Source organism: Hippopotamus amphibius, chromosome 4, assembly GCF_030028045.1.
Source record: "Hippopotamus amphibius kiboko isolate mHipAmp2 chromosome 4, mHipAmp2.hap2, whole genome shotgun sequence".
Classification (NCBI taxonomy): domain Eukaryota; kingdom Metazoa; phylum Chordata; class Mammalia; order Artiodactyla; family Hippopotamidae; genus Hippopotamus; species Hippopotamus amphibius.
The window spans coordinates 123,564,710-123,708,888 of record NC_080189.1 but is presented as its reverse complement, the minus strand read 5'-3'; the positions used below and the strand labels follow the sequence as shown (position 1 = coordinate 123,708,888).

Genomic DNA, 144,179 nt, shown 5'->3' with positions numbered 1-144,179 from the left:
TCTCTGTTTCTGCCTTGCAAACTGGTTGATTTGTACCATTTTTTTACATTCTGCATATATGTGTTAATATATGATACTCTGAACATTTTATTTAAAGTATCCATTTTATGCATATCTTCACAGCTGAATAAGCAGGCCATTGCAGGCTATTTTCACTACATTTTACCTTGCGTCTCCCTAGTTACTTAGATTTGTCTGGGCTTTTGGATGACTGAATTGCAAACTAAAAAGTGGAACATCCCACACCATTTCTCTGAAAGCCAAGTTCACGCAGATCTCGTAATTATCCACACGGGGTGTCATCTGTTTTTACGCCTTTGTAAATAAATAATCTTCACTTGAATAAAAATCATTTGCTTCTTGATTCCTTAGTATTTATAATTTTCCAGAACTTCATATTTTCACATTATGATTTAAGAGGCATCATCTGTAGATATTCAATACTATAACTGCTACCTCGTTTAAGGACTTAAGTCAACAGGTCTTCAGTAAGTGTTTCTGAAAAGTCATAAAGTAAAGGACGTGATAGTATTTTTGTCTTCGTGATGCCTCTAACCAAACTGATGTACACCCACGTGAATGGAAACATCCTTGTGGAGAAGCCAGGAAAGTCAGGGATAGTTTTATAGCAGTGAGACTGAAATAGGTATGGAGAGAGAATTTGGAAGCTGGAAGGAAAGCATTCAAGGCAAGAGTATCACAGCAAACAGACCCAGAGACAAGAAGAGGCAGGCTCTCTGTGGGAACTACATTTGTTGAGAAGGTAAATAAGAACTAATACTGTCTAGCCTTCCTCGAAATCCAAGCACTCTACCCATCCCTGTACATACTCATCTTGTTTAACTTCCCCAATGATGAGGCATTAGTCGTTAACTGATTTCTGTAGGAGATAGATATTATCCCTGCCCCTCTTCATAGATGAAGAAATTGAAGTTCACAGATGAAAGTGATGTGCTGCAGGCTTCACAGCCAGTGGTGGTGGGGAAGGGCTGTGGGGATTTGATGGTCCAAATGCCTGGCTCTACTTCCTGTGCTTTTAACTATTGTGTTCTCATACTGCTTCCGCAAAGGGGATCGGATATATTAGATGTCAAATATCTATTCTTATTAATTGTGTGAAACTATGGGACTGATTCTGACCTAGGATTTTGCCAATAGCACTAACTCTGTATACTTTCACCAGGCTTGTGAACCAAAAGGCTGTGAAGATTTATACCGATTTAATGTTACATTTCAGTTTCCGCTCGACGGGAAGTGTCTTAAGTTCAGCCTCATTCCAGTTTCCAGCCTCAGGTCTGCCCTCTGCCCTACATTACTGTAAGATTACTATTTAGTTGCGGATAAAGTTTTATAGTAACTGTAATTATTATCACTTCCAATTTTGAATTTCTAATTTCTATTTCATAGAAGAGGTGAGACTTGAAACAGGTCTTGAAGAAGTCAAGCTGAAGGAGTGATAAGCATCGCAGGCAGGCAGGAAAACCCTCATCAAACCCCACTGGTTGTAAAAATATTGAATTACTATGTTGTACACCTGAAACTAATATTGTAAATCAACTATACTTCAGGAAAAATGAAAAACCATTGGTCGGACCCGCTGCACAAAAAATCCTTTTGCTGGCATTAAATTTCTAGTTTATTGTACAAATTCACATTGAGGTTAATAGGTGCTGGAAATCGTTTCTTCTGGTTAGGTGGTCAGAACTCCTTGCAGCCAAAGTTTGGCTTCGGCAGAATTCTACTGATTTACTCTGTGGAAAGGAAGAACAAAACCTGAGATGTGATCACATCTGAATTTCTACCTTTATTTTGCAGTTGGGTCACATTATATATAAACGAAGAACATCAAATTTCCAGACGGGATATCTGAGGATAATGCGATTGCCAGCAAATAATATCAACGTACTAACCAGTATTTCATGAATCTCCAAAAGGCAATACGTTGGTTAATACTTTAATCCACCAAAATTGTGGATATTTACTCATGGAAGTAAAATTTTCCTAGTACTTACATATAAGAGTAAGAAGCCTTTTCCTCTAGGAAAGTATAAGATAAGTGTATCCATGTGGACTAACGTCAGCAACTTTTTTGGGGGTGCCGTACTATGCTTAGAGAGGTATGTATATTTAGCATATATACTAAATAGTTGATATAAAATGCTTGCATTAACTCTGGTTTGTTAAGCCATCTCTTCAATAGAAAGTTCTGTTATTTAGTTTTCTAACTAGACTTGAGTCATTGACCAAACTGTATAAGTCAAAGTTTTTAACCACTCCCCCCCACCCACACACACAGACCACTAATGGAAAGCTTCAGTTATGTATGCATATTCATTAATTTCCCCCTGAGGAATACTCCATCAATCCTGACACAGTAAGCCTGACAAGTCAAGGCAGTTGAAGTTTCTCTTTGCGCCATGAGGCAGTATTTTCCTATGTCATATGACATGATGCATAAAGCACTTTCTTCTCTAGGGCTAAGAAACAACAAAAGAGAAAACCACAGCACGTACCTCGTGATAAATAGTGAAAATCTGAAGATCACATGTGTCTCTTTTTCTTTTGCATAGTGAATATTTTTAGGAGTAACTCTCTCTAAGAGAAGTGAAACAACATTCTAGTTTTTTCCCTGAGGACTTTGATTCTATTCCACTTTTTTTTTTCCTTTTTTGATCATGTGGCATGCCAGGATCTGAGTTCCCTGACCAGGAATTGAAACTGTGCCGCCTGCAGTGGAAGCGCAGAGTCTTAACCACTGGACCACCAGGGAAGTTCCTCTGTTCCACTTCTTGATCAGTTCACATGTATTCCAGAATAAGACTTAAGCAAACTCTGCCTTCTTTATCTTTTCTTTAACTTAATTCTCTCCTTTTCCCCAAGATAATTATTTATAGAAATTGATGTGCTTGTAAGAGACTTGCTTCTGATCCCCTGGCTGGAGGCTTAACAAGTTAGAGCAAAGGGTGGTGAGCGAATTCTTAAGAATACTTGATGTGAATTCTCCAGAGTTTGGGGCATGGAAGCACAAGGGGGCTGTTGTCAGTTGTTGGTCATGAGTGTCCAGTGGAGTACTGTACTCTGTACCAGCGAGTCTTGAACCGTGGTAGTGTCCTGGAAGAAGCAGGGTACAGTCCCACCCCAACCAACTTCCTCGCGCTCCCTGAGAGAAGGGAAAAGTATCCTAGTCATTCCTGTGGCTCCACATGAAGGAGGATGGAACCCAGAGAAAGTGTAAGAGGTGTGGGGCTTCCCAGGAGGCCCTCAAAACAAATGATGGGGTGGTGAGCACAGTGCTTCAATGGTACTTCCCTTATCTTTCCTCTGCCTCCCCACCGGAGAGCAGCTGGACCCAGGAGTGCGGCCAGCATCCCATCCCCCTCCACCCTCTACCACATCAACGTGCTAGGGTGGAAGAAAGAATGAATACGCGAACCACGGCCCAGACCCCACTCCTAGCTCTTGGCCCCCAGACCTAGCCTGTGTCAGGTACAGAGGGAGCTTTGAATTTAGCTATGCACTAATACCTGAAAGTAACCAGAAATTATAGATTCTGCCTAAGACATCATTAGGAGAAGGGAAAAAGTGATTTGACATAGCACCACTGAACGTTGTGATTGAGGGGAAAAGACTATCTTTACACTCTAAAAGAACTGAAATTCCTTGGTAAATCATTTACATATGTAATTCATGTTAGAAAGACTGCCATCCAAGGTGGCAGATTTTCTTCTAAGTTTGGGATTTTAAAGAAGCAAGGTTACCCTATCTGAAAAATTAATTTATGAGTTACCAAATTTTTTTCAGATAAAGTATTAATATACCTCTTATTTCATCCTTTGTCTTAAAAAATAAAATACAGGGCAATTACTGGACTCTGGGATGGATATTGTTATAAATGAAATAAATTCCTGAAATAGAAGACATCTTATCTCTTTAAGTATGAAGAAAGTACCACTTATATTCATTCACCTATGGTTAGTGCCTTGAAACAGCAGTTTTCCACATGGTGACATCGTAGAAAAAATGCACTCATGTATCTTACAGACTTGAGCCACTGAGTCCTTCTCACCCGGAGGACCTGTCCCCATGTGACATGAGAAGAGGAAGCAGAGCTGATGAAAAATTACATAACAAGAAATGGATAACCCATTCTCCTTTTGTTTTGTATGACTCCCTTTGCTTTGAGTAAAGAGATTTTATCATCTTAAGTGGTCCAGTCACCACTACTAATATCAAAGTAAAAATAGACAAATTCCCATAATGTTAGCATATTAGTTACAAGTCTGAGCCTCTGTTTTTGATGGTCATTTGGTAAAATTTTCACTTTGGCTTTGTATCATTTTTTCCATAGTTCATATTTTATCTTTGGTATTTGAGAATTTGGGATTAAAAACAATCTTTCATTATATTGAACCTTTCATATTAAGCAATTGATGTCATCTCTGTGTGGCTTCAGGAATAAAAGGTAATGAGTTTTAAAGAAATGAATGTGCAAAATAAAATTGTATTCATTGCCCGTGTTCTGCCTTAGATTATGTATATGCATAGAGGCTTCCTGAGATGTGTGTTAGTTCTCCACTGTGAAGAAAGGATGGTGAGAAAGGACGATGGAGTGAGCTGGGCAAAAAGTAGAAATTGTGACAAATGAACACAGAACAGTTTTCTCAGATTAATCTCTGACTTGCTGGTCAAGAGATTGAACTTGAGAAGAGCTGTAATAAATCAGGGACTGTTCACAGTTACTGATTACCCAGAGCAAGCTCCCAAAGTAAGTCAGCTTTCCAGGATATAGGCTGGTTTTGAATCCAGAAATTCACCTGTGGACCTCGGAGACCCAGGAGGATGTGGGAGCAGGGGGTGGGGTGGGGGGATGCTTGACCTTATGGCAAGGAAAGCTAAAAGAGTAATAAAGAAAACATGGGGATATGTGTATAAATACAGCTGATTGACATTGGTGTACCTCAGAAACTGGTACAAGAGTGTAAAGAAATTATATTCCAATGAAAAAGAAAAGAAAAAAGAAAACTTGATTTTAAAATGCTTTCCCCTTGAATAGCACTTTGTGATTTTCATTTATCTCATCTTAATTCTCATGCCAGCTGTGGAGTATGTTTTGCTGCTTTATAAGAGGCAAGTAACTAACCCAAGATCAACTGGAACCACCGCTCAGGCGCAGGTCTTCTGACATCAGTTCCAGTGTCCTTTCTCTAATGGGCTTGACTGGAAGGGTGAGGTTAACACACCATGGCCAGGCCATCTCCCATAGGAATGTACTTTCAACCAAAGAATTGGGAGAAAGCCTTTCTTCTGGTGAATTGGTGTATTTTCTTTTGATAGACAATGTGAATTTTGCATTTCTATTAGTTGTTATTATTATTTTGGCTTCTGAAAAGCTCGGGGCCCAATTTATGGCCTAGTATCCAATTTTGGAAATTGCGTGAGGCCTTCTGATCATGTCTTTCCATTCTATCCATATTATTCCTCACTCTTTTTATTCACATTTTCTCATTTTAAGGTGGCATGTGTATTATACGCCTCTTCAAATTATTTGCAGAACAAGGTAGGATATAAATATATCAACAACAACAAAAAAAGCGAATGTGTGGCATTTGACTGCTTTAGGTTTCTGGAGGCAGAACCACCATTCCGGGTCCTAGAAAACATCTACCCCATCTATCGTTCTACCTGCACTTGGGTGAATATCCAGCTGTATTTAGAGATGTTGCAAAGCATTGGAGCGTCAGTGCCTGGCACATGTTTCATTATAACAACTGCTTTTTATTGAGTGCAGTGAGCACAGTGCTGCTGGAGGTGCTGAGAGATGGGTTCATGTTCTTTGGGTTCAGATGGGAAGCATTGTTTTCTTCAATACTGAGGAAATTCCTGCTGGGAAGAGGTGTAAGTCTGGACTTTCCAAATAACCACCTTATGTGGGGGAGGAACACCCAGAGTTGTTTCATCTGTGGATTTCCACTCCCTTCCATCTTCTGCTCCCAACTCCTGTCCAGTCTGCACCTGTGAAAATGCCCAGCTTGGAGCTCCATGCTCTTCCTGGAATCCATAGATTTCTTCTTTCCTCTTCCTCCTCTCAATTCTGAAGAGCAGGACCCGGGACTTGATAATCTCACTAGACCATGACATACACAGTCTTGAAACTCAAGAAAAACATAGCCGTTCCTCCCTAAAAGCCCAGTCTCACCATATGAATATAGTGACAATGTAATTAAATATGTGGAACAATATAATGTTTCACTGTGAAATACTCAATAGTTTGACAGAACTTTTAACAGACACTGAAACTTGGGCGCCCAGCTAAATTTGTATGTGTTCATTCTGTCATTTTTTAAAAAACAATTCAATCACTGAGTCCCATGAAGGCAGTTATAGAAGTGGTCTTTAGTATATTGTCACCATCATTAACTGAGACAACGGAAACTATAAATGAATGAACACGGATTGGGGCTAAGCTCTTTGCTGAGGTTGTCAAACCTTCAGAACCCTGACTGCAGAGTTCATGGTTGAGGGCATCTTCCTGACATAAAGGACTAGGCCAAAGCTGCACCCTGAGCATATAGATACTCATTAATTATGTATATAATTAAACAATAGCGCATTTGTATCATCAATCTACAGATCTGCAGGGCTGAGGGCCAGGGAGTGAATGGGGAGTTCTTGTGATGCAGTTATAGGTAGAATTTGCTATCTTACAATTTAAAAATCCTGTACTAAAATGGGCAATTTAGAATAATAAAGCTATGGGTGCTTCTGAACCTCTCCTTGCTTTGAATTGTTGCATTTAGATCTTACCTCTTTACTTTTCATTCTTAGTCCTAGAGCTCAGAGATTCTGCTGACCTTGAATATATTCGGTGTAGAGAATAGGGGAAAAAATAGTTGAGTGTACATTTATTTGGCTCAGATGCCCTCAGTGTGGTGGCAGCTGTGACCCATTTCTGAATGTAGTGTTTTCCTTGTTTCTAGTGACAATCTTTCCAGGGCATGAAGAAGACTAAAATGGAAATCCCCATGGGTTATTAATGAAGAGACTTTAGGAATTCTCAAAACTGCCTATATCCTTCAATTATAAGTCATAAATGGAAGTTTTTTTTTCCTGTTTTGCTATATACATTCATTTGTTTTATTTTTGAGATTCCACATATAAGTGATATCATACAGTATTTGGCTTTCTCTGTTTGACTTACTTCACTAAGCATAATATTCTCTAGGTGCATCCATGTTGCTGCAAATGGCAGAATTTCATTCTTTTTTTTTTCTGGCTGAATAATATCCCATTGTAGTATATATTGATACATGCCCAATTGTCTGCTGATGGATGCTTGGGTTGGCTATTGCTGTGAACGTTAGGGTGCATGTATCTTTTCCAATTAGTGTTTTTGTTTTTTTCCAGACAAGTCATAATGGAAGTTAACTTTTCAGAAGTGAGTGGTACCTGCTGTGTTTCCATATATCGGGAAAGAAAGAGTCAGCCTAGCCTAAATGGAAGATTTCTTCTGGTTCTAGTTCAGTGGTTTCCAACGGGTGGCCCCAGACCAGCAGAATCAGTACAACTTGGAGCTTGTTGCAAATGCAGGTGCTCAGGTTTTACCCAAAAACTACTGAATGAGGAACTTTGAGAGTGAGGCCCAGTCATCACCGGAACATAGGTGATTTCGATGCTGCTGAAGTTTGAGACTATTACTCTGAGTCTAGAGTGAGAACAAGCGCTTGTAATCGAATTCTGCTATGAGAGCAGTGAACTCACTTTCCCTCTTTTTACTGGAGTATGTCCAGGTTTGGCCAATGCAAAGTAATAGTTAATGAACAGAACATAAAGGATTACTTTTCTTTTAAAGTGGCTTGTGGTTTGGGGGGCACAACTCCTCGGCCTAAGTTAATGGTATCAGTAATTATTTAACTGTTTACAGTTAGACAAGGATGTCAACAAACTGACAGGTTAATAGCCAGTATTCTGGAGAGATGCTTGAATGTGGACACATGCCACAGCTGCTGATTCCCCAGCCATGACCAAGGGCACATTGGAGACAAACAACCAAATCTTTTTTTTTTTTAATTGAAGTATAGTTGCTGTACAATATTTTATAAGGTACAGGTGTGCTATATAGTGATTCGCAACTTTTAAAGGTTATACTCCATTTATAGTTATTATAAAATATTGGCTATATTCCCCATGTCGTACAATATATACTTGTGGCTCATTTTATACATAATAGCTTGTACCTCCTAATCCCCTACCCCTATATTGCCCTTCCCACTCCCTTTCCTCACTGGTAACTGCTAGTTTGTCCTCTATATCTGTGAGTCTGCTTCTTTTTTGTTTTATTCACTGGTTTGTTGTGTTTTTTAGATTCCACATATAAATGATATCATACAGTATTTGTCTTTCTCTGTCTGACTTAGTTCATTTAACATAATGTCCTTCAAGTCCATCCATGTTGCTGCAAATGGCAACATTTCATTCTTTTTTATGGCTGAGTAGTATTCCTCTGTGTGTGTGTGTGTGTGTGTGTGTGTGTGTGTGTGTGTGTGTATACCACATCTTTGTCCATTCATCTGTTGAGGGACACTTAGGTTGCTTCTCTACCTTGGCTATTGTAAATAATGCTGCTACAAACACTGGGGTGCCTGTATTTTTTTGAAATAGTGTTTTTGTTTTTTGCAGCTATATACCCAGGAGTGAAATTGTTGAGTCTTACAGTAGTTCTAGTTTTAGTTTTTTGAGAAAACTTCATACTGTTTTCCCCAGTAGTTGTACCAATTTACATTCCCACTGACAGTGTATGAGGGTTCCTTTTCCCCCCACATCCTTGCCAGCATTTGTTATTTCTGTTCCTTTTGATGATAGCCATTCTGGCAGGTGACATACAACCAGATCTTGTAGGGCAAATTATTTCTTTTTTTTTAAGTTTAAGAATATTTTTTTTCTTGCAAATTATTTATTGAACTGCAGTAAACTCGATACTGCAGACAAAAGTAGTTTAGCACTTGAATTACCCAATCTCTCTTTCCTCTCTGTTTTTCCAACACAGCCTCCCTGGCCCTCCTTTTAAATGTGTGTCCATGCGTGCATTTTACAGTGGTTTCTATAACATTGTGACAAGAACTTTACATCAAATGTGCAATTAAAAGATAAGTGCTGGCGTCAACATACTTAGCAGATCTTCCTGGGCCTTGACCTTTAGGAACAGTCAGAAGAGTGTATATACCCAGCCTGACCAGGAAAGAGTCTTTCCCCCTCTGTGAGCTTTCTTCTATTAGTGAGACAGGCAATTGCCAAGGGAAAGGTTGGTGCCAGGATATTCCAGCCCCTGCCCACCTGCCCTCGGTTTCTCCCGGTGTGTGGAGAAGAGCCTCCACCACCCAGCCCCGATGGCAGCCTCCTCATGTGGCAATTGTTGTTCTTTCTCAGGAAATGTTACCTTTCCTCTTAATTTCCCTGTTGTCACTAAGAGACCAGGGACCTCAAATCAAATCAGTTTGAAAAAGGTAGGAATTAACATGCATCAAATAAGACCAAGGAGTAATTACTGTCTGCATGAATGGGTTAAAAAACAGTCACACTGGTCACATATTTATGTCCTGCCGTTTGTCAGAAACTTTCAAGCCTCTACTAATGTTACTTTTAAAATGTCTAAATGGAAGTACTATTCCCAGCTTACCCCCAACTTGAGCCTGTAGGGGAGACGAGGTCTCCCCAAGTCTCCCAGAACAAGCAGACAGTTATTAATGGAGATGCGCTCTCAACTCATGTACATACTAACATCTGTTAAAATTGCATTTGTACGGGGTTGCACGAATGATTGATACAAGAACATACCACTTTGGCTAAACACAAGCTCTTATGATTTCATGACGATGCTTCCCAGAGTTCTAGGTTATAACGACCTGACTTTGAAAGTTACTAGCGAAAGCAATCCACTTTCATCCTGAGCTGAATGTACAGAAGAGGTTTTTCCATTGGAATAATCTGCCACTTAAAGAGGGTGGGGTCTCCGGCATTGGAGGGGGCCACACTCTGTGGCTGGGGCTCCTTCGGGGCCTCCTGAGGCAGTTGTAGCCTGGAAAAAAGTGACTCTTCAGAGGCAGGGTGTTATATTCAGAGACATTTTTATTCTGAGTCTGGGATTGGTAGATTTACTGTCTGGGGAGGCCAACTGCAAAAAAACAGGGTACAGAGCAGACACTGACTGTCCTACTTGTGCATCTCCCTAAAGGGCATTCTTTTTTTTTTTTTAAGCTCTTTATTGGAATATAATTGCTTTACACTCTTGTACCAGCTTTTGAGGTACACCAAAGTGAATCAGCTGTATTTATACATATATCCCCATATCCCCTCCTTCCTGCGACTCCCTCCCACCCTCCCTGTCCTGGCCCTCTAAGGCATCAACCATCATCGAGTTAATCTCCCTTTGTTATACAGCAACTTCCGACTAGCTATCTATTTTACAGTTGGTAGTGTATATATGTCTATGCTACTCTCTCACTTCGTCCCAGCTTCCCCTTCGCCACCCGCACCGCAACCCTGTGTCCTCAGGCCCAGTCTCTGCATCTGCATCCTTATAGTTGTAAAGGGCATTCTTAATGCTCTTGAACTTTCATTCACTGATCTTGAGCTTACATGTACTTGAACTTACGTTCAAATACAAACCAGCAGCTCAAAGTGCCAGAGCTGGGTCAAGCCTCAGCTATTGCTGAATCCACATCTCTCCTGCCTTTGTTTTTTTTGGTCCCATCTCTGCATCCCTGTTTACTCCATAGTCTGTTTCACTCTGTTTTTGTGTTAGGGAATCTTACTAGGAACTCTGGACAAATTGAACATTGTTGTAGAATGAGGTGGCTCTTTGCTTAACTACTTTCTTTCTACCTTAGAAAAATATTTTGGAGAGTGAGGGAACAGAGAAGGTTTCTAGGGTTTTGTTGTATTATTAGAATAGAATCGTTATTTTGTAACCCTCTTGCTCCTAATGAGAGGCATCTTTCCCTGTGGATAAAGAGGTTAGTGTCTGTGGGATTTGATATAAGGAAGGACCCACTAGGGGGCGCTGAGAGCCTCAGAATAGTTCATGTCTGTGCAAAGAGAAGGTGGGCTGCCAGCCCTGGTGCTGGCAGGCCTCTCATTCCAGAGGCTCTGGAACTGTTCCTGGAAGGCCTTCATCTGTCTGTTAATGGGTTTGACAGAGAAGAGCGCTGCCAGCCCCCAGATGGGAGGGTGAGGAGGGAGATCAGGGTGAAGGGAAGGGAGGCGGGGCAGGAAGGATGCTTTTTGAAGGACTGGGGAGCTCCAGAGATGTTGGGATATGGCGTTTTTGTGGACCATATGGTGTGGCAGGGGGACAGGGAAAGAGCCAGGTTTGGGCTGAATTAGGGGACTGGAATGTCTCCCAGGTGCAGGAAGTCTCAGGCATCCTGTGGGCCTGGCTGTCTGGGTCTCCCCAGGGTCCTTCCCGGCCCCTGTGTCAACCTGTAACCTCCATCATTTTTCTGTTGCTTTAGAGTCACACCTTGCCTTGCTCACCTCCCCCTTCTGGAAAATAACAAGGACCCATTTTGATTTCCGTACCTGCTGACAGAAGCAGGAGGTGAAGATGGAGAAGCTCATTCTTCTTATAGCTTCCAGCCCTTGAGAATCAAACGTAGTCATGATGGGCAATTTTGAGCCACAAGATGAAGAAAAAAGAAGGCGCTTTTCCCTATTTTTAAATGTTTGAGACTCATAATATTTGCTCTTACTCTGCTGTAAGAACAGTAGTTAGCATTTAAGAAGGATAATGCCATTTAATCCTCGCAGCAACCAGATGGAGTATTATAGTCCTTCCTGTTTGCAAAGGTAAAGTGACTCACCCAGAGTCACACTACCAGCATGCAGTGAAGCCAAAATTACGATCCCAGACAGTCTGACTTCCAAGCCTGACCTTAAGTAATTTACCGAAAATTGAAGTCAGTTCAGTGATGGAATTTGAATTTAGAACCTCCATCTTCAAAATCCTGTTGTTTCCTGTCTGTCACTGTTCCTCAAATGTTTTGGCCTCAGAACCCCTTTACACTCTAACTACTGAAGATTTTAAAGAGTAACAGTTTCTGTAGGTTGTATTAATCACCATATACCGTACTAGAAATTACAACTGAGAAATTCAGTTATTTATTGGTTCATTAAAAAATAACAATAATAGGGACTTCCCTGGTCATGCAGTGGTTAAGAATCTGCCTGCCAATGCAGGGGATACGGGTTCGATCCCTGGGCCGGGAAGAAGCCACATGCCACAGAGCAACTAAGCCCGTGTGCCACAACTACTGTGACTACTGAAGCCTGTGCATCTAGACCCCGTGCTGTGCAACAACAGAGGCTGCTGCACTGAGAAACCCCTGAGCACCGCAACGAAGGGTAGCCCCCACTCGCCACAACTAGAGAAAGCCCAGGAGCAGCAATGAGGACCCAATGCAACCAAAAAATTAATAACAGTGCTAAACCCATTCGTGTGTATAAATAACACATTTTTACCAAAAATAACTAGTTTTCAAAGTAATTTAAAAATTAGAAATAATTTTAAATAACAATAAAAAATTTGTTACTATGTGAGGTGATGGATGTTAACTAAACTTATTGTGGTGAACATTTATATATATATATATATTTCAAGTCATTATGTTGTACACCTAAAACTAATATAAAGTTCCATGCCAGTTATATTTATATTAAAAAATTAGTGAGAATAAAATTTCAATTTTGAACTCAATGTAAATGTAATATTATTTGGTACAGAAAACTTAATATACAAAAGTACAAAGAAAGGAAAAAAACCAAAAATCCCTTGAAATCCCACCACCTAAAAGAGAACCACTGTGAATATTTTTCATATATTGTTCTAGCCTCCTGGAAAGAATATGAATTCCAGACATTGTGTCTTCCAGACATTAGAAACAGTAAACTTTAACTGCAACAATTAAAAATTTCATACAAAATCAGAATAGGGTATCTCAAGGCTGAGCTGAGACCTAAAGGGGAAAGTGAGTGACTTTTGACCACATATTTCTACATATACAGGTTGGAATCACAGCCCCACTGTTGACTATCCAAGTGACCTTGGGATTGGGCAGGTTACCTAGATTTCCAGCCTCAGGTTCCTTTCTACAGGGGAGATAATAATAGTACCTTCAAAGAATTACAGCAGTAATTAAATGAGGAATGTATACAAATGCCTAGAATAGTATCTGGAATGTGAGTATTCAAAATGTTAGTATTATCACCATGTTAAATGATACCTGGCTCCCTATATATTCCCTATTAAATCATATGCTCCCTTTGGCTTTAATATTTGTTGTATGTTGCTATTTTTAATCTTAAATAATGAGGCAATTCTGGAAACAGCATTAACACCAATCCTGGTATAATATGTAATTCCCAAAGATCATGATGTCTATTCTAAGTATTATCATTTGCAGTTTTCTTCTCATACCAGAGTCTCTGATAAAGACATAGGTGTTATGGATCCTCAGGCTGGGCAGAAAAAGATCTGTATTCCTTCTGTTAGTAATATGTTTTATGGAGGTGAGGATAGAATACGTGATCTCTGTGTGAGGAAGGGGTTGGCACTTGTTACTACTGCATGTCTGTTAAATGGACAAGTTAATGGAGCACAGTCCAGCTTTACAAGCAGCCTCCTTCACAGTCTGGAGACTGGAAATCCTCTAAGGGTGGGCAACAAGAGGCAGAGGCCAGGAGGACACCACTGTAGAGAAGCGGTCTTCTCTTTGTAATGGACAATGCTGGGGGAGTGGACCACTTTTCATAAACAATTGTACACCTTGGCAGGCTGGTGAAGATTCCCGCTTGTAACTTGCCAGCAAGATGAGGAAAAAGCAAAAATGTTTCCTAAGGATCAATTAATCTACCTAGTAGGTCAAGTAACCATGTATTTTTGGCATCAGGGTACAGATGAATATAATGGATCTAATATTTTTGAAAGAATTCCCAAATTATATTCCATTGTTAGCCAGCCAGTTTCTCCCCCTTACTGCACCATGGTAGAGTCTATCATTGCCCCCAGATCGTTCCCCCTCTCTCTATTCACACCTTTTGCCCTGTGACTTTCTCCTATCAAAGGGGCAGAGTGTGTTTCCCAAACCTATGACCTTGTTTAGCCACATGACTTGCCTTGGCCAAAACAATAAGGTGCAAGTAAGAGGGTGCAAGTTCTATACCTAGGTCTTAAGAAGGCTTGTGTGCTTTCACTTGCTGTCTTGTGATTTGACCATTTCCATAAAAACATGGCTCAGGCAGGCCCTCTGGTCTGAGAAGGAGAGTGAGAAACACGTAGATCAGCCAACATCCAACACACCCACAATCATGTGCCCACAGAAATAAATGCTAACAGTTGTTTGTTACACAGCAATAGCTAACTAATACATTGACCCATCATGAGGCAGGTATGACAGTAAGGAAGCAGGAGGGTATGACAGTAAAAGGAAAGCCTGTTCCCTCCATTGGTTGAATGTGGGGAGTCAAAGAAGGAAGTTGGGGTGGTCAATGCCAAGCTTCTTATTTTCAACTTGTTCTTGAGTATGAGGGTTTGGAAGGGCAAGGAACATCCTGATGATTTTGGAAAACCTGAGAACATCAGGACCCAGTGGCCCATTTTCCTGGGTATAGCATGGTGGAATCTGTCATACAGGACATCAGGGAGCTGTCATCCAGCTTTGCCAGAGGGAGGTGTCTGGGCCAGTGGCCATGGCATGTGGTACACCTGTCTCTCCCAGTCTTCGTAAGTGTTTGATGGGGATCTAGAACTTACTGCACACCCCAGCAAGGGGCTGAAGAGGTCAGGGGGCTTATGGAAGATGCGTTAGAACAGAGAAACCAGAAAACATGTGGAATTTTTGACCAGAGCAAATAGTTGGGAACGTGGTGCCTCCATAATATTCCCTCCCTCCTTAAAATAAAGCCAGATGCTAGCAGCTCCCCAACAGTGGTCTCCTTAGACGGCCCAGTGGCTCTGCAGACCTGTGACCACCCAGGTGCCATCTTGGGGAGAAATGGGGTGGGAGGCAGTGCAGGAGAGGAATTTGCTACCTTGATGCTGAAGGATGATCCTAAAGACGCTGGATCATCCTAAAAAAAATATCACACCACAAGTGGCAGATCTTAAGTTTTCTCCTTGCTACTCTGAGTGGGTATTGTGGGGAGTGCTCTTAAGAAGTTTAAGCTAGGGAATTCTCTGGCAGTCCAGTGGTTGAGGCTCCATGCTTTCACTGCTGAGGGCCCAGGTTCATTCCCTGGTTGGGGAACTAAGATCCCACAAGCCACATGGCCAAACAAACAAACAAGCAAAAAAAAACCCAGTTTAAGCCATACATCTACTATATTTCAATTAAAAAACCAAAAACCAAAAAAAAAAAAAAAAGTTTAAACCAATTCTTGAGCATAGTTTATTCTTCCTTAGAACTCCCTTCTTTATAATACGGTTTTCTCTGTTTTCTCCAAATGGTAACACATGGAGGGTTTTAGTTTGCAAAGCAAGCCTAAAATGCCATAACCCATCCAAGACTTCAGCATACAAACATTTGCTCACCGCTACCAGTTAAAACGTCTTCCTTCAGCTGTTGGCTGTCAGCAACTCTTTGCAGGCTGGTTTAAGTTGGACAGGACTGATTGTAAGGGAGGGCCGTGTGGTATTACCCATATGCTGTGTAACCAGAATTGCATTTTCACGGCCGAGGGAACAGGAGCGGGATTCCAAGTGGATTTCAGATCAGTTCCTGATTCTCAGGCCAATGTCCTATATCCAGTTTCCTCTTCCTCGTTTTACATTTCAACAAAAGGCAACAGCGCCTTACCATCCCAGAGTTTATTTGGCCAGTGTCATCTGAGAATGCGACCGGGTGATTTGTGGTGGGAGAGATGTGTTAACTGGGCCCAAACTGCTATCCAATACCCCAGACGTAAACTGCGTCCTGCAGGACTGAAAAAGGGGCTGAGGCTTTTGGAAAGTTTACCTTTCATTTTCTGAGGCCTTCTGATTTCTTGGTTGCAGCTGGACGTGCTCTCAGGGCAGAGGAGATACCCTGGGAAAGAAAAGGGGTGGCCAGTCCAGCTGGGGGCAGTGGGAGTGGGAGCCTTCCTGGAACAGTGTGCTCCTGCCTGGCTCCCAGCTCTGGGGCAGCTCACGGGTCTCAGGGGCTCAGCTGAAGATGGAGGAGAAATCCCTGGGCTGATTGAATTCTCCAGGAGGAGCCTTGCACAGTAAAAGGACCTTTCAGCTCCTATGTATTTTATCTCTCCAGCCAAGCATCCTTTCACAAGTATTTATTAAGGGCCCCCCATGTGGCAGACACCAAGTCACATAAGACACTCAGGAGCTATTTGCATTATTTCCTTGGAATTCATTTTCCAGGCAAAACCAGACGTTGGAGCCGAGCAGAGATCCCTACTTCCTTCCCCAGTGCTTCTTGACTCACGATCAGCTCTTGTTCAAATATGCTTAGTTTTGAGACTTTCAAGCCAATGCCCGGGGTTTACAGGTTTATGTGTGATGGATAGAGTTCTTGTGACTTGTTCCAAATCAAGTTGAGAGTGGAAGGGATTTGTGAGAAATGCAGCTTCTGCTTTGGAGGCTTCCCCTTGGCAGTTGGGAAGGCACTCCCATTGGCAAGCAGGAATGTCGGGAACTGGGAGAGAGATGCTGGAGGTGGGGGTGCAGGGGATTTGCACAGGGAAGCATTTGGGTGACTTGTAGGGAGGAGACCCTGCACAGCCACTGCACGCCTGCAAATTTATCTCCCTGAACTACGGCCTCCCCATCTGTTCTAGCCTCTAATTACAAATGCAAGAAATAGCTAATTTGCAATGGCATCATAAAATGGGGAAATATAAGTGATTTAAGAGCTGCTCTATGCTATGTTGTTCATGTTTTACACACTGCAGGCAGAGAGAAATTGCTTTCTCCCTATGTTAAGAGAGTTCCCTCACACCAGCCAGTTTCTGAGTTGGCTGGACTGTGGGAGAATTTCTATGAAGGTACCAAGGAAGAGGACCTGGGCCCCAAGACACGCCCCATGTGATTCTGCCCAGGAGAGGAGGCCGGCCACTCTGGTTACTGCTCAAGGCCAGTTGTCTGCCATGATTTCTGGATTATTTGAACTCCTTGGGGAAATATACAATGTAAATATACTTATGTGAACCTAACTAGGATCACTATAAATTATTTTCTTTTTAACTGTGCCAGTGATGAGATAAGGAGGGTTTCTCATGAATCATCTTAGTAAGGGGATGTAGAAAGGTATGTGTGCACACAAAGCTGTAGATTCAGTTCCCTTTTCTTTCCTCCTCCCTCCCCTGTCTTCTGTCTCTAACACTAGAAGACCTTGGAAATCACCTGGAGTGGCATCCACATGGCAGAGAGGAAAGAGCAAACAGTTTAGAGTCAAGGGCTGTTGTGCTCCTGGCACCCAGTGGTTATGGAAAAACAGGGCAGGTGACAAGCTTGCTGAGCCTCACCTTCTCTTAGGTGTGGGTGGGGATAAGCCGCATCTGCTCTGCCTCCCAGGTCTCTGTAACTATCATGTGAATCCCAAGGTGACAGAGCTCAGTAAACCAGAAAGCATCTGCAGGGGTGTGTGTGCCTTCTGAACCAGCCCTTTTACTGCGCAAGTGAGGCAGTCAGTCCCCCGCAGTGCTCAGATGGGAGCCTCTCTCTTGCCCTGGGTCTCAGTACTCACTTCCTCATCCAGGACATAGCAGACACCCTCACAGTTCCCAGAATGCTGCTGACTCCTGGGCGAGGGGGCTGGGTGTGTGGGGGAACAGGCTCTGGTAGAGGCCACCGAAAGAAGACACCGTTTCTAAATACAGTGCTACTGAGACCTGTGTTCAGAATCAGCATTGCCAGGAACTTATTGAAAACGTTGGGCAAATCACTTTGCTTCTCTGGTCCTCAGTTTTTCTCTGCTGTCAAGTGAGACGTTTGAACAAGGTGGTCTCTAGGAATTCTTCAAGCTTTAAAACTTTATCATTATAATCTTATTGAGCTTAATTGGGACAATAGTCTTTGATTTATTAACTGTAGATCTGAAACACATTTGCTCTGGGATCCTTTGATTGCTCTAAGCATATTATGAATGTTTCCCATCTTTAATGGTTGTATATGTGCAGTGAGGAAGATACTACATCAAAGTTCTTTCTGAAAAAGTAAAAAAAATATTAATGGATAATTCATAAGAGCGTGCTCTAACTAAGAGTATTTGGGAGGTGCTAGGAAAAAATTATTTTGACATTTGTTAAAGGGGTAAGGAAGACTTTATTCAGGACTATGGCAATAGAGGAGAAAGACTGGGCCTAACTCCAAATACAGCAAATGCTGCTGGGGAGTTATAGTTAAGTAGCAGAGTGATTGGGTCAATGGATGGAAAATCACTTAACAGGAGATAAGTCAGGGGTAGGGGGATTCTTGCTAAACTTACTTAGTAGGATTTTTGCTGCAACTAGACTAGACTCAAGTTTGGTCAAGGAAAGAATCTTTGTCAGTGGAAAGAAATAATCTAATTTCTAGGACAGCACAATCTCTTTTTAGGTGAATTTCTCATAAAATTATCCAATAATAAGTTCTCCATAGTTGTTTTGCAAATAAATTAAATGATGGAGGAGGGGGATGAGGTTTAGTGGAAGGATAAGTTCCTCTTTGGTTAATGAGACACCGTCCTCGGATCACCAGTTTGATGAGCACTCGTATGTGCAGGCGGCTTGGAAGCTTGGGTTACATGACGTGGGGTGAGACTCCATCTGAATCAGCCCACAGACTAGGCTAAACCCTACTCTTCTATGAAAAATAGCTGCCATTATATAATGTCTACTATGTAAAGACAACTGCCTGCATGTTTATTGCCTTGCTTACGGTTCCATCATCTTGTAGAGGAAAAAAGTTTGAATAACCGTATGTACTACTGACTGGTGTTCAGAAAATGCTAGGTGAATATCACAGTATAGACACATATCATACTGTCTACACTGCATGCTTCTGTACCCTGCCCTCTTCGTTACTGCTCCATCCCCATGCACACTTAAGATCCTTGGTTCTGGGAGTTCAGTGATACTATGAAACAGTTCAAAACAGAGAATATATTTTCTTGGACATTAACCCACTATTTTAATTCAAGATTTGAAAATGCAGACAATTTTGAGAGAGAGAGATTTTGAACTGAGGGGTCAGTAAAGTGGGTATCTGTTATTTCCTGTGCCCTCCATCCAGGCCTCTGGTCCCAGAGGCTTGGGTCAGGATGGTTTTGGATTCAATAAGGATGAGAAGGCAGGCACACTGCCTCTGCCTTCCAGGAATTTCTGGTTAACATGGGAATGTTGCTCTGAGAGGCACTGAATCATGGGGCTCACAAGTGTGTGAAAGAACATTCAGAACGGAAGAAAGGTTGGCACAAATGGAAAGAAGTCAGAGCATAAATCACCAGTGGTCAATGTCTACAAAAAATATCCGCGTCCCTTTGGCATTCTCAGGGTTGCAAAACCTTCCAGAAACAAAACAGGAAAAAAATGGCAGAACAAAAGAAACAGTATCTTCCTGAAAAGGAAAAAAAGGAAAATATGTTGCCTGTCACCTGCAAATACAGAGGATGAAGAAAAGAAAACCAAAGAGCCCTTTACCTCTCATTTATATGCGTGAGTGAAAGAAGGTCCCCCATCTTTCCCTTGTTTTCCTCGAAAGAAAGCAGTTTTCAACTTGTATTCACAGATTGACTTTGCTGCAGAGATGCAGCTTCATTTCATTCCATGGAGAAATAATTCTTTTCTATTATAATCCTACTTGAAAACAATGTATTTTTCAGCCATTGAACAGAGCGTTTGGAGCTGTGATCAAGCGGTTCTGTGGAGCAGTCTGCCAGATTTGATGTTTGTATTTTCTTACATCCGGGCTCAGAGTGAACGGGCCTCCTTAAGCTATAAATGATGGGAAAAAAATAAGCTGTTTGCTCTGATCCACAATCAGAATAACTCCAAGAGAGTGTTCTCTACTTAATCCAGACATGATTAATTCAGCTAATGTGGATTTTTTAAATGACTAAAAATAAATTATATCCCAATTGCTTCCACCTAAACCATCCTCAGTTCCTGTTCCTCTCTGAGGACCTGGATGGCAAAGTGTAGGACTTCTAGAATTCTGACCTAGCATTTCCATAACACCTCAGTGAATTGGAGGAGCTTTCTGGGTAATTAGCATGCAAATGTGCATTTCCATGCAGAATCGGAGACAAGCTCTCACTTTCCTGCTGAGGGATTAATTTTGTTAGAGGGCCTGAGAAGGTGTGTTTTTCATTAAGACATGCTTGCGTGACTATGAACACAAGGGGTGAATTCCATCTCGGCTGTAATTGGGAAGGAACCTTATGAGAAATGAGCTCTAGCCCCACAGCAAGTCAAATATCTGTGATCTGTATTGGTCTAACATAGACTGGCTGAAATATGCGGGCTTCTTAGGAATGTTCATCTGGGGCGATTCCTGCTTTTTATGTATTTAAAATGTTGTCGTAAAGGAATATAAAACAAAGCCTCAGTGATTATCTGCAAAATAACTGTACTAGGGGAGTTTATTAAATCATACAATCTCACTTCATTTATTATTTCTAAATATGCTCCCGTGGGAGCAAGGGAATAGGGCCTTTGTTCTGTCTTCTTTTTGTCCCAGGAAGGAGGTTCACTGAGGACAGGTCTGTCCAGGTTTTCTCTGGCAACATTCTCTTCTGTAAACAATTCTGCTTGGAGCTTCTAAAATGTGTATCTTTAAGACCAGATTTCCAAGCTTTTTGGTTTTTGTTTGTGGGAAGATATTTTTCCTGCTTGGGGGGATGTTCAGTGGGTGGGGTGACACCTACCTGAATAAGACTGAGTAGGGAGGATCTAGCCTTTCAGGCATCAGGGCAGCTAGAAGCTTTTGGCAAGAAAGTGGCTGCCTGAAATTGAGCTCCCTGCCTTTTGAGCAAGGGAATGCTGCCTTGGCTCCAGGTGGAGCAGGGAGCAGCTTTGTCCTTGAGTGGGTGTCCTTGGGGGGCAGAGGATGAAAATGTACCACTTCTTAGCATCCAGGATGATGGGTACATAATTTTTTTTAAAGCCTATAAGGGGACAACATGCTAATAGTGATTATTTACCTCCGGTCATGGGACTGTGGGTGACAGTTGCTTCTTTATATATGTGTCTACATTTTAAAACCTCTCTACAACGAGAATGTCGTACTCTCAGAATCCTAAAACACTATTTTTTAAGCTCCCCATCCTGGAGGAGGTCAGGAGGTATAATGGAGCTGGCAGTTGGAGAAAGGCACCGAGGCAGGAGTGCAGCCCTGTTTGGGCTGGGACCCGGCCCATGACTCCCCACACCCTGGCACTGCAGCATCCAGGGGTGGGGCTGTCTGCTCCCCACGAAGCAGATCTCCCATCCTCTGCAAGGTGCTCAGGAGGCCGCCTCTACCTCCCAGTCTCACCTCGCAGGGCCGCGGAGCTGCCTTCGCTGAGAGCTGCCCTTGACTGTGGTACCAGCTTCTAGCACATTGATTTATGGAGCTATTTGGTGTCAGGTAATTGCCCATCAATATCCTATTTATCACCCAGCTTGTCACGGGTTGTGGCTGCTATTCCATAAAGCCAAGGCCTTTGAGAAAGGGCCAGGGACTCAAAGCACAGGAAGAGGACGTAGGAAATGCAACACTTTCATATTCTTTTCTCCCCACTTTGCTTCTTCCTGCTTAGCCCTCCCTTGAACAGCGGGAGGGACAGTGGCTGCATCCGGGGCAGGGAACTGCGGGTCTGGGTCCGTAGTGGGACTTCAGGATGCCACGCTGCCTGCTGCTGGGAGGATCTCTCTTGTCCCTGACCTGCTCCCCAGTAACCTTCCTAAATAAGCGTGTTCTGTGTTGGGGGGAGGGTAGGAACAAAATCTGTATATTCAGTAGGTCATTACATTGTAAAAAGTCCAGATTAATAGACTGGAAAGAAATATATCAAAACACAAATAGTGGTTGACAGAAAAATGCTTTTCTTCTTTGCAGTAGTTTCCATGCTGTCTAGAATGAGCACATATCTCTTAAAAACAAAATGATACATTTTGTATGTATTCACGGATACTTGAAATTCCACAATTAAAGAGTCATTCATTCAGCTTCAAGTTTTTTATGCTTTAAAAATGCAGATTCTCTTAGAAGGCATCTTTTACAGCCTGGCTGAGGAGTTCATTCTTCTAGAAAGAAGGCTTTGGAATGGATGGGACCAGGAGAGCAGGCTCTGATGAGGGGTGAGGGATAGAGGGCTGGGAGAAAAGAGTGGAAGGAAACCAGCTTTGCCCACCACAGAGTTTGCCAGAGGTGCACCTGGGAATCTTAAGTACAAATGTGAGGACGCTCCCCTTTTGCAGGGCTGAATTCCTGAAAAGCCCGCTGTTGTCTGGAGCCCCAGAGATCAGGAAACACTGGACTTTCTGGGCCCCTCCTTGCCCTGAGTTTCAAGGGTTCTGTCGAGGTTCTCGCCCATTCCCGTTCTTACTCTGCAGGGAGGGAGCAAAGGGAGCCAGTCTCCAGGTATTTGACAACAGAGAGTCCCAGCTCCTGACACTGAGTGATTAAAAGTGATTTTTCTTTTAAGAAAAAAGAAACCTTTTATCATACTCCTGGGGCTGTCAGAAATCATTTGAGCACATTTTGCTAGTCTTGTTTTTAGATGCATAAGCGAGAGGGCATACCTGTCCTCACCCCATCTCACCCTACAAACCTCCACGAGGAGAGGAAGGAGGAGTTCTGGTTGGTCAGGGAGGTGGTTTGATGGACTGTTCCTGTTATATCCAGGGCAGCCCTCACTGAATGAAAGGAGGCTGTGAATTGTTTCTACCTGCAGATTCCCCTTTATGTTGATTATGTCTGAAAATCTGGGTCCCAGACACGGCATGACGAGCTGAGGAGGGCGAACGTTCATCAGGTGTTTCCTCTGTGCCAGGCACTGTTTTAACTGTTTTACGTTTATTCATCCATTTAATTCTCTCTGCAACCCAATGAGAAGGGAGCCATTGTCATTGCCGTTTTCCAGGCAAAGAAACTGGGGGGGCCAGGGAGTTGCTTGCTTGAGACCACTCAGTCAGTGGGTAGCAGGGCCAGGCTACAAACCCAGGTGTTCCATGACGGCCTTCGGTTATGACCACGACACACACTGTCTCCCACTGTGGTGTCTGCAGATGGTCATTTCAAATTTTGCTTACATCTGTGTGCAGAAGTCTTAAAAAAAATTATTATAATGGAATATCTTTCCAGGCATTATGCTAATTATAATGTGCTAACAATTTACATCCGTAATTAGGAGACTGGGGAGTGAGGGCTTCTGCTGCTTGAGAAGGAAGGGTACAAATATGACTCCCTGTGGAAACCATATTCCCAAATCCCAAGAATAAAAATAGCATACCAACGAACACTGGTGCCCAGTGGAAGCCCGTCATCTAAATATTTTCAAGGTCCAAGGATTTCAGTGATTAAATATCCTAATGGCATGGATCTATAAAGACAAGAAGGTAGGCAGACCCACTCAAGTCAGCCTGCTTCAGTGCAGGGGGGGGGAAGTCTTTTTACATTATCTTCCTAGGTTCTCTGGCTGGGACCCTGTGAAATGGACTGACAAAATTCAGATTAACAAAGGAAAGACATACACAGTTATTTATTTTATATTTTATTTTGTGTGTGTGTTTCTTGGACTACTTTATTCTGACAGCTCCAGTTACTGTGACAACTATGTAAATCTTAATTGATAATTAAATTAAAATACTTGCTAATATTTTAATTATAATACAATGAAATTATTTCTTAGTATAAAAATAAGTATGGACAAATTTTTAAAATTTAAAACAAAAGCAGACTACTGTTGCAGAATTGAGTAGAGATGGCAAAACTAATACTATGATCAGAATACAAAAGAAAAGAGACGAACATTAGACATTTATAGAAAACATGATGAATTTGATAAGAATTTCCTTCTCAACAGTCAAAAGATAATTGACTAAATTAGTCACTTGATATCAGAATGAAACATCAATCAATAAAAATTTTTAAGATTTTTAACAGAATCTGAGCGTGTGATTTTGGACAGCTATGAAATGACTTAGATTCTTACACACACATACACAGAACCATTTTTTGATAGATAATAAAATGAATTATTGCTTCACTTACAAAAATTTTTAAGAAACTTATGAGGAAACTACTAAAAGTGATATTTTACAAAAAGTGAGAGATTTTCAATTAAGCCAGCAAACCATTGCCCGTAGACTATAACACCTTTGTAAGAATATCAAAGATCAGTTAATATAAAATTGAAAAATGGCAACAATTTTTTTTTTCAGCTTTTAATGAGTTGGGAAATCTAAGGGATACTCCCTAGTGCATGTCTGGGTACATGTCTCAAATTGGCGATAAATGTTGTCAACCCCTGGCCTAACGTATGGAACTTGTGGCATAGTTTTTAATCTTTCATACACGTTTATTGAATATAAGCTTTACATGACACAGGAACCTTCATAAGGAAATGAAGACCCTAAGCAGGGGAAATCTGAAGATTTTTATACAAAGTGTGATGAAGGGTGGAAAGTTGTGGAAAAAACGTGATGGGACAAAAGGATATGAGCTAATTGTGGGAAACTGAGGGCAAGTTAGCAAGGCCTGTTTGTTCAGATTCTCCTTAGAGTCACTGTCTTGGGAGATAAGGACGCTCGCTCCTTTCCTCTTGGTGTAAGGAGGTCGCCTTTCACGTTGGGGTCTCAGCCTCCGCTTCAGGGAGATGCAGGAGGTCAGGAAGACCCGCCCTCACCTGCTGTTTCTCAGATTCCGTCCGCTAAAAATATTCAGTTTGCCAAGTTACATTTTGGAGTAGTGTGTTCTCAGCCCTGCCATCAGCAAGCAACAAAGGTGAAATAATAAAACCTTAAAGCTGAAGGTATTTGCAACCAAGACATCAATACAACATGGGTCTCAAATTTCCTAGACAATTTATTTCAAGTATTTTTATTTTAAAAAACATTTATTTATTTACTTATTTATGGCTATGTTGGGTCTTTGTTGCTACATGTGGGCTTTCTCTAGTGTTGGCAAGCAGGGGCTACTCTTCATTATGGTGTGCAGGCTTCTCAGTGCGGTGGCTTCTTTTGTTGGGGAGCATGGGCTCTAGGCGTGTGGGCTTCAGTAGTTGTGGCGCACGGGCTTAGTTGCTCCGAGGTATGTGGGATCTTCCTGGACCAGGACTCGAACCCATGTCCCCTGCATTGGCAGGCGGATTCTTAACCACTGCGCCACCAGGGGAGACCTCATGAATTTTTGAGTTGTCTTTTTATAGACAACAACACACATTAAAACAAAAGTTGGTTCCACTTTTTTTTTTTTAATTTGGAAGAACAGTTATTTGCAAATCTCTGCTTGGATTAAGATCTTAATATCCACCCTGAACCTTGGATGTGAATATGTAAGCTGAAGGAACACTCTGGAGTGTTCACCAAAGGTTGACTCTGACCTTCTCTATGGAAGTTTCTGGTTCATAGCTGAACCTTGTGTGCTTTTGCATCCTTCCTACATGGTGTCTTTGACAGTGATGCCAACTGTACATGAAAAATGATAACAGGACATGTCCTTGGAGGAGCCATTTTCCAAGACCTCTGACTCCGAGGGCTCCAAAGTTGGCCACTGAAGGCTGAAGTGAGATTTGGCTTCTCTCCTGGAGTGATTTACGTTGAGGCTCTGGACGAGGTTCCCAGCCAGACACCATCCCCCTGCCCAGTCCAGGCCTTCGGGACTGTGCCAATAACTCAACGGTGAACCTGAAACTCAGCCTAAAAGGAAGCAGATGGTCTGCATTAAGAGATTTTCCATGACCTTCCTCATTTCTTCATTTCCTTTCTGTGGGATTTCACGTTCGTGAGCATATCCTCTGAACGTGATGGTGTAGCAGTGTCAGACTTGGTGATCCTGAGTCTCGGGGTGCTCTTTTCACAAAGAGCCTGCATCAGGAGGGAGCATTTGAGTTATCCTCTTAACTCACCAATAATGTTTATGCAGCATTCGTGGACCCTGGGCATGGAGAGGGCCTTCCTGTTGCTAAATCTGGTGCCACTCTAGGATGGGTTCCATGTTATTACTTCTGAGTGGGGGACTAAAGTCCATTTCTAGCAATTCTTAGCTGCCTTTTTATTTACCTTTTATTCTCCTATTAGCTAGGGAAAATAAAAACTGCACAAGGAAGGTCTCCCCATCTCATTCAGCAGTTCATTTTTCCCCTTTCATCCTGATTCTCAAAGAAGTAAATAACTGCATACCAAGGATACAAGCCAAGCTTTCTCCTCTGTAAGAGTTTAAGGAACCAGTATGTTTATCTTTCTCTCTGTCTGTCTCTCTTTTATTTGTATTAATAAAAAGATATTAAATTTTTTTCTAGAAAGCCAAATTAATGAAATCACACAGCTAGACAATTCTGTATGCAGGGTAGTGACTATCAATGATTTAGCAGATAAATGACTTGATAACGTAGATACAAATGCATTCATCTGGGTTTCTCAAAGTTTTTCTAAAAGTAGAGACTATGGAATGACAAGAAAAGATAGTCAAAGAAAGGAACCTATAAATAAGCTAATTGGGCTATCACTCGATTTGTATGTCAGATATGTAAGTACTTAGAGAACACTGTTTGTTTCAGCTGTTCTCATCAGTATGATTAATGACTACTTAAAAGTGCCTGATTCCATTTGTATGCCAGCTGTTCTTGTGTAAAACAAACTGGGACTTTCTCAAGATAATCAGAGTTGGACTGTCTGCTGGGTTTGGGAGCAGATACCTATGAGTTAGAAAAGGAAATGGATGGCTCTCAGCTCATCCTGATGAGATCATACCCAGACGCTTGTGACTAAAATATATTCCTAAAGCAGATACTTGTTACTGGGGACTTGTAAAATCAAGGGCCTGCCCCGTGTGTAGGTTCTGCTTGGTGGAAAGTTCTGAGCCAATTGGGAGCCTTATGCATGGTTAGCAAGTTAAAAAGAACCTAAGTCATATTAACCATACAAACTGATAGTACCTTCAAAGGTAAATATGCAAGACGAGCCTTTCAAAGTCACAGACAAGTTGGACCAAGCAGCAGTAAGCAATCATCAAACCATGGAAGTAATGCTATGTCTTTTCCTAATGAAGCGGCCACACCTGGGTCGCCCCCTGGGGGCAGGCAAGGTACTGGTGATGGGGGCATGATTTCACAATTAGGATCGTGACCATCAGTGATTTAGCAGGTAAATGACTTGATAGTATAGGTATAAATGGATTCATCTGGGTCTCCCAAAGTTCTCAAAGTAAAGACTATAGAATCAAAAGAAAAGAGAGGCAAAATGGGGAATGATTTCAACCATGAGCTTTAAAGACAGTGAGCATTTCTGCGTTTTCACTACCTAAGTTCAAAAGTAGCTGTGTGATTGTTGTACCCTCTGCACTGAAAGGCAAAAGGAAGTCAGAGATGGGAGTGATTTTCTTCACCACGCAACTACTTTCAAAAGGATCCACATGAAAAATGAAAATCCCACTGTAGTCTTTAAGGTCAGTTCATTTAAGGTGCAAAGACAGTCAACAAATATTGTTCCAACTGTCGCTGTGCTGGTCACTCTGGCCGCAAGGTGGATGCCAGACCTGAAATAGCGTTTCATCTCATTGGGAGAGATCAAAGCATAATAGCTCACAGTTGTCAGATACTTACTATGTTTAGTGCTGTACTGAGCATGTACATCCACTATCTTATTTATTCCTCAGAGCAACCTTATGAGGTCATTATTATAGCTATGTCCCCATTTTAGAGACAAGGGCACCAAGATATCTGCTCAACATCTCACTGTTAAGTATAGCAGAAGCAGGATTCTCACACCCAAGTCTTTCTGACTCCAAGGACCGTGCGTGGTCTGAGCTACTACGTGGTATCCATGCACATGAGGAAAGCGGGCCGTTCCAGTCAGTAAGCATATGGGAAAATGTTGAGATGAGTGCCAAAGGCAGTGTCATGGAAGGTCATCAGAAGAACAAAAAGTGTCTTGAGGAAGCTCAGGGAAGAAGGTGAGGCTTCATCTGAATTTGTATTTGAACTTGTAGACCAAAGATTAGTAGGATGATATTGAGGATGACTACCATTCTTTCTCACTAATGCTCCTTCGATGCCGCCAGAGGAAGAAAATTAGCCTCACGAGTCACTGAGTTGATCCACTGTCACCTTTCTTATATAATTATAAATATAATTAATTATATGTATTTAAACATTTAATAAATTTTTATCAAAATGTGTCAATCATCTCATTTTTATTTTTAAAATTTGTTTATTTGTTGGCTGTGTTGGGTGTTTGTTGCTGTGAGCGGGCTTTCTCTAGTTGTGGAGAGCTGGGGCTACTCTTTGTTGCGGTGCACAGGCTTCTCATTGCAGTAGCTTCTCTTGTTGCAGAGCACAGGCTCTAGGTGTGCGCAGGCTTCCGTAGTGTGGCACATGGGCTCAGTAATTTTGGCTCATGGGCTTAGTTGCTCCGAGGCATGTGGGATCTTCCTGGACCAGGGATCAAACCCGTGTCCTCTGCATTGGCAGGTGGATTCTTAACCACTGCACCACCAGGGAAGTCCCCATCATCTCTATTTTATAGATGAGAAATTCTATAAAGCTTCACATACTATAAGAATTGCTGAAGCTACTGGGAGATAATTGTCCATGAATCTCCCTCTTTTCTGCATGTCTTATAAACAGAGGCTTCATGACTGCCCTTTGCTCTAGACTCTCTCCTCAAGGATGTTAGTGAACATCTTGGGAAGATGTAGTGAAAAGGGCAGATGCTTCCTGCCTGTGTATTGTAAAAGCTAGGTTCTCTGAGCTCAGGGTTCCTCTCCTGGAGCACAACCCGCCGGGCTTGCTGGCATCCATCTGGGTCTGTCCACGTTGTCCCGTGAGACTTGGGATCCAGGGGACCTGACACAATATGCTGTCTCATGCTGCTTGCTGTGCAGTGAGGAACAGAGTCCTTTGCCTCTGACCCAGGTATCTTGTGTCTTTTGCCAGCAACCATGAAACAGTGGCAGTTAGCTTACAACTAGGGTGACATCTCAGACCCTTCACACTTCAGAAGATAGGAAAATTTTCTTTTTTTTTAGAGAGGTCAAATTTGTCCTCATCCTTATTGAAAAATAAGGCATCTGCTTTGGCATCCATTGAATTAATACCAAGTAGATCGATCTTAGAACCCAGAGAAGCCAAGGAAGACAAAATGCCAGTATGAGAGTCTCCCTCCAGTGCTTAGGCAGGGTACCCAGGGACTAGGTTAGCACAGCCCTCTCCATGTCCATACCCTCAAAGTACTCATCATCTAAACTCAGGGTTAGCCAAATTTGGCCCACATCTATTTTATTAAAGTTTATTGTCTAGGTATGACCTATGGCTGCTTCTGTGCCACAGTAGCGGAGTTGAGTGGTTGCAGTAGAGACTGTATGGCTTGCAAAGCCTAAAATACTTACTATCTGACTCTTTTTTAAAGAGTATTTAAATATATATATAATATATATTTATTTGGCTGTGCCGTCTTAGGTGTGGCATGTGGGATCTAGTTCCCTGATCAGGGATCAAACCCAGTCCCACTGCATCGGGAGTTTGGAGTCTGGACCACCAGGGAAGTCCCTACTATCTGAAGGAAAATATTTGCTAACCTCTAATCTAAAAAAAGAGAAAGATGCATGAAGAATAAAGAATTCCCACAAAACATGCCAAAGGCAAAGGTATGAACAGAACATTACATGAGAATAGAAAAGAAGGCTATAAACACACACATATAGGCACATACCTCCCCACCCCTCCGTGTACACACACACCTGTCATTTACATGCATGGTCTCACTTCATCTTTGCAGCAACTTTATTAGGCAGATAGATTGCGAACATCACCTCTGCGGACAAACTAGGTTTAAATTTAAAGCTTTGACAATTACTAGCTGAGTGACTTTGGGGTAAGTTACTTAACTTCTCTATGCCTCACTTGCTAAACATGGGTAATGTCACCTATACACCAAACATGGGTTACTGGAAGGATTAAATGAAGGTGTATAACAGCCTCTTTGTTATCATTCATCTCCATTTTCCAGGTGAGTAAATTGAGGGACAGAGGGGTTGAGTAATTTTCTCAAAATCACATGAGTAGAAAAGAGATTCAGAACTTAATCTCAGCTCTGACTCACAAACCTGGGCTTTTTGCCACTTTTATTATATTGCTTCTCAATAATAAAGGCTTATTAAATTTATAAGTAAAATCACCACAATAAAATTTCTTTACCTTTTCCAACAACGCTATTTTTCAAATTGTGATTTGTGGCATTTTGGCGTATCCTACAGGTCTTTTGTACTGTGTGGGTTCCACAAGGGTCTTATTTGAATTCACTACATTAATATATTCATGCCTGACACTTCGATGGCTGTCCTTTGAAGTCAAGTCTACTTTTATTATTATTTTTTTTTTGAATTTTTTTTTCAGATTATTATTATTATTATTATTATTTTTTTTGGGGGGGTACACCAGGTTCAATCATCTGTTTTTATACACATATCCCCGTATTCCCTCCCTTCCTTGTACTTTTATTATTAAAATAATGATGTTTCTGGGCTTTAAAAGCATAAACCTAAGCAAAGATTTTGCTGGTAGTCTGTGTAATAAAAATCAGGTAATTTTAATTAAGAATACTATGTTTTTATAATTTTATTTTTATTTATTCATTTATCAGCTGCATTGGGTCTTCGTTGCTGCGCGGGCTTTCTCTAGTTGCGTCAGGTGGGGGCTACTCTTTGTTGTGGTGCGCAGGCTTCTCTGTGCGGTGGCTTTTCTTGTTGTGGAGCACCGCCTCTAGGCTTGCAAGCTTCAGTAGTTGCAGCAGGCGGACTTAGTAGTTGTGGCTTACAAGCTCTAGAGCTCAGGCTCAGTAGTTGTGGCGCACAAGCTTAGTTGCTCCACGGCATGTGGGATTTTCCCGGACCAGGGAGCAAACCCGTATCCCCTGCATTGGCAGGTGCATTCTTAAGCAATGCGCCACCAGGGAAGTCCAAGAATACTACTTTTAAGTACTAAACTCTAGATAAGTGATTTGATATGATTGTATAGCTCTAAAAATACGCCCAAACTGGTGATATTTTCCATATAACTTTCATATTGTCAGTTTACCTTACCCTTATTATTCAACTGAATTAAAAAAACAAACAAACACCACCTGTAAGTGGTTTATAGTCTTTCTGGGAATGCTTCTAAGGGAAAAAGTACTGTCTCCTGAAATCCCCTAACTCTTATCTCCAGATTACTGCCTTTGGCAGAGGAATAGTATGGGGAAATCTTGCTGAGAAGCATGTTACTATTTAAAGAATTTCATGTCAATAAAAAGCAAAACTCAATATCCATTTGACTTGACATATTATTTTGAGCTTCTAGAAAATATTTTCCATGATTGACAATGCTGCTTCCTTGACAAGGAAATAATACATTTGAAATCTGATGTGTACTTCCTAAAAAGTGGAGGGCAATTATTACCTAGAACCTAAATAAGAGAGACAGTATACAAAAATCATCTCTAAGATGAAAAAAAAGAATGTTATCTTTAGTCTGGTCTGCACCAGACTAAAAAATGTGGTGTCTACCTAAACAACATCATAGTGGGTCTGCATGGAAACTTTCTCTCATTCCATTTTGATGTTCAGCCATTGGCCTATGAACTCTTTCCAGAACTTGCCAGGAGGTTCTTTTTAAAAAATATTAGTTTCTATATTACATTTGTCATCTGTATGAAGCTCCCAAAGAAAAATTCCCCTGGTCTTTGTTCCTCTTGAGAAGCTGCTTTGTGCTTTTACCTAGAGGACCCTGTTGTCTGTCATGTAACTGATAGTATTCCCCTCTGCACCGGCCACTAGAGAGCTTAGAGTCAAATTTTCACTTACCTCTAACAAATACACAGAATTTTCGCGGGCCACGTTTTGAATTCTAAGCTTATTCCTGGCCTTGTTGAACTTTCTTTCCTACACTTATGCTGTTTTTCATTTGTTTTTATCTTGTTGCATCTTATATATCTTTGTAACCCCACTCCCAATGCTTTCTGGATCAAGGGAGACTTGGAAGTGCTTAGACAGATATGTATCCTATAATCTATTCTCTGCTTCATGAATTGGGTGATAAATATAGTTACCACACCATTTGGTGTAAGGAACTCTGTTTTGAAATAAAGAATTACACACTCTTTTAAATTACACATCGGTTCATACAGGATAATCTTTGCCTTAATTTCTAAAATCAAAGTCACTCTTAAAAACCTTCTAGTAAAATGATTAGACGGGTAAACTTTAGACTTGAAGCCTGACTAGGAAAATGCATACTTCGTGAGGTTCATATTTTCTTGCTCCCCATTTTGTGCTTAGTACTGAAAACATAGTTCCTCGGCAAAAATTTACTCTACTTCAAAATTTTCCAGAAAGGAAGAATTTTTAAGCCCCGTAAATTTGAAATTATATTTTTGTGACCTGACATTAAAATGTGCAAAAAAAAAAAGCAAATCAGGATTTTTAATTTGTTTATTTATTTATTTTTGGCTGCGTTGAACCTTCATTGCTGCGTGCAGCCTTTCTTTAGTTGTGGCGAGCGAGGACTACTCTTCTTTGTGGTGTGAGGGCTTCTCGTGGTGGCTTCACTTGTTGCGGAGCACGGGCTCTAGGCATGTGGGCTTCAGTAGTTGTGGCACGTGGGCTCAACGGTTGTGGCTCGTGGGCTGTAGAGCACAGGCTCAGTAGTTGGGGCACACGGGTTGCTCCGCTCCATGTGGGATCCTCCCGGACCAGGGATTGTACCCATGTCCCCTGCATTGGCAGGTGGATTCTTAACCACTGTGCCACCAGGGAAGTCCCAGGATTGGTTTTTAACTGGAGGTATACTTCCAAGTCAACATTGACGAGTACAGTGTATGGAAATAGTTTTTAGAAATATTTTTAGTTCAGTGACGTTTACTCAGCAGTGTTCTTAATGATAATTTTGGGAAATTATGAACAAAAAATTTTAGAAAGGAATTTGTGATACTAAAATAGGTCTACAAATATTCAAAATATCAATAATCTTACTTTTTGGGAGTGAGGCGAGGAGAATGAAGACACGAAAAACCACTGACTTTATTTAACCAAGTCTTCCGGGAGCACCCCAAACGTGAAGAATGACAGTCACAGGGCACTTTCCTAGGAACAGTAGCTGGGTGCTTTTTTTTTTTTTTTTTTAATTTTTTAATTTTTTATTTTTTTGGGGGTACACCAGGTTCAATCATCTGTTTTTATATACACATATACCCGTGGGTGCTTTTACACATGATTCCCAAAGGGCAGAGATGCTCCTTAGGAAACAGCAGGGTGGATTAATTTCGAGAATAAGATTTACATGAGCATAATCTGATCTCATCAGACTGAACGCTTGCCAAAAACCTGAAATCAGAAGCACAACCAAGTCCAATCCGAGTGACCTCATTTCTACACAGGGAGAGCATTCTAATTCTTTTATTTAAAGAAATATTGATAAAATCTACTGGTGAACTTCATAGAAAGGTATATAATGAATTTCTTGTTTGAACCCCTTTTGTGTTCATTTGGAAGTTTAGAGAAATCTGTAAAGATCTGCCTCTCCACTTCTTAACTTTATCAGTGCCCCTGGATGGAACATGAGGTCAACTATGTAAGTTTCCGGGGGAGGGAGAGCCCCAATCACTCCCTTCCGGGATTCATTCATCAGCTTGACTTCATTCCAGGCTCTGCCGTACTCCCCACGAACCAGAGAGCAGCCGATGCCAATTTTATCAGCCAGAGCCTGTGGGAGAAAACACAGATCAACCAAGCGTGGGGGCGGGGGGGGGGGGGGGCGGAGAAAAAGCCTGGGTCCAAAGATCCACCTTGGCTGAAGGTGAAATATACACTCTTGCAAAAGAAAAAGCAAAAAGTGCTTAGAAAGGAGGCTGGAAAAAATGTGGAGTGTTGTGATAGGAGTCGTAAAATGTGATAAGTTCCCTTGTTCCTCAAGTCTGTGGACTCAAAATCTCTGTGTAGGTCCTGCTGGGAAGGGACATTTTTCAGGCAGTTATGCTGCATTGTATCAGCACAAGATTGATCATGTAATTGGCGAAAAGCTGTTCCAGGGGTTTTCAGCTCTAGTGCGTCTATCAATCTTTCCATGCTCCTGGGCTGCTCCTTGGGTGTGATGTGCAGTGGGATTGAATGGCAGGATCAGACTGGTGGGGACCTGTTTCTATCCCATTTGTTCCGTGTGGTGTATTCAGGTGTCGTAGAGCCGGAGGGGCAGAGTTGAGGACAGCTGGTCTTTCTTGGGCTGCCTGCTGCCCTGTTCTCAGGGGTTGCTTATGTCCCTCGGAAGTTGTCTCTTCAGTTCGTCCTGATTTTAAAAGCACTTTGTAAATAATCTGGAAACTTCCTAGCCAAGTGATGGTAGATAAGAGAGCTGGCTGGGTTTGAATTTCGATTCAGCCACTGACTAGCTGTCACCTCAAGCAAATGACTCAGCCTCTTTGTGCTTCTGTGTCTTTGTCTGTGGGGTGAGGATAACAATGGTATAACCACCTTCTTCGTCGGGTGGTAGTAAAGATGAACTGAATTTGTGCTGTGAAGGCTGGCACAGAGTAAGTGCTTGATGAACGTTCCTAGCACTAAAAGGCAACACCTGTGTTGATGGATGTAATCAATCATCTCCACGTATTCATGTCATGGTTGATAGCTTACCATGTAATGACTGCTACCAGGTAGTCTTGGGTGGACCAAGATGTGGCATGGTTGTCACTTTTAGGGCCTTGCATTCTATCTAGTCTGATCTACAGTCAACTGTAACATGACAGTATCTGGATGTTTGGCACTCTGTGATGCGTAATAAGAAATACATATTTGGTCTTCGTCCAGTTCCTGGCACAGAGCTCCTAAACCCCTTGAATTTCCTAAGTGATGAGCCCCGTAAAGGTGTCTTTCGTTATGTGAATGAGGTGACTTTTGGACCCTACCTAAGGGTGGGAGCTGGTTGCCAGGAGACTCAACAATGTGATTGGAGGGTTGGAACTTTCACTCCCCCCCTCCCCACCCCACCTCCTGATCTCTGGGGAGGGGAGAAGGGCTGGAAGTTGAATCAGTAGCCAACGGCCAATGATTTAATTAATCATGCTTATGCAATGAAGTGTCCATAAAAGCCACAAAGGACAGGAGTTGGAGAGATTCTGGGTGAACGAACAGGTGGACTTTTGGGAAGGGTGGTGTCCTTGGAGAGCATGGAAGCTCCGTGCCCTTTCCCTACACCTTGCCCTATGCTATTCCTAAGTTATACTCTTTCATAATAAACCACTGATCTGTAAAGAACATATTTCTCTGGGTTCTGTGAGCTGCTCTAGCAAATTATTTGAACCCAAGGAGGAGATCGTTGGAACCTCCAATCTATAGCCTGGTCAGTTAGATGCATAGGTGACAACTTGGGCTTGCGACTGGTGTCTGAAGTGGGTGGGGGAATGGGGGAGCAGTCTTTTAGGACTGAGCCCTTAACCTGTGGAGTCTGACACTATCTCCAGGTAGATAGTGTCAGAACTGAGTTGAATTATGCGACACCCAGCTGGCGTCAAAGAATTGCTTGGATGTGTGGAACAAGCCCCCTGACCCCCTGAAATTGGTCCTGGAATCATTTTACACTCAGAGTAGGGTAGAGACACACAAAAAACATATGATTATTTTTTCCAAAATAATATTTACTGATCTCTTACTCCATGTCAAGGCACTTTAAATCATCAAAACACCCCTGTGAAATAGATGCTATTGCATTCCTCATTTTTTAGAGAATAAAACTGAGGTCAGATAATTTTCCCAAGGTCACACTAAGTGGTGACCTAACATGAAAGCCAGGGAATTTGTCTTCAGAACCGAGTTCTTAACCTTAGCTGAGTTGAATCTGGAACTTTCTATTTTCTTTGTGAAGTGAGAAACAAGGTCGTCTGCATATAGAAAGAGGTGACGATGAAAAGGCTTATTAGGAAGGAGGGCAGATGTGGGGCACAGTTGCTGAGGAAAATAGGAAAAGCCTGTGGCCAGGAGTGGGAAAAGATGGCCAGGCAGCACGCACGTCCACTGCCTCGGACCCTGAATTGGCTGTGGCACGTCCCACTGTCACGTTCTGCAGCCCAAGTGTCACTGTAGGAAAGGCAGGCAGTCGGATTGGTCCAGGGTGGGCAGGCAAGGTGGACGGGCGGAAGGATGGGGGCACGAAGATGAGGGAAATCGGTGAGCAGGGTTACAAAGTCTGTGGACCATTTATCTAGGCTGCCATGGAGGAAAGGAGCTGGCAGAAAATGGAGAGATGAGGAGTATGTGTAGTGGGGAGTGAATGATTTAGGAGGAATGGAAGGATAAGACGTTTTACCAGTGAGTGGTAGTGTTCAGGATTCAGTGGTGCACAAGGCCTGGGTGCTTAACTGCATGACTCAGGTGAGGTGTGAGGGTAATGAACTCAGTTTGCCATAACGTTATGAACCAAATGTGTCCCCCTGAAATTCATGTTTGCTTTTTGAAGGTGGTCCTTTAGGAAACAATTAGGTTTAGATGAGGTCATGAGGGTGGTGCCCCCACGATGGGAACTGTGCCCTTACAAGAGGAGGAAGAGACCAGAGCCCCCCTCTCTCTCTGAAATAATAAGGATACGGTAAGAAAGCTGCCACTGCTGACCAAAAGTGGGCCCTCACCAGACACTGAATCTCCTGGCACCTTGATCTTGGACTTCTCAGCCTCCAGAACTGTGAGAAATAACTGTTTATTGTCGAAGCCACCCCATCTGCGGTACTTGGTTATAGAGGCCTGAGAAGACAAATGCAGTGTCTACAAGGCACACAAGGGTGGCCAGCTACAGGGTAAATAGACAGATTGACCTGGAATCAGGAGAGGCTTGTGGGACAGAGGAAAGGATCTGGAAGCCTGAGGCGTGTAGGTCATATTTAAGGTGATGTGGGAGGATGACCTTACCAAATGAAGTACATAAAGGGAGAAAAGGGAAGAGCCTGGGACAGAACCCTCAAGTTATGGGTCAGGACACCAACATTTAAGACAAGGGTGGAGGAAAAGAGGTCTCCAAAGGAGATGAAATGGCAAGAGAGGACAAAAGTCACTAAAGAGGGGACTTCCATGGTGGCGCAGTGGTTAAGAATCCGCCTGCCAATACAGGGGACACGGGTTTAATCCCTGGGCCGGGAAGATCCCACATGCCACTAAGCCCGTGTGCCACAACTACTGAGCCCATGTGCTACAACCATTGAAGCCCACGTGCCTAGAAGCCATGCTTCACAACAAGAGAAGGCACTGCAATGAGGAGCCCGCACACCGCAATGAAGAGTAGCCCCCACTTGCCACAACTAGAGAAAGCCCTGTGCGCAGCAATGAAGACTCAACACAGCCAATAAAAAAATAAAACAAAAAGTCACTAAAGAAAGTGGTGTTAAAGAAAGAGGAGGATCAATGACAAATTCTTTGACATATCAAGGAAGACACAATAGATCACTTGTTGGGAGGAAGCAAGGGCCAGACTGCAGGGAGTTGAGGATGAAAGTGAGGCCAAGGAGTGATTAGGAGTTGAGATGACTCAGAATTTTGACTGGAAATGAGAATTATCTTCAGATAGAAGCAGTATGGTAGGTTTTGGCTCAGATAGGCATGGGTTCAAATTCCAGTTATATCTCTGGTTGTCCTTGGGTAAATTCCTTCTCTAAGTACCAATCTTCTTATCTTTAAAACAAAGGTAGCAATTTCAACCTTTGGCATATTTGAGATTCTTCACAATTATATTAAGTGCCTGGCACATAAGCTCAGAGTGATGGTGGGCATGGTGATAGGAGCTATAGGAGCAGCTGTAGATATAACGAGAAAAGATTTACATTTTCTCTTTAAATATTATGGACTTAAGTATAGATTTTAAAGGCAAGACAGCTAGCAGAGAGTAAGAGATTTAAGACAAGAGAGAAGAATTGATAGAGCAAGAAATCCAAGGAAATAGGAAAGATTGGCATTTGGATTATAAATAGAATTGGCTTGGAACTGGAGGTAAGATGCAATGAGGTTTATAGGTATTCAGGAGAGGGTAGGAATTTTATACATTTAAGTCTATGGCTCTGAAACCATTTTCTCAGCTCCTGTCATATTCCAGATACTGGATAAAGTGGAGGAAAAAAACAAAGATCACCCCCTCCCTTAAACCTGCTCCTGCTCCAGTGTCCCCATCTCTGTGAATGATGCCATCATTTCCAGTTGCCGTGCCCAGAGCCTGGAAATCATTTTCTTCTCACACAGTCTCTCACACCACTGCTAAGCAGTCACCAACGCCTTTCAGTTTTATCTCCTAAATCTCCTTCTAAACCTACCCCTCCTTCACAGCCTCCACCATGGGTTTAGTATCAGTTGCCTGTACTTCTTGCTCCAGTGACCTTCCAGTTGGTCTTCTTGTCTCCAGTCTTACCCCCACTTTAATTCATTCCCCATTCTGTTGCCTGAGTGATCTTTCAAAATCATGTTACTGCGTTCTCCTTAACTTTCAGTGGCTACTCACAGATTTTAGGATCAAGTGCGAACTCACATGGTGCTTTATCATCTTGTCCTTTAGCCTCAACCAGCCCTTCCCCAGACCAACTACTCTACATCCCTCAAATGGACCACTGACTCTCATACCCGTTATTTTGAATAAAATGTCTGCATTGTTAACTACAATGAAGTATTGCCTCACGCTGGTCAGAATGGTGATCATCAAAAAATCTACAAACAAACCTGGAGAGGGTGTGGAGAAAAGGGGACCCTCTAACACTGTTGGTGGGAATGTAAATTGATACAGCCACTATGGAGAACAGTATGAAGGTTCCTTAAAAAACTAAAAATAGAATTACCATATGACCCAGCAATCCCACTACTGGGTGTATACCCAGAGAAAACCATAATTCAAAAAGACACATGTACCCCAATGTTCATTGTAGCACTGTCTACAATAGCCAGGTCATGGAAGCAACCTAAATGTCCACCAACAGATGAAAGGATAAAGAAGAGGTGGTGTGTGTGTATATGTACACACACACACACACACACTCAATGGAATATTACTCCACAAAAAGGAACGAAATTGGGTCATTTGTAGAGATGTGGATGGACCTAGAGACTGTCACACAGAGTGAAGTAACTCAGAAAGAGAAAAACAAATTTTGTATATTAACATATATATGTAGAATCTAGAGAAATGGTACAGATGAACCTGTTTGCAAGGCAGAAACAGAGACACAGATGTAGAGAACAAACAAACGTATGGACACCAAGTGGGGAAAGAGGGGGTGGGATGAATTGGGAGGTTGGGATTGACATACGCTAGTATATATAAAATAGATAACTAATGAGAACCTGCTGTATAGTACAGGGAACTCCACTTCGCTGTACAGTAGAAACTAACACAACATTGTAAAACAACAACCCCAATTAAAAAAAATTTTTTTTTGCACTGTTTAGAACACCCCTGTCTTCCTTCTTTACCTGCTGAAATCCTATGTGGCCTCTAATGCTGAGGCCACATATCACTTCCTCCTTTGAAACTTTCCCTGATGTCACCTGAGAACCCACAAGTCTGGCTTAGGTCCCCCTTGAATGCAGGGACTGTCACTTTAGTATCCCTATATTCCCAGACCCTGGAAGAGGCCCTGGCCTAGAGTAGGTGTGTGGTACGTGTTGAATGAATATGCTTCCAATAGTCTGATGAATATACGTGTGTGTATGTATATACACATACATATACATGCCACAGATAGATACATCTAAATGATAGGATTAATATCATCCACTTAATTGTTAGCAGCTGGCTCCCTCCACAATGATAAAGACAAGACATTTTTACCTAGTGGGAAATGAGGCAAAACATCTTACATACCTTGAAGAGCAAAGCTCGATGGTAGAAGATTCCTTTTTTGATTAGTCCGATTGGTACAACGTTGGATTTAAGCTGAAATTTTAGTTCACTTATGTGAAGTTCCCAGCTGAAATCGTGCAGTTTTTCTTTTGGAATTTTACCGCCCATTTTTTCTGCCACGTACCTGTGTCAGTTACAGTGAGATTGAATCAATCAAGGTTAATATCTCACTTTGGATGCTTTGAGTATAACTATCTGTGTAATTATACTTGCAAAAAATATTTTCCCTCTGGTTTTTGTTTGCTTTACTTTTAAAAATGTGTTTACTGTAAGTTAACATTATGCTTATTCTATTCAAACTATCATATATAAGCTGAAATTCTAACAATTTCGTTCAGCAGAAAGAAAGAAATGCATGCTAATTTCCCCAATATTTATAGCAAATATAAATCAATATCACACTACATTTGCCTCAATGCAGTTTTTAAATGTTTTCTTACTCTTGGAAAGTATTTTCAAATATTTGAATCTGAAATCCAAGGTATTGTCCTGACATGTGGTCCTTCTTTTAAGGAATTTAAACTCAGAGACAAAGACAAAACACATAGGATCATTGTGAACCATTAGGTTCACAAATATTTTCAAGTTTAATCATCTTTTTCTTTTAAATTTTATCTTTTTTTTTAAATTTAGGGAAAGACATGGCATTTACATAACACTGAAGTTAGAGGAGAGAGGCAGAGGCAAAAAGGGAAAAATAAGTAACTGTTCGGTGAGGAGGTGAGGTGGGGGGTGTAGTTTGCCTGGGAGTTTCTCCTAAAATTAGGCTGTCACTGAAGATGTTGGTAAGCACACCTGCAAACATCCTCTGTCAACTGAGGCTGCTACACCATGGGGTAAAGGCAGAATTGCATATTGCAAAGAAAGAATTTCCTTCTGCTGAATGTGAAACCAAGTGAAGAACAGTGATGAAAACCAAGAGAAAGGGTTGGGCAGAAAACTGACACTTGTTGCCAGCCAGCCAGGTGTCCTGTAACGGCCGTTAGGAGCCAAAGGCACGGGGATCATCTCTATATCTCTCTCTTGGTGTGGGCTCAGGTTAAAAAGAAAACAATTATTTGGGAATGATGAAAACTATTTCTGATAGGAGCAAAGCATGAGGAAATTTGACAAATGTTGAAAGGCGCTAAGTCAGAATTCTGCTTGAGTCATCACTTCTCAAGGACACCCAGGAAAACTTCAGTAGCCAAAAACGCTCTCTTCCAGAGCCGGCTGACAAGAAGGCAGTGATCTGGCGGCTGTGTTTCTTGCAGTTGTCACATCCAGGTTTGGTGCCTGCAACTCACTTCTATTTGGAGTAGGTACAAGCTCCCATGGAGACTGCAGCTGTTGCACAAGCCAGGAGCTCACGACTGGCTGGTGTCGGTCATGAAGGTGAGCCACCGTTTCTAGTGATTCCTAATCCCCGTCAGCCATAAAGTCAAGTTCTCAGCCTTATCTAGCGGAATCAGATTAGATGCTCTCGTTTAGAAGGCGACCTCACTGACTTACACAGAGCACCAAACCATCTCTTAGAATACCCACAATCCCACTTTAGAGCAACACAAAATATCAAAAGTATAACATAAAAAATAGGGGATGGCTATTTGTATTAGAAAACAATTTGTGAGTTTATGAGTAATTCAAAATAGGATTCTTTCATTCATAACTTCTTCAGGATCACGCTGAAAGATGCTTTTCATGGTTTAGCTGGAGAAAATGATGTAGGCATTTTTCTTCAAGTAATTTCCAGCTCCTAGCTCTGATTCTTGGTGGAATATGATCTAAAATAGAAATGAAGGATTTTTTTTCCCAATTCATTGTGCTTCTGCTTCAGAGTCAGAGGCAGGGTGCTGTAGAAGTTCAGTTTTATTATGGTGTAGTTGTCTGAAAATTGGCTAAAAAATGCAAATCAGTAACATCAGAAACATTTTTCAGAAATTGAAAATGTGTATGTTTATATAGACAGCTTACTTTGCAAGAACCTCAGTCTGTTCCTTTATGTTGGTGATGGGAAGTATGAATTTGGTCACTTCATACACATAAACGCAGAAGTCAGGATCAGAGGGAGGGAACCATTCTTTATCGAGGCTTCCTTCTCCAGTCAGTTTTGGTGCTGCTGCAACCTCTTCCTCCTCCTTCACTTTTTCCTCTTCTTTTTTCCCTCTGCCTTTCCTTAGAGCGTGAACAACAGCAACCAAAACCACAGAGTGAATAAGCGCTAACTGTACTCTGAGTTAATCTGAAGAGCGTCACAGAAATACAGTATTTTATATATACCTCAACAACCATACCATATGTAGTTTTCAAATTTTCCATGACAGTGATAGTTTTACAGTCTCTATATTTTGCAGGAGAAATTATTTTTCAAGAGAATACTACATGATTGATATATATTATGAAGATCATATATTGGGCTTCTGCAGCATTGCTTATCAAGATATTTGTTTTGGTACATTATAGGTATATAATAAATATTTATAGAATCGGGAAAAAATAGGTTGCCTCCTCAGGGAGTCTGTGCCAGTCTAATATCATCTCTTGCTTCAGTTGAGACCTTCTGCAAGAAGAATTTGGATCTCAATTTTAAGAACAATTATCCAAAACATGGAAAAAGGCAAAAACAAAATGAGGATGGTATGGAATTTCCATGTCAGGCAGGGGCAAAGACTCATGCAAAGCTTATCTAGGGAAATGTACCTAGTTTTGTACTTAGGGAAAATGGAATGTACTTAGTAAACAGTAAATTAACTCTTAATGAAAAGTTCCAGACTTGGAGAAATTACCAGTTAACATATAGATTCTTGTTTAGTAGAGATGCAGATTATTTCTGTTCAATGGAAAAGACACTCCCAAAGATTATAATTTATTGTCCTGTAAGATTTTAGCCATCCTACAGGATTTTTTAATTAATAGAACTCAGCAATCTTTTTCTAACATTCCTTAATTAAATTGGATATAAATACCTATATTCTCAAGTGATCTTTGAACCAGTATTAATGTCTTACTAATTCTCTCATTATTAATGAGTTGAATAAAACAATGATAGGGGTACTCATTCCAGGTAACAGGGAGTAAGCACACTTCACCCTATCTCTCCTACTGAATACAGTCATGAAACCTGGACAGGGTGCATGCAATAGCTATTTGAAAACTCTGAAAACTAATTCATAGCAGAAAGATCAGAGAAGACTGACATTTGAATGACTACTGAACTGATGGTGAGTTTATCTTTTTATTTTCTTCCACTATTCTCCAAGCTGAACTAAACATAGCCCCAAGTGTGGAAGTGGACATCAGCACAGACGGAGAGAGCTCCAGGAGAAGCCCGCTTGAGAAACAGGCAAGAGAGATGGAGTGGAGGGAAGCCCTGTTTTTAAATTTTTTTTTCTTATTTTTATCCATTCTCTTGTGCCCCAGCCCATAAGGAACCTTGTGACGGTGGTGGCAGTGGTGACATTAAGGTCCCTAAGAGTCTAAAAATGCCTTATACTTGCTCAGTCCTCCTGCTGTTTGGCTGTGGATATGGATGCAGTCATGGCAAGAGTGTAGCAGGACAGGGTAATTAAAGGAACCAGAAAAGGCACGGGAAGTCATGGAGAGGGAGGAGCTCAGAAAAGCAACCCTATAAAATTGTTTATGAATTCTTAGGCTTCCTTCCAAGCTGTGTGTGCATAGTTCTGACCCTAAACAGCACACACATAGATTCTGAAGATGGAACTATGGTATAGACCACCCACCACCCAAGTCCCAAACTGGATGCTAGCTGGCACACATGCAGGGCTGACCTAAATAGCACTGCAAAGCCTTTGAAAATGGAACTGACAGTGGAATGACAGCCCACAGAACACTGGTTGAGATTTGAAGACTGAAAGCAACTGGGCCAATTGACTGCTAAAACACACACACACAAGAAACATTCTTAGAATGTGTATAAGACCCATAAATAAGAACTGTAGGAGTCTAACATGATATTCCCTCATATGGGAAAAGACAATAAACAATCAATACACATCAATGCTGAGATGACACAGATGTGAAATGTTCCAACAAGTAAGGTCAAACACTCTTGAAATGAATAGGTAGTTAGAAAGTCTTAGAAAGAAATAGAATATATAAAAATAGAATTTGGAGCTGAAAAATACAATAGCCAAAACTTAAAAAAACACAACTCTCTGAAGAGGTAAATAGCAGAATGGAGATAGAGGAAATAATCTATGAACTTGAAGGTAAATCCATAAAAATTATCCAATCTGGACAACACAGAGAACACAAGATTGAAAAAGCAATTGACAGAGTCTTAGGGACTTGTGGTGCAATAAAAAAGAGCTAATATTGGTGTCATCATAGACTCAGAAGAAAAGGAGAAAGGATGCAGTACAGAAAAAAAAATTGAATAAATTAGGGCTGAAATGGTTTCCTCAATTTGGTTAAAGACATAAATCTACATAGTCAAGAATTTCAGTGAATGTCAATAAGGTGCACCCAAAGAAATCCACTCCAGACATGCTGAAATCAAACTACTGAAAACTAAACACAAAGTAGATGACGTGATTGCCTACGTAGAAAATCCCAAGGAATCTACTGAAAAAAAAATCCCAGAACTAAGAAGTGAGTTCATCAAGGTCTGAGGATATAAGAACAACACACACAAATAAATTACATTTCTATACAGTAACAATGAACATGTGGATACCAAAATTAAAAACAAAAACAAAAAAATTTGGAGCACTTACAATTATGCCAAGAAAATTAAATCCTTAGGTATAAAGCTCTCAAAAACGTGTAGGGTTTGTGTGCTGAATATTAAAAAGTGCCATCAAAAGCAATCAGAGAAGACCTAAATACATGATGAGACATCCTGTGTCCATAGATTTAAAGATGCAACATATTAAAGATGTAATTCTCCCCAAATGATCTCTAGGTTTAATGTAATTCCTATCAAAATCCAGGCAGAGTTTTTTGTAGAATAGAAAATCTTATTCTAACATTTATATGGAAAGGCACAGGTGCTAGAATAGCTGTCATACTTGACAAAGCAGAATTAAATGGGAAGAATCATTTTACTTGATATCAGATTCTTACTATGTAGCTACAGTAATCCAGACAGAGTGATACTGGTGGAGGGACAGACACACAGATTAATGTAACAGAACAGAAGACCCAGACCCACACAAATATGCTCAACTACTTTTGACAAAGGTGCAAAAGCAATTCAGTGGAAGAAATATAGACTTTTCAACAGGTGGTGCTGGGCAGTTAGACATGAAGGATCCTTGTGGTGGTAGAACTGTTGCTTATCTTAACTGTAGTCATAGCTACATGAACCTACGCATGTGAGAAAGTTGTGTAGAAGTTAATACACACACAAACACACACATGTAGGAGTAAAACTGGAGGAGCCTGAATAGAATCACTGGCTTGTATTTGTCATTTTCCTGGTTGTGATGTTATCATTGAGGGAAACTGGATTAAGGGCACCTGGGCTCACTCTATATTATTTCCTATAATAGCATGTGAATTTACAATTATATCATAAATTTTCAACCAAAAAATCCATTGGCCATGTTTCTGTCATCTATTATTGGACTCTATTCACGTCTCGGTCTATCCCTTCAATACTAAACTATTTTGGTTACTGTAGCTTTATAGTAAGTTGTAAAATCAGGTAGAATGATTCAATTTTATTCTTTTTCAAAATGATTTTTGGCTGTTATAGTTTATTCACCTTTCCATAAAAGTTTTAGAATCAGCATATCTCTGTCCACAAAAAGTCCTGATGGAATATTGATAGAATTTTATCAAATCTCGATCAACTCAGGGAAAACTGACGTCACTGTGTTGAGTTTCCAATACATGAACATGGTATATATCTCTTCACTTATTTAGTGATTCTTTGATTTCCTTTAGGTTTTACAGTTCTCAACATATAAGTTCCCTGCGTGTTTTGTTTTGTTTTACTTTGATTTTAATTTCATATTTTATTTTTCAGACCTATTAAAATGGTATTAAAAGTTTTTGGTTTTCAATTTTTCATTGCTGGCTATAAAAATATAATTGATTTTTCTGTGTTGAACTTATATTCTGACATGTTGCTAAACTAACCTATTAGTTCTAGGAGTTGTTTTTTTTTTTTTTTAAGTACCCACTTAGGATTTTCTATTTAGACAATCATTTTGTCTACAAATAGGAGCAGTTTTTCTCCCCTCACTTTCCAATCAGTATCTTTTTAAAACTGCCTTATTGCAATGTCTAGGATTTCCAAAATAATGTTGCATGGGAGTGATAAGAATGGTTATCCTTGTCTTGTTCATGGTCTTTGCAGGAAAGCATCCAGTCTTTCACCATAAGTATGATGTAATTTTTTTTTTTTTTTGAATTTTTTATTTATTTTTATTTTTTTATTTTTTTGGGGGTACACCAGGTTCAATCAACTGTTTTTATAGACATATCCCCGTATTCCCTCCCTTCCTTGACGCCCCCCCTCGAGTCCCCCCCACCCTCCCTGCCCCAGTCCTCTAAGGCATCTTCCATCCTCAAGTTGGACTCCCTTTGTTATACAACAACTTCCCACTGACTATTTTACAGTTGGTAGTATATATATGTCTGTGCTACTCTCTCGCTTCTTCTCAGTTTCCCCTTCACCCCCCGCCCCCTCCCATACCTCGAGTTCTCCAGTCCATTCTCTGTATCTGCTTCCTTGTTCTTGTCACTGAGTTCATCAGTACCAGTTTTAGATTCCGTATATGTGAGTTAGCATACAATATTTGTCCTTCTCTTTTTGACTTACTTCACTCTGTATGACAGATTGTAGTTCTATCCACCTCATTACATATAGCTCCATCTCATCCCTTTTTATAGCTGAGTAATATTCCATTGTATATATATGCCACATCTTCTGTATCCATTCATTTGTTGATGGGCATTTAGGTTGCTTCCATGTCCTGGCTATTGTAAAGAGTGCTGCAATAAACATTATGGTACAAGTTTCTTTTGGGATTATGGTTTTCTTTGGGTATATGCCCAGGAGTGGGATTACTGGATCATATGGAAGTTCTATTTGTAGTTTTTTAAGGAACCTCCAAATTGTTTTCCATAGTGGCTGTACCAACTTACAGTCCCACCAACAGTGCAGGAGAGTTCCCTTTTCTCCACACCCTCTCCAACATTTGTTGTTTCCAGACTTTGTGATGATGGCCATTCTGATTGGTGTGAGGTGATACCTCATTGTGGCTTTGACTTGCATTTCTCTGATGATGAGTGATGTTGAGCATCTTTTCATGTGTTTGTTGGCCATCTGTATGTCTTCTTTGGAGAAATGTCTATTTAGGTCTTCTGCCCATCTGTGGATTGGGTTATTTGCTTTTTTGGTTTGAAGCTGCATGAGCTGCTTGTATAATTTGGAGGTTAATCCTTTGTCCGTTGTTTCATAGGCAATTATTTTTTCCCATTCTGAGGGTTGCCTTTTAGTCTTGTTTATGGTTTCTTTTGCTGTGCAAAAGCTTTTAAGTTTCATGAGGTCCCATTCGTTTATTCTTGATTTTATTTCCATGATTCTAGGAGGTGGGTCAAAAAGGATGTTGCTTTGATGGATGTCAAAGAGTGTTCTGCCTATGTTTTCCTCTAGGAGTTTTATAGTGTCTGGCCTTACATGTAGGTCTTTAATCCATTTGGAGTTTATTTTTGTGTATGGTGTTAGGAAGTGTTCTACTTTCATTCTTTTACATGTTGCTGTCCAATTTTCCCAGCACCACTTATTGAAGAGGCTGTCTTTTTTCCATTGTATACTCGTGCCTCCTTTGTCAAAGATAAGGTGCCCATATGTGTTTGGGCTTACTTCTGAGTTCTCTATTCTATTCCATTGATCATCCTTTCTATTTTTCTGCCAGTACCATACTGTCTTGATCACTATGGCCTTGTAGTATAGTTTGAAGTCAGGAAGCCTGATTCCACCAACTCCATTTTTCCTTCTCAAGATTGCTTTGGCTATTCGGGGTCTTTTGCGTTTCCATACAAATCGTAAGATTTCTTGCTCTAGTTCTGTGAAAAATGCCATTGGTAATTTGATCGGGATTGCATCGAATCTGTAAATTGCTTTGGGTAGTACAGTCATTTTCACGATGTTGATTCTTCCAACCCAGGAACATGGTATGTCCCTCCATCTGTTTGTGTCGTCTTTGATTTCTTTCATCAATGTCTTAAAGTTTTCTGCATACAGATCTTTTGCCTCCTTAGGCAGGTTTATTCCTAGGTATTTTATTCTTTTGGTTGCAATGGTGAATGGGAGAGTTTCCTTAATTTCTCTTTCTGCTCTTCCGTTGTTAGTGTATAGGAATGCAAGAGATTTCTGTGCATTAATTTTGTATCCTGCTACTTTACTAAACTCATCAATGAGTGCTAGCAGTTTTCTGGTAGAGTCTTTAGGGTTTTCTATATATAATATCATGTCATCTGCAAAGAGGGACAATTTTACTTCTTCTTTTCCAATTTGGATTCCTTTTATTTCTTTTTCTTCTCTGATTGCTGTGGCTAACACTTCCAAAACTATGTTGAATAACAGTGGTGAGAGTGGACACCCTTGTCTTGTTCCTGTTCTTAGAGGGAATTCTTCCAGTTTTTCTCCATTGAGAACGATGTTGGCTTTTGGTTTTTCATATATGGCTTTTATTATGTTGAGGTAATTTCCTTCTATGCCCATTTTCTGGAGAGCTTTTATCATAAATGGATGTTGAACTTTGTCAAAAGCTTTTTCTGCATCTATTGAAATGATCATATGGTTTTTATCCTTCAATTTGTTGATATGATGTATCACGTTGATTGATTTGCGTATATTGAAGAATCCTTGCATCCCAGGGATAAACCCCACTTGATCGTGGTGTATGATTTTTTTAATGTGCTGTTGCAGTCTGTTAGCTAGTATTTTGTTGAGGATTTTTGCATCAGTGATATGGGTCTGTAGTTTTCTTTTTTTGTGACATCTTTGCCTGGTTTTGGTATCAGGGTGATGGTGGCCTCGTAGAATGAGTTTGGGAGTGCTCCGCCTTCTGCAATATTTTGGAAGAGTTTGAGAAGGATAGGTGTTAACTCTTCTCGAAATGTTTGATAGAATTCGCCTGTGAATCCATCTGGTCCTGGGCTTTTGTGTGTTGGGAGATTTTTAATCACTGCTTCAATTTCCATACTTGTGATTGGTCTGTTCATGGTTTCTATTTCTTCCTGGTTCAGTCTTGGAAGATTGTATTTTTCTAAGAATGTATCCATTTCTTCCAGGTTATCCAACTGATTGGCATATAGTTGCTTGTAGTAGTCTCTCATGATGTTTTGTATTTCTGAGGTGTCCGTTGTGACTTCTCCTTTTTCATTTCTAATTCTGTTGATTTGCATCTTCTCCCTTTTTTTCTTGATGAGTCTGGCTAATGGTTTATCAATTTTGTTAATCTTCTCAAAGAACCAGCTTTTAGTTTTATTTATTTTTCTTATGGTTTCTTTCCTTTCTTTTTCATTTATTTCTGCTCTGATCTTTATGATTTCTTTCCTTCTGCTCACTTTGGGGTTTCTTTGTTCTTCTTTCTCTAGTTGTTTGAGGTGTAAGGTTAGGTTGTTTATTCGATCATTTTCTTGTTTCTTAAGGTAGGACTGTATTGCTATAAACTTCCCTCTTAGAACTGCTTTTGCTGTGTCCCATAGGTTTTGGGTTGTTGTGTTTTCGTTGTCATTTGTTTCTAGATATTTTTTGATTTTCTCTTTGATTTCTGTAGTGATTCTTTGGTTGTTTAAGAGTGAATTGTTTACCCTCCATGTGTTTGTATTTTTTGCAGTTTTTTTCCTGTAATTGATATCTAGTCTCATGGCGTTGTGGTCTGAGAAGATGCTTGAGATGATTTCAATTTTCTTGAATTTGCTGAGGTTTGATTTGTGACCCAAGATGTGATCTATCCTGGAAAATGTTCCGTGTGCACTTGAGAAGAAAGTGTAGTCTGTCGTTTTTGGATGGAATGTCCTATAAATATCAATGAGGTCGAGATGGTCTAATGTGTCATTTAAAGCTTGTGTGTCTTTGTTTATTTTTTGTTTGGATGATCTGTCCATTGATGTAAGTGGGGTGTTCAAGTCTCCCACTATAATTGTGTTACTGTCGATGTCCCCTTTTATGGCTGTTAGCATTTGCCTTATGTATTGAGGTGCTCCTATATTGGGGGCATAGATATTTACCATTGTGATATGTTCTTCTTGGATGGATCCCTTGATCATTATGTAGTGCCCTTCCTTGTCTCTTTTAATCGTCTTTACTTTCAAGTCTAATTTGTCTGATATGAGTATTGCTACTCCAGCTTTCTTTTGACTTCCATTTGCATGGAATATCTTTTTCCATCCCTTGACTTTCAGTCTATATGTATCCCTTGGTCTGAAGTGGGTTTCTTGTAGGCAGCATGTAGAAGGGTCTTGTTTTTGTATCCATTCAGCCAGTCTGTGTCTTTTGGTTGGAGCATTTAATCCATTTACATTTAAAGTGATTATTGACATGTGTGTTCCAATTACCATTTTCTTAATTGTTTTGGGTTTGTATTTGTAGGTGTTTTCCTTTTCTTGTGTGTCCTACTTAGAGAAGTTCCTTTAGCACTTGTTGTAAGGCTGGTTTGGTGGTGCTGAATTCTCTTAACTTTTGCTTGTCTGGAAAGCTTTTGATTTCTCCCTCAAATCTGAATGAGATTCTTGCTGGGTAGAGTATTCTTGGCTGTAGGTTTCTCTCTTTCAGGACTTTCAGTATATCCTGCCATTCCCTCTGGCCTGCAGAGTTTCTGTAGAAAGGTCAGCTGTTATCCTGATGGGTTTTCCCTTATATGTTGTTTGTTGCTTTTCTCTTGCTGTTTTTAATATTTTTTCTTTGTGTTTAATTGTTGTTCATTTGATTAATATGTGTCTTGGTGTATTTCTCCTTGGGTTTATTCTGTATGGGACTCTCTGTGCTTCTTGGACTTGGTTCATTATTTCCTTTCCCATGTTGGGGAAGTTTTCCACTAGAACCTCTTCAAATATTTTCTCAGACCCTTTCTTGTTTTCTTCTTCTTCTGGGATGCCTATAATTCGAATGTTGGTACGTTTAAGGTTATCACTGAGGTCTCTGAGGCTGTCTTCTAGTCTTTTTATTTTTTTTTCTTTTTCCTGCTCTGTGGCGTTTATTTCTCCCATTCTATCTTCCAACTCACTTATTCGTTCTTCTGCCTCAGTCATTCTGCTGGTTATAGCATCTAGAGTATTTTTAATTTCACTTATTTTGTTATCCATTGCTGTTTGTTTTTCTGAGTTCTTATGAACTGTTTCTTGTACTTTCTCTATTTTGTTATCGAGATTTTGTATCATTTTTACTATCATTACTCTAAATTCTTTTTCAGGCATTTTTCCTATTTCCTCCTCATTTATTTGGTCTTGTGGGTTTTTTTCCTGCTCCTTTGCCTGCATGGGGTTTCTTTGTTTCCTCATGGTTGTCCAAGCTTTTGGGGTTGCTTGTCCTGGCGATAGAGCTGTTTATAGAAGACTGTCCAAGCCTCAGACTAATGTCCAAGTATTGGATTAAACGAATATTCAGTCTAGGAAACACATACATGTATAAGACACACAATTATTGAATCCGTTAGGACATAAGGCTCTAGAAAGACTTGACAGAACCCCAGTGTGCTATCAGATATTCAAAGAGAAACCCAGCAGAAATTGACAACTGAAACAGAACAAATCAGAGACAAAAGCAAAAGCAAACAAACAACAAATAACACCCTACACCTACAAACATCAATCCAGCGAGATTTTGTAAGCTAGGATCAAATATAGAAATGAGCTGGAGTACCACCAGAGAGAATGGAGATTCTCAGAATGTAATTAGACAACTGTACTAAGAACTAAGATAAAGACAAAAGCCTAATATTAATACCAAGGCAGTGCATCATCTGGAGAATAGAGCAAGGAGTCTGAGCAGACCGATAGTGTTGCTTATAAGTATGTTAAGATAAAATACACTTAAAATGGCTGGAAGAAAGGGGAACATAAGAGCGTAATGTGGTTGGAAATATGCAAAGAAAAAGAAAGGAATAGAAGTGTATAAAAGATAGGGATGAAAGGAAAATATGAGAGATATTTTGTCCGTACTAGCAAAAACTTAGCTAGATATAGAAGTATATAAAAAGGCAAAAAAAAAAAAAAAGAATAAAAAATATCCTTAAAAAATTATGTTATAAAACTTGTAGATCCCTTAGAGCTAAGATCGTATTTAATAAATCAAAAAAAAAAAAAGAGAGAGAGAGAGAAAGAAAAAAAAAAATCCAGAACTGATCCCAGAATGGACCAGTTCAATAGGTATTGATACTCCTATTTCTGTTTCCTTAGCGTCTCAGCTGTAAGTGTCCTTCTCCTTGCCTTGGGTTTTTTTTTTGCGTTATTCTGTGACCAGCAGAGGTTCCTTTATTGTTCGTCTGTAAGCCTCGGTGTATGGGGAGGGAGAGGGTACAATAGTGGCTCCTTCTCTTGGGAGTGAGTGAGCAGTGGCGCACTGTTGTTTCAGTCAGGCTTGGAGGTGCCTGTTGCAGAGGGCGCTGGTGGCTCAGGCGTGCACAGAAAGTCTTAGATTTGGGCCTCTCTCGGGGTTTTTTCTTTTTGATGCTGGTTTTTTTTTTTTTTTCTCTCTGCAGCCTCCCTGCTGCTGGCGTTGCAAGGAGTTTTAATTGAGCCCCGCCCGAGTGCCTGAGGGTGCTTGTTATCCCTGAGCGCCTTAGGTGGCCAGCAGGGCGTCTCTCCGCTGCCTGTTGCAGAGGCACGGAAAGAGAGGGAGAGGCTATGCGCGCGCGCGGCTCCTCCCCCCCCCCCCCCCCCCCCCCGCCCTGGAGCCTGCAGCCTCTAGCCGCCATCATGGCCGGGCAGCTCTCAGGGACCGGCACGCCTCTCCGCGGACCTCCTCCCTCCCGTCCTCTCGGTCCGTCACCCTACCGGCAACAATGTTTCTCACCCTGAACCAGCTCTCCGGTTCCCACGCTCCCACTCCTGGACCCTCCGTTCAGCCGCGGATCGATGTCTCGGTCCGGGAACGCTGAGCTGCGCTGCGGACCCTCCGTATGTTTCTCACGCCCTCCCGTCCGCCACAGCTCCGCCGCTTCACCCTCTTTGAGCCCTCGTAGATGCCTCCCTACCGGCTATGTCGGGCTCCCCGCAGCCCTCTCTGGTGTCCGAGGCCGTCTGCTGGTGTTCAGCTGGTTCTCTGTGGGAATGACTGCGTCCTTCCGTGCATTCCCAATGCATCTGTGGAGAGGGATGCACTCCACGTCTCTCTACTTCGCCGCCATCTTTTTTTTTCAAATGATCTATGATGTAATTTTTATGGATGCCTTTCATTAGGATGAGGAAGTTCCCTTATATACCTATTTTGCTGACAGTTTTATTTTTTATCATGAGTAGACGTTGAATTTTGTCAACTGATTTTTCTGCATCAATTAATATGATCAGGTGCGTTTTCTTCTTTATACTGTTAATATGGATTACATTGATTGATTTTCAAATATGGAACCAGCCTTGCATTCCTGGGATAAACTCCTCTTAGATGAATTACTCTCTTTATATATTGCTTTGATTTGCTAATATTTCAGAAATTTTTTTTGCATCTATGTTCATGATGGATTTTGAGCCGTCATTTTCTTATAATGTCCTTGTCTGTTATTGGCATTAGGATAATGCTGGTATCATAACATGAGCTGGAAAACATTCTCTTTTCTATTTTCTGGAAAGAATTGTTTAGAGTTGGTGTTAATTCTTGAAATGTTTGGCAGAATTCACTAAAGAAACTATCTGGGTCAGGATATTTCTCTTTTGGAAGGGTTTTATGAAATCAACTTCTTTAATAGTTACAGGATGATTTTGGCATCTGTTTCATCTTTGGTGAGTTTCTGATAGTCTGCAGTTTTTGATGAATTGGTCCATTTCATCTAAGTTGCTGAATTAAAGTGCTCATAGTATTATTGACATTTTTAAAGAATCGCTTTTAATTTCCTTGACTTTCTCTGCTGTTTTTCTGTTTTAAATTTCATTGATTTCTGTTCTTTATTATTTTCTTCCTTCTAATTGTATTAATTTTATTTCTCTAGATTCTTGAGGTCAGAACTTAGATTACTGATTTACAACCTCTCTATCTAATACGTTTTAGTGAAATAAATCTCCCTCTCAGCATTGCTTTGGCTGTATCCCGCAAATTTTGGATGTTGTATGTTCACTTTCATTGAGTTATTTTTTTTTAATTCCTATGAGACTTTGAAATTTGAATTCTTTGAATAGCATATAGTTGAATCATAACTTTTTAATCCACTCTGACAATCTCTGCCTTTTGATTACTTCTTTTCATTTGTTTTTCTTTTCTTGCCTTCCTGTGGGTTACTTGAACATTTTTTAGTTCTCCATCTTGATTTATTTACACCGTTTTTAAGTGTAGCTCTTTATATTGGTTTGCAGTGGTTACTGTAGGTATTATAATATACATACAGGGCTTATCACAGTCTGCTGGTATCCACGTTTTACCACCTTGAGGGAAATGTGGAAACCTCACATCCATGGAGGTCTCTTTACCTTCTCCATTTTTAAATACCATTGTCTTGAGTATCAGATGTTGTTATAATTTTTGTTTCAATCACCAAATATGATGTATAAAACTCATGAAGAAATAGTCTATTGTATATACCCATATTTCAGGTCTCTTGTTCCTTCTTTCTTCCTGATGTGTCCAGATTCTTTCATCATTTTCTTTTCATTGGAAGAACTTCCTTTAGCTAGCCAATCTGTAAGGGTAGGCCAGCTAGCAATAAATTGTTTCCTTCATCTGGGAATGTCTTTATTTTCCCCTCTTTATTGCTGAAGGATAGTTTCACCAGAGAATACATGGTCGATTCTTTTAGCACTTGAAAAATGTTATGCCGTTTCCTTCTGGCCTGAGAGAAATCTACTGTCATTCAAACTGGTGTTTCCCTATAGGTAATTGGAATTTGCACCTTTATGAAGTCTGGATCCTGTGACTCAGGTGGAGCAATCTCACATGAGAAAATCACATACTATGCTATGCTAGCAGAGAGAGAGGGAGGACTAGGAAGCCTGTCCTAGGCTTTTTTTTTTTCAGCCTTTGCGGACGTGTATCTTTTTCCTGCTGATCTTGCATTGTATCTTTTGCTATAATAAATCTTAGCTGTGATTATATATTTGAAAGCCCCAAAATGGGACTAGGCTAGCGTAGGCAGGTAAATCTCCTAAATTATGTATTCAGAAGTATGGCGCATTCTGTTCCACTAGTAGTAAACTCGGGGTGGGAATTACCTCTAAGTATTACTTGAGGCATGGGGTGGGAGGGGGACCAACTAAAGTCCATTTGAGTTTTCCCTTTAATTTAGAGAAAAAAATAGAAAAATAATCCTATCAGCTGCTGTTGGAGAATTATGCAAAACTCTATAATCATAATAATATTAAAAAAAAGCTTTATATTTTCTTATTCGATATTCTATTTACTACAGCTTAGGAAAGAGTCGAATCGTGAATTAAACGCACTAACCATGTATTGTGATGAAATCTCCAAGCAAAAATTAATATTTCCCAGCTATGTCATCTTAACCCCTTTCCTATTTTTGTAAGATAAATAAACTGAACGTCTTCGCATGCATAGTCAGATGTTAGTACGTTAGGAAGCAACGCTGGGCAGGTCCATTAGAATGGCAGAAAGTAGAAATAGGTTTACGTATTTTCTAAAATTAAAGGATAGCTTTGTAAGATTGGAGAGCTTGACCCTGTGATTACTGGGAGCCACCTATGAAACAAAGCAGGTGTAGTTCTCCCTGCGTGTACTGCCTGAAGCAAGAAGAATTGTTTGGCATGAGAAGATGATGTCCAGTACACAGGGCTAAGCGCATCAGGGAGGGAAATCTGACTGAGTGATTAGAAAGAGAGAATTTATGGGAACCCCTGACCTGTAGTTTCCTGCTGCTATACACAGAAGTGTTTCACTTGGACTACTTTCCCATGAAAGGGGCCTCAGGACTTAAATGAATTTCATTTCTACATAAATATGGAAACGAGAGCTTGGAAATTACAGAATGAACTCCTGTAAATTAATCTTCAGAACAAACATTAATTTATGAGTAAAGATATCAGAACTTTTATCTTTCTTGAAGAGACTTTAGCAAAACTACCTCAGAGAACAAAAATTTACTGTGGGAACCCAAAACAATAAGGATATTTTCTATGTTCATAGGTGCACGAGTAGGTAGATAGGTAAGTAGAGAGAGATAACTGGCTCAAAATTGTGTATGGACGTTATCAAAGTTTAATCACTTGCTCCTTCTTGATACCGTCAACTATTTGAATGCATAAATTATAGAGCAAAGCTGGTGGGAGAGATGTAAGTCATGAATCCAGCCCACCGGATTCAATTTAGGTGGGAAGATTTTTGTATGTGAAAGATAATCACAATACCCTGTGGCATTCAATAAATTCCTCAAGGAATAAAAATTAGAAACTCAAGCATTTCAACATTGAATGACATCTCTTCCAATTGGGTGTCCTATTCTACCCAATCTATTCCAAAAGACGAGAAGGGAGTATCGTACAAAGTGGAAATATGATTTATTGTGGCCTTAGGAAGGTATAGTGTGTGTGTGTGTGTGTGTGTGTGTGTGTGTGTGTGTGTAGTTTATTTTGTTTGTTGCCTCTATCCTCACTAGGATGTAAGTTCTATCAGGGCAGAGGTATTTGTTCACTGCTATACCTCCAATACTGGAACAATTCCTGGCATCTAGTAAGTGCTCAGTAAATATTTGTTGAGTGAATGAAGAAATTCGAGAAAAGAAGGTCAGAAAGTATTTAAATGTGACCAAGAGGAAATATGTGTTTTTGGAAGATTTTTGAAGTCAAGATTTGGGGGAGAAAAAAAGCAGCTAAAGTATAGGTATAAAGAGGGTTTGAGGGAAATTATTTTTTAACCTCTAAATTTTTAAATTGAGGTATGATTAACATGTAACATTATATTGTTTTCGGGTGTACAACATGATTCGATATTTGTACACATTGTGAAATGATCACCAGAGTAAGTCTAGTTACCATCCTTCACTATACAAAGTGAATTTCTAGGATTCACCGTCTTGGCAATATTTAAGTGTGCCCTACGATATTATTGACTATAGTCACCATGCGGTGCATTACATTCCCATGACGTATTTATTTTGTAACTGGAAGTTTGAACCCCTTGACCCCCTTCACCCATTTCACCTTCTCCTCAATCCACCTTCCCTCTGGCAACTACCATTCTGTTCTCTTCATCTGTGATTTTTGTTTTGGTTGTTCATTTGTTTTGTTTTTTAGATTCCACATATAAATGAAATTGTATAATATTTGTCTTTGTCTGACACTTTGCTTAGCATAATTCCTTCAGGGTCCATCCATGTTGTCTCAAATGGCAAGATTTCATTCTTTTTTATGGCTGGTGGTATTCTGTACACACATACCGTTTCTTCTTTATCCATCCGTCCACTGATGGACACTTAGGTTGCTTCCATATCTTGGCTGTGTTAAATAATGCTGCAATGAACATGGGGGTGTAGAAATTTTTTTCAAATTAGTGCTTTCATTTTTTTTCAGGTAAATACCCAGAAATGAAATTGTTGGATCATTTTAATTTTTAATTTTTTTGAGGAACCTCCATACGGTTTTCCAGTTGGCCTGCACCAATTTACATTCCCACCAACAGTGCAGGAGACTTTCCTTCCCTCCACATCCTGGCCAACACTTTTTGTCTCTTGCTTCCTGATAGCCAGTCTACCAGGTGTCGGGTGATATCTCATTGTGGTATTCATTTCCCTGATGATGAGTGATGTTGGGCCTCACGTGCCTGTTGGCCGTCTGCACGTCTTTCTTTGAAAAAATGTCTATTCAGATCCTCTGCCCTTTTAAAATCAGATTGTTCTGTTTGTTTTTGCTACTGAGTTTTATTAATTCTTTTTCTATTTTGGATATTAACCTTTTACTGGATATATGATTTGCAAATGTTTTCTTCCATTCAGTAGGTTGCCTTTTCATTTTGTTGATGGTTTCCCTTGCTCGTGCAGAAACTTTTTAGTTTGATGTTGTCCCAGTTGTTTATTTTTGCTTTTGTTGCCTTTGCTTTTGCAGTCAGATCCAAAAACCTACTGCCAAACTTAGGCTTAGAATCTAAGATTTCTTCTAGGAGTTTTATGGCCTCAGGTCTTACATTTTGAGTTAATATTTGTTTATGGTATCAAATACTGGTCTAGTTTCATTCTTACGCATGTGGCTGACCAATTTTCTGAGGGAAATTATTTTAAAAACAAAAATGTTTTAGGACGTCATTGTGATGGGGATCAAGATGACTGAGTGGCAGAAATGTTAAAGTCTACATGCTGTAAAGATCTAAACATCTCCAGAGATGAACAGACTGGAAGGACATGTATTTCATATCCTCCTATTTGGAGACAGAAAATCACACTTTTAAGTGTGTGTAATAAGCTCATGTGCAATCAACTTAAATATTTATTTATGAAAACTAGTCTGAATAAAAAATATAGTACAGATAGAGCTTATATTTCCTTTCACAAACAGGTATAGTAAATGTTTATTGTAAGGAAGAATGGTCTTTACATGGAAAAGCTTTAGAGGGCATTAGACATGCTGGTTTCAGTGATGCCTAGGGAAGTATCAAGAAGGTGTCTGGATAAACAAGAAATAAATTAATCCCCTCTCCTGTGAGCCCTGTGCCATCAAAGAGAGTGCGATTAAAACCTTTGAAAACAGAAATAAAGACAGCGGCTGGTCACTGAATGAAAGCCTCTTGCTCAAAGATTTTAATTTACATGGTATATGGTAATAATATTCATCAGGGGGCTTCCCTGGTGGCGCAGTAGTTAAGAATCCGTCTGCCAATGCAGGGGACATGGGTTCAAGCCCTGGTCTGGGAAGATCCCACATGCCACGGAGCAACTAAGCCTGTGCGCCACAACTACTGAGCCGGCGCTCTAGAGCCCGTGAGCCACAACTATTGAGCCCACGTGCCACAACTACTGAAGCCCGTGCGCCTAGAGCCCGTGCTCTGCAACAAGAGGCCACCACAATTAGAAGCCAGCGCACCGCAATGAAGAGTAGCCCCCGCTCGCCGCAACTAGAGAAAGCCCGTGTGCAGCAACGAAGACCCAACAAAGCCAGTAAATAAACTGATTAATTAAAAAAAATAATATTCATCAGGAAAAAGACAGAAATCTACCCTTTCACTTTCCTTGTCTGGCACTTCACACACAGTTGATTTACGTGTCTCCCATCTCTTCTCTCCTCTCCCTTTCAAAAATTCAGCCACTTTGGGTTCCTAGAGGTCTCATCATTCTTTGTCAGTATTGTTCAGTATCTTTTTGTCAACATTAAACATTCTCTGTGACATTTTCAGATGAGTAGAGTTAAAAATTTTACTCTGTGTCCAGGGACCCAAAGTTTAACAGTCATGAGACAAGGAAGGTTGACCAAAAGATAAACAGCAGGACAACGAGATTATGACCAGTCTATCCCCCAGTGGGACCTAGGGCTAAGAAGGGGAAAGAGCCTGGACACACACTGATCACTTAAATAAGCCAGGTGGATTCTTCCCCAGGATGAGACCACAGGGAGACACATGCCCCAGAGCCAGCCAGTGGCCTGTCAAGCATGTGACGATAAGATGGTCTCCCTTACCAATACTATGCACAGGAGATGCAGATTGTACTTGATTGTTGTTGGGCTTTAGAACTGAAAGACTGCCTCGGAGGGAATTGGGCCCAGATGTGGTCCCATGGCAAATCAGAGTCACGTACAGGCTACAGTTATGGGTGAGGCAATAACCAAAAGAAAGTCAAGGAAGATAACAAAGCAACTGTAAACAGATACCCGGCAGGTGGAGAGAGAAAAAGAGAGAGAGAGAGAGAGAGACAAGCAGACTACAGTTACCCACTTTACTCCCAGCTTCTTTCATGCACTGGATTCTGGGGATTCTCCTCCATCCCTGCAAGGCTGGAGTGGGTTTGGGGTCCTTGCAGCTGTTTCATCCAATAGTACTAACATCTGTTAAGTGTTTACTTTGACCAGGCCCTGCTCTAAGCCCTTTACATTCATTCATTATTTACTCTTCTCAATAGCCTATGAAGAACAGACTACAGTTTTTTGTTTCCATTTTACTGATAAGTGAACTCAGTCAAAGAGAAGGTAACCTGTTTGCTCAAGAGACACAGTTTATAAGTGTGCACCTTGTCAAAAATAACCTTTTCCTGAAAAAAGTTGAGATTTCTGTTCTCTTGAATAAACATGAATGCCTTATGTACGCCAACCAAGCACTGTGCTAAATGCTGGGGATAAAAAGGGAAATTATTCAATCAGAACATGTTCTTGTCCTCAAAGCACTCTCAGTCCAGTAGAGGAGAAGTTAGAGAAGCCGAGTGAGGGCAGAGTGGGAAGGGAAGAGGAGGGCAGAAAAGACAAAGGCTGATCAGAAGCAGAGATCAGAGCAGTGAGCAGCAGAGACTGACAGGAGAAAATAAAGTCAGAAATAGAAAATATACAGCCCTGAGGTCTGCAGAGGAGGGCAGACTACTCCTTAGGAGACCTTAGGGGACAGTCTCGGTTTAGAAGGTAGATGCTCAGTTGTATTATACGTGTGTGACAAATAGCCTCCAGCACCCCCGTGGTTCTCAAGGGCTTAAGTCAACAATAATTGAAGGGTCATGGATCAGGGCAGGAGGTCTGAGTGGTTTTTTGAAGAATGCAGGAAAGTGCTCACAAGAGAAAGAATATGTTTAAAAATATGTAAACATGTAGATGGTATCTTAAAATATGCCAGGCCTAAAAAACGTGGAACCACCTTGTAGCGGTTCCAACCAAGTCAAGAATGTGGTCCTGTTTCCCTTTCCTCTTCTCGCTGCTTCCTGAAAGGTCAGGGGTTTTCGTGAGCAAGATGGGGAGGGCATGTGGAAGCAGGAGGCAGGGAAGAGGGGAGGATTACACTCCAGCCACTGCAGCTCATCACCCTCAAAGGCAGCCGCCAGGGGAGGGCAGAAACGTTTAAGTTGATTCCTACACACGGTTGGACTTTTAAAGGGCTGGCTGCAGACTGCTATTTCCATTGTCATCTCTGAATTAAAGTGACTGTAGGATTTTATAGTGAGCAAAGTGCCCTGAGTTCTCACCCAGAGGCAGAACAAGAAATTCCCTCTTGGTAAGTTTTAAAGTGACAAGAGACATAAATAAAGGTATTTTTAATTACACTTCACGGGTCCAGCTTAGTTCTACATCTGATTCCACAAGAAGAGCCTCCTAGTTAAAAGCCACCCCTCCCTTTCACCAACTCTGCGGGTAATTAAAACTTGATTACGATTAGGAGAAGAATACAGTAACGTGGTTTCTACCTGGATCCTTTCTCTTTAGTGGCGGTTTTGCTAAGAGCAGTATTGCGTCCCGAAGTAGGTTCTGATTTCTCTTCGGTGGGAGATCCAAATCCGGCACTAAAATGATAACTATTTTCTCTTGTCATTTGGAAAAAACCACAACCAATTTCAATCATACGGAAAATAACAATACACTACATTTGCAAGGCATTTTATAATTTATAAGGCATTTTTCACTTCCATTATATGTTTTGATTCCAGTCACCGAGAAGAAGTAGGGCACCCAGGTGTTAGTCCATCTACAGATAAGGACATGAAGCCTGATCACAGACACTGAGTCAGGGGCTCAGGATCTCACTGTAGGTTCACAGCAGACAGGATGTCAAACCAGGTTTCCTGGCTTTCATCCTGAAACTATGTGACTGTGAGAAGAAGAAGAAATAACTTGCCAAAACCTAAAATCTGAATTTTTTACTCCCAAATTAAGGGAGAGAATTGAGTGTAGACAAAACATCATTTTCTTACTTGGTCTTTTCTTTACTTGCTCTTCTTAAAGAGGATGAAGAAGAAATACTTCGTCCATAACCAACGTCTGATGACTTATCTTCCGTAGATGGAGGTGGAGAACTAAAATTTTACATATTTGAAATTGTGTACAAATTAAAATAACTTGTCAATATTGACTTTGTCCTACAAAATAGATTTTTTTTTCTGAAAAATCATATTTGGAGCTGACTTCTGACAGTGACACATTATTTTAAAAGCATAAAGGAGAGGTTAATATAAAATGAATATAATAAAGCTTTTCATGAGCTAGAACTGGAAATAGTTTTATAAAATGTGTCACATAAAATGTATTATATAGATATATAGGAATACAAGACCTTTTTAAGGTCTGTTGAAGCTTTAATTTTTAGCTCTACTGTTTTCTTCTTATTTTATTAAAAATTTTGGGCAGCAGTGGTATTCCTACATCTAGTTCTAGAGATTTGTAAACATAATTCATCTTGGTTTGCTCCTAGGTGTTTGTACTTTCTTCAGTTATTCATGTCACCAGAAGGGTAGGAAGCCCTGATTGCAGAAATACACATGGAATTGACTGGTAATGTGGAGTCAAAGGAAAAACCATGGTGGTGACTATTCCCTGGTCTTTGCTAAGTCAGACTATGAGTTTTTGGACCAGTGTTTACTTTCATGGTGGTGCTAGATACAGGAAGGAAGAAGAGATACCATACTAGGAACCTTTACGTATTCACATGATGATGGACAAACAAAAAAAATTATTTGCTTCCCTGCATCCCTCCTTCCCGCAAAGACTCACACATCAGGAGATTTACTGTTAACTAAGAGTACAGCACGTTGGTCACTTGGTTCTTGTAAGCAGAGATCCTTCAAAGGCAAAAGTTTGGTGCCAGGATTTATCTGTAGATGATTTAAGAATTGAAAAGTAATATCTGCGTGGGTTGTATTTTTTAAATGAATACCGATAGGATAGGTTCTCAACTGTTTGAGGTGTCTAATTTCACACACACACACACACACACACACACTCTCACTCTTAAAAATAGGAACCTGAAGCTTGTGCACGTCTTGCTTTTGAGCGAGATACACCCTCCAATTCTCCCCTACCACCCCGCCACCCCCAGTCTCTGTAGCTTGATACTCAGCTGTTTCACACCATAATTATCAGCTTGGCCCCTGGAAGTTTTTGAGTTTAAAAATCCGTCCATATAGATAAGGGACAGCTTATTGTCTGTAAGAGTAATTACTAAACAGATCACTAAAAATGTTGTGAGGATAACTAAAAACAAGCTAGACAAAGCCCTATACTAGCAATTTTATCGCCCTGGTGAAAAGGATTAGACCAGATCACCTTGTGAGGTCTTTTTCCAGTCAAGTAATAGATCCCTCTCTCATCCAAGATACTTTTCATGATTCTTTTACAGTAAGACAGAGCGTGTCATTCTTCTGCCCCAGAACCCTGCCACGTTTTCCCACTTCATTCAGAGTAAAGGCCCAAATCCTTCCGGTGGTCTACAAGACTTCCACGAGCTGCTTGCTCTTACTTCTCTGATTTCGTCTGTTATTCCGCCCCGGGGACTCAGGGCTACACGGACTGTGCTGGTTTCTGCTCTAGCTGTTTCCTCCACCTAGAAGGCTCCTCCCCCCACAATCCCCATAGCTAAGTCCCTCCCCTCCTTAAAATTTTTGCTCAGATATTAGGCATTCGGTGGGGCTACCTGACCACGTCGACCCCAGTATCCTCAGCACGATAGAGCCCCTTTATCCTTCTCTGCTCTCCTCGCCACCCACTGCAGCTCTTATCATTTCCATCACGTGATAGAATTTACTTGTGAGATTTATTGTTTATTGTCTGTTTCCTCTCACTGGTACCATGGGAGTAGAGATCTTTCTCTCTTTTTTTCACTGACACATTTAAAGCCTGAAATATTAGAAACTTAATATTTAGAATGAATCAGAGAGTTCTCCTTCATAAAGAAATTCTCATTGTTTTTTTTTTCCCAAAACTCATGAACAAATATATTTTGTCACAGTTTTATCTGTTCCATGGCCACCTTTTTGCTGGTAAGTGTTCTTTGGTGGTTTTTCTGCTCTTTTCCTCATTTTTCTTAAAGCATCTTTGTCCTAACAATGTGGCACCTGTTCTTTTAAAATTACTCATCATTGAACGAGAGTAATAATTTCTCAGTGGTTTGTATGTGCGTTATGGAGGGCACGGTGGTGGCGGTGGCCGGGAGAAGCAGAAGGAAGAGAGAAACTTTTAGGCTAGCAGTTTTGGTTATTCAAAATGTCTCTAATTCTGTTACCATGATACAGTGTTTCCTGCAGATACGACTTAGCTGTGATTCTTTTATGGCCCTGTCTCCTCTGCTTCTTTCCAAGAGGGTTTCTGCCGCCAGCCCTGCTCGCCCCAGTTCCTGAGGTCCTACCCACCCACCCCTGGCGAGCTGAGCAGATAGCTTTTGCACGTCTGAGTTCTCCATCCCCTCAGGAAGTATTGACTTTTGATAGTGCTTTCTGAGATCTGCTACCACTCTTGACCCTCTCTGTGCTTTTTTCGCCTTTTCATTCTTCCTCCTGTATAGCTTCTGCCAGGGACTTTTAAATGTTTATGAAGTCGGCAGACCCTACCTGTTTCCTACTTCTGCCTAAAATGGGATTTGTAGGCCTTTAAAAATTTCCCCATTCTCCTTATTGCTTTTGGTTTCCAGAATAAGTAGAAAATGCTGATTGAGACAGTAATGTCAAGAAGTCCTCAAGATTCTAATGTTTAGCTTCCCATTTCTCTCAGCATTAACACTGAATTACGCTATAAGTTGTTTTAAAATCATAATCATAAATGCAGCTAAGTAAAATAATATTATTATATGTTACATTTTAAAATTCAGTATTACTATTTGGTTAACTTTGATTAGATTATGATTAATAAAATGAAAACTTATGTTTCTACTGTTAACATTATAATTAACACTGAGCCCTAGAAGTAATATGAGTAATATAAAATAATATCTTCTCTGAAACTTGAGACTAGAATTAGCAAGCTAATTTAAGTAAATCAAAATCTAGGTAAAACTGTACACAAATGCAAAATCTTATAGCCAAAGTTTAAGGATGAAGTTCTGATTCCCAAGTTTCTGTCTATAGAAATATAAATTATGTTAGGTGGTTATAAAATTGCAATGTAATGGCATCACGATGAAAGAAGAACTGATCACACACACTAAAATACAAATTAGTGCTGCCACTTACCCGACCATAATCATAGAATCCATCACTAATTATGTTACTTGATGACAAATAGCCAGTCTGGCTGTATTTCAGAGACAGGTGGTTGTTGAGCAATTTGTTATAAGCTGCCTCACTGAATTTATTTTTTCGACTTACTGATAGATTAATTTCTTCAAGGATATCTAAAGCCCTGTCAATAAAAGCCAAAAAAAAAAAAAAAAGACATTATTTGCCTTATATAAGCAATCCAACATTACGTTCCCATTTATATACCTTACTAAGATCCTGAATGAAGGATTGAGATGGAAAGGTTAAATCCATCCCACCCTTTCAGATAAACTAATCCTGACAGAATTAGGAAGACAAATCAGCCCTTTTTGAGAACATATATGCCACATAGTAACTCACATTCAGACAGTTGAAAAGGACACTTTCAGAAGAAAAAAATTCTTCATTTAAAGCAAAATTAGTATTGGATTCCAATTTTTTCAGCTAACCAGGTGACACAGACAAAGAATAAAAATGGTTAGAAATAGGGTAAACCTGTCTGTGGACCCTTAAAACCCTATTGGCTGAGATGCTAAAGGCAACTGACTCATAGGCTGTTGGTAAGGAGAACCGAGGTGCTGAGGTTGGTTAAAGGCACAATCGCAGTGGAAAGGTTTGCAGGGAAGAAAAATAGAGGTGGCAGTCGTGGCTTGCCCCTTTTAATTTAGCCTTGAAAGGTGAGAGACAAATAGGATTGAGTTTAGCAAAGCAGAGGAAAGTGAGAGGGAAGCATTTATCAAGATGAAAAAGTGGAAAAGGAAATGTCGAAGATGATTTTGTGGGAGTGGTGAAGGAGATCTCTGGGGGGAGGAACGGGGAGGACCTCGCTTCTGCAGGAGGTCCCTTCAAAGGGACCGTGACCCAGCAGAGCTTCTGAGCCCTGCGGCCTGAGAGTGGGCGTGGGGACGCTGCTCGACCTTCCCTGGGCCTGAAGCGTGTCAGTGTGTCCTTGCTCTGAGCCAGACCCTGCAGACCGCTCCACTCACCCGAGCCTGCACAACTCAACAGCCGTGGGCGCGTCACCGGCACACACCAGCACGGCCCAGCTGGCGTGCCTGCGGACCTCGTCGTTCTTGGAACACAGGAGCTCCACCAGAGGCTCCAGCCCACCTGAATTTCTTAACTAGAAATGGAAACCAGAATTTTACACATTAACAGTACAGAACATAAACATTTATGCTTTAAAAAGAAGCCTCACTATTTGATTGTTGAAAGGTTTTGACTATGTGAAAACATTTTACCATGTGTCCATGTTTAGATGTATTAAATTTGGGGCGGGGAAGAATTGATTGCAAAAACCTTGCAGAGAGGAGCCCAGTTTTCTGTTCAAAGTCAAGAAGAGGTCGCAGTAGAGTAACTGAGGGAGGGTCTTCCCTGGTGGCGCAGTGGTCAAGAATCGAGCCCTGCTCCGGGAAGATCCCACATGCCACAGAGCAACTAAGCCTGTGCACCACAACTGCTGAGCCTGTGCTCTAGAGCCTGCAAGCCACGACTATTGAGCCCATGTGCCACAGCTACTGAAGGCCCCACGCCTAGAGCCCATGCTGCACAACAAGAGAAGCCACAGGAAGCCCACGCACCACAACGAAGACTAGCCCCTGCTCACTGCAACTAGAGAAAGCCCATGCACAGCAACTAAGACCCAACACAGCCAGTACATAAATAAATTTATTTAAAAAAAAATAATTGAGGGAGGTCATTGTGATTTTACATGGGGTGGGGACGGGGCAAAGAGCCTGTCCTCTCCCCTCTACAAGCGGGATGTCCCACGTTCATTCACTCTACTCCTCACCACTGCATGTCCATTTGGCCTGTGGTGGACAGAATCATGGGCCCCCCCAGAGATGCCCTTGTCCCTGGGAGGGATTTGGCAGACATGGTTAAGGATTTGGGGATGGGGAGATCATCCTGGATTATCAGGTGGGCCAATTTAATTACAAGGGTCCTTATAAGAGGGAGATAAGACTGTGAGGAACAGAGAAAGGAGACTGGCAGAAACAGAGATGGGAGCAACCTGCTTTGAAGACAGAGGAAGGGATCACAGCCAAGGAATGCAGGTGGATGGTAAAAGCTAGGAAGGGCCAGGAAACAGATGTCCCCCTCAAGTCTCCAGAAGGATCACAGCTCTGTTGGTATCCTGACTTTAACCCACAAGACCCATTTTCAGACTTCTGACCTCCCAACTGTGAGATAATGGGTTTGTATTGCTTTAAGCCACTAAGTTGTGGTCATTTGTTTTCAGCAGTGATAGGAAATGGACATGGTCTCCAAGGCTGGGCAGGAGTAACCAACACAGGCAAGTGTCACCTGTGTCACCGGGTGCTGCCACCAAGTCAGCAGTGTGGCCAAAGCAATGCTGAAGCAGTTCCCCAGAAGGAGACCCACTTTGTTATCACTCATATTGCTTCAAAGAGTGAAAAAGAGAAGAAAAAGAACAAGAAGAGAATTGGGGAGAATGACATTAATTACACTATTGAAAGAAATCACTCGTGTATAAAATTATTCCAATCAGGGAGAGAAAAAAAAAAGACTTGACAGAGCTCTTGTCTCACTGTCTGAAATGTAATACTGTATTATCTGAGCCTGGAGGATGAAAAGCATATTCTACAGGTCTCTGTGTAGTATCTGAAGACAGGAGCCCTTGTGAGATACAAGCCACTTCCAATCATGTTCTTCTCAAACACAGAGGCTCTGACGGGGATTATGCGTTTGTACACATGATTGGGCAGCTTTGAAAAGTTTACTCAAAGCATCTTATGCTTAACAAGCCAAACTGCTGAACATCTTTACATCCGAGTATAAGATAGCAATCTGACTCCATGTGTTCTTTTGGCAAATCGTTAATCCATTTACTGATTTCTCCATTCTTTCATTCATTCATTCATTCATTCATTCAACAACTGTTTATTAAGCATATACTGTGTGCCAGGTATATACCAATCACATGGATGCAGGGAAGGAAAACCTCAGTTCCCTTCCCTAAAGCCTCAGGGAGCTTATGGTCTTTCATACAAAAACTAATGCAAAACAGAATTCAAGGGAGGCATGCATGGGGGTGGTGGGGACACAGAGCAGGACGTTTGAGTCCACGTCTGAGGACTGAAGGCCTCCTGGAGGACAGGAAGGCTGAGTGGGTGTTTAAGGAGAAACAGGCATTTATCAGGTGGACAAAGGTGAGGCTAGCTTTCCAAGCAGAGAAATCAAGGAGGTGTCAACAAGAGAACAGAGGCATGCTGACAGAATTACAAATCGTATGGTATTTCTGGAGTGTGGAGTTACACCTGGGAAGTGAGTTCAGGCTTAGGCTGGTCGGGGCAGATCATTGCTGAGCCCTTGCACAGCACACTGAGCGGCTTAGCTGTTCCCATGTGGCAGTGGCATACCCCAGGGACTTGCAGTGATGTGATGAGGGTCATATATTTGAAAGATCAGTCTGGAGGCAGTTTGGGGAGTAGGAGGTGGCAGGGGTAGGGAGAGCTGTAGAGTCACTTGCAATATGCTAGGAAACAGATGACTGCTCTGTGAGCCGCATGGAGGAGTGACCAAGGCGCTGTCGTTTATCACTGTTGCCACTGCTGAATGCAGTGCCTGGCACGTAGTAGTTGGTAAATAAATGTTTGGTGGCTATCTTACTAGTGTAATGGATGAATACAAATGAACTGAGTCAATGGGAACAAAGAAGGGGGTAGAAGAGACATCTAAGAGACAGAATAGGAGATTTATGAGTTGTCTGAGCAGACAGCACAGCATGAGAGCAGGGGCTCTGGACTCAGAAAGATGTGTTCTCTCATCCCTGATGTCCCGACCTATCTACTCTGCTTTGAACACATTATTTCCTTAAGTCTCATTTTTCTCCTGTGTAAAATGGGGATTACAAATGTACCTGTTTTTTTAGAAATTGAAGTATAATTGGTTTATATACTACATATATTACATATAATTGTTTTATTATATTAGTTTCAGGTGTATGACAGTGATTCAATATTTTTATAGATTATACTCCATTTAAAATTATTACAAAATAGTGGCTGTATTTCCCTGTACTGTGCAATACGTCCTTGTTGCTTATTTATTTTATACATAGTAGTTTGTACCTCTTACTCCCCTACCCCTATCTTGCCCCTCTCTTCTTCCCTCTCCCTGGTAACCACTAGTTTGTCCTCTACACCTGTGCATCTGTTTGTTTTGGTGTATTCATTCATTTGTTTTATTTTTAAAATCCCACATATAAATAATAACAGAGTAATTGTCTTTCTCTGTCTGACATTTCACTAAGCATAATACCCTCTAGGCCCAACCACATTGTTGCAAATGGCAGAATTTCCTTCTTTTTATGGCTGAGTAATATTCCATTGTGTATAAATACCACATCTTCTTTATCCATTCATCCATTGTTGGGCATTTAGGTTGCTTCCATATCTTGGCTATTGTAAATAATGCTGCTATGTACACTAAGGTGCACGTATCTTTTCGAATTAATGACAGACATACCTATTTCAAGTGAGGCTTAAATGCATGTAAAGTGCTTAGCACACTGGCTGTGCACAATAAGTGCTCCATCGTGTTAGTTACACTGGGGAGAGAGGAACAGAGTCCTAGGCTGTTCGAATGAGTGCCACATGACAAGTAAACAGGAAAAAAAGCAAGAGAAAAGGGTACATTTGTAGCTTTATATTAAGTCCTTCACGGGACCAAGTATACTTTTATATGATGGACTTGTAAAAAAATGCAATTTCGTGTTTTAAAGTTTTGAAATGTAAGAGAAACGGAAGAGTATGAGCAACGCATATATGTAATTTGAAGCATCACAATCAATGGCACACCTGTTTGTCCACCACTCAGCCTAAGAAATGGTACATTTCAGTGACCTTGAACCTCCATGTACTCCTCTTCAAACACATCCACCCCCTTGATCCCCCAAGAGGCAACCAATTTCTTAAATTTGGGGTGTCTCGATTTTCTTTATGGTTTTATATGTATATGTGCTTAAACAGCATATTGCTTAGTTTTGCATATTTTTGAACGTTATATAAGTAGAATTCACACCTCTGTTTTCTTCTGAACTTGACTTTGCCCAGCATTATGCTGGTTGAGATTCTTCTCTGTTGATGTCTGTAGCTATCGTTCATTAATTTTCACTGATGCAAGATTCCATTTTATGCATATACCACAAATTTATGTATCCGTTCTCTTAACAACTGGACAACTGGTTTGTTTCCAGCTGTTGAGATATTATAAACAATGCTTCCTAGTGCACGGAGACCAGAGAGTGTCTTAGGTATATACCCGGGAACCGAAGTGCCACATTATAGGGCACGCTTAACCTTCTTTACTGGATGATGCCAATTTATTTTCCAACGTATATTGCCCCAGTTTTGAAGGACTTAAATGATGGATAGGTTCAAACCCTTGAAAGTGTTTCAAGTTAATGCACCAGTACGTACAGAGCAGAAGGAAGAGAGAAGGAAAGTGACGCAAACGCTCACCTCTGTCCGGGCCTCGGCGTCGCACGCGGTTGCCGCCACGGTGAGAGCGGCTTTGCTCTGCACAACGGTGTTGGCCGACTGCAGCGGGCCGAGCAGGGCGTGCATGACGTCGTGGCTCTGCACGCTCAGGCGCAGGGGCTCCTGCGTGGCCATGTTCGTCAGCACCGTGGCGGCGTTGGCGACGGCGCCGTCTCGTTTGCTGAACAGGGTGTGGATTAACGCGTCGATACCATCACCTTCGGCGGCAGCGCTGGGTCAGTGAAAGAGAAATGAGTGCCGTTCACCCCAGTTCAAGAAATGATCTTTGGAGCGTACAACTAAGCTTATAAAACAGACGAGTGCATAAAGACAATTTTAGGAAGAAATTAATTTACCCGGGCCATGAACCCGGAATTGAGGCTCTGGGGGTTTAAATGGAGCCTGGGCGGGGGAAATGCCAGGTTATGAATGAATTTAAATAATCCTTTCCGTACATAAGCAGCTTTGGGTTATAGAAAAATGCACGACTGCTTCTTAGAAACCCTACAACAGCTGTTCATTTTTTACCTCAGTGATACTTATAAGATCAGGAAATTCTGTTCAAAGAAAGTCTATTAAAATATTCCCAGAAAACAAAGCTTCAAATGGGAGGAATGAATGAATGTGGGAATTTAAGTTAAAATTCTTCAGCTCATCTTCCCTCTTTTTAAATGAGGCTGTTAACTGTAGGCAGATGTTAACACGTTTGAAGGCTGCAGATCATTTTGGGGGTGAATGTTGATTTTACAAATTAAACATCAAGACCAAAGTCATGATATTGACAAGAATACTTTCAGTAATGTAGGCATACTCAGTTGTTAAATTTCCTATTTCTAGTGTAAAAAGACTACAGTCATCCATTAATATATTAACATTTTCTCACAATTAGAAACCCTAAACCTCCTTTTAAAAACACTATACTTTCTATAGTCTTTGCTTTGTAATCACTCAAATAGCTTATAAAATAGTAAAAATAAAAAAAGATCATTTTAACGAGCGGAAGATGATTTAATTATGTTCTTTAATATTTGTAATTTCTTCAAATAAGAGATGTTTCAAGCAATAAGATATATAGAGCATCCTGGTTTTAAAGGAAGACCGCAAATTATGTTAAAAATCCATTTAAATCATCATAGGAATAGAGGTAATCAAGACAGTAAAAATACACTTGAGACTCCAATAATGTGAGCATCTCTTTTCATTTTATATTTGACACTTTTTTTAAAAAATTGAGGATCATATTAATAACCAACATTTACATAGAAAATCCTAAAGATGCCACCAGAAAACTACTGGAACTAATCAAAGAATTTGGTAAGGTTGCAGGATACAAAATTAATGCACAGAAATCTCTTGCATTGCTATACACTAACAATGAAAATCAGAAAGAGAAATTAAGGAAACAATCCCATTTACCATTGCAACAAAAAGAATAAAATACCTAGGAATAAACCTACCTAAGGAGGCAAAAGACCTGTACTCAGAATAAAAAACAAACCCAAAATTGAAAGGAAAAAAAAAAAGCGAGGCTATATGGTTTAGCCCATCACCCTGTATTCTGATGAGTTCAATTTAGGTGGGTTCTGTCACTTAAATTTGCTGGTTGTGAAGGAGAAATGACAATGTCAAGAGCAGATGTTATCACAATTATTCATCAGAGAGGAGAATGCAAACACAGCCTCAGTAAGGAGACTGGTAGCTCTAGGTGAAAGGAAGCTGTGATCAGGCACAAAACAGCTCTTGAGGAGACTGACCAGCAGCCGCTGGGCAGGAAAAGAATGACTAGAGGCAGCAGCTCTGGAGAATGAAGGGCTCCATGGTGTTGACCTTGAACGCACCTCCTACCCCTGGTTTATATAAATTCATCCAGAAAACACACCAAACTGATTGATACCAAGGCAAAGTCAGCACTCACTTCCATGTTTCCCCTCCTCCAGTTCCTGGTGTCTGTTTAACCCTCTGTGGCATCTCCTCGTCTTTCTCTGGAAGGGTGTCCCTTAAAACTAAAATTTGATTAGATGACATGTGACCAATATTTGGGAGGAAGCCCAAGAAGAATATTTAGAGGAAGGGCCTGTGCCTCACTTTGGCAGCCTGAGGGACTGCATTTAATTTCCTTTCATAGAGGATAAAATAAACACTCTTAAGATAATCTCACATTTACATCTCTCTCCTATTAACTGACATGGTGGTCATTTGATTTTATGAATAAGGGAAGATTTGGAGGCTCTAATATATTAGTTCACCAGGAACTTCTTATACGCAACATTGAATTAAAAACAAAACTGCCAGCAAGAATTTTAATTATGCATATATTCTAATTAAGTAACGTACGCTTAAACCTTCTCAAGAAATTTTGTTTCCTCTGAATTGTTTTTCATGCACTTGATGCAATCAGTTCCTTAAACCAAATACTCTGTGATTTTTAAAATCATTATAAATACACCTTGGCTGAAATGCACGATTCCTTTGTCACTTAGTGGTTTTTATCTTTGACAATGTTCGTGTTTTAACACATCTTGGAGAGTAAAGAAAGAGCACACAATGGAGGTATTTCAGTGGCACCCATGATAGAAGCCAGAAGTATTTTAGGTAAATTCATACCAGAAAATTCTCAAAGGCTTTATCTTTTGTGTGTATTAGGGAGTTTAGGGAAAATTTAAGTAAGTACGTAGGATCATACTCCATCGTTTGTTTCTCTAGTTTATGCACAAAAAAAAAAAAGCTCATGGAGACACAGGGATTTTTATCAGGTGTGCTTCTGCTCCCAGCCTTTCCACTTGGATTCTGCTTCTCCCTTTCTCCTGTATGAAGGCACGTCTGGCCCTGGTTCATTTATACTCTTCCTTCTGCTTGTTCTTTGCTCTTTATGGAGGCAGTAAAGGGAAGTACATAAAAACCTAGCTGTTTAAAAAACTCAAAGATTCTAGTACACAGTGGAATATAGCTTTTACTAAATTGAACATAACTGCCAGCACCAAAAGACAAATCATACATGCACAGCTGGGAGAGCGACGTATATTATATGTACATATCTGCCCGTAATTTGCTATGCGTAGCTCTAAGTGCAAAAAGCATAACTGAGATTAAATTATGATATGAAAAATCAAGCTATTAGTCTTACTTTTTTATTTTTTATTATTTTTTAATGATAGCATTTCTTTTAAAAAAATTTATTTATTTATTTACTTATTTATTGGCTGCGTTGGGTCTTTGTTGCTGCACACGGGCTTTCTCTAGTTGTGGCGAGTGGGGGCTACTCTTCGTTGCAGTGCGCAGGCTTTTTATTGTGGTGGCTTCTCTTGTTGTGAAGCACGGGCTCTAGGCATGTGAGCTTCAGTAGTTATGGCACATGGGCTCAGTGGTTGTGGCACACAGGCTTAGTTGCTCCACAGCATGTGGGATCTTTCTGGAGCAGGGATGGAACCTGTGTCCCCTGCATTGGCAGGCAGATTCTTAACCACTGAGCCACCAGGGAAGTCCCCAGTCTTACTTAAAAAAAAAACCTAATTTCAGTCATAGAAATAAAGTGCAGAATTTGTACTTTAAAAAAAAAATTGAATTAATTTTGTGTCTTTCAAACCCAAGACATTCTGTCTTATTTTTCCCCATGTCTACGTAAGCTGAAGCCTATTATATTTTTAAGACACATTTTAGTCTCCTAGATGGTAGAGTATTATCCAAATGAACAGGACAGAAGTCATACTGCTTGGTTACGAAATCCAGAATTACAGGGCCATATGTCATCACAACAGTCTGAAGCTCTTTTCTGATATTTACAGTCATTAGTCTTTATCCGGCTGGAGTTTAATCAAGTAAGAGTTTAAAATGTAAATTGAAAAAAAAATAATCAAATTAAAAGCCAAATATGGGAATGTATAAAAACATCTGTTTATATCATTTGACATATGTAAATAGAAGTGAAGTTTGACGTTGTGTGTATCCAATCTATTACCAAGTCCTCCTCCATATTTCTCAAATTGCTCCCTTTCTCCATCTCTCCCACTGAATCCAATCTAACATCCTATCTTGTGGATTGATCTAAGTACTCTCCTAACAGGTCTCTCCCCATTCCCACCAAAACTTTCTCCATCTTACAGCTAGAGTGATTTTTTAAAATCATAAATATAATCATATTTCTCCCCTACTTAAAACTTCCACGGTTTCCCATTTCTCAGGGTAAAGCCCCAGATTTCTCACGTGGCCTCTGAGGCTGAGCATGAGCTGACCCTACCTCCCTCACCAGCCCTCCCGCCCTGCCACCTCTTCCTGTTGCTGTGTTTCAGGCCTTTCTGGCAACCTGCAATACCCCAGGCTCCATGTCACCTTGGGGCGTTCCCGAACTCTGGTCCCACTCCCGGACCTCTATTCCCCCGATAATTCCGATTCATCTTGCAAAGTTTGGCACAAGTGTCTCTTCCTCAAGGAAACATTTCTTGACCCCCAAACTAGATTTTGTCTCTTTTTCACATGAGCTCAGAGCATTCATTTGCTAAATATATAGGTTTCTGTTTTAAAAAATGAGATTTTTGGCACAAATGTTCACAGTCGGAGAAGAGTAACAATCTCGAAATATTATTTTACGGAGCCTGTTATGGAAAGGAATGCAGCACAAAGTTTTTCATATCAAGTCCCCAAGTCCCCCTTTGAAAAAGCACTTACAGCATGGGCACTTAGAACACTAAGGAAAAATGGAACTGCACAAATAGCATCTATTTATGCCTCCCTGGAAATACTATGCTATTTCATGTCTGTGTGCCTTTGCACCCATGCTCCCTTTGCCCAAACGCCCTACCCTATCCCTCCAGTGCCTCTGCCTGAGGACCCCAGCTCACCCTGCAAAACCAGCTCACCCACTCCTTCCTTGATGAAGTCATCCACATCCATCACTGCCCCTCCTTATTAATCATCCCCTCCTCTGCCTTGTCTATGCCTGGTACCTAGGTCTCAGGCAGCATGTGAGTCTTTTTCTATCCCCAGTGCTGATAAGATCAATATATTTTAATTGACTTGAATCAACTCAAGGGGAGTGATGAAAACCTCTGCTGGTGTCCAGAGGCGGGGAGGGAAAAGTACTCAGCCCAGTGTGAAGTTTGCAAGATGGGAGAGGACCCAGCAAAATGGGAATCTCCTCTTGTATCACTTATAGCTGCTCCTGAAAGCAGTTTATTTCCTCCTCATCCCCGGGCTTCTCTAATTATAGAGTGAAGTCATTTTTATATGAAGTTTAATAGATGACATCTTGCACTTTAGACAATGTCTTTGGGGTCTGTCCCTTTCACGTAGCAAGGGATGTGGATATTCTGTCTTTGCAGACACCGTTGACTGTTTATTTGGGTTGTGTCGTCAGAGGACACGACTTGGTACCTCTCAGATTTTGATCTTTGCTGCTGTTTGGAGGCTCACATTTAACCCATCTGCAAAGGCTGGTTACACGAATCAAGGGTGACCTTGGGCCGCACAGAAAATCTGTTTAACAGAGCCCACATACGGGGGGGGTGTGTGGAACCCGATGGAACAGATGGTAATATTGGCAATCAGAACCTTGTTTGTTAACAGTGATTACAACCGTTCCCACCAGCATGGCTTTTCATATGTCTCCGTGAGGTTTGTCACACCAAGGAGGACATGCTGGTGGCAGACACGCTGCGAGTGGTGAGGAGAGGTGCATATGCAGCAGTGACTCGGGGCTGGCAAGTTTAATTGCGGGCTCCTGGTGGCGAGCCTATGCAGGTGCGAGGGGGGTGGGGTGCCGGCCGTTATGATACACAGATCTCCTGGTTATCACAGCCGGATTCGGAATGCTGTGAACAGGATTCCTGACTCTCATCCCAGCCAGCTTTTCAAAGGTAATGATCCGAGAAGTCGAGGGTGTTCGTTAAATTGATCAGTTTCTGAGTCCCAGAGAAGCATCACCCCGCGGCAGCCCCACAGCTGCCGAAGACTAATATATCTGCCCACCCCCAACTCTGGCTGAACCCCAGGATGGACAGAAGTAGCCAAGAGTATTGTCTCCTTTGAAAGATATATTATTTAAAGAGGCTTATATATAGTACGGGACAGAATCACAATTAGCTGCAGGCAAGAAGCTTGAAATGAAGAGTGTAAAGTAACACTATTATTAAAGTGAAACCCAGCCACAGAAACAGATGCAGAAAGTTTTGCATCCTATAGCAAAATAAGAAAAAAATACCAAAAAAAGCCCCCCCAAAACAGAAAACATTTAAAAGTATGTGACACCAAACTTTCATCATAATGATGTGCCCTAGCAGGTATGATGTGGGGACTTCCAGAATGTGCTTTTATGCTACAGCTGCTGTGACAGCATGATTTTTCAAGAGAAAACTGCTAGTTGCAAAGAGATGAGTACAGGCTAACCCAGCATCTCCACAGAGAGGATGAGGGTTTTTGTTGCCAGTTATGAGGCAGTCAATCAAGGTGCAGGGAAATCAAATGTAATTTTCTTACAAGTGATATGGAATCCTATTGACCTGTCTGCTCAGTCACGATACTTCACTTCCATACATGCCACCTTCTGTTTCAAAAAGCTGGAATGCCTGCCAATAATTAACTAGCTGCCATCAGGAAAGAACAACTGTCTTCATTTTACATGGCTGACTTGTCTCCTGATAAAATAGGAATAATGGTCAAGGTGTTAGAACATTCATAATAAATGGCTTCTGCAGTTACCAAATGTTTCTGTTTAGCCTGGAAATCAGTCTATTTACATATCTGGATATGACAAGAGCCACAATTCCACAGTAATTAGAGATACCACGTTGTTGATTTTCTTAACTAAATAATAAGGACGCTGAAACCTCTAGTGTGATGGCACATAAAAAACCTCTGGCCCTTGCCAGGACTACCCTTGTCTCACCAACTCTAAAGTCACTTCGTCAGAGAGACTGTCTTTGATGAGCTGTGTCATTCCTGTGACCCTTTTCACAACCCTGGTGTCACGCACGCCCCTCTCTGTGACTTCGTGCTGTTTCATTTACTCTGTACTGTTATTGCTTCTGAAATTACCTTAAAATTACTTGTGTGTTGTCTGTCTCCCTGTCCCAACTGTAGGTTTCATGAAAGCAGTTTCATGGAACCATTGTCACATTTCCCCACAGTATCCCTACAGCCTAGAGCAGCGTCTGGCACATAAAGAACACCCAAGTAACAGTGAACTCGTTACAAAAGAAATCGAAGTTCAGAGATGACAACTTCCTCAGCCTTTGGGATAAAATAATAAAAGTGGTAAAGAGTGATCCCATCTAGTTCTTAGTGGAAAGTATGTTCCAGGCTCCCTGTGATCCTGGATTGAGGGAATCACTTTAGACATACAAAATATAGTAGATAATCTAGATTCACTTTTTTCTGTTTTATAGTAAAGAAAGATAAAATTTAGTGAGAGTAAGACTTGCTCACGAGGGACGTCCCTGGTGGCGCAGTGGTTAAGAATCCGCCTGCCAGTTCAGGGGACACAGGTTTGACCCCTGGTCCGGGAAGATCCCACATGCCACGGAGCAACTAAGTCCGTGTGCCACAACTACTGAGCCTGTGCGCCACAACTACTGAAGCCTGCACGCCCTAGAACCTGCATGCCACATCTAGAGAAGCCACCACAATGAGACGCCTGCGCACTGCAAGAAGAGTAGCCCCTGCTCGCTATAACTAGAGAAAGCCTGCACGCAGCAGTGAAGACCCAACGCAGCCCCTCCCCTCCCCCCCCAAAAAGACTTGCTCACGAAGCAAGTCAATCAACAGACACAAAATAAAAACTTACGGTGATCTGACTTTTAGTTCACTACCTTTTTTACAATTATCAACCTCTCAAGCTTTTTTTTTTTTTTCCCTGAAATTTTTTTGTTTTATTTTTTTAAATTTTTTTTTTGGTGGGGTACACCAAGTTCAATCATCTGTTTTTATACACATATCCCCGTATTCCCTCCCTTCCTTGACTCCCCCCACCTCGAGTCCCCCCCACCCTCCCCGCCCCAGGCCTGGGAAAAAAAGCCAGCATCTATTTGGTTCACTTCAACATTCCTCAGGGAATGATAAATAGGGGAGATCATTTTGATGTATATAGCATAGTGGGAAATTTTTACTAACCCTTGGATACCTTTTCCCCCCTCTTTCTTATTCTCTTAAAAAGAGAATATAAGGAAGAGGAGGAAGAGAAGAGATAACAGGGAAAGGAACCTGGAAGGAAGGAGGAAGGAAAGGAGGGGATGGAAATTCACTTCTCCGAAGGGACCTCCAGTCTGGAGGAATCCAGAGAGACCCAGAAGGCAAAGGGAAATACTTTGGTGGGAAGATATGGAGAAGTTCAAAGTCAGGGAGATAGTGAGCAGGAGGCAGAGGGAGAGAAAAGGCATGAGCTCTCTCTGGATGTACATCACCGAGTGCCTCGGTGTGAAGTGTCCATCCCACCTCTGTGACCTTGAGCAAGGACTGTGCCTCTGTTTCCTCATCCGCAGAGTGGATGTGATGATAATATTCCCTGCCTCAAGGACTGCATTCCGTTTCTAGTACTTAGTTCAATGCCTTCGAGTACTTAGGTCACACATGCCAGGTATCATCATCACTTTCTTCACCATCATCATCATCACCACGTCATCAACAGCAGCAGCATCATCACCATCATCACCATCACTATCATCATCATCATCATCACCACATCAGCAGCAGTAGCAGCAGCATCACCATCATCACCATCATCATCACCATTACTATCAATATCATCATTACCACACTGTCATCAGCAGCAGCATCACCATCATCACCATCACTATCATCATCATCATCATCATCATCATCATCACTATCAATATCATCATCCCCACATCATCATCATCATCATCCCTGCATACTCAGTGAGCCACAAGGGCAGAGATTTTCCTATTTCCTGTCTCCATTTCCTGGATCATGGGGAAAATAGGATCCTATTTCCAAATTTGCATGTGTGTATGAAATTTTCATTTTCACACAGCTTTTCAGCTAGATGGTCAAATCTCCAACCCCTGCAGGGCTAGAGCCGAGTCAGTTTCCTCAAGCATCCCACCCAAGTCTCGTTGTTTAGGCAATCAATGAGCAATAAAGGCCATTTTCAGAGGGAAGAAAAATCATGGGAAAGGACTAATATTAAAAAGTCAAGGATGAGTAAAAATGGAATTTATGTAGGTTTTAAGCACTGCTTCAAATCGAGAGAGAAAACTCACACAATATAAAGGTATCCAAACTGTTCGATAATTTCTTCTTAAAATCAGTTACATTGGAAGTTAAGCCTAAAAGAGGTACCAGCAAATTTAAAGTAAGGTTATGCAAATATCAGCCTCTGCTCCCTAGGCAATAAAAGCAGTATAGATAATTTTCTAATTGAACATTTCATGGGATTCACCTAGCCTCAGAAAACTGGTAGCTAATAAAATTCAAACTGTTTGTGAAGGTCAACTAGGCATCGACTGACACAAAAATTGGAGTATGGAATCACCTTGTTTTATTGCAAAATCCAGCTTTTCATTCTATATATTCCTTCAAATCAGAGGCATCTATCAACACACAGCAGAGAAGGAATCAAGGCGCGAAGGGGGGTAGAAACGGAAAATATCTACTCAGTAAACTTGGATGGAAATAAGGCAAGAATAATACTTAAGTTTACTACGAAGATGCTTTTCAGAAGGCTTTTAAAATAGTGAAGAACACTTAACTTCTTCGAGGTATCATCCTGAATACAAAAGTTTGAAACATCCTTGCTACAAAACTGAACTTTCTAAAAGGAAACCAACTCAGGTTGTCTTGCAGGATTCTCATGTTGTGAGCATTCTAATTCAAAGGAGGCAGCGTCTGACAACAAAGTGATATAAGTAAGAATTTAAAAACAAAATAATCTTTTCTATTATACGAAGTTAAGAGCAAAAAATTTAACTCTAGATTAAGTACCATAACAACGAGGTTAATTTATGTCGGTTAAGCATATTATATTTATCCTATATGGTTATATGGCACAGCCGATATTCAGCCACTGGGACAATGAATGTGTCAAAATATTTTGAAATGATTTCACCTTAAAAAGAGACACAGACAAGCATCTATTAACACATACTTAGCAGTAGAATATTCTCTCTTTAAAAGCACCACAATGGAATGCTTTACAGATCACAATTTTCAATAATATTTTAAAATATTATTTTAGACACACTGAAGAGTATTTCAAATTAAATTCATGTGTTTTCGCGAAAATACAGAGCAAACCTTCCATTACCTTTTTTGCCCCTCCCCCAACTTCTTCCTAAACTGCCACTAGGGGTCAGTATGAAGACACGGTTCCTCCACTGTAGGGCGGAAAATGGAACTTAAAACACTTTCCCTATGGAAAATCCTAACAAAGACAATAACTGCACAACTTTAGCATTATCAAATGCAACCCATACATCACGTCTGTAACATGAGTTTGCATTTTTCCTGAGATTGCATTTTAATGTTGTAAATAACTGGATTATTTCTATGGTCAAAGTGTCTTTGATTAAAAAAAAGTATTGTAAGCGACAAGATTACTTATTCTAAGTGCATCTGTGCCAGCTGGCCAAGAAGTGTGATCTAGAACAGATGTTGAAGTTTATTTTCAAAGGGTGATGGTACACATCTCTAGCCATCTGGGAGGTGTGTATCCCATCTCTTCCTTTCAAGGAATGGAGATGCGGAAGTGAATCTTGTGATGTTTTGCCAACTTTAACAGAGGTGGTTTTTTTCCCTTCTTCAAAATGACCATCATCATTCACTGCACTACAGCCTCGAGCGCACAATAAAATATAGGCAATTCTAAGGAATAGCACTAGTCTTTATATCTAAGTCTACAGAATAACAGAAATTAAACGAAATATTTGTAAAAAATAAATATACAAGTATACTACCTTCCACTAACTCTATTTAAAGGGGTAGGAATGAAAAAAAAAAAAAAAAACTTTGAAAAGTGCTTTGTAAGCACACGAGAGAGATTTAACATTCCAAGAATGTTAAATCTCAAGGTCAGGCCCTTCCCTGAGAATACTGAATGGATAAGGAGTTGAGTCACTGTGAATACATGAAGTACTGCCTTTTTAAAATTAATTTTTTTTGGCTGCATTGGGTCTTTGTTGCTGTGCGTGGGCTTTCTCTAGTTGCAGCGACAGGGGGGTACTCTTCGTTGCAGTGCGTGTGCTTCTCATTGCAGTGGCTTCTCTTGTTGTGGAGCATGGGCTCTAGGCACTCGGGCTTCAGTAGTTGTGGCATGTGGGCTCAGTACTTATGGGTCTCAGGCTCTAGAGCACAGGCTCAGTAGTTGTGGCCCACGGGCTTAGTTGCTCCGTGGCACTGGCACGTGGGATCTTCCTGGAGCAGGGATGGAACCCGTGTCCCCTGGATGGATTCTTAACCACTGTGCAACCAGGGAAGCCCTGAAGTGCTGCCTTTTCTTGAAGTTCTGTATGTGGTGTATCTTTTAAAAATTGTCTCTATACATTATATGGCTTTCTTAGGCATAGTACCCCATGAATAATTCCACTAGGTATTAAAATCATTGTCAATGCTTTATTTTTACATTAGTGAAGAGAAATATTAATACTGATAATACAGAATGACAGGTCATCCGTATAGAATGAGGACATTGAAAAGTTCCCAAAGCACTAAAAATGCACATCTATATAACTTGGGGGCATTCTGTCTCTTTCTGGAGTCCCTTTGAGTGTACTCCTTACTCATCTCCTCATTTCCTTTATTGTGGTCCTGACCATAGGTCACACAATGGCCAGATGGTCCCTAGAGGAGAGTTCTTTGTCTCTGGGATTGTGGAAGCCAGCAGTGGCCCAGCAATCTATCAAAAAAAGATTTTTTTTAAGGAACCACTACTATACGTGCTGCCATTTAGAACTGCTTTGAGTCACTGCTGTGGGAAGTCAAGAAGGGGTATTAAAAACAAAAGAAATAAGACTTCCCTAGTGGCACAGTAGTTAAGAATCCGCCTGCCAGTGCAGGGGACACGGGTTCAATGCCTGCTCCAGGAAGATCCCACATGCCGCGGAGCAACTAAGCCCGTGCGCCACAACTACTGAGCCTGCGCTCTAGAGCCCGCGAGCCACAACTACTGAGCCCACGTGCCGCAATTGCTGAAGGCCACATACCTAGAGCCCGTGCTCTGCAACAAGAGAAGCCACAGAAATGAGAAGCCTGCATACTGCAATGAAGAGTAGCCCCAACTCGCCACAGAGAAAGCCCATGCACAGCAACGAAGACCCAACACAGTCAATAAATAAATAAATAAATAAATTTATTAAAACAAAAAATTCTGCTAGTGTTTAAAAAATTAAAATAAAAAAATAAGAAAATGGAGATAACAAGTTTTCTACAATTTAAAGAAATCACCCAGTTCTTTATGGAGAGAATGTGAAGTAAGTATGAAGAATCAGAGTTAGTTAGTATGATCTATGTGAAGACAACAGAGACTTGACTATTTTCTATAGCAAAACCACAGTTTCGACTAACTTCTCTACAGGTATTAAAATAATTGTAGTTATTACTTTTTATAATTTAATTTTATTCATTGTGATTTATTTCCTAAATTAACTGTATCTTTTGAAAAATATCTAGTCAATAATCCTGTTATTTTCTAATCTTTTCATTGTTTACCAATAGCCACAACTTAGTGTTGGCATTGGGAAACGAAAAGCATTGAACCCTTTTCATTCTTGGAATAACTTAAAAACTCTAATTCTGAACAGATCCAACAGATGGCAGTGATGTTATAAATTAATAGTTTAAAATATTCTTACAATATGTAGAACCTGCCCCTATAATCTAAAACTTTGATATGACTAACTGGATACAAGAGTACAAGGTAAATATAACATGAAATGTAGCTGAAATAGTACTTCCTCTTTCAAAAACGAACAGCTTTCTCCTTTCCAAAAAGTGTTATAAATTGAAAATTGTCAAAAAGATTAACAGTGAACCAAAAAAGGATAATGGTGTCCAAACTAACTAAGTGGATGACATTTTTATATAAAATTCAGTATTGCGTCTTGGTTTTCCATTGTCATCTCTTTCTATGGGAGTCATTTTAACCTCACTTTTTTCCTATTCACTTAAAAATGATTTTACTTTTCTCCGCCACCGCCCCCCCCCCCCCCCCCGTCACTTTAAATAAGTAAGTCTGGCTATTCTTGTCCTCTTTTCCTATACCTTCAAATAGTTATTTTTATTCTTATTCATTGCCTTTTGTCCACGTTGAGTGACCTTTATTGTGCAGATAGTAAAGAATGAAAAGGATGGCTATTAGACGCTCAGAGCTAAGTTGCTCTCCACTTTCTAATCCAAATTATGTGAAAACAAACAAACAGCACAGATGATCACTTTCTGTTTTAAGTTATGGGCAACTGGTTGATGTCAGATAGACCTTCTGTTTTTCACTGTCCTTTTCCTTTTGGTTGTATTTCTGGTGTGAGCCCATTTCCCCCTGAATGCCTGCTATGGGACGGGCACTATTCTAGATGCTTGGTGTGTGTCGGTGAATTAAACATACAAAGGTGCTGGGTGCTGGTCAGAGAACATAATGAGTGAGAGAGAACATAATGAGTATGTAAGAAGATGACAAGAGCTATGAGAAAGGGCAGCAGGAAAGGAGGATGGAGGATGTGTGTGGGTGGTACAGTTGTGACCACTGTGGTTACCATAGGCCTCCTGGAGGTGACATTTGGGCAGGCCTGAGGGGGCAAGGGCTGAGCGATGGATGTCCTGGGATAGAAGAACATTCCATGCAGAGAGGATGGTCATACAGAAGCCCTAAAGCAAAACACTCCTGGGAGGTGAGCGTACTTCTGGAATTATTATCTGTTTCACTTTTCATCATTTTACTCCCCAGCACTGGCTTGTTTGTAAGTAAAGGGATTTGTGTTTGTTAAATTATTTTTTAAACTGCAATTTCACGTATTAATAACTCAAATGTTAATACTTGAAATATTTCAAGTAAGAAAGGAGTGATTTTAGCCACAATGCCACAAAACAATAACAAATGAACATTAAAAACTAACATACTGAGATGGTTGCTTTAGGGGTCAGCTTCACTGGGCTAGGGGATGCCCAGAGAGCTGGTGCAACATTATTTCCAGGAGTGTCTGTGAGCGTGTTTCTGGAAGACGTCAGCATTTGAATCAGCAGACTGAGCAAAGAGCCCTCTTATCAACGTGAGTGGGCATCATCCAATCCGTCGAGGGACCGTACAGAACACAGGAGGAGGGAGGGTGAATTTGCTCTCTGCTTGAGATGGGACAACCATCTTCTCCTTTTCCTTGGACATCAGTGCTCCTGGTTCTCACACTGGGACTGACCTTTACCACCTGGTTCTCCAGGTTGCAGATGGCAGATCCTGGGACTTTTCAGCCTTCATAAGCTCATGAGCCAGTCCCTAAAATAAATATCCTATCTCCTATCAGTTTTGTTTCTCTAGAGAATCCTGACTAATACTCATACCATATTTAGGGAGGGTAAATAATTTTATTTTAACTCTTCTTTATTTAGATTTATTTTTTATTGAGGTTACATTGGCTTATAACATTAGGTAAGTTCATGGGTGCATTATATTTCTACTTCTGTACACGCTGTGGTGTGCTCACCACCAAAAATTTAGTTTCCGTCCATCACCATACAGTTGATCCCTTTTACCCATTTTGCACCCCCCACCCCCACCCCCGCTGGGCCCATTCCCTTCTGGTAACCACTACTCTGTTCTTTGTATCTATGCAGTTGTTTTTGTTTGGTTGGGCTTGTTTGTTTGTTTTTGTTGTTGTTGATTTGTTTTTTATATTCCACATAAGAGTGAAATCATATAATATTTGTCTTTCTCCAACTGACTTATTTCACTCAGCATAATATCTTCAAGGCCCATCCATGTTATTGCGAATGGCAATAATCATTTTATTTATGAAAGTTGCCTTCTAAAAATTCTTACTGCTTTATAAGGCAACTGTGTCTTCTGTAGAGGAAATACCAAGGCTTTGGAGTCCAACAGATCTGGTTTAATTTCCAGCTCATCTATTTGAATGAATATGTGTACCCAGGAAAATTAGGGAAACTTGCAGAGCCTCAGTTTCCTCATTACTAGGTGGATTATCTCAACAATTAAAATTTTAAGTGAATATAAATCACATGCCACAGTGTTTGGAATACAGAGGACATTCCTTTTCAACCTTTCTCCATAAGTATTTACCCATCATATGTTGTTTTCAATGGACTTTTAAAAATGTTTCTCAATTTATCTAATGTTCATGTCCTTTTAAAATTGGTTCTTTAAAAATTTTTTTTCTTGATTTAGCAATATTTGCAGAATGTTGTCTTTAATATTTCCAGCATCATCCAGTTTTCTTTGTTCTGGAACCTTCTACAAGAGTTAGCCTGCTACTTGCATCGATGGGCCCACCCATTTTCCCAACAAGCCCAGAAACCCTCAAGATGTTGCAGTGTCTTTGGAGAACAGGCCTGTCTGCTGATTCTTATTCTCATAAAGGTTCCTGATGAATAACCCAACATAGAAGCATCTGAAAGAACATGTACACTGCCTGGAAAGCCAGGAGATGACAGTGAGCATGTCATGGACTGTTAACTATCCTGTAACGAGTCCCTGAGGTGGAGTCTTTTTGTACTTACTTTGCATTAGCAGGATTGCAAGTGGTCAGATTCGCCAGGGCAAGGGCTGCAGCTTCCCTTACCTCTTCATTGTCACTTTTTAGCAACTGAATTAACTGTGGGATCCCTACAGAAAAAGAAAGGTAAAACATGACTTTACTGACACCCATCTGTACCACCATGTGGCAACCTGAAAATGTTCAAAGTGGCTTTTTCCAGTTTGCTTACCTTGATTATTGAAAAATTCTTTGCTGCCCGAATTCTCACACATTGCTGAAATAGCTTGGGAAGCGGCAATTTTAGTTCCGTCGTTTTCAGAACTCAAAAGAGTTACAAGGCATTTCTCGGCTTCTTGTTCGTGAAAAAATTTTCTATTTTCAGCTTTCATAAACCAAAAGGGAAAAAAAAATCAGAATTTTCTTGCAAAAACTGTGCAGGTATAAAGACTTCCCCATCCAAAATATGATAGGCATTCAAACTATTTGTTAGCTTTAGTCACAGCCTGAGCTAAACAAAATGTACACCTTTTAGAACACAGTGATTATGCAAAACGAATTATGGGTGTTGCATTTTTTTATATTCCCTTATATGATATCAATACTATGGCAGAAGTATTCTATAATAAAGAAGCAAGTTTCAGACTTAGCAAGAACTTATTCAACACCAATCGTGTCTGTCAAGGTGCTGTGTTCACACACACGGTCTCCTCACTGAACACAAAAACCTGTTTATTTTAAATACAAAGCCCAGTATTTGAAGAATGCCTAAGATGTACAAACCTGTGAGCTGGATGCTCAAGAGAAGAGCAGAGAAGAGGAGAAAGTAAAAATGAGTAATAAAGTATGATCCCAAGTCTTAAGTAATTTATAATAATTTTTTTATCTTGTTACAATACATGCTGACACAGCAAAAATTAAAATAATTACTTAATTGCTAAGTTACCATAAACATACCATAAACATAGCACAGTTCTGTTTGAAAACAAAATTATGACTCTAAGAACATACGATGATATTCACCCCACTGTAAAACACTAAATTAAAAACCAAAGTATTTTCAATGTTCTTTTTGTTCCCGATGTTTTCCTCTCAATTTAGTTTCATTTTTTAATAAATGACAATTTCATTACTATGCAAAAGCAGATACTACAATGAATTAAATTTGAATATTAAACAATTTTTTGTTTTGTGTTCTATAGTTAATCCTAAATTACTATTTATTAAAAGCATATACTAGAAAAAAATATGTATATTAAACCAAACTCACTTTTAATGCTATAATAGAACCAGAGACAAGTTGGGAAAGAAACAGCTTACAAATAATTCCTTGCTAATTTATTTACAATTCCTTAGAAAATTTTGTCATAGGTTTGATTCTCATTAATTAACCTTCATGAAGTCAATGTAAATGATTAAAACAGAAGAATGTGTGATATATGCTCTTAGGACGTTGATATGCAAGAGAAGAACATTTTGTTAGTATCAGCATTTTTTGCAGAGATCTTTATTCTAACTTAGGTTACATCGACATGTGGAACTAACTCATTACTTGTACATATTTTCATTAACTTTTTTTCCCAGAGATATCCTCAGAAATTATAGCAACCAGGCTTCCACGTTAAAGTTAATTACATGATTTCTGTCTTCTTTCAACAAAGATTTTTTAAAATCGCTCTTTTCACAGAAGTGGTATCACGGTCAGATGTCACCATCTTTGCAGATACTCTTTTGGCCTCTGTTTGTCTGATACACAGATGTATGCTGAGCAATCTGGCTATCACTGGCACAAGCTAAGTCACTAACACTTCTGTTCATTCACCTTAAACCAATCATGAACCATGTCCTGTAATCCTATCATTTTAATCCTTTGCTCTTTTCATTTAAAATTAGAATTCAGTCAGGCCATAACTGTGTCATTAAAAAGCTGCAATTGATACTTAAATCTCAAGTATGTGGCCCCTACAATGTTTTAAAATATATGTAGTCCTTATTAGTTTTCCCCCAAATAAACAAGATCTCAAACTTTCCAGAATCTCTGATTTAAAATGCTCAGATTTATAATTAAGACTTCTGTGATGATGCTAAGTCAACTTCCCTAAACAGAACACTCTGAGTGGATTCTATCAGGAAAATCGACCAAAAGAATTAATTTGAAAAGACTAACTTTGGAGTAGGTGATTATTACAATAAAAACACAATGTATTCACAATTATTGGAACAATTTTTTAAAAATAATTTAAATACTGTGGGCAATTAGTTTCTCAACCCTGCTGGGAGTGTTCTCAAAATCCAGCTGTGTTCACCAAACCTCAAAAGTGCTGACTGCAGCGTGGCTATAATAGATTTAAAAGATGAATTAACATATTAACCAAGTACCTTCATTGAATTGCTGCACTGAAAAGTATTTACGTTTTAATTACACAGATAATAAAGATGGCAAGGTAATTATTCTACTAATAGAATAATGTCCTTTAAAAATAACATTTGTTCAGTATCACTAAAATAAAAAGCATGAGGTTTTGTATCTGAAAATAAATCGGTATGTAATGATGCTTTTCTTTACCCATTCTCAGAATTTGCTAGTGGGCCACCTGTGCTCCTGCCGAGATGTTAATGCTGGTTCATAAACCTCATGGCAATGCGGTAATTAACACCTTCTTCCTCCTGGTGCCAGGTCAAAGGCATACTGATTTAGGGGTACATGTTAAAACTTTACTCATCAAACAAAACTTAAAGAGTGTGTATTATGTGTTTTTGTTTCAGCTGTGTTTTTGACATGCAGTGACAATGCTAACCCTAACCCTAGCCTATAAAAAATTTTTATGGTGATAGAAAGTAGAAAGAAAATGTTATAAATGAATACTGAACAGTATAAGGAGCAATATTTATAAAAACCTACTTATGATGAATGAAGAGAATATAAATTGGACTACATCAAAGTTTAAAATGTCTATGTGTCAAAAGACACAATCAGTAGAGTTAAAAGGCAATGCACAGAATGGGAGAATATATTTGCAAGTCATATACCTGATAAAGAGTTAATATCTAGAATATATAAAAACTCCTATAATTCAATAACAAAAAAATTTTAAGCCCAGTTGAAAATAGGCAAAGGATTTGAATAGATATTTCCCCAAAGAAGATTTTTTAAATAGCCATTAAGCACATAAAAAAGATGCTCACCATCACTAATCACCAAAGAAATGCCAATCAAAACACAAAGAGATACCACTTCATACCTGTCAGGATGGCTACTATTTAAAAAAAAAAAAAAAAGACAGAATATACCAAGTATTGGCAAGAATGTGGAGAAATTCCAACCCTTGTGCCTTATTGGTGGGGATGGAAAATGGTGTAGCTGCTATGGAAAACAGTATGGCAGTTCCCCGAAATAGTAAACATAGAATTACCGTATGATTCAGCAATTCCAGTTCTGGGTATATACCCCAAAGAATTGAAAGCGGGGACTCAAAGAGATATTTGTACATCCATGTTTATAGCAGCATTATGCACTGTACCCAAAAGGTGGAAGCAATCCAGGTGTCTGTTAGTGGATGAATGGACCAACAAATGTGGTATAATCATACAATGGCATATTTTTCAGAGTTAAAAAGGAAGGACATCCTGACACATGCTACAACGTGAATGAACCTTGAGGACATTATGCTGAGTGAAATAAGCCAATCGCAAAAGGACAAATGTTATATGATCCCACTAACATAAGTACTTGTAGTCAAATTCACAGAGACAGAAAGAATGGTGGTTTCTAGGGACTGCAGGGAGGGAGAAGGGTCGGGGGGTAGTTATTGATTCATGGGTACAGAGGGTCAGTCTTGTGAGACGAAGAGCCCTGTGGCTGGATGGTGGTGATGGCAGCAAGGCAACCTGAATGTATTTAATACCACTGAGCTGTGCACTTAGAAATGGTGAAGATGGTGAATTTTATACAATGTGTATTTTATAATTTTTCAAAAAAGAACAGAACTCATCTCCTTTCCTTCAATCAAAACCTGTTCTCTACATCTGCATCTTTATTCTTGCCCTGTCACTGGGTTCATCAGTACCGTTTTTTTAGATTCCATATATATGAGTTAGCATACGGTATTTGTTTTTCTCTTTCTGGCTTACTTTGCTCTGTATGGCTCTAGGTCCATCCACCTCACTACAAATAACTCAGTTTCATGGGGTGGGGGGCGAAGGGGAAGCTGGGACGAAGTGAGAGAGTAGCACTGTCATATATACACTACCAAATGTAAAACAGAGAGCTAGTGGGAAGCTGCTGCATAACACAGGGAGATCAACTCAATGATGGGTGATGACTTAGGGGGCTGGGATAGGGATAGTGGGAAGGAGTCGCAGGAGGGAGGGGATATGGAGATATACGTATAAATACAGCTGATTCACTTTGTTGTACAGCATAAACTGGCACAACAGTGTAGAGCAATTATATTCCAATGAAGAGCTTAAAAAAAAACCTGCTCTACTTCTTGAGTTCCCCATTCCTGTGAGTGGCACCATTCCACGTCTAGCTGTCCAAGCCAAAAGCCCTTGTCCTTGGCATCACCTTCTTTTTCCTGCAGCCCACTAGTCATTCAGCAAACCCATATGGACCCTCCCAGGGTGCCTGCTGGATCTCCTTGCAGACGCCTCTGAGTCCATCCCGACCACCGCGCCTCTATTTCAGGACCCCTTCTCCTCTCTCCTAGATCACCCAGCCGTCCCCTCCTGGTTCCGCACATATCTAATCTCTTCTCTGCTTAGCAGCAAGAGTGCTTTCTCTACAAAGTGAAACATCGGTAGTGTACCCTCTCCTCTCTGTCACTTGAGTGGAGCTTTGTTGCCATGAATATAAAGTCCAAGGCCCTTAAACTTGGTTCGTGATGCCCGTTAGCATGTGGCGCCTCGTTGCTTCTCCAGCCTTGACTGTCAGTTTTCTATTCGCTGGCTGTTCTGAAAACTTTCAGTTCTGGAACTCACCACGCTCTGTCCCTCTCTGGGTTTTACACACTGTTCCTTCTCCTCCGAGCACTGCTGAGCCTCCCCAACCCCACCAGGACCTCCTTTGCCCAGCCAGTTTCCATCATCTGCTCTAGGTCCTAGCCTGTAAATCACCTATTCCAGGAAAGCTTGTCTGATCTGAGACTGCATTTAGGTGGACCCTCCTGGGGGGCGTTGTGACTGCCTGCTTACTTGCCTGCCCTGGGTTTGTTGACACAAACTGGGGGCTCAATAACTCATTAATAAATGAATTCATAAACAGATCCAGAGAGGCTGTAGTTCACTCATAGACACACCCCTAGGTCACTGCAGTGCCAGTGGTACAATTAGTAGTAGAACTAGAACACAAGAGCTCTCCACCCTGTGCTTTTTTCACTACTGTATCACATGATGGGTAGTAAACTCAGGAAATTATCACAAGAGAGGCTGCAACCCAAAGAGAAGTTGAGATACATAAAAATTTTAGGGTTGACATTGCCCATGTCTTTCCGTTGCCCTCTCATCTGGTCTTAGATAACTAAGGCCTGGGATAGATGGAGAACAGAACTGACCAGGTATGACAAGGCCTAAGTTCCTTTTGGGAGAATTCCAAATTAAGCAGTTTTTGCCAAAATTAATTTTACAGGCTGTCTTTAGATTTGGCCTTTATGATGTAACTTACGAGGCCTCTCTCTATTAACTGTGCACTGGGAGGTGAAATTCGGCATACTGCATTAAAACTTGCCTTGAAGAAATCCAGTATAGGTTGAAAAGGAAATGTTTTCCATAATATGCACATAGACATATATACAGATATGAGTATATATGTTTAGAATATAAATTACTTAAACTAGTCAGAGCTGTCATCATTTACAAGAGGAGTGACGTGGAAGGGGGGGAATAAAATCACATCTTTTATTAAATAAAATCCTGCAAATATACATAAATTGAAACTATAATTTCATTTTCAGTGCTCATGATGTAATCTCTCATATTTTACAGCTTTAAGTCAACATAGCTTGCCAGTAAAATGAAAATCGTATTTTGTATATAGTATGAGCATATTATTTTTCACAGCTATATAACATGACACAGCTAGACGCCAGCTGCATCTCAAAATTACTGTATAGATATCACCCCCAATGTGGATATATTGAAACAACATTTTCAGGATCCCAAACAGTGCATGCATTCTGTAAAATTTCAAACTCAGGAGAAATAAAGGCTTAAAACTTAATTTAGGAATGAACTGCTTAAAAAGGGGATTATAATTAAACCGTATTGAGTTTATTAAATCCTTGACAAAGCAATCTCTACTTTTACTTATTGGCATTGAGATGAATTTTGACCTCAAATACTAAGTATAGCACTATCCTCAAATGACCATGTAAAAGCAGACAAATACTCCAGCGTTTGTTAGTACTAATCGAAATCAAGAAAAAGGAGGAAATAGGTTAGTTTATATAAAATGAGACATACGGTCATAAGCGGCTTTAGTAATTGCTCTTGCTGCATTCTTCTGAATATCAGGAATTGTAGAGTTTTCTGCAAACGATAGGAACTTCTTAAGACCGCCTGTCTGTTGAATCAGCACCATAGTATCCGTGTCTTCAAGGCAATTGGCCATCACGGAAAGCGCTTCTATATGAAGGTCATTCAATTCCTAATAATAAAAGCAAACACAGCTTCAGAAAATTGTAATAAAAACAATTCATACTTTTCAGATTTTACTACAAGAGGGACTCAGATCAGTCAGAACATAATGCAATTAATTTTGTTGACAGAGGCCCAAGCAAACAGTCTGTTTATTAATGTAACGTCACTCTCCCTAACAATTTGCCCCATCTCTTCTCATTTCCCCTACTCCAAAATGTAGGGGAAATTTTTTTCCAGATCTTTACACTGTTGTACCAGTTTCCTCTGCATAACAAAGTGAGACAGCTGTGTTTATACATATATCCTCATACCCCCTCCCTCTTGAGCCTCCCTCCCACCCTCCCTATCCCACCCCTCTAGGTCATCGCCAATCATCGAGTGGATCTCCTTGTGCTATGCAGCAGCTTCCCACTAGCCATCTATTTTACATTTGGTAGTGTATATATGTCAATGCTACTCTCTCACTTTGTCCCAGCTTTCCTTCCCCCAATCCCTGTGTCTGCAAGTCTGTTCTCTACATCTGTGTCTTTATTCCAAAGACAACATACAGATGGCCAACAAACACATAAAAAGATGCTCAACATCACCAATCATTAGAGAAATGCAAATCAAAACCACAATGAGGTGTCACCTCACATCAGTCAGAATGGCCATCATCAAAAAATCTATAAATGCTGGAGAAAGTGTGGAGAAAAGGCAGCAATAAATGCTGGAGAGGGTGTGGAGAAAAGGGAACCCTCCTGCACTGTTGGTGGCAATGTAACTTGATATGGCACCACAGTATGGAGATTGCTTAAAAAACTAAAAATAGAACTACCATATGACCCAGCAATCCCCCTACTGTGCATGTACCCTGAGAAAACCATAATTCAAAAAAACGTGTACCACAGTGTTCATTGCAGCACTATTTACAATAGCCAAAATGTTTTATAGATAAAAAAAATAATTGCTGGAAACTTCCAGTAATGGTATCCAAGTGAAGTTGCTCAAACAGCTTTCCACCGATGACTTTAAAATCTAAAGAAAATATTTTTTGAAAAAGCAGACAGAAGCTGAAAGAAAGTATTTTCCTTAAAATTTCCAGTTGGTAGAGGGAGGTATTGTGAGTGTGTGGCTTTCTTGCCTGAGGAATCTCCAGGATCCCCACAGCAGTGGAAAACTGCAGCCTTATCTGAACAGTGAGAAATTTAAGGTGGAAACCCTTAAAGTGAGAGGAACGCAGCAAGGATGCTCCCCCCGCCATGGGAGCATTGCTTCTGATCAAGGAACCTGCTTCACAGCAGCAGAAGTGTAGTAGGCACATGGTCACAGAAATCACTGACCTTCCCATGTTCTCCACCATCCTGAAGTCACTGGCTTGATAGAATGGCCTATGAAAGACTCAGTGACCATACTAGCCAGGTCGCAATACCTTGCAGGGCTGTATTTGCTTTGAAACAGTATCCAATATACAGTGTTGTTTCTTCCAGGAACCAAGGAGTGGATAGGGAGTGGCACCACTCACTATTACCCATAGCCATTCAATAGCAAAATTTTTGTTTCCTGTAACCTGTAACCTTATGCTCTGCTGATCTAGAAATCTTAGACCCAAAGGGGGGAGGGGGAGGGGAATGCTTCCACCAGGAGACACAACAATGGGTCCACAGAACTAAAAGCTAAGACTGCCACCTGGCCTCTTTGAGGGTCTCATACCTCTGAATCAACAGGCAAAGAAGAGAGTTACTGTGCTGGTTGGGGTGATTGATCCCAACTTTCCTAAGGAAATTGGACTGCTACTCCACAATGGAGGTGCGGAAGAGAATGCCTGGAATACAGGCGGTCCCTTATGGCATCTCTTAGTAATTCCATACCCTGTGATTAAGCTTGATGGAAAACTGTAATGACCCATTCCAGGTACCACTGCTAATGGTCCAGACCCTTCAGGAATGAAGGTTTCAGTCACCACATCAGGTGAAGAGTCAGGATGGGCTGAGGTACTTGCTGAGGGCAAAGGAAATATGGAATGGTATTAGAAAAAGGTAGTTACAAATACCAACTACAACCATGTGATCAGTTACAGAAAAGAGGACTGTAGTTGTCATGGCTATCCCTTATTTTATGTGCATGTGCATGTGTATGTGTGTGTAAAATATCTTTCTCTTTTCTCTCTTATCCCCCCAGGTAACATGAGATGTACTGACTTTGTAATATAGAATTTAAGTAGAGTTAATTTTATATTTTAGTATTTAAATTATAGGATGTCAAGGAGAAAAGTAAACATCATCCAAGGACTTTGAATCCTCCTCCAGGGAAAGGGACAGTGTGTTTTTGATTGTACACAAGACAGCTGTATCATGTCTTATGAAGTGAAAGTATGATCTTGTTATTGTCTTTATTTGGAGATTAATGGTTAGGAGCTATGTATGGATGCCAGGTTGACTAGTGATGGACTTGTGATAGTTAATTTTTATGTTTTAACTTGGCTAGGCCACAGTATCCAGATATTTAGTCAAATGTTATTCTGGATGTTTCTGTGAATGTATTTTTTAGGTAAAATTAATATTTAAAATCAGTAGACTGAGTAAAGCAGATTACCCTCCACCAAGTGTGGTAAATGACTCTTTTTGCTTTTACCCTAGAGAAAACTAGGGCAGACAAATGTTAAAAGACTAATTCTAGGTATTTCAAGAAAACATAAGATCGTAAACAAAAATTAAAAAATCTTAAATCTTCTGGGACTTCCCTGGTGGCACAGTGGTTAAGAATTTGCCTGCCAATGCAGGAGACACAGGTTCGATCCCTGGTCCGGGAAGATCCCACATGCCACTGAGCAACTAAGCCCACGCGCCACAACTACAGAGCCTGTGTTCTAGAGCCCACGAGCCACAACTACTGAGCCTGTGTGCCTAGAGCCCGTGCTCCACAACAAGAGAAGCCACTGCAATAAGAAGTCCACACACCACAACAAAGAGTAAGCCACGCTCACTGCAACTGGAGAAAGCCTGCACACAGCAACAAAGACCCAACGCAGACAAAAAAAAAAAAAAAAAAAAATCTTAAATCTTCTAAATCAGAAGATTAAAAAAAATTGTTTTCTATCATTAGTCTGATTTAATCGTGCTGGTAAACTATGTAGCAATAAGCAAATTAGTCCATGCTACTTAGTATCACACTTAAATATACTAAAATTTCATTTAAAAATATTCTATAATTTGTATTTTATAACAACACTGAGAGAGTTATATCTCCTCATAGATAGTTGAATGAATGTTACAGGTACCTTAGTTTCTAGGATCTTAATAAGGTGGTCCACTCCTTGGTTGTCTCTCAGCATAGCCCGGGACGCCTTATCATTTGTAATAACACCTAAGGTTTTGAGAGCCAACAACTGAATAATTGGATATTCTGACTTCAAGAGCTCTATTATAGGAGGGATTGCATTTAGTTCTTGAAGTATAGCTCGGCACTGAAAATCCTGCCAGGAAATACAAATGTTCAGATAAGTGATTTTTTAAGCAAAAATACAGTCTTAAGAATGGAGAAATTCTGTTTTCTAAGAACTTTGTAAGTTATAATGTTCCCATCTTTTATTCCAGATTTGCTTCCAAAATAACTCATAAACAAATGTAAGCAACCCCTCGATCGGCAGCACTGAAATATTCATTTTAACTATACGGACACTGTCAATAATAGGAAATAGATGTGATCTTTGACTTCTTGGCAGCTATTGTTTCTTTTATTATACAGCAAATTCCACTTACTACAAACAGCATTACAATAAAATCTATGCATAATGCAATTCTTTTCACACTGTATACCCTGTTTCCAATAGCATTTGATAAAATGAAATGATGGTATCAATACTTTATTATCGTCATTCAAATGGATTGTTTATAAAGTGCTAAAATGCATGCAGTGCTGCTGGCAGGCCCTGTGCATGCAAATTTACATCAGGTTTAGTGCTGACACATGACCTTTATTTAAGACATTTACAAGATAGAGGGGATCATTAGAGTCCAGACAAGTGGCTCTGCATGGTGTGCCTGTGATCCTGTGTGAGTCATGGAAGGAGGGGTCATTGGGGTGAGCGAGAGGGAAAACAGAGCAAAAAGCCCCTGGAAAGCCCCAAACTCTGACTACTAAACCATGACATTTTAAATCAGCACATAGTAAACTTAAAATAGCTTTAAAGGCAGAAGAGGCCCCACTTCCAGCTTAGCTTTTCTCTAGCCATCCTTCAACTGCCTCTACTGTTCAGCTTCCTTTGGACATAAAAACTATAGGTTGCTGCTTGTTATGGGTTGAATTGTACCCCCACCCCAAATATGTTGAAGTCCTAGTCCTCAGTACCTCAAAATGTGACCTTATTTGAAAATAGGATTGTTGCAGGTGTAATTAGTTAAGGTCATGGTGGAGTAGGGTGGGTATAGTGGTGTCCGTATAAGATTGGTGTCTTTATAAGAGGAGGAGAGAGAGCCGACGGAGGGAGAGATTGCAGTGATGAGGCTGCAAACCAGGGACAGAAGCTGGGAAGAGGCAACAGAGGATTCTAGCCTCCAGAACTGTGAAGGAATAGGTTCCTGTTGTTTTAAGTCAGTTTGGGGTACTTTGTTATAGCAGCCTTAGGAAGTTAATACACTGTTATTAACTAGTCCTTCTGTTATGAAGAATAGTGGAGGTAAGTCTTTTCATTTCCACTTAATAAAGAAATACAGAGAAATAGAGCTAATAAGGAGTCTTGGGATGAAACACACAAACACATTTGCAGGATTATTTAGGTCTACAGGATGAAATAAAGTCACCAAAGAAGGGATACGGCTGCACTTGTTTTTCAGGGAGAGTGAAGGTAACACGCGTGAGTGCCTAGCCACGCGGCAATGACATGCCAGGGCCAGGGACGCATGCTTTGGGTACCTTTTGGCATAAGCCCCTTTGTCTTCTTTTTCTATATATTTTGTCTAGATATTGAATACTTTGCCTCTCAATGAACCCTCCCTCACCTTTGCTTTAATATCTCTTCTTTCACATTCTATTGATGGCTATTTAAAATGGTGTCTTGAACTTCCAGTTGATCTAAAGCTTATCAAACATGTGTGGGAATTATTCAGGAACCTGAGCAGGAAAAGAAGCAGAGAAGGCTGTCCAAAGTAGCAGGGAGCTGACTTGCTGGGGGTGTGAGGGTGTGCATGTTGGGTGGGGGGCTGGGGGTTGGGGAATTGGCGGAGAGGGATCAGAGGACAGGACAGGTGGGGGTACGGGGCGGGGGACAGGTGGGTAGGTAGTTTCTTCCATTACGAAGGAAAGCAGCACAGTGAGGTAGCATCTTCCAGATGTGAATGATGAGTTTTGTTCAACAAAACTCAACTTTTCACCAACAAATAAGCCTAATCCAAAATCTTGATACAATGCATGGGGCATATGGTACGACCAACTGGATCACCAAGATTAGATCAATAGGGCTTCCCTGGTGGCGCAGTGGTTAAGAATCCGCCTGCAATGCAGGGGACAAGACCTAAATAATGCAAATTCTTAATGGGCTTCTGGCCATTTTAATTTTTTGCACAATCCACTAGCAACATATTTTCAAAGTAGAATATTTAAAAATCTAAAATATCCTCTCTCTGTATCTCACTAAAATTGCATAAGTAGGTAAAATTTCTAATGTATCTTTTTAGCCTATGGTAGTTAAGAACACGTAATGGGACTTCCCTGGTGGTGCAGTTGTTAAGAATCCGTCTGCCAATGCAGGGGACATGGGTTCCATCCCTGGTCCTGGAAGATCCCACATGCCTCGGAGCAACTAAGCCCGTGCGCCACAACTACTGAGCCCACGTGCCTAGAGTCTGCTCTGCAACAAGAGAAGCCTCCGGAATAAGAAGCCCGCACACTGCAATGAAGGGTAGCACCCGCACTTTGCAACTACAGAAAGCCCATGTGCAGCAACAAAGACCGAATGCAGCCAGTATATAAAAAATTAAAAAATTAAATAAATTTTTAAAAATTAAAAAAAAAAGATTAGATCAATAGGTCAAAACTAGATCAACACTAATATTAGATTTCCTGTTTTGGAAGAAATACATCATATCTAGTATAATCCCACCTTAATTTGCAGTCATTCTGTTCTTTTAAAATTGGGATATGTTTCTAAAATGTCCTTTCATGGGGGACAGTTACTTATAAAATGTGAGAATTGAAAGGTATCGACACTAAACTTCCATTTTTTTTTTCTCTGAATAACACTAAATAGTACTGAGAAGGACAGATCAATTAAAACTGGAGTGTTTTTTTAAAGCTTTTTCCATTTTTTTAATGGGAAAATAAATTCTATAACCAGCTTTTTCATCAAAACACAATTTTAGAAATCAATCTCACCTGGACCAGGTTGTAAATGCACTCGATAGAATTCTTCTTCACATCCGGGTCTGGGCTGCTAAGCAGTCTGATGAGAGGCTCTAATCCACCTTGTTCAAATATTTGCACTTTGCTAGTATACTCTGCAGACATGTTTGCTAGGCAAAGACTAGCAAACTCATGGATAACTACTTCTTCTGTGTATCAAAAACAAATAACACAAGTATGTAAAGGCTTATTCGACCATTCATTTAAAGCATGCTGTGGAAACCAAAGCTCACAAATCTTACCATGGTTGGAGCCTGTCTTGGTTTGAGAGATTTTTAATGACAATTCACAATTGGTGTTTCATAAATTATTTCCAATAGGCACTTTAATGTGAAAATAAACCATTCCCCCTTTTTGAAATAGATGGAGGATGCAGAGTTACCTTCTGGAGCCAGCTGAGCAATCACAGAATTCATGACATCTAACTCCCTTAACAGTTTTTTGACATCATCTACAAAAGACGAAACAAAATCTTAATGTTTATTAATAATCATAATGGCAGTGTCTGTGGAATATTCCTTATGAGATAGCTTCTGTTATTATCTAATTTTACAGATAAAGAAATTGAGGCTTAAAATCACACAGCAAGTAAGAGGTGGGGATGGGTTTCACACCCAGGTCTGTCTGACCCCAGACAGACTCTAGCCCATGTTCCTTAATCGCTCAGCTACTACCTTCCAAAAAACTGAAAAAGATAACCATAAATGTGCAAAAGTGCCTAGAATACCATCAGTAAAGTTGAGTTACTGTGCTCTACACTTGCTTATGATATAAAGTAATTCTTTTTTTGTTTTGTTTTGTTGGGAGGATATTTTTAAATTTAAATTTTAATAAAATAAGTACAAAATGCAAATAAGAATTCTCCTCAGCCTTTTTCCATAAATACATCTTTTCTATAAATACATTCCTTTTGCTTATCAGAAATGCCAAAAAACGCTTAAAGATAAATATTGATTTTTTTAAAGTTCACTTTTGTATTATTTATAGGAGCCTAATTAAAGCTAGGCAGTTATGCCCCTACGTCTTCCTTGCCATCCTTAACCCCCTTTTTCTGAGAAATAAGGCATAGCTGCTACTTTAGGTTTGCAATTTCTCTTCTTGGTCGATTTTCTCTTCTGTAAGCCAAAATGAGCATTACCAGAAGTTTGGAAAAGTTCACTTCGCAGCAGCTGAAGCAGATGGTCTTGGGGATAAACCGTTGGATATATTTGCCTTTTCTTGGACACCTTTTCCTGTGGGATTCAGGGATATGGCTGTTCCTCAGTCTGTCAAAACTTCTTTCTCTCTGTTCTGTTCAAAATGGCTCAGAGAAGGCTAGTGGACTTAACAGCGAGCTATATGCACGTGAATAGGCTTTGAGTACAAAAGAAAAATTGAGTTTCAGGGACGTGTAGGACTTCATTTTATAGTTGAAACTCGTCTGAAAAACATATTACCTCCACAGGTTAGGAAATAAATAGCCATGGCATAATAATAGTCAGATCCACCCGAGCGTCCTGGTAAACTAGGCAGAGTGGCCCCCTCTGGAAAAGCATGTTGTCATTCTCTTCTCACTCTTATGAGTCCAGACTGTATTGTTTACAATGATTTTTTTCGAAGGCTGAACCAAAGTCCCCTATTTTTACATCCTTGAAGAAAAGCATTTCTGGGCTTTTAGATCTCAAAGTACATTCCCTGTTTGTATACAAAATAGCCTTCCATCTACTTCAAAGTTTATGCTGCAACACTGACCACAAGGTCAGGAAGATTCAGGCCCTGTGTTCTGTTTCTCTGCAGGAAGCGTCTATCGGCTCCCACAGGGAGAGGCCCCCTTGTTGCATCTGTGAGTGCCATCAGCCCTTGGTCTGCCCACACAAGTTAGAAGTTTTCATCAGAGGACTCTCTGGGCCCCGAACTTCCCTCCCACATATGAATTTAGCCCAGGTCTGTTCAACGACAGATCTAGTAGGTTTATCCACTACAGCACTTTCTTGAGACTCCGTGGATCATTCAGATTCAATGGCAGCTCTTGTAAATTGGTGGCACAGCTGATTAATTTGTTATTCAACTTTTTGACACCAGATTGTTCAAACAATCCTTTTTTTCTTGAGGTTAAATCAGCAGAAATAATGGATAAGCTGCTACTTCTGTCATTTTAAACATAGTGTTGGTCTGTGTCGCCTTCTTTCTCAGAAGAGATCACTCTCAGATATGTTAACTTGGACTTGTGGTTGGGCATGTTAACTTGAACATGTTCTAGGCAAGCAGTGTGACACCTACAATGCTAGCTTGTTTCAGAACCGCCAACACCTTCCTTCCTGGAGTACCTTCATGTCATCTGTTTTAATTGCATTCTTTTTTTAAAAAAATTATTTTACTGAAGTATAGGTGACTTACAATGTTGTGTTAATTTCTACTGTACAGCAAAGTGATTCAGTTATACATATATATACATATTCTTTTCCATTATGATTTATCACAGGATATTGCATACAGTTCCCTGTGCTATACAGTAGGACCTCGTTGTTTTATCCATTCTATACATAATAGTTTGCATCTGCTAATCCCAAACTCTCAGTCCATCCCTCTCCCACCCTTGGCAACCACAAGTTTGTTCTCTATGTCTGTGAGTCTGTTTCCATTTTGTAGAGAAGTTCATTTGTGTCATATTTTAGATTCCGCATATAAGTGAAGTCATATGGTATTTGTCTTCCTGTTTGTGACTTACTTCACTTAGTATGATAATCTCTAAGACTCCACACAAAAAACTACTAGAACTGATAAGTGAATTCAGCAAGATAGCAGGATTCAAGATTAACATACAGAAATTGGCTGCATTCCTTTACACTAACAATGAAATATAAAGGGAATGTAAAAAAAAATCCCTTTAAAAATAGCATTCAAAAAATAAAATGCTTAGGAATAAACCTGACCAAGGAGGTGAAAGACTTATATGCTGAGAACTATAAAACTTTAATAAAGGAAATTGAAGATGATTCAAAGAAATGGAAAGATAACCCATGCTCTTGGATTAATTCTTATTCACAATTTTTTTGGCTGCATAATATTGACCATCTAATTTACTCTTGATTTTGTAGTACTTTTTTACATCAACTTTTTCCTAAAATGGCAAGCTTTTCAGATTGCCTTAAGTAATGTAAAGTCTGCGTTTCCAAGACTACTCCTTCTCACGAGGATCCTGATGTACTCTCTCTTTAGCTGGCTTCATTAAGTGAGTATCTGTTATATGGCCTCATTGAACTAAATACAAACTGGAAGTAAAAGAAGATAGGAGCTCCCATTTGACAAAAAGGTTTAACAGAGTAATTTAAATGCCTATCTCGGGTGACCCAGGCGTGGCACAAGCACATAGCTCTAGGACCCTAGCAAAAAAGAAAAAAAAAAAAATTTATTTGCAACTGCAAAAGGGAAAGATGGTTCTCAGAGCAATCCTTTAGTACCTGGAATGTTGGAACATTCTGTTGGTTCATCCACTATGAGCATAGTGGTGGAAAACCATGTGAAGATACAAATTTCTGAAGCAGCATCAGTTATTTTAAGACTGTCTAAAGATGATAATTTAACCGTGCAGCTTCTGACGTGCATTTCCTTACGTATTAGTCTGGGAACATGGCTTTTCATTTAAGTCAAATGAATGGTTACTCATTTTTTATTCCAAGTTTCCTTGGACATGTATGAAAAGTGAAGCAATAGCTATTAATGTGTTGCTCTCTTAACAAAAAAGGAGCTCCACAAGCCATTGAGGATGCCATGTGTTTCATCCACATCATCAGATAGTTCAAATAGAAAATCAGGTAAGTTAACCCCAGTAATGATTTGATTTTTTTTCACCTACTTCACAGAATCAAAAGAAGGTCCTTAGAGGTTCATTCAGTATACTTGGGACGCAAGCACTCAGTGGAGACCTTGAAGACAGCAAAGGTCTTTTTATGGTTAAGCTTTGCAGTTGCAGACTACACTGGTCCTAGCACTGGTTACAGCCCAGCTGGCCAGCTTACAGACTGTGGTTTGACAGGTCTAAGGGAGCCATCTCATTTAGCACCCAAATGTAACAGCATTCTTAACATTTGGGGGCCACAACACACTCCTTTAGAAACTCACGAAATTCAACTTAAAAACCTGCTCAGAAAAATTTGCAAATTATAGGGTTTCACAGATGATTAACTCCTCATATATTGGAAGATGAGAATACTAAATAAAATGAATAATAGAAATTAAGAACATAAAAATACAGGAAAAAAAGTCATAGAGACCTAGATAATAAATTAGAAAATATAGATGTAAACAGGAAATTATAACTCTCCCTTCTCTCCCCATGTCACTTACAATGAGAACCTGACTTAGCATGGACACTAATGTTAAGGATCATAAAAGGTTTAGTGAACAGAAAGTCTACTGAACTATGAGTCACAGAGCACAGCTATAATTCTAGTTCTCATCTCGGTTCTGCTACTCACCACCTGCATGGCTTTCAGCAAGGAACCCAATCCTTCCAGGAGTCTTTCCTGTGTTTAAAATGAGGAGTTGCACAAGGGGTGTTATAAAGCACCTTTGGTTTTCAAACTCTGTGGTGTGTACACAGAATAAAACAGAAGAAATTTAAATAGTTTCCCCTTTTTTGTGTATAAATCATTCAATATGGCACATTCAATAGGGCAGAATCAGCCAACCCTAGTAGACACCCCCCCGAGACAGATTTATGAAGGCCCCACAATACGAATGATTACTACTTTATTTAACTTCTCTGTGCCTCAGTCGCCTTATATGTAAAGGAAATAATAGCACAACCTCATGAAGTGATTTAATATATAAATATTATATACGACGGTGCCTGGCACATTTGTAAGTACTATATAAATAAGTGTTGCCTAGTATCACAGTCTAGGTTGGTGGAACACCCACTGCCCCGTGACCTCATCCTGCTGTCATTCCCAGAAATACTCCCAGAGCCTCCGCCTTGCAGCACAGCCACTCCAGAACTCCTGAGGTGCCACCAGAAACCCTTCCACTGACTACCAAGTCCCACCCCTGCCAGCCCCACAACACTGCTCATGCTGTTCCTGCAGCCTCTGCAGCTGAAGGTTGTGATGGCACAGATGCCAAACAAGGCTCTCCTCCCCCTCCCTTCCCCTCCTCCACTCATAACTGTCTCTGAAGACACCAAGGACACAGTCCCTGCTGGACACCATGGAATGGGGAGCCCCCACTGTCTCACAGAGGGTTCAGGGTACGTGAGCTGGGACAGTGCAGGAAGTTGGGGGAGGAATCTTTGCTTGTGTTCTTGCTGAGACTATGGTAGAAGGGAGAAGGTAGGATGATTTTAGTCACGTACCACAATAGAGACATGTTTACTCCTATCAGCCTGAGTTTCATGATAGAATTCAATCTCTACCAAGAAAGTCATTTTTTGTTATAAATAACAAGGCTTTTGTTGGCTAACTCAAAAGTCTACCACCATAACATGCAAGTGACTTACAAATGGAAAACACGTCCTATTCACTTGTCAGAGACTGCCTTTATTGCATGGTTTTGGTCAAACTGATATTCTAATAGACAGGACAGCATATTTTTACTGCTACTATTATTCCACCATATTAAATATTGGAAAATACTCAAGCAAGTAATAGGTCTGATTTAAGGAGTAAATACATGTCTAAATTTATTTTTGGCAAAATATAGCTTGCAACTTCAAAGAATAAATGTATGAAGACTTTTTACTCTGGGCTTTGTTCACAATGAACTACATATGAAGTGTGACTTACATACATATAGGCAGACAAATTACATTATCCTAACTCAAGAAAAAAACTATTTTAAGAGACAATGAGTGTTCTCCTAACTTGTAAGACCAGAACATACTACATCACCAAGTCTGAGAATTTTTGCATGGATATATGTGCACATATTTTTTATATTTAAAAATACCCCTTAAGGGCTTCCTTGGTGGCGCAGTGGTTAAGAATCTGCCTGCCAATGCAGGGGACATGGGTTTGATCCCTGCTCCAGGAAGATCCCACATGCCACGAAGTCACTGAGCCCATGTGCCACAACTGTTGAGCCTATGTGCTGCAACTACTGAATCCCATGTGCCTAGAGCCCATGCTCCTCATCAAGAGAAGCCACAGCAATGAGGAGCCTGCGCACCACAATGAAGAGTAGCCCCCACTCACCGCAACTAAAGAAAGCCCGCGCACAGCAAAAAAGACCCAACACAGCCAATAAATAAATAAATTTAAAAAAAAAGACAGGAAATTGTGTTTAAAAAAAAATACCCCTTAAAATATGGAATCATACATGTGTTGCACATTATACTTACTTAACTTTTTTGTTAACCTTAAAGTCAGTTTAAATAAAATTAAAACGAATCCCTTAAGGTTAAATTTAAAAGATGGATAATGCATTACGTGAGATTATCTGGTTAGTTTTAAAAGCGGATACTTACTATTAGAAGCCAGGATTCCAAATATCATAGTAGCGTTTCTTCTCACAATTTTATCTTCGTGGCTGAGCAGCTTAGTTAAAGGTTCCACAGCTCCAAGTTCAAGGAGGGTTGCTTTATTTTCCTCACCTGACAACACAGGTAAAATAAAATCAGACATGGATAGCAATCTCATCGATATTCTTCTTTGTGTCATTCCAATTTCTTATTCCTTTCACATTCCTCTGCTTCCACATGTATTTCTCTCAGAATAAACCTTAGAGCACAGGTATCCTGGACATCTGAGGCTCTCCCTTCCCTGGATGTTTACAAAGCTGGCTTCCTCATTCAGTTCTTGGCTCACACTGAACTGAGGGGTCTCTTCTGACCACACTGAGGGGTCTCTTCTGACCACACTACCTGATGTCATCACTACATCCCAGTCCTTCTGATCTCTCTTTATCCTGCTTCATACCACTTAACAATCTCCGTGCATTTTTGCTTACTCCCCTGTAACTTAAGTTTCCGTGAAGACAGATACGCTTTCTGTTCTATTCTCCTGTAACCTCAGTGCCTAGCACAGTGCCAGGCATGTAATGGGCACTCAATAATACTTACTTGCATAACTAATTATAAAAATTAACACACAGAGTCCCCATGTTAAGTTCAAGTGTGTGTGGTGGAATTTAGGGTGCTTGTTTTTCACCCAGTGGGTTTGCCTGCAGCCAGCATGGAGGTACACACACAGAGCAGAGTCATCAGGGTTAACTGGGGACTCCTTAGCTGTGGCAAGCAACCTCAGAACCTGAAGGTCAGTGAAGGTCAGCATCTAGCCTAACTGAAAGCAGTTTATCCACACCCCAATAACAGTTTATCCATACCCCAATAAATGCAAAGTCTGGAATAGTGTGTAGGTCCTGAGTAATTTCAGCTTTTCAAGATCGCCAGCTATGAAAATGCTTATTTCATCTTCAAACTTAATTTAAGAGTAAAATAAAGTCTTTTTAAACTTTTTTGCCTCAGTTTTCTCATAAAATTAAGATATTTTGTACTTGAAGTTATAGGTGTGTTCTGATAACAGTTCTCAAAATACAGACTGTATCTTCCTATAGCCTGTGGAATTGCCCTGTATCTAAATGGTTAAATCTGTCACTTGATAAGAATATGCTGAAATATGCATTGTTGACTATTACAAATGTCTTTCTCAAATCTTCCATAATATTTGTATTTTATTGGGGTTCTAAACGGTTAATTACTTAGATGAAAATATTTTATCAAATTTTAATTTAAGGATAAATTTTAGGATAAATAAACGGTGGCTTCATGGAATCAATAGAGAAATATTCCATCTTTTTCAATTTTCTAGAAGAGTTTGTGTATAATTGGTATTATTTCTTCCTTAAGTGTTTGGTAGAGTTCAGCAGTGAAAACATCTGGACCTGAAGTTTTCTTTGTGAGATTTTTAACTACAAATTTCCATTTCTATAATAGATAAAGGGCTATTAAGGCTATGTATTTTTCTTTAGTGAGCTTTGAGAGTTTGTGTCTTAAAATTAATTTGCCCAGTTCATCTAAGTTGTAGAATTTATTAGCATTAAATTGTTCATAATATTTAGATTATCCTTTTAATATCTATAGGATCTGTAGTGATGTCCCCTCTCTCATTCCTCATATCAATAGTTTGTCTTCTCTCTTTTTACTTATCAATCTGGCTAGACATTTTGTTATTCTTTTTGAGCTCAAAAAACCCAGCTTTTCATTCATTGCTCTTGTCCATTGTTTTTCTGTTTTCTATTCCATTGATTTCTGCTCACGTATATATTATATCCTTATTACTAATGACTGTGTTTAATTAGCTCTTGTTTTTCTATTTTCTTAAAGTGGAAGCTCAGGTCATTGATTTGAGAAACCTCCTGTTGGCATTTGGTGCAATAAATTTCTCTCTAGATACTCTTTTACCAGCATCCTACAAATTTTTATGTGCTGTGTTTTCATTTTTAATTTGGATTTTCCTTCTGATTTCTACTTCCACTCATCGGTTATTTGAAAGTGTGTTATTTACTTTCTAACTATTTAGTGATTGTCCAGAGTTCTTTGTGTTATTGATTTTTAATTTAATTCTAATGTGGAATAGCATATATTTTGTATGATTGGAATTCTTTTAAATTTATTAAGGCTTGTTTTATGGCCCAGAATATAATCTATTTTGATAAATGTCATGTATGCACTTGAAAAGAATGTATATTCTGTTGTTCTTGGCGTGTTCTATAAATATAAATTAGGTTAAATTAATTTATGTTGCTGTTCAAATCTTTTACATCCTTACAGATTTCCTATCTACCGGTTTTTTCACTTATTCAGAGAAGAGTATCAAAATCCTCAGCTATAATTGTAGATGTCTGTTTCTCCTTGCATTTTTAGCTTCGTGTAATTTGAAAGTCTGATACTAAATACATTAACTGTTTGATTTTTCATAGCATCTTGATTAATTGGCCCCTTTATTATTATTATAAAATGGCTATCTCTATCTCTGGTACCATTCTTTTCTTTGTCTATTTTTGTGACATTAATATAGCTATTCCAGCTTTCTTTTGATTAGTGCTAGCATAGGATATCCTTTTCATCCTTTTACTTTCAAATTATGTGTCATATTCTAAGTGCATTTCTTGAAGGCAGCATGCACGTTGGTCTTGCTTTTTTCCTAATAAAACTGTCTCCCTGTTAATTGATGTATTCAGACCATTTACATTTAATTTGATTATTGATATGGTTAGGTTTAAAAATACCATCTTGTTACTTATTTCTTATGTGTTTCATTATTGTTTTCCTTTTGTTCCTTTCTGCCTTCTTTGTATGAATTGAATTATTTGTGGTTTCATTTTGTTCCTTTTTTGGCTTGATACCACTGTTTTGTTATTCTTGTGGTTGCGTTAGGGTCTGTAGTATACATCCTAGCACAGTCTTCTTTCAATTGGTAGTATACTACTTCACATATAGTACACTTATAATAGTATACTTCCATTTTTTCACCTTTCTACCTCGGTTCTGTTGTCCAATATCTTACTTTTATATATGTTTCAGACTGCACAATATATGATTATTATTTTTGTTTAAAATAACCAGTTTGCTTTTTAAGTGATTTAAATAAGCTAAAAAACCTTATATGTTACCATTTCTAGTTTACCATCTTCACTCTCATGTATTGGGTTGGCCAAAAAGACTCAATAGATCCATGTTTCCATCTGGTGCCATTTTCCTTCTGCCTGAAGGACCTACTTAATATAATTAGTAGTGTGGGTCTGCTTATAATGAACTATTTCAGTTTTTGAATGTTTGAAAAAGACTTTATTTCACTTTTGTTTTTGAAAGATGTTTTTGCGGGGTGTAGAAATCTAGGTTGAGAGTTTTAATCTTTTTTTATTCAGTATTTTAAAGATACTGCTCCACTGACTTTTCTCTTTTTTAAGTAAATTTATTTATTTATTTATTTTATTGGCTGTGTCAGGTCTTTGTTGCTGTGCACGGGCGGTGAGTGGGGGCTACTCTTCATTGTGGTGCGCAGGCTCCTCATTGCCGTGGCTTCTCTTGTTGCGCAGCACACGCTCTAGGCACGTGGGCTTCAGCAGTTGTAGCACATGAGCTCAGTAGTTGTGGCTCACGGGCTCTAAAGCGCAGGCTCAATAGTTGTGGCGCATGGGCTTAGTTGCTCCACGGCACGTGCGATCTTCCTGGAGCAGGGATTGAACCCGTGTCTCCTGCATTGGCAAGCGGATTCTTAACCGCTGTGCCACCAGGGAAACCTTGCTCCACTGATTTCTTGCTTGCATCATTTGTGATGATAAATCTGTTGTCATCCTTATTTTTGCTCCTGTGAATGCAACTTTTTTCCCCTCTGGAGGCTTTTACGATTTTCTCTTTATCACTCTTTACAAGAAATTTGATTATGAGGTACCATGGTGGAGTTTTCTTCATATTAATTTTGCTTGGGTTTCATTAAACTTTTTGGATCTGGAGGCTTAGAGTTTTCATCAAACTGGGGGAAATTTTAACCATCATTTTTTTTCAGATACTTATACCGTTCCTCTCTCCTTTATTCAGAGACTCAAGTTACACATACATTGGGCCGGTTTTGATTTACTAATTGATTTACATCCTCATTATGGGTTGTATTCTCCTGCTTTTTGTCATTCCTGGTAATTTTTGACTGAGTGCCAGACATCGTGAATTTTACCTAGTTGGGCAATGGGTATTGTTGTTACCTTGAAATCTGTTCTGGGACACAATCTGGAGAAAGTTTGATTCTCTTGGGCTTGCTTTTAAAATATTTACTCATTAGTACTAGAACAGGGCTCAGTCTAGGCTTAATTATTTCTAATAATTGAGGCAAGATCCTTCCATGTACTTGCACAGTTCTCCATGAATCCTGAGGTTTTGCAGTCTGGCTGGTGGGAACAGTCACTACTGCTGACTCCATGTGAGCACCAGGCACTGTTACCTCGAATCCTGCTGGGCGCTTTGTCTGACTTCAAGTAGTCCCCACACATGTATATGTGGATCAAGCTGAACACTTGAGTGGGACCCCTTAAAGCCTCCTGAGTTCTCTCTCTGTGCAACTCTGTCCTCTCTGTTACTCTGTCCTGAAAACTTGCTGCCTTTGTCTCCCTGGATTTTCAGATCTATCGTCTCAACTCAGAGAGTCCACCAGGCTCTGCACAGGTTACCCCTTCCTGTGCTATGGCCTGGAAACTCTGAAATCAGTAAGCGGGGGCAATCAGAGGGCTTATTTCCTTTGTTTCCTGTCTCTCAAAGGCCCCTGTCCTTCATTGCCTGATATTCAGTGTGTTGCCAACTCTTATTTCATATATTTTTATGTTTTCTTACTTGTTTGGGTCAGGAGGGTAAATCTGGCCCCTTACTTCATCTTGGCCAGAAGGCAAAGTCCCATCGTTTAACTTAAGAAAATATTTCAGAAGATACTGCTAGTATTGAACACCAGAATTCTTACAATATAAAAAGAGATACCATGTGATGACTCTGCAAGGCTGAATGGGACTCATGCTGCTATAGAGTCATGATCCAATGTTTCCCTGAAATTTGACCCAGTATTCTACACTATCTACTCATGAACCATACCTTCCAGAACAAACTCTGGTTTTTACCAGAATTCCCAGTGATGACTACTGCGAGGTGATGGTGATGACTAACCAGGTGAGTATTTTATCATTTGCTAATGGAATGATTTGTTGTTCTCTCATACAAGTCCCCAAAACAATGTTTAAAGTACCATTTCTTTAAAATCAAATTGCTCCTATTTTAGTTTAAAAAGGCTTTGTTAAAAATACCAGGTTAGAGAGGAGAAAAGATGGCGGCGAAGTAGAGAGACGTGGAGTGCATCCCTCTCCACAGATGCATTGGGAATGCACGGAAGGACGCAGTCATTCCCACAGAGAACCAGCTGAACACCAGCAGACGGCCTCGGACACCAGAAAGGGCTGCGGGGAGCCCGACATAGCCGGTAGGGAGGCATCTACGAGGGCTCAAAGAGGGTGAAGCGGCAGAGCTGTGGCAGACGGGAGGGAGCGAGAAACATACGGAGGGTCCGCAGCGCAGCTCAGTGTTCCCGGACCGAGACATTGATCTGCGGCTGAACGGAGGGTCCAGGAGCGGGAGCGTGGGAACCAGAGAGCTGGTTCAGGGTGAGAACCATCGTTGCTGGTAGGGTGACAGACCGAGAGGACAGGAGGGAGGAGGTCCGCGGAGAGGAGTGCCCATCCCTGAGAGCTGCCCGGCCATGATGGCGGCTGGAGGCTGCAGGCTCCCGGGCGGGGGGGAGGAGCCACGCGCGTAGCCTCTCCCTCTCTTTCGGTGCCTCTGCAACAGGCAGTGGAGAGACGCCCTGCGGGCCACCTAAGGCGCTCAGGGATAACAAGCACCCTCAGGCACTCAGGTGGGGCTAGATTAAAACCCCTTGCAACGCCAGCAGCAGGGAGGCTGCCGAGAGAAAAAAAAAAAACAAAAACAACAGCATCAAAAGGAAAAAAACCCGAGAGAGGCCCAACTCTAAGACTTTCTGTGTACGCCTGAGCCACCAGCACCCTCTGCAACAGGCACCTCCAAGCCTGACTGAAACAACAGTGCGCCACTGCTCACTCACTCCCAGGAGAAGGAGCCACTATTGTACCCTCTCCCTCTCCACACACCGACGCTTACCGACGAGCAATAAAGGAACCTCTGCTGGTCACAGAATAACCCAAAAAGAACCCAAGGCAAGGAGAAGGACACTTACAGCTGAGACGCTAAGGAAACAGAAATAGGAGTATCAATACCTATTGAACTGGTCCATTCTGGGATCAGTTCCGGATTTTTTTTTTTTTTTTCCTTCTCTCTCTCTCGCTCTTTTTTTTTTTTTTTTTTTTGATTTATTAAATACGATCTTAGCCCTAAGGGATCTACAAGTTTTATAACATAATTTTTTAATGATATTTTTTATTCTTTTTTTTTTTTTTTTGCCTTTTTATATACTTCTATATCTAGCTAAGTTTTTGGTAGTACGGACAAAATATCTCTCATACTTTCCTTTCATCCCTATCTTTTATACATTTCTATTCCTTTCTTTTTATTTGCATATTTCCAACCACATTACGCTCTTCTGTTCCCCTTTCTTCCAGCCTTTTTAAGTTTATTTTATCTTAACATACTTATAAGCAACACTATCAGTCTGCTCAGACTCCTTACTCTATTCTCCAGATGATGCACTGCCTTGGTATTTAATATTAGGCTTTTGTCTTTATCTTAGTTCTTAGTACAGTTGTCTAATTACATTCTGAGAATCTCCATTCTCTCTGGTGGTACTCCAGCTCTTTTCTATATTTGATCCTAGCTTACAAAATCTCCCTGGATTGATGTTTGTATGTGTAGGGTGTTATTTGTTGTTTGTTTGCTTTTGCTTTTGTCTCTGATTTGTTCTGTTTCAGTTGTCAATTTCTGCTGGGTTTCTCTTTGAATATCTGATAGCACACTGGGGTTCTGTCAGGTCTTTCTAGAGCCTTATGTCCTAACGGATTTAGTAATTGTGTGTCTTATACATGTATGTGTTTCCTAGACTGAATATTCGTTTAATCCAATACTTGGACATTAGTCTGAGGCTTGGACAGTCTTCTATAAACACCTCTATCGCCAGGACAAGCAACCCCAAAAGTTTGGACAACTATGAGGAAACAAAGAAACACCATGCAGGCAAAGGAGCAGGAAAAAAACCCACAAGACCAAATAAATGAGGAGGAAATAGGAAAAATGCCTGAAAAAGAATTTAGAGTAATGATAGTAAAAATGATACAAAATCTCGATAACAAAATAAAGTACAAGAAACAGTTCATAAGAACTCAGAAAAACAAACAGCAATGGATAACAAAATAAGTGAAATTAAAAATACTCTAGATGCTATAACCAGCAGAATGACTGAGGCAGAAGAACGAATAAGTGAGTTGGAAGATAGAATGGGGGAAATAACTGCCACAGAGCAGGAAAAAGAAAAAAGAATAAAAAGATTAGAAGACAGTCTCAGAGACCTCAGTAATAACCTTAAACGTACCAACATTCGAATTATAGGCATCCCAGAAGAAGAAGAAAACAAGAAAGGGTCTGAGAAAATATTTGAAGAGGTTATAGTGGAAAATTTCCCCAACATGGGAAAGGAAATAATTCACCAAGTCCAAGAAGTGCAGAGAGTCCCATACAGAATAAACCCAAGGAGAAATACACCAAAACACATATTAATCAAACTAATGACAATTAAACACAAAGAAGAAATATTAAAAGCAGCAAGAGAAAAGCAACAAATAACATATAAGGGAAAACCCATCAGGATAACAGCTGACCTTTCTACAGAAACTCTGCAGGCCAGAAGGGAATGGCAGGATATACTGAAAGTCCTGAAAGAGAGAAACCTACAGCCAAGAATACTCTACCCAGCAAGAATCTCATTCAGATTTGAGGGAGAAATCAAAAGCTTTCCAGACAAGCAAAAGTTAAGAGAATTCAGCACCACCAAACCAGCCTTACAACAAGTGCTAAAGGAACTTCTCTAAGTAGGAAACACAAGAAAAGGAAAACACCTACAAATACAAACCCAAAACAATTAAGAAAATGGTAATTGGAACACACATGTCAATAATCACTTTAAATGTCAATGGATTAAATGCTCCAACCAAAAGACACAGACTGGCTGAATGGATACAAAAACAAGACCCTTCTATATGCTGCCTACAAGAAACCCACTTCAGACCAAGGGATACATATAGACTGAAAGTCAAGGGATGGAAAAAGATATTCCATGCAAATGGAAGTCAAAAGAAAGCTGGAGTAGCAATACTCATATCAGACAAATTAGACTTGAAAGTAAAGACGATTAAAAGAGACAAGGAAGGACACTACATAATGATCAAGGGATCCATTGAAGAAGAACATACCACAATGGTAAATATCTATGCCCCCAATATAGGAGCACCTCAATACATAAGGCAAATGCTAACATCTATAAAAGGGGACATCGACAGGAACACAATAATAGTGGGAGACTTGAACACCCCACTTACATCAATGGACAGATCATCCAAACAAAAAATAAACAAAGACACACAAGCTTTCAATGACACATTAGACCATCTCGACTTAATTGATATTTATAGGACATTCCATCCAAAAGCGACAGACTACACTTTCTTCTCAAGCGCACACGGAACATTTTCCAGGATAGATCACATCTTGGGTCACAAATCAAACCTCAGCAAATTCAAGAAAATTGAAATCATCTCAAGCATCTTCTCAGACCACAACGCCATGAGACTAGATATCAATTACAGGAAAAAACCTGCAAAAAATACAAACACATGGAGGCTAAACAATTCACTCTTAAACAACCAAGGAATCACTAAAGAAATCAAAGAGGAGATCAAAAAATATCTAGAAACAAATGACAACGAAAACACAACAACCCAAAACCTATGGGACGCAGCAAAAGCAGTTCTAAGAGGGAAGTTTATAGCAACACAGTCCTACCTTAAGAAACAAGGAAATGATCGAATAAACAACCTAACCTTACACCTAAAACAACTAGAGAAAGAAGAACAAAGAAACCCCAAAGTGAGCAGAAGGAAAGAAATCATAAGGATCAGAGCAGAAATAAATGAAAAAGAAAGGAAAGAAACCATAAGAAAAATAAATAAAACTAAAAGCTGGTTCTTTGAGAAGATTAACAAAATTGATAAACCATTAGCCAGACTCATCAAGAAAAAAAGGGAGAAGATGCAAATCAACAGAATTAGAAATGAAAAAGGAGAAGTCACAACGGACACCTCAGAAATACAAAACATCATGAGAGACTACTACAAGCAACTATATGCCAATCAATTGGATAACCTGGAAGAAATGGATACATTCTTAGAAAAATACAATCTTCCAAGACTGAACCAGGAAGAAATAGAAACCATGAACAGACCAATCACAAGTATGGAAATTGAGGCAGTGATTAAAAATCTCCCAACACACAAAAGCCCAGGACCAGATGGGTTCACGGGCGAATTCTATCATACATTTCGAGAAGAGTTAACACCTATCCTTCTCAAACTCTTCCAAAATATTGCAGAAGGCGGAGCACTCCCAAACTCATTCTACGAGGCCACCATCACCCTGATACCAAAACCAGGTAAAGATGTCACAAAAAAAGAAAACTACAGACCAATATCACTGATGAATATAGATGCAAAAATCCTCAACAAAATACTAGCTAACAGACTGCAACAGCACATTAAAAAAATCATACACCACGATCAAGTGGGGTTTATCCCTGGGATGCAAGGATTCTTCAATATACGCAAATCAATCAACGTGATACATCATATCAACAACTTGAAGGATAAAAACCATATGATCATTTCAATAGATGCAGAAAAAGCTTTTGACAAAGTTCAACATCCATTTATGATCAAAGCTCTCCAGAAAATGGGCATAGAAGGAAATTACCTCAACATAATAAAAGCCATATATGAAAAACCAAAAGCCAACATCGTTCTCAATGGAGAAAAACTGGAAGAATTCCCTCTAAGAACAGGAACAAGACAAGGGTGTCCACTCTCACCACTATTATTCAACATAGTTTTGGAAGTGTTAGCCACAGCAATCAGAGAAGAAAAAGAAATAAAAGGAATCCAAATTGGAAAAGAAGAAGTAAAATTGTGACTCTTTGCAGATGACATGATATTATACATAGGAAACCCTAAAGACTCTACCAGAAAACTGCTAGCACTCATTGATGAGTTTAGTAAAGTAGCAGGATACAAAATTAATGCAGAGAAATCTCTTGCATTCCTATACAGTAACAACGGAAGAGCAGAAAGAGAAATTAAGGAAACTCTCCCATTCACCATTGCAACCAAAAGAATAAAATACCTAGGAATAAACCTGCCTAAGGAGGCAAAAGATCTGTATGCAGAAAACTTTAAGACATTGATGAAAGAAATCAAAGACGACACAAACAGATGGAGGGACATACCATGTTCCTGGGTTGGAAGAATCAACATCGTGAAAATGTCTGTACTACCCAAAGCAATTTACAGATTCAATGCAATCCCGATCAAATTACCAATGGCATTTTTCACAGAACTAGAGCAAGAAATCTTACGATTTGTATGGAAACGCAAAAGACCCCGAATAGCCAAAGCAATCTTGAGAAGGAAAAATGGAGTTGGTGGAATCAGGCTTCCTGACTTCAAACTATACTACAAGGCCATAGTGATCAAGACAGTATGGTACTGGCACAAAAATAGAAAGGAAGATCAATGGAATAGAATAGAGAACTCAGAAGTAAGCCCAAACACATATGGGCACCTTATCTTTGACAAAGGAGGCACGAGTATACAATGGAAAAAAGACAGCCTCTTCAATAAGTGGTGCTGGGAAAATTGGACAGCAACATGTAAAAGAATGAAAGTAGAACACTTCCTAACACCATACACAAAAATAAACTCCAAATGGATTAAAGACCTACATGTAAGGCCAGACACTATAAAACTCCTAGAGGAAAACATAGGCAGAACACTATATGACATCCATCAAAGCAACATCCTTTTTGACCCACCTCCTAGAATCATGGAAATAAAATCAAGAATAAACGAATGGGACCTCATGAAACTTAAAAGCTTTTGCACAGCAAAAGAAACCATAAACAAGACTAAAAGGCAACCCTCAGAATGGGAAAAAATAATTGCCTATGAAACAACGGACAAAGGATTAACCTCCAAATTATACAAGCAGCTCATGAAGCTTAATACCAAAAAAGCAAAGAACCCAATCCACAAATGGGCAGAAGACCTAAATAGACATTTCTCCAAAGAAGACATACAGATGGCCAACAAACACATGAAAAGATGCTCAACATCACTAATCATCAGAGAAATGCAAGTCAAAGCCACAATGAGGTATCACCTCACACCAATCAGAATGGCCATCATCACAAAGTCTGGAAACCACAAATGTTGGAGAGGGTGTGGAGAAAAGGGAACTCTCCTGCACTGTTGGTGGGACTGTAAGTTGGTACAGCCACTATGGAAAACAATTTGGAGGTTCCTTAAAAAACTACAAATAGAACTACCATATGATCCAGTCATCCCACTCCTGGGCATATACCCAAAGAAAACCATAATCCCAAAAGAAACTTGTACCATCATGTTTATTGCAGCACTATTTACAATAGCCAGGACATGGAAGCAACCTAAATGCCCATCAACAAATGAATGGATACAGAAGATGTGGCATATATATACAATGGAATATTACTCAGCTATAAAAAGGGATGAGATGGAGCTATATGTAATGAGGTGGATAGAACTATAATCTGTCATACATAGTGAAGTAAGTCAGAAAGAGAAGGACAAATATTGTATGCTAACTCACATATACGGAATCTAAAAATGGTACTGATGAACTCAGTGACAAGAATAAGGATGCAGATACAGAGAATGGACTGGAGAACTCGAGGTATGGGAGGGGGCAGGGGGTGAAGGGGAAACTGAGAAGAAGCGAGAGAGTAGCACAGACATATATATACTACCAACTGTAAAATAGTCAGTGGGAAGTTGTATAACAAAGGGAGTCCAACTCGAGGATGGAAGTTGCCTTAGAGGACTGGGGCAGGGAGGGTGGGGGCAACTCGACGGGGGGGAGTCAAGGAAGGGAGGGAATACGGGGATATGTGTATAAAAACAGATGATTGAACCTGGTGTACCCCCAAAAAAATAAAAAATAAAAAAAAATAAAGAATAAAAAGAGGAAAAGAAAAAAAAACCTCAAGAGACCCCAGAGAGCTCCCTGGCCCCTGCTGCCACATGAGGACACAGTGAGAAGGTCCAGCCATGAACCAGAGAGCAGCCCCCCACAGGACACCGAATATGCCAGTGCCTTGACCTTGAACTTCCAGCCCCCAGATGTGTGAGGAGTCGACGTCTGCTGTCTGTAGGCCCCGCAGTCTGCGGGGCTTTGTTACAGCAGTGTGAACAGACCAAGACAAGGATGAACTATGGATTGGATAAAATTAAGAATTGTTGATTCTGTAGGAAGTTTCTTTATTTAGAAAGGCACACTGAAGTATTTAGAAGTGAAATCTTCTCTGTGTCCTCTGTTAATTAACTTATTTTTTATTGATGTATAATTGATTTACAGTATTATGTGTTACAGGTGTGCACGTCAGTGATTCAGGATATTTAAAGGTTATGCTCCATCTACGCTTATTATAAAAGATTGGCTACATTCAAAAAAAAAAAATACCAGGTTACACTAAACTCTTCAAATATTTCCAATTTCAACATTACATAGTATAATAAAAGTCTAATTTTATCACTACTTGGAATGAACTAAAATATATCTCTCTTACGTTTGTAAACCCTCTATGAACAAATCTTTCAAGAGAATCTAATTTGTAACATTTATAACGCTTTAGTAAACTTTATATTTTACAACAGTTTTAATTTTAGAGAAAAATTTCAAAGGTAATACAGATATTTCCCATGTGTCCCCCACCCAGTTTCCCCTGTCATTTTACACTTTACGTTAGTAGAGACATTTGATGCAATAAATGAACCAATAATGATATGTTATTATTAATGAAATTCCATAGTTGATTCAGATTTCCTTACTTTTAGCCTTTCTTTCTCTGTTCCAGCGTCCTATCCAGGATCCTCCATGACATTTAGTCACTGTGTGTCCTTAGCTCCTTTTGGTTGTGAGAATTTCTCAGACTTTCCTTGGTTTTGATAGCTATGACAGTTTTGAGGAGTACTGGTTAGGTGACTGGAGAATGTCCCTGAATTGGAATTGGTTTTTTTTTTTATTTTTTTAAATCATATTTAGACTGGGGCTATAGGTTTGAGGGGAAATAGCACAGAAGTAAAGTGCCATTTTCATTATGTCATGTCAAGGGGACATATTATCAAATGACTTACCTCTGTTGATGTTGATTTTGAACACCTGGCAGAGGTAGTTTGTCAGGTTTCTCTGCTACAATCTTACTTTTTCCTGCCATGTCCATCTCGTACTCTTTGGAAAGACATCACTATGCATAGCCCCTAGAGAGTGGGAAGTAGCATCCCACCTCCTCGAGGGCAGAGTATCTGCATAAATTGGGATTCTTCTGCACTGGATGTTTGTCTTTTCTCTCCCGTTTATTTACTTATTCAATCACTTACTTATCCACATAGACTCATGGATATTTATTTTCTTCTTGGGGCTATAAACCTAATACTTTATTTATTTTGCTGCTCAAAGTGTTCCAGCTTTGAACCTTAGGAACTCTTTCAGCTTCTGTGACACTTACAATTTTTTAAACTGCAATAAAGCCTTCAAAATGTCTATTCTAGGGACTTCCCTGGTGGCGTAGTGGTTAAGAATCTGCCTGCCAATGCAGGGGACATGGGCTCGATCCCTGAGCTGGGAAGATCCCACATGCCATGGAGCAACTTTGTCCATGTGCCACAACTACTGAGCCTGTGCTCTAGAGCCCACGAGCCACAACTATTGAGCCCACATGTCATAACTACTGAAGCCTGCATGCCTAGAGCCCCTGCTCTGCAACAAGAGAAGCCACCGCAATATGAACCCCGTGCACCTCAATGAAGAGTACCCCCTGCTCGCTGCAACTAGAGAAAGCCCGTGCACAGCAACAAAGACCCAACACAGCCAATAAAAATAAATAAATTTATTTAAAAAAAAAGTCTATTCCCCCCAGTGACTAAAGTGCTCCTTAAGGCTGGGTTAGGCACATAGGGAGATATATTACTTTCAGGTGATGCATTAAGTGATATTCTGGTTGTCTGAAAGAATTCATCAGACAGGAGGTTAAGTTAAAGACTAGGGAGAAAAGTACCCATTACGTAGTAAATATTTTAAGAAACTAATGAAATAGAAAGATAAACTGAAAAAAATCCAAACCTTTTAAAGCAAATCTATAAATGGCTTCACATGCTTTAGCCAAAATTTCTTCTTCTGGAGAATTAAGCATTAACACCACGGTTGCTGCTTTTTTGCTTTCAATGGTTAATGGATCGAACTGAAATGCAGAGAGAAAAATATGTCACATACAAGCTTTTAAAAAGCACATAAAACATGAATGGTGTCTTGAAACTTAAAGAGAACATAATCTTATAAAAAGGATGTGGTCACTGCCCACAAAGTGCATTGTAAAATTTTTATTTAAAAAAACATCACTGATAGATAGTTCTCAACATTGGCAGCTTTGGAATTCCTGGGGTATGGAGGGAAGAGCAAAGTATTTTGGAATCTGGCAGGTGTAGTCTCTCATTTTAGCCGTGAGGAATCAAACAATTACTTAAGCTGTTAGAATTTCAGTATCCTTCTCTGACTAATGGGCATAATGATACCTATTGCAAAGGATTAAGGAGCGGATTAGAGATCATATATGTAAAGCACTTAGCACATTGTCTGGCACATAATAGACGCTTGTTAAATAACATGTATTAGTATAATTCTTAGACAATACACAAGAATCCTTGAGAACCTGTATAGTTTAGACACCACGGCAGTCTCGGTGTTCAGTACCTGCTTTCTAACCACTACACCCTTTCTTGAAAAGCAGGAATTACATATGTGAAACAACTAAAAAGCATAAGAAAACAGCATATCAAAAAATGTAAAACTGGATACAATCTGGAACAGGGGAAAAGGTAATATAGTATAAAGAAAATGTATAGGACTCTAAGAAGTCCTGTATCTTGCTGTGATATCTTGAGAATTCATGTGTAGCTGAAATGAACAATAACAAACTCATGACTCCTGGGTTTTCTTCGGTCAAGGAGAAAAATTATTACACTACTTTTCTTCCATTTCCAGAGACCATGGAGGAGGAGGTTGTGCTTATGTTAAAGAAAAAAAAAAATTGAATTTAAAAGCTTTAGTTGGTTCTTTGTGTGGGCCCTTTCTAAATGGACATCTTAATGTGTTTGGGGATATAACAACAATTGATGTTCAGTTTTGGGTAGAGGACGGAGAGAGAGATTACTCTGAATAAGCAGACATAACTGTGTGAGGTTAGAAGAGTGAAGACAGAGAAGATGGCAGTAAGCAATGACCTGAAAGGATGTGACTGGGATAAAAATACCTCTTGGAGGGAAAATGGCTGTTAGAGTTTAGAATTTAGAATAAAATTCTGTTGCCTTTTTCAGGCAAAGGATTATGCTATTTCTCTACCTCCATTACCTAGAAAAATACCCAGGATATGGTAATACTCAATAAATGTCTATAAAGGAATGTATTCAAGTGCTTTGAAGTGCCTTAACTGTTGTACTGTCTGTTGGTGCCAGAAAAGATTCCAAATCTGAGGTTCACAGAGCCATCAGTGGGCTCCAGGGACAGTCTCTCTGAAACTGTGTGCAGAACTTTTGGTGTGTGTTCTCATAAGGCCCCCAACCCCACACCAAACCCTTGAGGATCACAGCCTTAGATCACCTTTTCCACTTAAGTCAGTTTCCCTAGCATCCTGGCTGGTTATCTTCCCTTCCATTTTAGAACTTCCACTTCAGCGACTTCTGATATTTCAATATTTTTAAAGCTGATTTTACAAGCACGTGCATGAATAGACTATGTTGAAGCATAGATTTGCCACGATCACCGCAGAATGGAGATCAAATCCTCAAAGGAACAGGGTAGGCAGAAATATATTTAAATATCTTTTAATCCTCCTTCAGTGGTTCAGAAAACACTTCAGCATTTTGTCATATCTTCTGGTCATCCTTAAGAAAAAGGTGATGGGGGTACAAGAAGCTTAAAAGGAAGTTTGAGACCATGAGAGTTACCACCATAAGAGCTGTCAAAGAAGGAGAAATACCAATGCTTGGCAGAGAGTGGAGAAACTTGGCATGACATGTGTTTCTCCTACAGAGCCTGCAGCATTATAGTAATTTTTTATTAAAAAGGGCGCCGAGAATAAAATGATAGCTGTAACAGAATGCCACATGACTAAACAAATAATCCTGTGCTGTAATTACGGATCCCATCTGCTTTCCCATGAGGAACTCGTAGTCAGTCACCAACAAGCTGGTTGTGAAATCATAGTTTCATATGGAATAAATGATGAATCAAAATTATTTACAAAGAGAATGAAAGAAAGGGGAAGTGTTTCGGCTAAGCTTTGAATTTTAAGCCCAGTCAATTAGAGATGCCCTGGACTTGTAGAGATGCTTTTCTACCTCAGTTAAGGAAATAAGACTATTTAGGATGATGCTGCCCAACAGAACTGCAGTGATGGAAATGTTCCGATCCTGCCTTGTCCAATAATGGCAGGCGCCAAGCCCCCTGTGGCTCTTGAGCACTTGAAGTGTGACTGATGTGACTGAGGAACTGAATTTTTCATTTTATTTTTTATTGTTGATTTTAATTAATATAATTTTAACTATTTTAAACATAAATAACTACACATGGCCAGTAGCTACTGTATTAGACAGCACAGATCTAAAAGCACATACAATTATAAAGCTGAACTCAGTGAAAAGAGATAAATCATGACAGTTGAGTGATTTTTATGGTGCTGGTAATTTACATACACATAAAAGGCTTTTTCTGATTTCTGTTGGAATGTGTTTACCAAGTCAGTGGTCTCCAGTCATGAGGAGCCAATTGCACAGGAAAAGGGAGACAGATAAACAGAAGGAAGCCAACCGCACCACTCTAGCACAAACTTTTCCTACAGACTCTCTAGACCTCAGTTAAAATCTGCAAAAGGGTAAAGATTGAATTGAAAATCGCTAAAATGCTTTACAACCTGAATCAAAATAGCAAATTTTTAGAGCAAGGTGAGCAAGCTGATATTTATTTGTACAGTTTTGTATAGGGATGTTGTTTACGAATTGATACTACCTTTTATTAATTCATGTTGTTTCATTTATCCGTGATGAGGGAGAAAGATGGGGAAGATAAAGTCCCTATGAGGGTTCATTTCTAGAAAAAGGTCTGTGGTAGTTTTGGCAGTCTACAGCAGAGTTAAAGGTTGAGTTATGAGGCTGATGAAGAGGGTCCAGAAAAATCAGCCCCCAGAGACATCCCACTCTTCCAGTGAACTGGGTTTGGTTGCCCAGGTGAGGGAGCAGGTTCTGCTGTTGCCTCTTCCTCTGATTTCACACCCACCATGCTTGGTTCCCTGTATGCACTTAACTAGGAAGGGAAGGCGTTGACCTATTAACATAAATGTTTAGTTGACTTGATGCTTAACCACTAAGATTCCGGAGCCAAATCACAGCCTTTTGTGGATTCAGTTACCTCTGAAATATAAGAGAATAAAATTTCATGGTCTTAAACTCAAAGACCTGACCACGAATCATGATGGCCATGCTCTAGGCCTCCAGGAGCTTTAGTGGCCAGCTGGTCTTTTACAGCTGATATTCCTGCCTCCTCGGACAGTTCATGGAAACTTCGACAGTTTTGTAGAATGATGGAGAGCACCCTCAACTACGTCATGAATAATTACATTTACTAAGTTCTTATCTAATGCCTGGCACTGTTATAAGCATTTTTTATTTATCTAACCTTGCCCTACTGCTGTGAGTGGGTGTGAAGTGGATATCCCATGAAGTGGACACCATTATATCCTCACTGGGGAATACAGAGGTTAGAAAATTTGCCCCAGGTCGAAGATGGTGGGTGATGAGGTGAAGATTCAGACTCTGACAGTGTAACTCTGGAGCCCTTACTCTTAGTCACCGAATATCATGCCTTATACCAAACATTGCCTATTAACGTTGTTTCTGTTAATAATTCTTTCATATGGTCAATCCACAGAAAAAGTCTGCCTTTTATTAAAGCATCACAAACAACCTTTCAGCCAGACTTGGAAGTGATTTGGGAAAGCAGAATGTAGTTGTATTGGTTATTCAAGCCATGTCTTCCCCATATGTAGGCATCTTCTTAGCCAGTGTTCTCTTTTATGAGAAGAAATGGAGAGCAATAAACCATAAATGCACACATTAGTGTATGCTTTGACAATGAGAATACTAACAAAAGCAAAGGGAGCTTTTTGTTTTAACCTCATCATCAAACACTCTTTTTTTCCATCCCCGTTACCCATCCCTGTTACCCACATAACCAATAGATGAAAGATTAATAAAAATAAAAATCTTTGGAAACAATGTTTTAGGAGATACATAAGAAGCAAATTGCCATGACTTGACATGGAAAAGTTTATTTTCTCAAGCAGTTATATATTGCTCCTTTAAATCTGTTTTTTCATCTATAACTTTTACAACAATCCCTTCACAGACTTTGAAAAGGTATACCTTGGAACAAATTCCAAGTTCAGGTAGTTTAAACTGTGCTACAATGTTTTGGAGTATTAGAATTTTTGAGATAGAAAAGCAGTTAGATATTTTAATACTACTCTATCAGCTTTATTAACATAAAGTCAGAGTAGGGGAAGGATGGAAGGACCCTCAGGATAGTCAAGGACCATTGGTCACTGTTACACGTGCCTTTGGCTGCCCTCAAGGCTGCTGTGACCCGAGGAAACAAGAGCTAGATTTTTTGTTAACTTGAGGTTTGGAATTGTTTCTCAGTCCTTGATTGTGTTCCTCAAGGACTGGAGTACAGAGGACCATACCAGCAAGACATTATAAAATTATGGAGAGTGTATTAGACAAATATACCTATTGTTTAATAGTTGCTTAATTCTAATTTTAATTAGAAAGTGTCGTCAAGTACTGTGTTCATGACTCCACTTTCTGGTAATAGGATGTGAATAATGCTATTTTGCAGCAAAAAGAAGGATAATGCAAACTAGAAACAATGAAAAAAATAAGAGAATTTAAAACATTTTAGCAGTATGTCCAAAGGAGAGCAGCCAGACTGATGAAATATATCAAGAGACCACAGGGACCATCTCTGCAAAGCTTTCCTAGACCTGGGCAGACGGGTCTTCTGTAGCCTTTGTTTCCAACTGCACTGAAGGAGCATACATAAGAAGTTACATAGGAATGTGTGTGTGTGTGTGTGTGTGTGTGTGTGTGTGTGTGTGGCGGGGGGCGGGAGGTGCAGGGCAGAATCTAAAGGATTCTCAAGACAACAGATCTTATTTACTGGGTGTTTACTATTTGTGCCAGGCACTGTGAACTTCATGTACTCTTTCATTGTAATTGATAGAACGACCAAAATGATTTGGACATGACAATTCTCATTTAAGAGATTTTTAAAAAGCTGAAATAGCTTGGCCAAATTTGGCAACTTCACCAAAATAACAGAGTTTATGAGAGGCAGAGCTGGGATAGAGCTCACATTTGTAACCACAATGTTCCAGGCGTTGCTGGCAAGATTCCTGCACTATCCTTAGGTTCCTTCAAACTGTAAAATCCTGTGAGTCTGTTGACTATACACATTTTTTTCCCATTCACATTTTATTTGAAGAAAACCACACCAAATGTCTGTTTCACAGTTGTGGGGTTTTTTTTTTTTTGGCTGTGTTGGGTCTTCGTTGCTGTGCGTGGGCTTTCTCTAGTTGCAGTGAGTGGGGGCTGCTATTCCTTGCTGTGCGCGGGTTTCTCATTGTGGTGGCTTCTCCTGTTGCAGAGCACGGGCTCTAGGCATGTGGGCTTCAGTAGTTGCAGCATGCAGGCTTCAGTAGTTGTGGTTCATGGGCTCTAGAGTGCAGGCTCAGTAGTTGTGGCGCACGGGCTTAGTTGCTCCGTGGCACGTGGGATCTTCCTGGAGCAGGGATCAAACACGTATCCTCTGCATTGGCAGGCAGATTCTTAACCACTGCGCCACCAGGGAAGTCCCCACAATAAGTTTTTATATTGAAAATTGTCTAAGGACATTTTCTCTTTTTAACACAATCTTTCAGTAGTTCATCAACTTTAAAGAGAGACAATAGAATCCTACTTCAATTTTGTTATAGCTTTTTAATTCAAATATTGTGATCATATTCTCATGCTATCAAACATTCAATGATATCATTTTATCAGAATGGAATAATTTATTTAACTAAGTTTTTGTTATAAAACATTTTTGTTACTTCTGATTGTTTACCTCTAGAATCACTACTGCAATGGCAATAATTTTTTGTATGATCCATGCTTATTTACCATGACCACTTTAAACCATCTTACATCTTCTAAGATCACCTTGTCCCAAATGGCCAACCTATTGGACATCAAGTTTGTTGAACTCTGCTTTCAAAAGGGAGAGAAAAGGTTTTGTGTTGTGGGGAATGCATTACTCAAACACTTGAAAGAAAAAGGTGATGAACACAGACTTTTCTCTCCATACAATTGGAAAACACAGGACTTCTGATGTCCAAATGATCGTCTTAAAACAACCTTACATACATACCTGGTAGCTATAGCATAACTTCTAGTCATGTTTAAAAATTCACTTAGATAATTAACATCAATGAGAGATTGGGAAATGTAAAGTATTTGAAAGAACAAACCCAAACTATTTGTTCATTAACTAGGCTTATAAACATGCCATCCGCATACTGGAAAAGCTAATAATTACTCTCTAATTGTACTAATTATGTAATGACAATGTTGTAAATGCTTGTTTACATAATGTTAGATTCTCTGACTAATCTTATCGTTAGTCAGACTTTGGACTCCTGCCACCGTGCACTCATGGATATACTGGTACATGCCAAACTGTTTCAACAATTTATTTTTAAAACTGGTTGTTAACATGCTGCTTATATTCAAATCAGAAACTTACCACATCCTTGGGAGGGGGCTCTGCTTCCTTCTTTATCTTTTTACCCATTCTGGAAAAAGATGCCACAAATGGTTAAAATGTCATTTATACACTGTGTATGTACAAATCTTTTAGTTACCTAGATCCCTAGGAGGAGATATACTTCCTCCTCTAAATTTTACCTAAAAAGAGACTATGCAATAAATGTAGAAATTATTGCACCTCTGTAAATATGTTACCTACATCCCAAATCTCACAATTTTAAGGGAACTTATTGATAAGATTGTTGGGCATTAGTCCTGGTTTCCAGTCTGGAAAAAGGGGAATACATTAACGACATAAATTTTACTTACATAACAGGTAATGGTTTACCACGCCCATAGCTCACTTCTGTAGGGCTTGGGAGACTGAATCCAAATTACTTCGAGATCCGAAGGAATGTTTTGCCACAAAGGGAGGGATTTTTCTCTGCTTTCTTGCACTGCTCTATCCCAAGCACTTAGAACAGTGTCTGGTACACAGTGGGCATTTGACATTTATAAAAACCATTAACTCTGTTGTTCCTGGGAGTAATTATTTTCTGAATGGTATCCAAGATCTACCAAGTCTGAGTGAACATTTGTGTCATTTTCCCAGATAACAAAAAGTTTTCTTTAATATATTCCGTAGGTCAATAAAAAAGTAATTGAGAATCTGAAAAGATGTATTCTAGGGAAACTAGGGTTACTATTTCCACCTGGGTACAGAGAACTGTCCAAGATGCTGGTGACTGTTAAGCCTAGAAATCTCATGTTTTCTCCAGTGAGTTTATTGGGCTATGTTTGGTATTAGGGCAATCTCAGATGGTATAGTCGAGTCTCAAGGAAATTACTACAGTCTCAAGAGAAATGCTGGGAAGTAGGAAATCTTTGGAGAGAACCTAAAATGTCAGGGTTAGTTCAGATGGCTTGTCAAGGGACAAAAGCAACTCCAAGAATTGATCACATATATTAAAAAACCACATGTTCATAAAAACTCATAGTGAAAAAAACAAAACAAAAAAAAACCTCATAGTGACTTCTGAAAGACATCTATTCCAGGTCCCTAACTTCAACTCATATAAATTTCAAGATCTCTGAGGGCCTGGGCAAGTTTATGCTGTGATGCAGTACCTCACACTATATCTAATATGTTGAAACATTAAAATACACCTACATCCCCTGTTAAATATAATTTTCATCTTAAAAAGTTTTGAAATTTTGCATTTGAAATGACATCAGTTTGTATACCTCGCAAAATGAGTAATTCTTGCAAATGAGAAAATTGTTTTCAAATGTAATTCTAAAATTAATAAAACACGATAATAAATTTTTGAATTTTCTTTTCATATGTCAGACCCAATAGTTTTTTTCATATCTCATATATCTTTCACGGATACTTGAAAAGCACACAGATCCTAGACTTTGTGCCTATAATGTTTCAGGCAGACCCGCAGACTGCTCTAGACAGATGAAAATCTGTCCTATGATTTCTCTAGGAAAAAGAGATCTCATAGCTCTTTATAACCAATTCCAAAATATAGCAGCCTTTGCTTTACAAAAGAATTCCTTATGAATAACATTCAAGAAGAAATTCAATTACACCTGTAGAAAGTTACTTGAAGTCATCTGATTTTCATGCAGGAACTTATTTTTCCCATTTCAGAATAGTGGTTTTGAATAATTGCATATTGAAAAATGCAGAGGCTGGAATAGCCTAAACATACAGGATTATAGAGATGGAACTGGTCCTTGGCAATATGGTGAAGTAGGAAGCATTTCATTTTTTTTAAATTAACAGATTGTCTATAATAGTTAATAGGGGAGACAGTATACAGCTGACATAGTCCAGGGGCAGTGAGCTCCAGAGATGACCCTAGGGTTTTGTTTTGTTTTTTTAATTTGTAAATTAAAACATTTCACTTAAAATCAACATGATACAACTAAATTAGCTTATTTTATTCTTTAAAGACTTGTTTTTCTTTAAAGCTACAGAGACATCAAATTAAGAAAATAAATCCTTTTGACTTTTTGAAGCAAACTAAACCTGTTTACCTTGGCTATTTTACCACCTGCCCATTGATTTTTTTCTTTTTCTTTTTTTCACTATGCTAAAATATACATCACATAAAATTTACCATTTTAACCATTTTTAAGTGTATAATTTTGTGCTTACTATTTACTTGTATAACATTTCATTACTGAGAATTTGGAGAACAAGGAAGGGCATATGGAATTTTAAAAAATTACTCAGATATAAGCTCAGGGAGATCAGCACTATTTTGATATAGCTCATTTTTTGTGTGTATTTTCTTTTTTTTTAAATTTATTTTATGTATTTTTTTATTTATTGGCTGCATTGGGTCTTCCTTGCTGCGCACAGCTTTCTATAGTTGCAGAGAGCGGAGGCTACTCTTTATTGCAGTGCTCCGGCTTCTTACTGCAGTGGCTTCTCTTGTTGCGGAGCACAGGCTCTAGGCACACGGGCTTCAGTATTTGCAGTGCATAGGCTCAATAGTTGTGGCTCTTAGGCTCTAGAGCACAGGCTCAGTAGTTGTGGTGCACCAGCTTAGTTGCTCCGTGGCTTGTGGGATCTTCCCGGACCAGGGATCAAACCAGTGTCCCCTGCATTGGCATGCAGATTTTTAACCACTGCGCCACCAGGGAATGTGTATTTTCTATAGAGATTTTACCATCCTACCTGGATTTCTATCTGCTGTTCTTCCCATCCTGGGACCATTTTCTTACTAAATTCTTAAACTAATGGACAAGTTCATGAAACCTCAGTCTCCATTTATTGTTTCAATCATCATCAATGGATCAACATGTCATTTAAAATAATATTTTAAAATCCATCATCTAGCCAGTTCCCTATTGGTGAGCATTTGTTTCCAATTTTCTGGAATTATGGACAAGGCTGCAAATGAACATCCCTAGACATAAATTTTTCATCGACATCTGCAACTCTTTCTTTAGGACGAATCCCTAGCAGTAAAATAACTGGGTGAAAATGTATGAACTTAACGGCATTGGACATGAAAACAATCTGCTTTGAATGTGTGTCTTCTTGATTATCGCAGAGAAGTCACATTTTTTCATGAACTTGTTGATCTTCTTCGTGAAATTTCAGCCTATGCGACCTTAAACGTTTTCAAACGAGACTGATTTCGAGGAGAAGGGCTAGAGCAATTGGGGACCCACTTTTTGAGTTGCTCAGAGTCAGGTCACGGAATCCCATATCGTCAGATCCCTGCTCTGGGCCTCAGGCAGCCCGCACGCTTATGAAACCCACCGCGACCCCAATCTAACACTTCGGGTGTAGGGCAAGGGACCCAGAGGTCCTCACAAGGTGTTCCCTCAGCTGCCCCACATGCCCCCGTACGCGGGGCACTTTCTCCTTCCCCAAGCGTTGCTGGGGCCTCTGTCTGGGCCTCTCCAAACCGCAGGGGCAGCGCTGCAGCCGCCCGCCCGCCTTTACCTGCAGGGAGATCCGGTCGGGCAGCGGCTCCTCGGACCTGGCGAACAGCACCGGGCACAGGCCACTGTTGTGCCTGTTGCTAGGCGACAGCGGGCCGCGCCTGCGCAGTCCGCGCCCGCCTGCTCCTCGGCCGCGGAAGCGCGCGCTCTGCTGTATGAGGAGCCCATGGCCCCGCCGCGGGTGGAGGTAGGGTGCTTGAGGAGCGATGAGCGTCCTCCCTTCCTGAGTTCCCGGGCTTCGGGGCAGGATGGACACTGGGAATCCTCCCCTTCTAGTTGTTGAGGGCCCGCCCTAGTGATAACTAAGTCAGGAAGCACGGCCGCCTCAGTTTCTGGCCAAAGGACTGGCTATGGGTGCACATACTCGGCGGTGCAGATGCCTTCTCCCAGAGACAGGCCTCGGCCAGGGTCTCTGCGAGGGGACATCCCAATCGCCACCTTCTGCCCCGACTCCGCCGAGCTGCCGACCTGCGTTGCCAGCTTTCCATGCACGAGGGTGTCCAGTCTGTCCCCACAGAACGCATCACGTCCCTTCAAAACCTCCTGCTCTTACACCTTTGTTTCCTGTTTCTGCCATTCCTCCCGGTTGCCTAGGACCCCAGGTTCCCGTCTTCCTCCTCCACCCCCAACTCCAATCAGCACTTAAATCAATTGGCCCTCCTCTTTTTGTCCCCTATCGATTCCCTCTCTTAAACTTTTCCTGTCACCCCAATCCGGGTCATCATTTTTTGCTTTCTAAGTGATGGCTTCGGCTTCTCTCTCTTTCCAGTTCTTTCTTGGTACCACAGATCAACCTTCTAGTCATGTCACTCCCCTACTCAAACTTAAGTGGCTTCCTAAAAATAAAGTCTAAACTCATTAGCCTGGTCTTCAAAGCCATCTGCCCGACCCTGTGCAGCCCACCCCTTTCCCACAGCACAAGCCCCAGCCAAACTTACTGTTCCCCCCAATTTTTCCATGCTTTTCTCCTTTAGATTTTTTCTCACTCTGTTCCTTTGTCATTTCATCTATTCAGCAAATATTTATGAAGCATCTTCCATTTGCCAGGTCGTGGGCAACTTGTACAACTCCTGGAATATTCTTTTATTTCTGCATAATGAAGCCCAGCTCAAATGCCATCTTCATAAAATACTCTTTGATTGATCTTAGTAGAAAATGTGTCCCTCTCCTGAATTCCCCACACACTTTTTGACATCCATTTCCTACCTGTCCCCATTGGCCTCCTAGTCCTAAGAGTGTTAGCTGCTTCTTACAATTGCTTCTTTCCTATCCCTTTATGTCCTCTTCTCACCTTTTCAGTTAGCTGATAAACAGCTTTGTACATATTTAACAATTCTTTATATTAGATGTTGTATGGTTGAATAGTATGGGATTTCTGTCTCTTGACTGGACCTTAATAATACACTCCTGTATCTTCAGCCTCTGTCTCTTCCCTTCAATATATGAATACTATGAAATCTCTCATTTGCCTCATACAAAAAAACAAACAACAGAAAGCCTCATTGAACCTGTATCTTCTTCTAGCTATCATTATATTTTTCTCTTTCTCTTCTTGACTATGAATTTCCCCAAAAGTAGCCTGCATTTTGATACTTCAAACCATAGTAATTTGGTTTGGTCCTACCACTAAAACTACCCAAATCCATGGTCTCTTACTTAGTCTTCATCTTTTTTGACATAACTGCTGCAAATAACACTCTTGATGATACCTCATTCCTGAAACAACTTCCTTGGTTTCCTTGATATCACTTATTTTTGATCCTCCTTCTGCTTTTATGACCATTATTTAAGGTCTTTTCTGTACAGCCTTAAATGTTGATATTTCCCAGGGCTCTGTCCCTGGCTCTCTTGTTACATTGTATACTTTTCCATGGTGATTTTACTTATTTTTGTGACTTCAAATGCCATATATATAGCTCCTCACTAGACTCCAATACTGAGCTGTAAGTTCATACATCCTTTTTTTTTTAATTGAAGTATAGATGATTTAAAATGTGTTAATTTCAGGTGTACAGCAAAGTGATTCAGTTATACATATATATAATATCTATTCTTTTTCAGATGTCTTTCCCTTATCGGTTATTACAAAATATTGAATATAGTTCCCTGTGCTAAATAGTAGGTCCTTATTAGTTATCTATCTTATGTCATATATCCTTCTTTTTTTTTAAGCTCTTTATTGGAATATAATTGCTTTATATCCTTCTTTTTATGGAAAGCTCCACCTGAATGTCTACAGGTGTTTACCACCCAAACTCATCATTTTCCCAATATAAACATGTTTTTCTGTATATCAAGGGGTACCACCACCCACCTAGATACCCAATCATGATGTCTGTCATCCTAGACTGATTCTCCTTCATGTGCTGTTATTTGGATTCACTTAAATCACGGAATTTATTCTCTTGAATATTCTCTTCAATTTATTTTCACTTTTCCATTCCCATAGCCTGGGTACAGAATGTCACCATCCTTTGCTTGATTTAATCAAACAAGGCTTCTGACAGGTCTCCCGTCCTCTAACAGGTCTCCCATCCTCTAGCTTTCTCCTGGCTTCCATCTGCCTTCTCCAGGATGACCCAGGTAATCTTTGTAATTTGTCTGTCTCTCACTGGTTCCCAGTCACTCCACCATGTACATGATGAGATGCAACAAGATTAAGTTTGCATTCAGGACCTTGTTCTGGTCGTCCTCCCTACGGCAATAGTTTCTCTAATCACTCAAAAAAAAAAAAAAAAAAGCAAACTGCTCATAATTCTCCACGGACACCATGACATTTTATGCCCTTAACGCTACTAATCAGCCTGAAAACTATCTGTCTTTACAAATTTATTTTAGTCATGATTTCCTCCAGAAAGTCTTGATTGGCTTCTCCAAACATAATAAACATTTCTCATTTTGTATGTTACACATGCTCTATTTCTGCTGTTTTCACATGATATTGTAATTTATTTGTTAATGTATGTGTCCCCCCACCTTGGCTGTTTCTAAATATTCTTCAAATAACTAATATTTATTGAATGCTTATTATGAGCCAGACAATTATGAAGTGGTTAAAATGTATCATTAAACCCCCACCATAACCCTATAAGGTACGAATGAAGTAATTGGCATAAGGTTGCTTATCAATAAATGGCAGGGCCAGGACTTGAGCTGAGGTCAGCCTGACTTTCAGTCATGTTCTGAGCCAACACATCATACCAGCCCATCCTGAAAATACAGTGTTATAACAAATTGTAAAGAGTTTTCATGAAATAATTAACACTGCTGTTTTGATTCTGTTTTTCCCCCGCAGACTTAGTCTTTACTGTACATGTCTATTTTTTTAAGGTCCTGTTTATACAGTTGGATGAGTTTTGGCAAGTGTTTACAGTTGTGTGACCACTACCACCATTAAGATAGGGAACATTTCTATCATCCCAATTTCCTTCATGCCCCTTCGAAGTCACATCTCTCTCTCCATCCCACTTCCCTGGGAACAACTGATCTGTTTTCTCTCCTTTTAAATTTACATTTTTATGAACATCTGATATATGGAACCATGCAATACACTACTTTTTCAGTATGACTTCTTTAACTCAGCAAAAGCTTTTGAGATTTGTGCATGGTGTTGCATGTATCAATAGTTTGTTTCTCTCTATTGCTGAGTAGGATTGCACTGCATGGATGTACAACATCCACTGGTTGATGGACATTTGGGTTCTTTCCAGTTTTGGACTGTTTTAAATAAATCTGCTCTAAACAGTTATACACAGGTTTTTGTGTGAACATATGTTTCTCCTTCCTTGGGCAAATACTCAAGAGTGTAATTTCTGGATCTTATGCCATGTGTAATGTTTGATGTTATGAGAACTTGCCAAACTGTTTTCCAAAGGAACTATACTGTATTTGCATTCCCATCAGCCATGAGTCAGAGATCCATTTGCTTTACATGCCCTACAACACTTGATATTGTCAGGCCTTTTAATTTTAGTCATCCTATTGGGTGTGTAGTGCTATCTCCTTCTGGTTTTAATTTGCATTTCCTTCATGACTAATCATGATGAGCTGATTCTCTGTACTTGTTAACCATTTCTATGTCTTCTTTTGTGAAGCATCTGTTCAAATATTTTTCCTACTTTTAACTGGGCTGTTTGTCTTTGCAAGAATTTGCTATATATTCTGGATACAGGTCATTTATCATATATATAATTTGGAAATATTTTCGACCCTGGTTCATTATAGTGGAAAATGCAATTTAGAGACCATAGTCTAAACACTAAGGTTGCTTATTGCTACTGGGTTGATCATTCCTTCTAGGCCTTCTCAGAAGCCTGGCAAAGCTCTGAATTCAGCACACATTATAAACTAGAAATCTACAGATCCAGACTATGGTTATAAGAGATAAGATATCATTGTGTGGCAGTCATAGGCACCCTCTGGTTCTGTAGCCATGGCTTCACCTGGGATATTAAAACTGTCATTTTCTGTCTCAGAACTACTAAATATAGTTAGAAGTAATTGACTTTCCCCACATCCCTTGTAGCCCTTCTGTCCACCACACTGTGCTATGGCAGTAGTCACTTGGTCTGTCAAAACTCTCCAATAAGTACTTCTTTCTAGGAGACCACAAAGTGATTCCCAATAAGCCATCCTCTCAAAGTAAGCACATCTTCAGTTTTCAAATTCAATCAGGTCAAACAACCAGTCCCAGATTTACATCTTTGAGCTTCTAAGATCAATAACCACTTCTGGTTTCAATTACTGTGTCATTTTAAGTTCCATTACAGACAACAAAAATCTATTTTAGTTATCAGGGAATTAGAGATTTATAGTGTTGTTGTGAAGACTGGAGAAACAGACTCTGATCTTTCAGAGATGACTTTCAAAACAATACTGCAGAGCATAATTCACAATAACTATGAAATGAAAACAACTTAAGTGTCTACTGACAGATGAATGGATAAAGAAAATGTGTGTCTAAGTACAATGGAAGGTTCTTCAGCCATATAAAAAGAAGGGACTCATGCCATTTATGCCAACATAGATGGACCTTGAGGGCATTGTGCTAAGTGAAACAAGTCAGACAGAGAAAGACAAATATCATATGATCTCACTTATATGTGGAACCTAAAAGCATGGAACTCATAGAAACAGAAAAGAGTGATGTTGCCAGTGGCTGAGAGGTCTGGGAAAATGGGAAGATGTTGATCAAAAAGTGTAAACTTTCAGTTTTAAGATGAGCAAGTTCCAGGGATGTAATGTAAAGCATGGTGATTATAGTTAACAGTACTGTATTGTATACTTGAAAGTTGCTATAAGAAGAGAGCTTTAATATTCTCACCACCACCACCACAAGAACAAAATGTTAATTATGTGAGGTGAAGGATATATCAATTAACCTTATTGTGATAATCATTTTATAATACCTACATGTATCAAATCATCATAGTGTACACTTTAAACTTATGCAATATTGTATGTCAATTATATCTCAGTAAAGCTTGGGAAAAATACTGCAGAAGTGGCCAAACAAGAAAGCCAAGGAATCAGGAAGCTTAAGTCACTTTCATGCAGAATAATGAGGATTTTCTCCAATTACCATTTACGTCCTCCACTAATTCTTTTCCTCCTCAGCCTGTTTTGTTGTTGTTGTCACGAAAGAGTTATCAAGTGAAGCAATAATGCCTAACACATCAGGCCAGCTCCACTCCCATAACTTAGACCTTGAAGAGAGAAAGACTTAAACTTCTTAAAGCATCTGCAAGCTCAAAATAAAAAATGAAATTCTTTTATGAAAATAGTTACACCCTTATGAAATTAAGCTAATTTCATAGCTAAAACTAAGTCACACACACACAATTGCAGAATGATTCAGTTTAACTGCCTCTGTGAAAATTGTCTATGTTTGGGACCAGCAAGGCAAAGGCAAGGAAAAGATGTCATTTTTGAATAGCACCCTAAGTACGTGCATTTATGGCATGTGAGGTGCCATAGAGATAACACTAATTTAGAAGATAGTTAAATCAAAAAATGATTGACAGGGGCTTCCCTAGTGGCGCAGTGGTTAAGAATTCACCTGCCAATGCAGGGGACACGGGTTTGAGCCCTGGTCAGGGAAGATCCCACATGCTGTGGAGCAGCTAAGCCCATGAGCCACAACTACTGAGCCCGCAAGACTAGAACCCGTGTACCTCAACAAGAGAAGCTACTGCGATGAGAAGACTGCACACCACAACAAAGAGTAGCTCTTGCTCGCCACAACTAGATAAAGCCCGTACACAGCAATGAAGACTCAACACAGCCAATAAATTAAAAAAAAAATGATTGATGAATCCACAGACATTATGAAGTGTGCCTAGTTAATAGATCTAGTTACATAACCTGAAGAGAAATGCTTCAAAAAAGTCATTATTTTTTCTGCAAAGAGGCACCGAAACAAAGACCTTAAAATTAGATATTTGAAGTGCTAAATGAATATGTTGAAACAAATAAGATGTGTTAGGAATACTGCTTAAATGTATGTATTGATGCTCTAATTGTAGGTTAAAGAGTTGACCACAATAGTTTTTTCCCAAAACCCTATCAGTGAGAGAACTCAGTGTTTTAATTACAGAGAAATGTTGTTGTAAAGATTTTCCACAGATTCATATTCTATATTAAATGATAGTCTCAAAATGGTGAATCCAAGCCACTGTGGTCATACCTGTTTACAGCTTTATGCCAAAATTAAGATTAAAAAAAAATTCTGCCAGTTCATACCAAAGAGGATGACCAATGAAAATTTTTCTCAAGAGTTTCTGAGCTAAAAGAAGAATTGAAATTTCGGGTGTAAGTGTGGGTATAGATAATTCTTACTTTGAAAATTGGAAGGTTGGTTTGTTGGCTTAAAAAAAACATTAATATTTTGAGCGTCTTAATGAACATGGTCCAAGATTGGAAGGACTACAGGAAATATAATAATGTACACTGCCTTGATAATTAGGATTTGGGCTTTCAGTGCCCGGCTGGCTGGGTTTGATCCCTGGTTGGAGAACTAAGCTGCGTGGCCAGAGCAAAAAAACAAAAACAACAACAAAAAAATTGGTGTCGTTAGGTATTATCACTGTCATGCTCCACCCACAAGTACTGTGGTTTTGGAAACTAATTAAACTTGATAACACCATCAACTCTTCCATGTTAGCGACTTGAGTCTTAGCATAACCAACTTCATTTGATTCAGTAGATGTTCCAGAAAATATGTTTTTGAAAAGAATTTTTGAAATCTAATTATACTTTAAGAACACTGAGAGTTCACTATTTAGAGAAATCTGAGGATGAATCATTTTATACAGAAAAAGAAAAGAGCCCTTCAGTAAAAGATAGCAATTATCTATTATTTATCACTTTATAAATCTAAATTTGCTCAAAGTGAAGGGGGTACATCTGTATAATATTAGGTAATTTATCATATTATGTTCCTTTTAATGTATTCTCTGAATTCATTTCCATTCAAATTGAATTAGTCAGATGGTTGATTGTTGTAAATCAATTGAACTTGGTTAAAGATAAACAATAAAAATGTAAGACTTCTGTTTGTAACATTCAATTCAGTGTTTGCGATGTAAGGAAACCCATAAACAGTATGGTAACCCTTCACCTTTTCTAGAGCTTAAACATAGATAGTTTGCCAACATGTACTGTAAATAGTTGCTATTTTTCTCCACAGTAGACTGCCACAAGGCAGTTTCTTCCACCACACTCTGTTATTTAAAAGTTATCTGCTTTTTTGGCTGCTGTTCAAGGGAGTTCTTTGCCTGTAAATCCTCTTTATCTCATGCTAGGGTTGAAGCGAAATCTTGGCACAATTTCAATGCATTTGTCTTGTTGTATCAGGGGAGTAAAAAATGAAGGGCCCCAGAGAATGACACTGTTCTGCAAATGGTCGTGAAACAGTGGGGAGCCCTGTTGGCCATTCAAAAGGGTAATACCACTAAGCACCCACTGCGAAAAATAAGATCCCCTCACAAGAAAGGCAGCCACACCATAAAAAAGATCATTGAAAAGCCTGAAGGATAGAGTTTCAAAGTAAACATAGCTCCTAATGTACTTGACTCCAGGCCTTTAAAATCAGCTTAATTTAGTGGACTGGTTTCATATGTAGCAGTCATTTAGTTCTTAGTCTAGGTTTTACATTCTTGAACTCTGAACTCAAGTCTGTAATTTGCACTGTGGAGATATCTGCCTGTTTGTTACAGGTTAGAGGTTTGAGAAAAAATAGGATGCATCCCACTTAAAGAAGGTCTGAGACAATGTATCCATTTGAGATAACATCTCATTTTATGAAGGATGCCCCAGAATGACTTCCCTACCACTGGCCAGCCCTCTACACAGAATGTGTGACCTATGGATACACAGTAGGAACTGCTGTCAGAGCAACCCCTGCACATGATGACATTCCCAGAGTTGGCTTCTGGCGTTCAGCTTGTGTTTAAAAAGAAGTTGAACAATTGTGTTTGTTTAAGGAAGGATCCCTTGGACTGAGAATAAGTGGGTTGATCTAAAATACAACCCAGATCAGACTCACCAGAGTAAATTATATAAATGTAATGTGGTCTGGGGACTCCCCAAGAAAACCAGTGCTTTAGTAGGAGAGGGTTCTCTGAGCTCTCCTCTTGGCCTGTTTTGGTGAGTTGTAAGGTAATTCAATAGCACATGGTACTATTGAGGCCAGGCTGCTGGGTGTGATCCCTCCTTGGCTTTCTTAACCAAATCGGGCCAGAGGTTTTGGCTGGATTATGACTGATAGATGATTACTACTAGAAAAGGAAGTCTGAGCTCAAGTGGTGGCAGTTGAGTGACTATAATCTTGACCCAAGGAGGGTTCTTGGGCCTGAATTTAGAAGGCCCTCCTTATTTGAAGGGCTAGGCCATCCTGAATCTGGTTCTAAGGCAGCATCATTTCAGGTATAGTAAGTATAATTTCCACAAACTATGGAATTTTGTGTTTAATTTTGGGCAGAATCATCAGACTTTCATTTCAAAGTTGTTATATTTTCCATCACTTATTTTAAGAAATGCCAAGTAAAACAAGTTTAAATAACAAATGGAAATACTTACTTAAAATTACTAAAGTTTGACCCAAGTACTTGTACAATAGAAAAAAAAAAACAAGCAAAAGAAGGTGAATAATAATCAACTGTAGTTATTTTTTGAATAAGTAGAGGGGAAGGATCCCCACTATTTGTGTTTTTAAAATGGATATATCTATAATGGAAAATCTTAATTATTAAATATTTAAAGAAACAATTTTTAGTTTCAAGTAGAGTATAATCTATGATATTAATAAGTGAAATTATATAAATTGATGAAAATTTTAAATCACAAGAGGTCAGAGTCACCTAAATTGTATCTCTAATTTTCACTAGACCTCAAACTTCAGGGCACCTTGAAGGAGTTAATAATTCTCTGAACAATTGATTGCAGGTGTGTAGAGCTTATTTTAAATGTGACTCCTTTGTAAGAATCAAAAAAGTAAAGAGAAATAAAATATTCTGAAATACTTATTTAACGGAAGACTGAGACCAAGTTCACACAAAAACTAAATAACAAAACAAACTCTTAAATACACATAATTTTCTCTATACATTAATCTAATTTAATTTTTCAGCATGGACTTAACATATTCAAATAAAGTCCAAAAAGAAAACAATACCAAAATAAAGAGATTTAGTTTTCCTCTATTCAAAATGAGTTGTTCACTTCAAATTTAGTCTCTATCTCTTGTAAACACATTCCTACCTCTGCAGAAAAGGAAATATAGTTCTACATATATTCCACTTACTAAGCAGTTTGTTTTCATCACAGTCACAGGATACTACATGAGAGAGTAAGCATAAACCAATGTTACTCTACTGGTCTTACTATTTAGCATTTAAATTCTCACAGTAATTAAACACTAGTGACTTTTTTCTTTGAACCCGTTAATGTTGACCATACACATTAGATTTCACATGGACCTTGCAATTTTGGATTATGTTCATCACATTTTTGAGCATCTTAACATAATCCAAGTCAAAAACTATCATTCTCAGCTTGGCAATGCTAATTACAGCACCTGAAAACGAATTCAAATAGAAAGTTAGTATGCTATATATTTACTCAAAAGAATGTTGTTAAAGAATATTACAGTTTTGGTGATTAGAAATATTTGTGATTTCTATTCTCTAACTACGGAAAAAAAATTTTCAGTTGATTCATTGGAGTGGACAGCTCATATAGAAAATTCTATTATCCACTAGTTCTGAGCACTACAGTTTATGATTTGAAGGTTCTAAGATGGTTCTCCAGTTGGCTTCAATCAAGACAAAACTCATATTAAGGACCAAAGTCAAGAAAATGATGCATATTTGCTAAAATAATCAGCTGCCATGTATTTCTTTAGCCTTAAAAACAAGGCCACTAGATGATCATTTTGCCCTATGACTTAAGTAAAGCTTCTTGTGTTTGAGGGGGTATGTAACTTATGCAGATATTTAGGTATATATTTAATTATGAATGTGGATTTGCCAGTATTATGACTATTGAGAAAATTATTTGATGGCCAAATCTACTTTATAGAGAACTGTTGTGGACTAGTAGACAGAGCAATTAGGAATTTTTTGAAAAAAGAAAGAAAAGAAAAAGAAGAGAAAAGAAGTAAAAGGTACCCAAATCAGAAAGCAAAAATAAGACTGTCTCTTTTTGCAGATGACATGATATTATATGAAGAAAACTCTAAAGATGCCTCTAAAAAACTGTTAGAACAAATAAATTCATTAAAGTTGCAGGATACAAAATCAATGTACAAAAATCAGTTGTGTTTCTATGTACTAACAATGAACAATTAGAAAGAGACATTAAGAAAGATTCCATTTACAATAGCATCAAAAAGAATTAAATACTTAGGAATAAATTTAACCGAGGTGAAAATTGTAAAACACAAATGAAAGGAACTGAAGAAGCCACAAATAAATGGAAAGACATTTCATGAATTGGAAAAATTAGTATTGTTAAAGTGTTCACACTGTCCAAAGCAATCCACAGATTCAATGCAAACCGAATCAAAATTCCAATGGTGTTTTCCACATAAATAGAAAAAAATAACTCTAAAATTCTTATGGAACCACAAAAGCCCCAAATAGCCAAAGCAACTTTGAGAAAAAACAAAGCTAAAGGCATTACACGTCCTGATTGCAAGCTATATTACAAAGTTAGAGTAATCAAAACAGTATGGTATTGGCATAAAAACAGAGAGATCAATGAAGCAGAGTGGAGAGTCCAAAAATAAACACATGCATATATGGTCAGTTATTTTCTGGCAAAAGTGGCAAAATATGCAATGAGGAAAGAATAGTCTCTTCATTAAATGGTGTTTGGAAAATGATATACATACACCATACACAAAAATTAACTCAAGCTACACTGAAGACTTGAATGTATGACCTGAAGCTCCCAGAAGAAAACTTAGGTGATAAGCTCCTTGATGTTGGAATTGGCAATAATTCTTTGGATTTGGCACCAAAAGCAAAGGCAACAAAAGCAAAAATAAACAAGAAGACACTATCAAACCAAAAAGCTTCTGAACAACAAAGGAAACCATCAATAAATGAAAAGGCAACTTATGGAATGGAGAAAATATTGACAAACAACATATCCATTAAGTGGTTAATATCCAACACATTTAAGGAGTTCATACAGCCCAATAGCAAAAAACAAACAAACAAACAAAACCCTCAATTTAAAAATGGACAAAACACTCCAATGGACATTTTTCCAAAGAAAATATATGAATGGTTAGCACATACATGAAAAGGTGCCTAAAATCAGTAAAAAATCAGGAAAATGCAAATCTAAACCACAATGAGAGATCACCTCACACCTGTTTGGATGTCTATTATCAATAAAATAAGAGCTAACAAATGCCAGTGAGGGTGTGGAGAAATTCAAACCTTTGTACACTGTTGATGGGAATGTAAACTGGTACAGCTACTGTGGAAAACAGTATGGTGTTGCCTCAAGAAATTTAAAATAGAACAATGTGTAATCCAGCAATCCCACTCCTGGGTATCTATCCAAAGGAAATTAAATCATTTTCTCAAATTGCTATCTGCACTCCCATGTTCATTGCAGCATTATTCACAATAACCAATATATGGAAACAACCTAAGCATCCATCAATGGAAAAATGGATAAAGAAGATGTGGTACTTACACAATGGAATATTACTCAACCTTAAAAAAAGAAAGTGGGAATTCCCTGGCAGTCCAGTGGTTAGAACTTGGCACTTTCAGTGCCAGGGCTCAGGTTCGACCCCTGGTCAAGGAGCTAAGATCCCACAAGCCCTGTGACACAGCCAGAAAAAAAAAAAAAAAAAAGGAAATCCTTTCATTTGCCACATGATGAATGAATCTTGAGTTCATTATGTTAAGTGAAATAAGCTACACAGAAAAAGACAAACACTACGTGGTATCACTTATATGGGGAATAATTTTTGAAAAGTCACACTCATAGAAAGAGTAGAAGAGTGGTTGCCAGGGGCTGGGAGGTGGGGGAAATAGGGAGAGGTTGATAAAAAGGTACAAACTTTCAGCTATAAGATGAATAAGTCTAAGGATCTAATGTATAACATGGCAACTATAGTTGATAACACTGTATTGTATAATTGAAATTTGCTAATAAAGTGGAACTTGAGCATTCTCAGCAAAAGAAATAAAAAGGTAACTATGAGAAGTGATGAATGTGTTAGTTAACTCGGTGGGAATGCTTTTGTAATACATACATAGATCAAATCATCACAATGTACACTTTTAATATTATATTACCATTTTATTTGTCAGTCGTACCTCAATAAAGCTAAAAGAGAGAACATTCATTCTAGCCTTTGCAATTGCTAGGGAATGAAATTCATTTACTGATGGAATAATATGCAGTTGTTAAAAAAGAGAATGATATATACGTATTGATTTGAAATAATCTCTAAAAGATATTAAGTAAAAAAGCAGGGTGCATTCCAGTGTGAATATTATGCTACCATTTGTGGAGAAAAAAGCCTGGAAGACACACAAGAAGGGGATAACAGTTTTCGAATCTGGGGGGAGAACTGGATGGCTAGAAAGCAAGGGTGGGAAGGAGACTTATTCTTCATGGTATAACATTGGATACCTTTTGTGTAATGTGATTATATTACCCATTTAACGATAAAATAATTTATAAGTAGAAAATTAAAGCAGAAAAAAAGAAAAGAATAATGGGTAACATGTCTGGGCAACCCATACCCAGAATGACCTGTTGGGCTTGACAAAACCAGGTGTGTATCAAGAGTTCATGGTCCCTACCTATAGGGACAATCTCAGGTGACAGAATGCACAGCCAGCCCATTCCACTACTGCTGAGACCGCCAATGCCAGTGTTCTCCTGCTCTAACCAGTGGAGAAGAATCTAGCTCCTTAGAACCTTAGGCATTTCAGAGACAAATCTATTCCCCCTGTCAACTGACAGTGGGCACTTACCCTCTTAACCATCAGAAATGGTAAGAAACTCTAACGCTGTACTTCCTACCTTATCAAAGACCATTCTTGTTTTTCTCCTCTGTGTCTCAGGAGATGGAAAACTTACTGTTTTATCCATACTCCATCT

General features: G+C 39.8%; 1 protein-coding gene across 3 annotated transcripts; it reads right to left on the bottom strand.

Moving 5' to 3' along the window:
* Positions 1-33,686: 33,686 nt before the first annotated feature.
* ARMC3 (armadillo repeat containing 3) lies at positions 33,687-130,591 on the bottom strand. 3 transcript variants are annotated; one of them, XM_057732039.1, is made up of 18 exons: positions 127,072-127,119; positions 120,301-120,418; positions 105,847-105,972; positions 99,787-99,855; positions 99,378-99,553; positions 96,286-96,480; positions 92,850-93,033; positions 86,623-86,775; positions 86,416-86,521; positions 70,735-70,984; positions 66,235-66,371; positions 65,222-65,390; positions 62,772-62,872; positions 61,976-62,077; positions 61,472-61,588; positions 42,003-42,203; positions 40,011-40,173; positions 33,687-33,896 (listed from the first exon to the last, which is right to left on the bottom strand). In XM_057732039.1, the coding sequence occupies exons 1-18, from the start codon at positions 127,117-127,119 to the stop codon at positions 33,687-33,689; spliced, it is 2,625 nt and encodes an 874-aa protein (XP_057588022.1). The 3 variants fall into 3 exon arrangements, with proteins under 3 accessions (XP_057588022.1, XP_057588023.1, XP_057588025.1); XM_057732040.1 differs by having other exon boundaries at positions 61,472-61,567; XM_057732042.1 differs by lacking the exons at positions 33,687-33,896; positions 40,011-40,173; positions 42,003-42,203; ... (1 more) ...; positions 61,976-62,077; positions 62,772-62,872 and adding exons at positions 64,979-65,110; positions 130,546-130,591 and having other exon boundaries at positions 127,072-127,120.
* Between the last annotated feature and the right edge of the window lie 13,588 nt (positions 130,592-144,179).

Coding starts and splice junctions, on each gene's coding strand:
- ARMC3 (XM_057732039.1), bottom strand. CDS start 127,119: ATGGGTAAAAAGATAAAGAAGGAAGCAGAGCCCCCTCCCAAGGATGTG. Junction 70,985..86,415: donor TGCAATCCTGCTAATGCAAA/GTAAGTACAAAA, acceptor TCACTGACCCAG/CGCTGCCGCCGAAGGTGATG. Junction 40,174..42,002: donor CAGACTGAGGTTCTTGCAAA/GTAAGCTGTCTA, acceptor TAACTGACACAG/GTACGTGGCAGAAAAAATGG.